The 121,896-nt window shown below is 52.3% G+C and overlaps 3 protein-coding genes across 8 annotated transcripts in view; 2 read left to right on the forward strand and 1 right to left on the reverse strand.

Moving 5' to 3' along the window:
* SRRM1 (serine and arginine repetitive matrix 1) overlaps positions 1 to 7,014 on the forward strand; it is a 19,654-nt gene extending 12,640 nt beyond the window's left edge. For 4 of the 6 annotated variants that reach the window (XM_033080656.1, XM_033080658.2, XM_042780004.1 and 1 more), the window contains 6 exons: positions 86 to 127; positions 2,129 to 2,233; positions 2,749 to 3,210; positions 4,521 to 4,698; positions 5,092 to 5,283; positions 6,023 to 7,014. In XM_033080656.1, coding sequence (XP_032936547.1) covers positions 86 to 127; positions 2,129 to 2,233; positions 2,749 to 3,210; positions 4,521 to 4,698; positions 5,092 to 5,283; positions 6,023 to 6,127 — 1,084 coding nt within the window. In that variant the 3' untranslated portion in view covers positions 6,128 to 7,014. The remainder of the gene's footprint in view (positions 1 to 85; positions 128 to 2,128; positions 2,234 to 2,748; positions 3,211 to 4,520; positions 4,699 to 5,091; positions 5,284 to 6,022) is intronic. The other 2 variants (XM_033080657.2, XM_033080659.2) reach the window with 2 other exon arrangements.
* Positions 7,015 to 20,335: 13,321 nt separating this feature from the next.
* On the forward strand, positions 20,336 to 46,536 carry CLIC4 (chloride intracellular channel 4). The gene is made up of 6 exons (XM_033080833.1): positions 20,336 to 20,527; positions 35,433 to 35,542; positions 39,866 to 39,991; positions 40,741 to 40,847; positions 41,894 to 42,075; positions 42,736 to 46,536. Exons 1-6 carry the CDS (start codon positions 20,456 to 20,458, stop codon positions 42,898 to 42,900), a joined length of 762 nt encoding a protein of 253 aa, XP_032936724.1. The 5' UTR covers positions 20,336 to 20,455; the 3' UTR covers positions 42,901 to 46,536.
* A 27,300-nt stretch (positions 46,537 to 73,836) lies between these two features.
* On the reverse strand, positions 73,837 to 112,630 carry RUNX3 (RUNX family transcription factor 3). The gene is made up of 5 exons (XM_033080766.1): positions 112,370 to 112,630; positions 111,379 to 111,535; positions 106,149 to 106,253; positions 86,896 to 87,060; positions 73,837 to 75,817 (listed from the first exon to the last, which is right to left on the reverse strand). The coding sequence occupies exons 1-5, from the start codon at positions 112,628 to 112,630 to the stop codon at positions 75,294 to 75,296; spliced, it is 1,212 nt and encodes a 403-aa protein (XP_032936657.1). The 3' UTR covers positions 73,837 to 75,293.
* Between the last annotated feature and the right edge of the window lie 9,266 nt (positions 112,631 to 121,896).

Raw genomic sequence — 121,896 nt, forward strand, 5'->3', positions numbered from 1 at the left:
TGAGCTTTTTTTTGATGTTCGTTTTTGCCTCATACGTGGCAGATAGATCTGTTGTTTTGTTTTGTTTTCCCTCCACTGCTCTCAGGATGCAGATGGAAAAGAGGTGGCAATCCCCAGTGATGAAAAGGTTGGTTAGAAATTCATCTCTTACACAGGCTGTCATTTATTTTGGCATGGATAAACATTTGCCATCCTTTGTCCTTTAGACTTGCACACTCATGGTGAGGGAAATTCAGACTGATGTGTGTTGGACCTGGAACCAAAAACAGAGAAGAGCACCTGCTCTGTGTCCCTCACTGCTCAGCCCTGGTTAATTCACATCAGCCTGTGCCATCAATAACTTTGATGTTATTACATCTCACTGATGCCTGAAAAACAACTGAACCCTTGTGTTCTTTAGGGGCTCCTCGCTCCAGACACCCAGCTTTGGGTGAGCAGTGTTGGATTCCTGCTGCCACTCACTCAAACCCTCCTGCACACTTGCAACAAACAATTAAGATCTTGATCTTGTGGGTCAGAGATTATTGGAGTTTTCAAAACTCCCATTCCTCAGTTCATGAGATATTTGGGACCACTGGAAGCAGGCGATGAGTAAACCAGCAGTGACTTCTTTATTTGTGACACTTTCTGCTCTGTGTTGATCTAGGGATACAGAAAGCTTGATGGGTTTATTAATTGGATTTAATGACCCTTGAACAGGCTGTAATTAAGCCCTGGCTAGCAGATACTCAGAGCACACATCATGATGCAGGAGATAAGGATGACTCCCTCACCAGTGCAGACCTTCCTAATTATGGATCCTGTCAAACATTTCTGTGGAAAACAGGTTGGGATTCAGAGGCTGTGATCTTGTTTTGTAACACACTGAATTCACGTACTGCCTGTTGCATAAATACATGTTTAATTAGGACTCTGAGTACATTTGAAGGCTGGGGGTTTTTGAATCATAAAAGAACATTTATTTTGGAGCAAACTCTTATCTATAAAAGTGTGTCTCATTGCCTTGGAGAACAATACCCAGCATGTTTGAAATCAAATCTCACTTCATGTAAATGAGCTGCTTTGCTTTTTAATTGCTCTCATTTTTCCCTTATCCAGTCATTTTATCTTAATTGCATTTTTTAAAAAAAAGAATATTTCACTTTACCAATATTCCTCTCCTTTAAAATTCTATGCAAGTATGTTGGATTAAAATTCTCCCTTCCAGGAGTCTGTTGTAAACCCTGCAAAGCAGAAAATGGCTCATTTGGTTAACAATTTTAATCCAGAGCTGTAGTTTAGCAACCACTGGGGTTTTTTTCACCACATTTCAAGAAATAAATAATATTGAATTTCAGACAGAGCACAGTTTCACACTGTGAAGAAAATTAACTGTACCCAAGGCAAAATCAGCACATGATCCATCACTTATTGCAGCCACTTGGCTAGAAGGTGGTCATGGATCAGGTTGTGCAGATGTGGAATTGTGTCCTGGCTGATGTGGTGGGGTCAGGGTCACAGTGAGACAGTTGTGATGGATTCAGGGTCACAGTGAGACACCTGTGATGGACTCAGGTCACAGTCAGACACCCATGGTGAGCTCAGGGTCACAGTCAGACACTGTAATGGATTCAGGGTCACAGACACCTCTGGTGTGCTCAGGGTCACAGTGAGACACCTGAGATTGATTCAGGGTCACAGTCAGACACCCATGCTGGGCTCAGTGTCACTGTCAAACACCTGTGATGGATTCAGGGTCACAGTCAGACATTGTGATGGGCTCAGGGTCACAGTCAGACACCTGAGATAGATTCAAGGTCACAGAGACACCTGTGATGGGCTCAGGTCACAGTCAGACACCTGTGATGGATTCAGGGTCACAGTCAGACACCCATGCTGCACTCAGTGTCACTGTCAAACACCTGTGATGGATTCAGGGTCACAGTCAGACACCCATGCTGCACTCAGTGTCACAATCAAACACCATTTCACACTCTCCAGGAAGATTTAAGTCCATTCCTTCCCATTAGCGCTCCCAGTAGAATTCCATGTAAAGGTGCATGAAGGAGCAGATTTATGTGCTGAAAGCAGAGCACAGAGCAGCAGGTGGCTCAGCTGGCAGTTCCCTGACCTGTGCCTGTTTCTGCAGCAGGAGGAGGAGGAGCCCCTCGCCGCCCCCCGCGCGCCGGCGCCGCTCCCCTTCCCCGGCCCCGCCGCCCCGGCGCCGCCGCTCGCCGTCCCCGCCTCGCCGAAGGTACCACACTGCCATCCCTGCCATCCCTGCCCTTGGGAGAAGGGCCCTGCTCCCCCTACCCTCCCTGGGGAGCTGAGGGGAGCTGTGCTGTGCTCTGGGGTTGGGGGTGGTGGGGGCATGGTCTGGATGTCTTTGGGTTGGTGTGGCAAATTTGGAATCGCAGAGCGTTGGGTTGGGTTGGGTTGGGTTGGGTTGGGTTGGATTGGGTTGGGTTGGGTTGGGAGGGACCTTAAAGATCACCCAGTGCCACCCCCTGGCATGGGCAGAGACACCTCCCACTAGCCCAGATTGCTCCAAACCTTGTCCCAACTTGGACACCTCAGGGGTAACCACAGCCTTTCTGCATAACAGTTAACAAGTTTTATTTTAAACTGTTCAAACTCCTGAAGAATTCTGGTTTAAATGTTGAGAATTTTAAAGAATTCAGAGTCCTTTTCCCCTCTCTGGGTGCCCTGCAGGGTTGTGCTGACTGTGGCCATGCCTGGCTGCCCCCTGAACGTTTGTTCTCTTTGCAGGTCTCCATCTCCTCCCCCGCGCAGACGTTCTCCCTCCCCACGGAGATACTCCCCCCCAATCCAGAGGCGATATTCCCCATCTCCCCCTCCCAAGAGGAGAACAGCCTCTCCTCCTCCCCCTCCCAAAAGAAGAGCCTCCCCTTCCCCCCAGTCCAAGCGCAGAGTCTCCCACTCCCCACCTCCAAAACAGAGGAGCTCCCCCACAGCCAAGCGGCGCTCCCCTTCCGTCTCTTCCAAGCACAGGAAGGGGTCTCCTCCCAGCAGATCCAACAGGGAAACACGTTCTCCACCACAAAACAAAAGGCATTCACCTTCACCACGGCCTCGAGCTTCCCACCCCTCGTCCAGCCCTGCCCCGGCGCGCCGGGGAGCGTCGGCGTCGCCGCAGAGGAGGCAGTCACCCTCACCCAGCAGCCGGCCCATCAGGAGGGTGTCCAGAACGCCAGAACCCAAGAAAACAAAGTAAAAAAATCTCATCTTGGCTGCTTTGGGTGTGATATGGGGTGGATGTTCAGTTGTAATGCAGAGGAAGTAGTTAAGGAAACCATGGGTTTGGGTGGGAAGGGAGCTCAGAGCCCACCCAGTGCCACCCCTGCCATGGCAGGGACACCCCCATGGGTTCTTCAGGCTCTTGAATGTTACACTGAGAACTGTGAAAATAGAACCTCTAGTCTAATGTTCAAACAATCCTAGCCCATACTTTCATTCTCCACTCTACAAGATACTTTATTCATCACAGAATCCCAGAGTGGTTTGAGTTGGAAGGGAGCTCAGATCCCACCCAGTGCCACCCCTGCCATGGCAGGGACACCCCCACTGGTTTATCAGGCTCTTGAATGTTACACTGAGAGCTATGAAATAGAAGCTCTCAAACAATCCTAGCCCATACTTTCATTCTTCACTCTACAACAAGATATTTTATTCATCACAGAGTCCCAGAGTGGTTTGAGTTGGAAGGAAACTCAGATCCCACCCAGTGCCACCCCTGCCATGGCAGGGACACCTCCCTCTGTCCAAGGCTGCTCCAGCCCCAACGTCCAACCTGGCCTTGGACACTTCCAGGGATCCAGGTGCTGTTCTGGGCACCCTGTGCTCCCAGGGAAGAAGTTTTTCCCAATGTCCCACCTATCCCTGCCTCTGGCAGTGGGAAGCCATTCCCCTTTGTGCATAAAAACTCCTCTCCCTCCTTTTTGTGAGACCCTGGAATGCTGCCACAAGGTTCTCCAGATCCTTCCCTTTATTTGCTGGCTTTAAAGAAAACCTAACTCAGTCTTTAAAACTAACTGTGGGGGGGGACAGCACTTCTCACTAGCTCAGAAATAATTCCAGAAGTGGCCATTCATGATAAACTACTAAAATTGTAAATATTTTTGTCTTTAGGGAGATGCTTTTCTGAGCAGACAGTGAAAAGTGTGGTGATGGTTTACAAATTTTTTCAGAAGGAAAATGTAGCTGAAGGAAAATCTTGGACCATGAAATAGCAGCGTTGATCTCCTTTAATGTGCCAGAAAGGCAGCATTCAGTTCTGAGCAGCAGCAGGGTTGTTTAACAGATTTCAGATTTTTACCCTTCTGCATTATGGATCCACTCTGCTGTTAGATTGTTCTTTGCCTTTTTTATCACATCAGCAAATCAATTAATCTCTTTATTTTTTAAAATCAGTTTAAACCTGAGTGCAGCTTGAGCAGGTTCAGGCACAGATGTTCATTTGGCTCTTGTGTTGATCTTGCCTTGTTTTGTGTCACCTCTGACTGTGACTTTTGTGTCCCCAGGGCTTCCACCCCCAGCCCCCGGCGCGTGTCCTCGTCCCGCTCTGCGTCAGGGTCACCTGAGACAGCTGCCAAGAAACACCCAGGGGCTGCCTCTCCTGCCCGCTCCCGCTCTCCTTCTGCCAACTGGTCACCTGCAAAAAAGGCCAAGAGCCCATCCCAGAGCCCATCACCTGCCAGGGTATTTGTTCATCCACCAGCTCTGCTTTGGCTTCTGGGGCAGGCTCTGCTTGGGAGGGCTGAGCAACCCCAGGGTTATTCTCATTCTTCATGGCTAAAAACTTGTAACGTAAATCTTTTCAAGTTTAACATCTCCAAGTGTGGAAGAAAATGGTGTTCTATAGAAAATCAGACTTCTGGGGAAAAGTCTGTCCCATTTTCTGAGTTTCATGATCTGCAGAGTAAGGGAGGTTTAGTAATGCTCAGCATCCTGTGTGCAAACTCTGAGTATTCCTGTGGAGGAGAACAGATTGTTTGGGATCTTCACCTCTCCTTTGAGGTGTTTCCATTCTTTGCCAGAGAAGGTGGAAGCCTTAGGGATGAGTTGTAACATCTATGGAATTATTTATTACAGAATTCAGATCAAGAAGGTGGTGGCAAGAAGAAGAAGAAAAAGAAGGATAAGAAGCATAAAAAGGATAAAAAGCACAAGAAACACAAAAAGCATAAGAAGGAGAAGGCAGCAGCAGCTGCAGCTGCTGCTGTGGCTGCAGCAGACACCACCTCAGCACAGGGAGAGCAGGAAACAGAGACAGAACCCAAAAAGGTGAGAATTGGGGGTTTGGAAAATGTGAGCAAACAGGGTGGGTGTGTGTCCTGACAGCCCTGATTCCACACTGGGATTTGGGGTGGCTGTGTGTCCTGACATCCCTAATTCCACACTGGGATTTGGGGTGGATATGTGTCCTCACAGCCCTGATTCCACACTGGGATTTGGGGTGGCTGTGTGTCCTCACAGCCCTGATTCCACACTGGGATTTGGGGTGGCTGTGTGTCCTCACAGCCCTGATTCCACACTGGGATTTGGGGTGGCTGTGTGTCCTCACAGCCCTGATTCCACACTGGGATTTGGGGTGGCTGTGTGTCCTCACAGCCCTGATTCCACACTGGGATTTGGGGTGGCTGTGTGTCCTCACAGCCCCAATTCCAAACTGGGATTTGGGGTGGCTGTGTGTCCTCACAACCTTAATTCCAAACTGGGATTTGGGGTGGTTGTGTGTCCTGACAGCCCTGATTCCACACTGGGATTTGGGGTGTGTGTCCTCACAGCCCTGATTCCACACTGAGGTTTGGGGTGGCTGTGTGTCCTGACAGCCCCGATTCCACACTGGGATTTGGGGTGGCTGTGTGTCCTGAACTGGGATTTGGGGTGGCTGTGTGTCCTGACAGCCCCAATTCCAAACTGGGATTTGGGGTGGGGGATTCCAGGGGGGATTGCAGTGCTGGGAGGGCTCAGCCTGGCTGGGCCTGGGGTGTTTGAAGGAACTCTTTGTGTTTGTTTGAAGGAGACAGAAAGTGAACCCGAGGACAACCTGGATGACCTAGAAAAGCACCTGAGGGAGAAGGCCCTGAGGTCCATGAGGAAGGCACAGGTGTCCCCCCCCTCCTAGGCCAACCCTTTGATATAATGTACATTTTATTTGGTTTGTACTCAGAATTCAATTTCAAATTGCTAAATGTGTTTGAGCTTTAGAATATAACATTTGTTGTAATAATTGCTAGGTTGAGGTTCACCATGTACAAAGGGCATGGATTTACATTACAAAAGGTGTCCACAGTGTACTAGTGACATTCTTTCATTGACAGTCAGCATAATTTCATGTAGAGTGAGACTTTTTAGAAGCAGTAGGAATTTGTTTTGGAGGTTTGAAACATGACCAGTCAGTTCCCTCGTTTCTTTGAAATCCAACAGAGCCTTGAGCAGAATTTGTGAGGGTCTCATTTGACTTCTTTTGTATCACTTACATGATGCTACTAACCTTTGTGGTTTGTAGGCTTGCCCAGGAGTAAAACCACTGCAGAATTCAAGGAAATCCATCTCTATTTTAATGCTTTCTACTGTTGCCTGTATAGTCTCCATTAAAGCCAATCAAGAATAGCAATTTAGAGTGGTACATAAATGAAAGCATGTTGTTTACCAGGACACTGTGGGTTTATATTGATGTAACATGTTGATTTGGAACACTGGAATTTCATTTGTATTTTTATGTTCTTTTTTTAAAGGGCAGTTTCCATGATCAGCAGTCCCAGAAAAAAAAAAAATAATTCCTTCAGTTCCATAAATTTTGTTTGTGAGCTGTCGTTGCCCCATTCATAAATCTTGTCTCGTTACGGTTCTTCAGAATGGTCTGAGCAACTTTCAGAGCTGTGTTCTTTGAAAGTTTAGAGGAACCTGAACTTTGGATATTGTCATGTTTTCACTGTTCTTTGTTTTTGTTTTTTTAACTAAAGCTATATAAAGCTTGTGGATTAAACAAAATAAATTTCTAAATTTAAACAGATGTTGGCTATTTTTATCTGGACGTGGACATTTGCTAATCAGCTTTGTTTTGTGCAGGGTTAATGACTGCTCAGAGATGAGAAACAACTCAATCCACTGGGCTGGCTCTGGAAAAATTGGGGCTTTTAGGGGAGCAGGAAAAGCCCTTTAATTAGTGATGCTCCTGTGGAGTTCTTGGCAGGCTGGAGTCACACAGCCTGGCCTGGGCAGTGCTCTGAGGGGATGGAGAAGCTCAAATTCAATATTTGCAGTGCTCTGAGGGGATGGAGAAGCTCACACTCAATATTTGCTGTGAAACTGCTGGTCAGAGCAAGTCAGGTGTGTGAAGGCCCTGCAGGAAATGAAGAGCAGGTTTGATTAACTTGGAGAAGGAGCTGGAGTGGTGTGGGAGGAATCCTGAGGATCCCTCCCTTTCCATAATCATGGAATAAACCATCCAGTCCCAGCCCCCTTTTCATCACACTGCAAACTTGCTGCTGTGGAATTCCTGTAAAAACTGGAGCTGTGTGTCTGAAACGTGCTCAGTTCTGAAGCCTGAGGTTCCTCTGGAAGGTGCTGTTGGGTTCTTTGTGTGCTGCAGCTGCTGTAGCTGTGGTGTGCACAGTGAAATGTGCAGGTTGGTGACTCTGTCCTTGCCCCTGTGCAGGGTTTGAGCTGAGCCAGGGCTGCTCCAGGTCCTGCCAGGGAGGGGAGGTCTCAGAGCAGCTCCTGCACTTCCCTCTGTGCTGAATCTTTTGTTCCTTCACATGAATGTCATTGTGTGCTCAAGTGCTTGTAAACCTCCTGCAGCAGCTGCAGTGCTGAGGATCACCTGATATTAAAGTGTGTGTGGTGAATTCCAGCAATTCTGGGCAGAGGCTTTTCTCAAAGTGCCCCTGGGGGAATTTGGTGCTCGTGGAACCTCAGACCCGAGCTGGGGACGTGCTGATCCTCATTCCCTGGGTGTCCCTGTGCCTGCAGGGGTGCAGCTCCCCAGCCTTTAATGCCTCCTCCTCTATCATCCCAATCTTGCTGAGGGTTTGGTGACCTCTGAGTGCCTTTTAATCTTAGCACTAATAGAAGTTCTTTAAATACATTCAGGACCTGAGTCAGTGCTTATCTTCCCTCACACCTATTTCCATCTCCTGCCTCCAGGACTGATAAAGGACCTCTGCTGGGTTTGGATGGGCCAGGCCTTCCCTCCACCTTTCCACCTCCCTTGGAGTTTCTATTCTTGGTGCTCCCTCTGCCTCTTTTTTTCATCTATCCATAAAGAATGGTGTAGGCTTAAAAAGAGCAATTAAATGCAGTGTTTAAAAAGAATAGAACTTCTAAATTGTGTTTAGCTTAGTATTTTAATTCCTTCCTACTTATCAATTCAAGTAGTAACATTTCATTTCAATACCAGCTGGGACAAGGAGCCCTCTCCTCTCCTGAGCAGGGAATCTCTGCTGGGCTGGGTTCCATCTGTGACACCACTGAGTTCACTCCTGATCCTCTGACTGAGCTCCCCTCACCCAAACCCTAACTTGTCTGATCCCTTCTCCATCCCAGCTTCTTGCTTAACCTCTTCTCTCTGTTTTTAAATCCTTGTGTTTGTAGTTCACAAATGACCCTGCAGGGTGTGATGAGGCAGGAGCTGCCTGGATCTCCCTTCTTGTTTTCCTGGATCTGCTCATGCTGAATTTTGGCTCCTTGACCCAGGCCACCCTCGTGAAGTGACAGACATAGGGTCTAGGTAATAATTGCAATAATTGCAATAATTGCATCCAACTCCACAAAAACTTTAATTGGGCTGTGTAATTTAACTGGAGCTGAGTCCTCAGGAGCGAGTGTGAGGCTGAGGTGAGTCACAGGTCAGCCTGTAGCTGCTTCTGAAGAAAGATGTGTTTGTTGTGTCAACAGGTGAGACAATGGCAGGTGTGTGTGTGCAACAGTTCCAAGTTTATAGAAACTCAGGGCTGGATTGTTAAATTTTTCCACTTGTGTGACTTTGGCAGTTTGCCTGGGAGTGCTGTGTGGAGCTCCCTGAGCTGAGGGATTTAGCCTGAATTGCCCCAGGACACAGAACTGCTCTGCTGCTGCTCCCAGGGATAAATCCCAGCACAGGGCAGAGTTCTGTGCTGGGAACCATCCCAAAACCTCCCTCACCTGACACAAATCCGTGTCCTGAGCAGTGAGGGCTTGGAGGGGCAGTTCTGCACTCTGACTTCATTCCTGCAGCACCAGACTCCAAATCTCTGTGTGTTGGTGTGAGAGCAGCAGGGCACAGAGCTGGGTTTTGGTGGAGTTCCATTCCAGCTGTTGTGTGTCATTACTTATGATTGAGTACAGGATCATCTCATAAACCCTTGTCTTGTCTGTCTGAAGTCCACTGTGGATGTCAGCAATGTCTCAGAGCACTGACAGTTCAATGGAATTGTGTTTCTCTTAAATCAGCTCTTACTCATTCCAATAAATTACTATTGGAAGTCATTATATTCTTCCAGGATAGTAAAAAGATGATTGAATCTCAGCACAATGGGATAGGGAGCTGTGTATTCCCAGACTAATCAGTTTGACTTTTGAACTTCATGCAACAATCCTGGATGAGTTCAGAGAGGCTGGAAGTGCTGGAGTCCCTTCAGCTGGGGATGATTCCCCCTGGCTGGAGACAGAGCTGTCCTGTACCAGCCCCTCTTATCTGGGCTCCCTCTGCCTCAGGATCAGATGGTTCCTGCTCAAAGTCCAGCAGAACTGGGCTCCATCCTGAGCTCAGCCCTGGCTTTGTTCTGAGCCAGGTGCTGGGGAAGGAAGTGCTTGGCTCTGTTATCACTTGTTCAGTTTGGTTCTGACTTGAGCCAGAGCGTTTCCTTTCGCTGTGAGCAGAGCTCAGGGAACATCCAGCATGGTTCAAGGTCTCCAGGTTCACTTGGGATGGTTTGTGTCTCCTTGGTGGCTGGAGGCAGGCAGGGAGATATGTGGTGAATTTGTCATGTGTCCATCCTGAGGGCAGATTAAACCTTGGGAAGAGTGGGGTTAATTTTAATTGTTCTTAAAGTAGGAGAACAGCCAATATACAGAGGGAGATGATGTTCAGAGGGATCCCCAGTTCTCACTGCAGGTTTGTACCTGAACACCCCCAAGTGGCTTTGGCTCTGTCTCACAGGCTGGGGATGCACTGGGAGCTGTTCCTGAAGGGATGAGGATCACAGCTTGCCATGGAGCTGGAAAGGACAGTTTGGGTTTTTGTTCCGTTTTTTCCCAGTCTTTTATTTAAAATCAAGGCACAAGGTGCCTCCTCTGGGGTTTGCTGGTGTGCAAGGGCTGTGCCCGAGCAGCAAACAGGAACTGTGTGGCTCCAGCCCATCTCCCAGGGAGAGAAAACTGAAATTAAACCGAAATTCTTCCTTAGCTGGGAGTGTCGGATTTTGTCATGGGAGCTCCCGGGGCAGTGAGTCAGTGTGAGCCACAGCAGGGCTGACTCACCTTTGTGCTGAGCTCCTTTGGGGTTTGGATCATCCCAAAAACCAGGAGGGAACTGCTGGCTCCCAACCCGGGGCTGGGGTCAGTGCCAGCAGCCCTGGGTCGGGATTTGCTGCAGGGGAGAAGACTGTGCCTTCAGTGCAAGGGGTTTTAATCACCAACTCATGAATTATCTTTAGTTCAAGTGTTGTGGCAGATCCTGTAGGAATCGTGGGTTTTTCTCATTCGGGATCAATCTGAATTGTGTGGGGCAAACTTCCAAGGCCAGGTGTGAGTCTTGAGCTGCGAGCCAGGCTCAGGAATCCTGAACTGCCCCGTGCTGAGCCGGGCTCAGGAATCCTGAACTGCCCCGTGCTGAGCCGGGCTCAGGAATCCTGAACTGCCCCGTGCTGAGCCGGGCTCAGCAATCCTGAACTGCCCCGTGCTGAGCCGGGCTCAGGAATCCTGAACTGCCCCGTGCTGAGCCGGGCTCAGGAATCCTGAACTGCCCCCTGCTGAGCCGGGCTCAGGAATCCTGAACTGCCCCCTGCTGAGCTGGGCTCAGGAATCCTGAACTGCCCCGTGCTGAGCCGGGCTCAGCAATCCTGAACTGCCCCGTGCTGAGCTGGGCTCAGGAATCCTGAACTGCCCCGTGCTGAGCTGGGCTCAGCAATCCTGAACTGCCCCGTGCTGAGCTGGGCTCAGGAATCCTGAACTGCCCCGTGCTGAGCTGGGCTCAGGAATCCTGAACTGCCCCGTGCTGAGCCGGGCTCAGGAATCCTGAACTGCCCCGTGCTGAGCCGGGCTCAGGAATCCTGAACTGCCCCGTGCTGAGCTGGGCTCAGGAATCCTGAACTGCCCCGTGCTGAGCCGGGCTCAGGAATCCTGAACTGCCCCGTGCTGAGCCGGGCTCAGGAATCCTGAACTGCCCCGTGCTGAGCCGGGCTCAGGAATCCTGAACTGTCCTGTGCTGAGCTGGGCTCAGGAATCCAGAGCTGCCCTGTGCTGAGCCGGGCTCAGGAATCCTGAACTGCCCCGTGCTGAGCTGGGCTCAGGAATCCTGAACTGCCCCGTGCTGAGCCGGGCTCAGCAATCCTGAACTGCCCCGTGCTGAGCTGGGCTCAGGAATCCTGAACTGCCCCGTGCTGAGCCGGGCTCAGGAATCCTGAACTGCCCCGTGCTGAGCTGGGCTCAGCAATCCTGAACTGCCCCGTGCTGAGCTGGGCTCAGGAATCCAGAGCTGGGCAGGAGGGACGTGGGGTCTGGAGCGTCCTTCCTCCTGCATAAAGACAGGATGGGACCGAGCCAGACCCGGGTCAGTGCGGGCTTTGGGCCCGAGTCACTACAGGCTTTGGGACCGGGCCAGACCCGGGTCAGATGGAGCCTCTCAGCCCAGGCCAGCAGCAGAATCGGGGATGTCCGGCAGAGCCTGGAGAGCTCCGGCTGCTCCTTGTGCTGACCCAGGGGACGCTCCGGATCCCTGGGAAGTTCAGGATCTTTCTGTTTCACTTCAAAGAAAACACGGAAAGCAGCTGTGCTGGGAAAGCAGCGCTGGGGCAAAGGGAATTGCAGCGAATTGTTCGGGTCCTCCACAGCGGCTTTGTGTTCAGTCCGGGGGCAGAGCTGCAGCTCGTGTAAATTGTTGTGGCTAGGAAATAAATGGAATTTAATTCTGCCAGCTGGGGAATGGCCCCTGGAGAGGAGGGTCAGCAGAGGGGCCGGACTCTGCAGGGCACGTGCGGTTCTTATCGGCTCCGGCAGCGCTTCCTGAGCCTTCTGTCCCCACCCCGGAGCACAAAGCTCGGCCCTGACCCTCGTGGGAAGCTCTCAGATTTTTTACCTGCGGGGGCGCTTTTTGTATTTCCTCGTTCAGGCTTTAAAAGTGGAGTTTCAGATGAAACCGAAGGCGGTGGAAAGGTTTGAAATGTGAAATGTGGATCCTTTTAAGAACAACACCCCCCAGGCTTCCCCTCTCCAGGAGGGAGGAAGCTCCCATTAAAAATTGATAGTCTCCCTGTCAGCTGGATTTTAATTCAGCAAGTGGATTTGACTACTGATGTGAAAAAAATTACTTTTGTCACCGTGCTGATATTTTTTTAATGAGACAGAAATGGTTTGGCACCTTTCCAGCTTATTAAAAACCTTTGTGAGTCCACAGGCACCGGCACAAGGGGATGAGAAGGGAAAATTACATTAAGTGCATGATTGGCAAAACAAAATCGAGCTCTTTTTTATTTATTTATTTTTAATCTATTACAAGCCTGTGAATGAATCTTCTATTATTTATGGGGGAGGATAAAGGGAGCCGTCCCTGTGGCTGCAGGCAGACTCCACTTTCAGCCCAACTCTTCTTTCCAGACAGGGAAAGGGGACACCTGCTGTTATCCAGGACAGAGATAAGTGAAGGGAGCTGTGTGAAAAGGGAGAAATGTTCATGTTCTGTGGGGAGCTGGGGCTGATTGATCTGATCTCCAGGGGCACTGGGGTTGTGTCAGTGCTCTGTGGGTTCCCAGCTCACCACAGGGAGAATTTCTCTCCCCATCCCAGGGGATCAGCCCCTTTCACCCTGCATCCCTCGGGTTGATTCACCCCAGGTCTCCATCCTGAGCTGGCCCAGCTGCAGGAGCTGCTGCAGCCCCGAGGTTTTGCTGCTCAGAGCCCATCCCAAGCTCTGGCCCCTCTCCAGCTCCGTTTCCTTCCCCTCCCTCTCAGACACTGCAGCCCGTGGCCATCAGCCCCATCCCTGCCCTTCTGGGGGGTTTGGCAGGGAGGGGCAGAGCTGGGAATGCCACACACTCCTGTCCCAGTGTCCCCTCACATTCCCGGTGATGTAGTGGAGATTGCTGTTGATGAAGAGCTTGATGTGATGAGCATTTGGTAACTGAGCTCTCCCTGCAGCTCAGAGGCCACTGTGCTGCAGAGGGCCCCAGGAGGGGCTGGCCCTGCTGTGCAGAACGGGGCTGAGGAGACAGGGGCATCCCCTGCTGCCAGCAGAGGATTTGGGATCATCCTCCCCGACTGCACATCCCACTATTAATGAGCAGCCAGGGCAGCATTTGAATTTTAATGGCATCACAGATGCAGCGCTGCTAATTGCTCATTTGCTTATCTGGAATGAGTTTTAAATCTGTGAAAGGAACCTGAATCACAGAAACCTCTTGTGCAGCTCATGAGGGCAGGGTTAGACCCTGGTTTAACCCTCTCAGTGGAAATTCCTTCTCTTCCCATCCCATGCCCACCTTGCTGCCCTGATCAGCTGGGATAAAAGCAAAGGGTTTAAAATCTCCACTCTGAGAGCCTGGCTGGGTTTGGACATCCCTGGCTGGGCAGAGGGGTGACTCCACTCCTCAATTATCTCTCCCATGTTTATACCTAAATTTTTGGCTCTTATTGTCACTCATTAGGTGCCCGAAGAGCCTCAGAGCAGTCATTACACAGACAAACCACCGGGGTAAAGAGGTGATAATTAAAATTGCAAAAGCGAGTACCCGGTGATCTGAAATACCAGAATTTCAGCCTGAGCAGGTCGAGCGTGTGCTGCAGATAAGAGCAGAGAGATGGGAAGATTTGGGAGCTCTTGGGTCCTGCCCTGCAGGATTGTTGTTGTTCTCCCCATCTGCAGGGCACGGTGGCTTTGCTGGGGACCACAGCAGCTTTTTGAGTCGGTGACTCAGGAGCTGTGGGTTCAGTTCCCCGTCCTGCTGCGGGGATCTCAGGGATTTGGGATGTCATTCCCTTGGCAGTGCCTCAGGCTGCGAGGTTTGGAGAGGGTGGAGGAGTTTCTGTCCCTGTGTTTGGAGAGCTGGAGCTCTCTACGTGCTGCTGCAATGCAAATAATTTTATCAGAAAGATTATTTCTAAATCCTGGTAGAGCTGCGAGATCTCGGCCTCTTGTCCTGCCCACAATTCCTTTACTTTCCTGAGTACTTGGAAAAAAAATCTGGCTCCTTGCAGTGTGACTCAGGTAGGAAGAAATCAACCTCACATTCATCATGTCCCTGCTTGAGTCAGAGCAGCATTGACGCCATCGGTGTGGAGCAGGGAGAGCTGTTCCCTTTGTCCCTTGGGATGAATTTCGTTCATCCCAGCTCTGGACTTTGCCCAAAGAACCTCCTGGAAAGCTCAGGGAGTTTGGGATGCACAGCTTCACCCCACAGGCAGGGCAGAGATGTGACAGTTCAGATGGTGCCCAGCTGTGGTTTGGATTTGTGGAGGTGACAGTCCTGCCCTGACTGGGCTGGGTTATCTGAGCTGATGGAATCAATCAGAGAAGATTTGGGGTGCAAGGGACCTTCAAGATGATCCAGTTCCACCCCTGCCATGGGCAGGGACACCTCCCACTCTCCCAGGTTCATCCTTGGACATTTCCAGGGGCAGCCCCAGCTGCTCTGGCACCTGTGCCAGCCCTGCCCTCCCTCACAGGGAAGGATTTTTTCCCTAATACTCACAGCTTGGGATCAAGCCAGCCTGGAGATAAAGAGGTTTTATGTTGGAATTGGGGTTTTTTTGGTGGATCTTTTTCTCTCAGATGTTGGGCTGCACCTCAGAGAGAAAACAGATCTTGGTGTCATTGCTGTGGCTGCATTGATCCCTGCAGATCCTTGGCAGGGTGGCTGGAAGTTGGGAAGGAGCTGCTGCTCCCCTTTTCCCCACACACAGACACAGGCAGCACTCAGAGCCAGCTCTGCCCTTCACAGCTCCCTCAGACCCTGCAGCCCCTTAGAATCCCACAGCAAACAGAATTTCTGCAATTTCAGCTCTGTGACAGAGCCATGGCTGAATCCCAGCTGGGATACAATGGGCAGGGTTCATTAGGGGAGCCCCAGCTAGCAGCAGCTTCCAGGCTTCTGAGATGATGGGAATTCAGCAGGAAACCTCGGTGGTGGCACGGTTTGATTGCTGCTGCAGGGAGTGTGGCTGATTTAACCACTCAATCAACCTCAGCCAGGCAAAGCTGGGTTGTTATTTTGGGAGAAGTTGTGCAGTGCTTTTTTCTTCATCAAATCTCCTTATCAGCCCAGATGTTTGAATAACCTTAAAAGGAAACACCCAATACCTGAATTTATTTACTTTCAAGCAACTTCTATACATAAAGGTGTGGAAATACAGATTTTAATCAGGCTCACAAAACTTTTTATTTTTTTCTCTCTTTCCCAAATAACTTTTCAAACAGGAATGCAGCGGATTTGGGTTTTTTATTGAATCCTTGTGTGTGTGCATCTACACAGGGTGAAGTTTCCCAGCACTCAGACCCAGCTCCATCTCTGCCTCTTTATCCTTTCCAGGTCTGTTCCTGCAGAAGGGAGAAGCCCAAATCTTTGTTTCCTGATGCTCCCAGCAGAGGAAAGTAGGGCAGTGAGAAACCCCGGGCAGAGCAAGGCAACAGCCTCCTGCTGAAAGGGGAGAGTCAGGCATTCAGTTACTGCTGTGGTGTGTGTGGTCCTGGCAGCAACTTCCCTTCTGCCCCTCCTCAGGTGTCACCTCCAAGGACAGCCAGGTGACAAACACTTCAGCCTCCCCCTGCTCCAAAGGAAGTGAGGTGAAAACTCTGCCTGTGTCAGCATTCCCAAAAAGCTGCTCCTGGTGCCTTCCTGGAGGGACTCAGGGCAGAGGGAGACCTGCAGACAATGCCTGCTTTGTCCCCTCCTGCTTTGTCCTCTCCGTGCTTTGTCCCCTCCTGCTTTGTCCCCTCCTGCTTTGTCCCTTCCCTGCTTTGTCCCCTCCATGCTTTGTCCCCTCCGTGCTTTGTCCCCTCCGTGCTTTGTCCCCTCCTGCTTTGTCCCCTCCTGCTTTGTCCCCTCCGTGCTTTGTCCCCTCCTGCTTTGTCCTTTCCCTGCTTTGTCCCCCCCTGCTTTGTCCCCTTCCTTTGTCCTTTCCCTGCTTTGTCCCTTCCCTGCTTTGTCCCCTCCCTGCTTTGTCCCCTCCTGCTTTGTCCCCTCCTGCTTTGTCCCCTCCGTGCTTTGTCCCCTCCTGCTTTGTCCTTTCCCTGCTTTGTCTCCTCCCTGCTTCTCGGGCACCCTGAGATGCTGAGTCCAACCATTTAACCACAAAATGCATTAATTACCCTCCAGCTCCCCGGGGAAAGGAGCAGATGCCAGTAACCAGGGGAAACAAAAAAGGAAGAAGCACGGCAAGGCCAGGGCTTGTTAAATGACTCCGAGTGCAATTACTGCCACCAAAGTTCTTGATGAACATTTCCTAGAAATGTGGAACTCTCCAACATCTGAGTGGGGCTCAGTGGGACTGTGGAGTGACCCAGAAACTGTGGGATGAGGTCACCTCCCCACACAGTGCCAGGGATGTGTCCTGTGCTGGGGGAACTCTTTTTTGCCATGGCTTTGTCCCCGGTGGCAGCTGCGAGCTCCAGGCCCGGCTCCACGCGTGTCCTCAGCTGCTCACTGCAGCTAATCCTAAAGTCTGGCAGCCACCCCGGAGGAAAATGAGCCACCAAGGACAGCTGGTTGGGAATCTGCAAACTGCAAACTGTCTGACACCGGCACAAGTTGGATTTCCCCCGCACTCCTCGCAAATCTGGCGGCTCCCGGCAGCTCCAGCCCAAACTCTGCTCGAGGAAGAAAGAGCCACAACAAATTCATCCCTCCCAGGAGGCAGGGGGTGGATGGAACCCAAAATCTCAGTGCCTGGATGGGAGGGAGGAACGTGGAGCTCCTGGAATTGCTTTGCATCTGTGACAGGAGGGCTGGGCCTGCACTTCTGCTGCTGCATCCAGCCCAGGATCCCAAATTAGCTGTGGAATGGGAATGCTGGTATTTATAACCAGGGTGTGTCAGTCCTGCTTTCCTTTAATGAGTGACCCTGGGCAGGTTCTTGTCCCAGCTGTGTCCAGCAGGGCTTTCAGGAGCTCTAATGAACCCGACAGTCAGGACAGGCTCCTGCTCCCAGCCACTGGGTGCTCTCCTCCCCAAACCTCCTCAGCATCTTCCTTCTCACAGCAGTTCTGTTGTAAGTTTAAAAATGGGATGTTCAGACATGTGTCCCACTGAGTGACAACATGAGCTGTGTGCTGAAAAATTCCCCCTGGAAATAAAAACCCATTTTTGAGCAGCGGGGTCAGCGTGGCAGTGAATTCCACCGGAGGAACACGCACAGCCCGGGCAGGAGAGAGCTTTGATATCTTTAACATCTGATGCCTCCAGTTTCAAAAGCACTTGGAAAGTTGGAGATGGAAAAACTCCTGCAGGAAGGCCAAAAATGCTGGAGAAGTGAAACAATTCCGTGTTGTTTTGCTGCTCTGCCAAATGGGAACAAAGCTCCTGAATGCAGCATAAAATAATATTGAGGGAGTGACCCACTGAGCACACATGGGGGGCCTGAGTTGCTTTGTTCCACTCCGTGGCTCGGTGCAAATTTAGCTTTGAGTAACTCACAGAACTTCCCTGACTCATTCCTCACTGCTGTTAAAGGTGGGTGATGCTCATTTCCCTATGGATTGTTAGGAGCACTGGTGATTTATTATGTAAAGCGTGGACAAATTAATTCCAAGTGTTACACAGAAGAAATAAATAAATCCAGAATGACACAGGCAGCAATTACTGAAGGAGGAAAGAATCGAGAGCTTTCAGAATGAGCATTGCTAGAGGTTTCATTTGAATGGGGAGCATGAGGGGTTGGGCAAGAGGCAGCTGGAAACCAGGAAAATGTCATCTGAAAGTGAAATAATTGAAAAGATATTAAAGCAGAGCCAGGGCTGCTGCAGCTGGGTAGAAATGAAATAAGCTATTAGCTGCTCTGCGAGATAGCAGCAGGGGAGAGCTTTTGTGAGAGCAGAAATGCAGCAGTGGTGAGGGAAAAACAGCCCTGGCAGCTCCTTGGTGGGGCTGGGAAACATGAAAAGGTCCCGAGTGCCTCACAGACCTCAAATTTGTTGCTCTACGCCCACCTTTGTGGGAGAGCTGTTTCTTTGTGCTAAACCACTGCCTGTTCTCCAGCAGGTGGGTCTGAGCTGTGGGGAGCCCTGGAAACTGCTGCAAGTTGGACAAAACTTTGGGATTTTCAAGGTTTTGGTGAAGCAGAGAGGAGGTTCAGTCCTTGGCTGAGGGGAGTACCTGGCCAAGCGTTCCTGCCCTGGAACAAGGACTCAGCTCCTGCCTTTTTGAGCAGACAGAGGATCCAACTTTCCTTTGTCCCTTGTTAAACCAGTCCCTGAATCCACATTTGGCTTCAACCGGTACAAATTTCTCATTCTGCCATGCAAAAACTCAATGCAAAGCCTGAGACAGATGTTTGTGGAGTCTCTGGGACAGCCCCATTTAAGGGAAATTTCTTCCCTCTGTTGGAACCCACGGGGTCGGTGTCCTTGTGGTACAGACTGCAATTAATTAAGGGGTAATTAGCATGGGAGGTTCCTGGCCAGGGCTGGACTGCACAGCCCCACATCACTTTGGTTCCAGTGACACACGGATTTCCAGCCCAGACTGTCCCACCCCGTGAATCAGCGAGATTCCTTGGACTCCAAACCAAACACAGACGGATGTTCCACCGGGGAGCTGGGGCCGTGCAGAAGCGGCAGGAATGGGAATCAAAAGGACTTTGTCACATCGGTGCTCTGCAGAGGGGCTCACAGCAGTTTTTCCTGCTCCCGATGAATCCAAGGGCATTCAAAGCTGACATTTGCGTAAAGACATCCGGTTATGCAGAACTGAGGGCAGCAAGGCCTGGGGAGACAGGAGGATTTGTTATCAGCAGGAGCGCTCCGTTGGCTCCAGCGTGTGCGGAGCCATCCCGGGCTGGATTTGGGTACAAATTACAGGGAGCTCGTCCCAGGTCACAGACGGCATTGAAGTCACTCCGTGCCACCTCGGGCCATGCCACAGCCACGGCCTGCCCTGGGAACGGCTCTGCCGAGACGCTCAGGTGCAGCTGCACTCAGATTTATTAAAAACAGAGTCTGGGTTTGCAAAGGAAGGCAAGGACTGGGAGCAAGGACTGGGAGCAAGGGCGGGAGGTACCGAGCCATGAGAGCCGCGTAGGGAAAATGTGATGGCGGGCTCTGGAAAAAGAGCGCTTTCCTCTCTTTCCGACATCTCTCCCACACATTTTTCTGTCCTGCTCCTTCAGGCCCTGACCTTAATAGTGAGGGGAAAATTAGACGGAGACTCAATTTATTCCAGGGATGGATTTTTTTCCCCTTGCCACGAAAGGAGCTGCTCGTGCTGCTGTGGTCGGTGAGGGGAAGTTTCTAGATTTGAAGTTTTTCACTTGAGGGTGAGGCGGGCTGAGGCGGGTGGGGGGGGACACCCACAGGGCTGCGGCCGCGCCAAGGCCGCTCCCAGACGTTGTCACCGAGCACGCCACCAGCCGCGGGCGGTGCCCCACGGCTGACGCGGGGGTGTCCCCACCGCCATGGGGAGGGACCCGCGGCCCTGAGGGGACTCCGCCACTGCCATGTCCGGCGCTGTCCCCTCAGAACTGTCCCCTCATGAGGGGGGCACGCCCCTCATCATTGTCCCCTCACGGGGGCCACACCCCTCAGAACTGTCCCTTCATGAGGGGGGCACACCCCTCAGAACTGTCCCCTCATGGCGGCCACACCCCTCAAAACTGTCCCCTCATGAAGGGGGCACGCCCCTCATCATTGTCCCCTCACGGCGGCCGCGCCCCTCAGAACTGTCCCCTCACGGGGGCCACACCTCTCATCATTGTCCCCTCACGGCGGTCACGCCCCTCAGAACTGTCCCCTCATGGCGGCCACACCCCTCAGAACTGTCCCCTCATGAGGGTGGCCCCTCATCATTGTCCCCTCATGGCGGCCACGCCCCTCAGAACTGTCCCCCCATGAGGAGGCCACGCCCCTCATCATTGTCCCCTCACGGCGGTCACGCCCCTCGTGCCCGCCCCGCCCACCCGCGCGGCCCCGGCGGGCTCGGAGCTGCGGGGCGGGGCCGCTCAGTCGCGCGCAGGGCGGGTGAGGGGAGCGGAGCGGCGTCGCCGTCCCGGCTGTGGCAGCGGCGGGCGAGGCGGGGCAGTGCAGGGGGCTGCAACAACAACCGGAGCAATGGCGCTGTCCGTGCCGGTCAACGGGCTGAAGGATGGCGACAAGGAGCCCGTCATCGAGCTCTTCGTCAAGGTACGGCCGAGGGGAGGCGAGCTGGGGCGGGGGGAGTCTGGTCCCGTCTGGGCGGCGGGGCGCGCGCGCGCCTCGACCGTTGGGCGCTCCCCCCCCCGCCCCGCGCCGCCCCTTCCTCCCGCCGCTTTCCCGCCCGAGGGGCTCCGAGTCCCTCACGGCTCCGAGCCCCTCATGGCTCCCTCACGGCTCCCTCGGCCCCTCTCCCCGCCTAGCACAGCTCAGGGTCCCCCTGCGAGCCCCCCCGAGCCCCGCTGGGCTCCGCTCCGGGCGGCCACAAAAGCGGAGCCGAGGGCGGCGCCGTGAGCGGAGTGCGGGAGGCGCGGTGAGAGCGCCGGCGGACCGCAAGCAAAGTCACTTTTTATTTTTTTTTTTTTTGATGGAAAAGTGTGTTTTGCTGGAAGATTCTCTGTCCGGAGAGCCGAGGGTGCGGGGCAGTGCTGGCACAAGGGAAGGAGCCAGCGCCACAATGGATCGCCCCGGCCCGGCTTTGTGAGCTCCCCTCGCTCCCCGCCACCAAACTCTGCTTTTTGTGACGGGAAGAGAATATGTAAAGTAACGCCAGGGTTTTTATCCAAACTAGAAGAATGAGCATGTGTTGTGCTGCCCTTATCTGGCAGAGATAGCATATGGTATCTCCACATGTTTTGCATTCATTTATTGCTGTATGATGCAATATTTTGCATCCTCCGGGGCTCTGGGTGATGCAGCATCTTGCTTTTACTGTATATCAAAAGTAACGCCAATTAATCCGTGCAATCTTCTCTTTCTGTGCTTAAACGTCCTTTAATGAAAGCCTCTGTAGAAAAGTATTTAAATTCTTCAGATGAAGTTTCTTCCAATTGCAGTGAGAAAATCAGAGATCTCCTCATCTGGGAACTTGGGAATTGCTTTGTGTGAAAGCAGCGGTGACAAACATGAAAATTTCCAGCTAGAGCTTTGAAAAGAAGTTATTGAATATAGATTTTATTTCTTAAATGATATTCTAAAAGTGTTGAATTTTTCCTCTTTTCATACTTCTTGATAATAGTAACGGGACCCAGGGAGAGCATTGCAGTGGAGAATTCCAGACCTGATTTTGGTCAGAATATTTAGCTTTTAATGTAGAAGTTAGATCTTACAACTGCAGCAATTAAGCTACAGATAACTTTGAATTATTTATAGCAGTGGATCATTAATATAAGATGCCAATTTATCTTCATCTGTCCTGAAGTTCCTCAGCTGATTTTTCTTGTTTTTAAACAAATTCCAGCAGTGATTGATGGCAGAATGATTTGGGGGCAGAGGGAAATCAGCTTTGTGGGTGTGTTTAAAGAGAATATTTCATGCATGAGGAGTGGCATGAAAGAAGCTGTAAAAATAGTTTTGAGAGATATGTGTTCATTCTGAGTAAAACAGAATTGGACCAATAAAACTGTGACATGGTATGAAAGGGGGAAATCAGGGAATTTTTCTGTCTTTTTTTCAGTAGAAATTTCTTTATTGGCATGGGCTTAAGAAGGCTAAATTTGGGGTTATCAAATTTATAATAAAAAATCCTTGAGGATTTTTTCCCTCAAGGAAATATTTTACCATTGTTCTGGATGACTGCTGCAGGCTGAGCACTGTCTGCCCTGAGGATAAAGTCCAGGTTAAAATAAGAAGTTTTCTTTCCTGCCTTCATCATCTTCAGGTAAAGATTATTTCCTGTAAAAAGGACAAACCCCAGTCCCAGGACAACCCAAAATAGTTGTTTCACCTGGGTGTTGCTGCCTGTCCCACACTTTATTGAAGCTGTTGAGGATTATCAGGACAGCGTTTTTGTAAAGCCAATAAAATCTTGTTTTCTGACTCATTTAGAAATTGCTAGCAGAATGTGTTTATCGAAGAGAACCAACAGCGTCTGTCTAGAGAAACACTAAATTTGGATTTTAGTGATTATTTTTTCCTCTGAATGAGACGCTCACTTGCAGTTTTTCCACGTGGTTGTGGATGCAATCTAGAAAAAAAAAATCCGAGCTTGCTGCGAGTTTCTCCACACAGAAAATAATTTTTCAAGCCATGTCTGGGATCTACCTGTGCCCTGCCAGGGAAACTCTTCAGGCAGAGGAGGTGGAAAAAGTTCTGGACCAAACTCGAGCTCTCAGCCCCACGCCCGCAGCCCAGGGGCGGTGACTGCATGACCTGAGCACAAAGGATTGTAGAGCCAGACTCGAGATGAAACAAAGGTGGGGATTAAAGCTTGAGAAACAAACCTGTGAAGCAGGAGAGAGGGTTCTGGCTGCGTGCCCCAGCTGCGGGGTTGGAGCCTTGTTAAATTGTGATCGGTAACAGAATAGGATGGGCACGGTGTGGGGAGGAGCACGCATGGCTGCGTTCAGTTTGCAATTTTTCTCTCAGGGTGTTGTCACCAAATTCATGCGATTTTTATCCCACGAGACAATGTATCGCTGTGCTGTAACTTGTATTTTCTGTGAGAGCTCCCTGCAGGGTCAGGATACCTGGGTGAGAAAATCTGTTACAGTGGTGAATCTGTTTCTCGGTGTCACAATGAAAACTTTCAACACTTTTTATTCCAAGCCGGTGGTCTCTTTTAAACCAAGTGTAAATATTTTCTCTTGAGAGCTGATTAGTACAAAAGCAGCGATGTATCCGATTTCATTTCGTTTCCTCGTGTGTTCCATGTTTTATTAACGAGGGAGGCTCCCATTGTCTGACAGGAATATTTTTCTGTGCCCTAGTGGCATTTCAGAGCAGTGGAGGCTGCGTTGTGGGGAATGTGCTCGGAGAAACTTGAGCTCTGGGATCTGAGAGCAGCTCACTTGGAATAAGAGCTGTGCTTTAGTTGATGGTGTGTGGAATTTTATTGTAAACACAAAAGGTGGTGATGTGACTTGGTGGAAATCACAGAGTTACAAAGCTGCATGTGCAGCTCCTGCTGGGCAGTGAGTGAGGATGGAGCTGCTGGAAGCTCAGCCCTGGTTGTTCTGGGGGCACTCAGGGATTGTTCCATCCTCTGCTGACACCGAGGTGAGAGCACCAGGAACCAACACAACTCCTGAGAGATGCAGAGCTGTGCAGCCCTGCTGCCATGGCAAGGGCTGGGGAGGATGTGGGGAAGCAGCCAGGAAGGTCTCCCCTCTCTGGGGAACGTGTGTGTACTTGCTAATTAATTAATTAATCAGATTTGGATTCCTGGCAGCTCTCAAATATGATGTCATTGCGAAATGGGGCACCTGTGTTGAAAATCAGATAAATTCTACTATCTGTTTACCTCTGAATTGTGTGTCAGTACAAAAGCAACAGCTGTGATTTCACATTTAATAAATACCCCACTCTGAAGGCCTGGCAGGGGTTGTAGCAGAAGCTTGTCTGTGTTTGTGTGTCTGAACCAAGCAGAGATTTGGCAGTGAACCCCCCAGGGCTGGGATCTGGTTTGTGGCAGGAAGGGGCTGTGAGCATCTCCACAGGATGGATTTGTGTGGATTCAGGTCTGCCTTTGTCTCACCCTGTGCTCATTCCCTTATGTAAGCTGTGCTGTGGCACTCTGCAGCCTTGGAGCTCTGCACATTGCTTTATAACAAACCATCCCTGAGCTTCTTTGTCATCAATTTTTATTTATTTATTTTTTTTATACCCACAGAGTAGCTGTACATTTTAAAGGCACATCAGTACAAGGAAATAACAGGACTGGAGACATGCAGTGCTGCCTCTCAGAGATTGTCTTGGCAGGGTTATTGCTTGATAATCTTATTAGATAAGTCTCCTCCTTATGCAGCAGATCATCCCAGGAGGGTTTGATGTAACCTCAGCAGCTGAGAACCTCCTCAGCCTGTCTTTGATATGTGCAGACAGCAAAATGTCATGTGAGGGTTATTTCTTGGGAGTGCTGTCAAGGAGCCCTTTGTAAACTGAGGTGTAACCATTTGGTTATGTCCTGTGCTCAGTGGGTATAAATCAGGCCTTTTCCTCTGGCCAGCAAACTGAAATTCCTTTAAATTCTGCCTGGGAAAGCCCTCACAGCCAGAAACACCCTCAGCTTTTTCACTGAGTCTGGTTGGTGAGACAGGCTCTGGTGCTCGTGGTACAGTGTTGTTTCAAAGTACAGAGATGGTCTCAAGTGTAAATGTTAATTTTTATTTTTTTTTTGCAAGTCATTGGTAAGTAAGTTTAAAACCTCCTGGCAATAATTTCCAGAGGGATTACACAGATGAGTTAGCTTTCCTTCAGTCAGGAATTGCTTCTGAGTAATGGTTGTATTTCCTGGCATCCCTTCTCCCCTTCCAGTGATTGACATCCAGACAGCTCTGATTGTCAGGAGAATTTGTGTTTCACTTTGCAGCTGAAATGTGTTTTAATCCTCAGGCACTTCTCCTTTCCCCTCAGAGGGATCTAAAACCTGTGAATTCCCAAATTTCAGCTGGTGGCCCTTCACAAGCTGAGGGTTGGGCAGTGGTGCTTGTGAGTCACTCCCTCCTTGGGACACATCCCTGCAACAAGGGACAAATCTGTGCTCACTTTTCCCAGCTGGGATTTCTCAGGGTGTGCACTGAGGGCTTGGGGAGGTCTGAGTGTCTGTGGGGCAAAGTTTAGGGCCTGGCAAAGTCAGGGATGGAGGAAAGCTGAGGATCCAAGCCCTGTCCTGGTGTTTTCACTCAGTTGTGGCAGGGTGAGTGTGCAGTGCTGAGTTCACCCAGCAGGGAAGGGCTCAGTGAGCACCACAATTCCTGGGAAAACACAAAGAGAGTGAGAGCCTCTTTAAAGAGTTCTGTGTGGACATAAAGGTGCTTGATTATTGAGAAGCAGCAAGATCCAGAAATCCTTGCACAGTTTAGGGAGTGGGGCAGGATAATCTGGCAGTGGGCAGCACTGGGACAGGATTAGCTGCTGAGAACTTGGTCATCATCCCCCTCCCAGGACTGACTCATGGCACTGTCTGCTCCTTCCCTGGCTGTCCTGACCTCATCCTGGCCATGCAAGGATTCTTTATTCTTTATTCAGGCCTGGGGAGAGCAGACAAGTCTTGGTTCTCTGGACGTGGATTTTTGAAGGCTGAGTTGTCCCTTCCAGAAATCTGTATTTGGAAGAATCTAATTGGGGAATTCCTTGAACTCCAAGCTAAACAGTAAGCTGTGTACTCTGACAAGTGACTGTTGGACTCTAAAGTTTGATTTTTTTTTAAAGTGTTCATTACCTCAAAGAGACAAAAAAAAAAAAAAAAGCCCTGGACTGTTATTTTCTCACCAGTGTGTGCTCAGATTGTGTTTAAATGAAACATTTCTTGTGATGTGACAAACACAAGGCCTGCAAGCTTTTGTAACAGTGCCTGGCCAGGCTGGACATACCCCTTAAAAACCCACAGGAAGGACTTTTAAATCTGCATAACTGTACTTGGCAGTAATTGGGTTTGTTGCCTTGTTTTGGTAGATGTTCTCTTTTCCCAGTGAACTGAGCAGTGCAGTTCTGTAAAGGCTGGGAGAAAACAAGGTGCTTTTTGTCTGCCAGGGGAGGCACTTAGTTTGTCTAAGACAACAAAATTTAATTTAATTAAGGTGGTGGTTGGTTGCAAATTGATGGTTCGTGGAAAAATAGTTGACATCTGTATTTGTTATCCATCTAATTTGATTTTTATCTTCAAAGTTTTTGGTAAATAACCTGTAACAAGCAGCTTATTGTCCTAATCAGGTTTGGGTTTTTTTTTTTTTTTCCCTGCATATTCTTCAGTGTGGAATAACATAGTTTTAGTCTCAAAATAAATGGTAGGTGCTGCCTTGTGGTATTAAGTTTGTGCATATTTTAACAGTAAAAACACCCAAACCCAAAATTATGTTGTCTTCATAGGAGTTTCAATAGAGGTTTCACTTCAGGAGCTTTAAATCCTTTATTTAGAATATTTTTTCCCCTAAAAAAACCCCAAAACAAACAGTTAATTTTTTAAACTCGCTTTGAGTAATTTGGGGTTTTTTAGGATGTGGATTTTCAGGGTGTTTGCTTGTGCTAAAGTGAAAAACATAAACTGTTAATTACAAACATCTTTGTGTGGGAATTCTCAGAGAGCTCAGACTTATTCCTTCTATTGTTGGCCACACAAAGGGCAAGGAACTTACCCGAGGAAAGGAAATGACTGAGTTCTGCACACTGAATCTCCATATTAGGTATAAACTAAATATTGGAGTGGGATCCAGGAGTGAAGTCATATCTGAGTATTTTCCCCAGAAGGACTAATGGGATCAGTCAGTGCTACTGGAGCAGCCTCAGATTTTTTTTTTTGCCTCTCTTGGAACTTTTCTATTTTGGCTGGACTGTGCTGCTCTGTGCTTTGGAGAGCTGCTTGTCTGAAATGAAGGAAATAACTTTTTAAAAAGTAAAAATAAAAGAGATTTCTGTGGTGATTTGTGCATTAGGTGCTGTGGAGCTCAGGGAGATCAGGTCCCAGAGGAGGAGTGGGCTCCCATCTCCCAGGGCAGGGGGGATTCAGCCAGGGAGGTGCCTTTAGTCCTTAGATTTTTTTGAGAGGCTGAGAATTTGGGCACTTTGTGTTCCCTGTGTGGGCACTGCTGCTCACAGCCCAGCCTGAGCTGGGGCTGTGGTTTTAGCTGCACATCCTGTGTTTTAGCAGCCTTTGAAGCTCCCAGCTGGTGCCTTTTGGGCTGGGATTTTGAGTGAAACTCCTTTGGGTTCTGCAGCTCCTGGGAGGGTCCAGCTTGGTCAGCTGGGCTGGGATGACCTGGAGGAGGAGGAGGAGCAGGAGGAGCAGCCCAGGGTGAAGCTGGAGCAGCTCTTGGTCGTTCTCTCTGCTCATCTGCCCAGCCCCTGGCTCATCTCTCTCTAAATGAGGTTATAAAACACCACAAACACTGCTCTGCCTTTTCCTGTCCCACACTGATGCACAGGCTGAGGTTTGTTTGAAGAGCTCTGAAATGTCAAAATCCAGATTTCACTCAGTCCTTCCCAGCCCTGCTGACACAGTTTGCAATTCTTCCCTCTCACTTTGGTGGGGGAGGTTTGGAAATGGGGCTCTTGGGCTCTGGCCAAGGCACACACTGTGCTTCAACAAATTTAATAAGTGCAGGGAGAGAGAATCACTGTCATGAACAATTCCTGCTCTAGTTTGTGTGCCAGACACCCAAAGTGAAGCAAACCCTGGGTGCTGCAGAGTTAATTCTCTGCTTTCCAGAATATTGCAGCATTGTGTCAGGATGTCACCCAGCACCTTTCAGCCAGGGTGGCCCCTCTGACTGTGAGGGGTTTGTTCATCTCCAGCTCTCTGTTTGAGGTATTGCCACAGCAGAGATGCCAGTAATGAGCAATTGTGCCATTAATGAATAATTGGATTTTCCTGTGCCAGACCAGGAAGTGTCCTGAGCCTGTCCACAATAAACTCAGGGTTTCCTGTTCCTATCATTAAACTCTTCACTGGAGAAAATGGTGATTTGTATTTAAAGCAGCTTTGGCTCTCTCCTGATTCTCCCAAAGGATGAGCATGGAATAATTCCTGTTCTCCAAAGGGTTAGAAACATTTAATTAAATTCTGCTGATGCATCATGAGGATCCCACAGCATTTTCCTGAAGTTTTTCACTGAGAATTGGGCAAGGATGAGCAGGAGTTGCAGGAGAATGTGCAGGATGAGTCTGCTAATGATTTTCTTAGGAACAGCATCACAGGGCTAAAAATAACCTCATCCTAAAATGGTCAGTGAGTGTTCCAGCCCAGTGTGTGACACAGTGGGTTATCACAAAGGTACTGACTTCAGAGGCAGCTTGGATGGGCTGACAAACATTCCTTTCCCTCAGCCAGATCTCAAGTAAACACAGGGAGTTAATTATTGTTGAAGTGTATTTTTTTAGTTTTAAAGGAATTTCAGCTGAAGTGGAACTTGGGTTGGTTACAAGTGGTGCCAGGGGTCATGAGAGGCACTGGTAACTCAGGTTGGTTTTCCCTGGGTGTGTCAGTGTCAGCATATAGCAAATACACACTAATTATCCTGGGCTAATTCTCCTAGAGAATTCCAGGTGTGAGCACTGGCCTGATGCTTTTTGCTTTCCATTTCCCTGTGTTTTTCTCAAAGGAATGGCCATTTAAAGTAGCACTGACAGCCTTAGAGCTAAATTAATTTAACCTTAGAGCTAAATTTGGGCAGGGTGTGGTGGCTGGGACTCCAGAGTTTACCTTCACACAGAGTTACCAAATTTTACATTCACTTTCTGTGATATCCTGGACCCTCAGCAGGTGTGCTGTTGGTTTTTCTCCCCAGTTCCCACCTTTCCTGCTTTTGTTGATTGTGGCAGGGAAGTTCTTTGGGCTGTCGGCCCCATTTTTGTGGCACCCCTGTGTTGAAAAGTTTTGTTCTGCGTGCTCAGCCTGGTGGCACAAGGAAAAGCTTTGCCCTGGAGGTGGTGGCCCCAGCTGTGCCCTGTCCTGGACAGGCAGAGGTGACAGGAGGAAGTGTCCCTGTCACTCAGCCCTCAATTCAATCTGGTTGAACCGGATTTAGTCAGGGCCTGACTCTGTTTTGCTCCCTGACCTGTTCCTCCCCTGAAAACACAAAGCACCTCCCTTCTCAAACTGCAGGCCTGGGAGGGTGCCAGCAGTGGAACATCACTGCAGATAAACTTTTCCAGCCCTCACCACCTTGTTTTGCTCTTTGAATAAGAGGGAAACATCAATAATCATCAATATCTGAGCCACTGGGAGCAGTTAAGGTTTGCAGAGCATCCCTGAGGCTGCAGTTGGGATAATGGCTCAGTGGGGAGTGTTTGTTCCATCGATCCTGTCACTCCTTCATGGGTGTGATTCTTTACTCTTAGCTGGAACCACCCTCAATCAGCACCAGCAATTCTGGCTGTTCAGCACGGCAAGATAAAGGTCCAAAGATTTGGGCAGATACAGCCAGACCTGAGCATGTGTGGGACATCAAACCACTCCTTTCTGTGTCCTCTGTTCCTTTATCTCAGCCCTTTGTTAGCTCACCTTCAACCATTTCCTCTGAAAACAGTAATCCTTAAAGGATTAGTATTAATTAGTCAGTTTTGGAATGAGCTTAGTGCTCATTAAACATGCCAGATTGATTGTTATCTGCTGCTGTGGGGCAGTGCCTTTGCCTCATGCTGGGTTGCTCATGCACTTTTCTCAGCAGGTTTGGTTTTCACTGTTACAACTCAAGACATATTTCAAGATGACTGAGTTCAGAATTTGAACATACCCTCTCATTTATTTTCATTTTCCCCCAATCTGTTTATTGGCTGGAACATTATTCTTCTAAACTTTCCTATTTGGGGGAGTGGGGATTTCCTTGGGGCTGCTCTCAGGAGGCTCCAGTGAAAAGGATTCTGTGAGATGCTTCTAAAATGTCTTTATCCCTCTTCATCCAAACTCCTGGCATGTCAGATCTGGGAAAAATTCCCTTGAGAGTTTTGGATAAATTAATAAATGGTCTTCTGGTGTTCTGCCCTTTTGTTTTATTCCTGAGCTGTATTATATTGCTTATCAGATGCACTTTGACTTTATTATTTTGACCCACTTTGAGAAACTTGTAGTGAGCTCTTTTTAACTGGTTGACATTTGAAACAATTTTTCAGAAGTCTTTGGGACCAATGATTTCTAGAATTCTCAGATCTGTGCTGTGTAAGAAGGGTTTTGTGTCCTTTTAATGTTTATTTGCTTGTCCCTTGCTAAGGTAAATCCAGCCAGGTTCTCGTGTCAGGACTCAGGTTAATCTTTATGCAGCTGTAAAGACAAACATTTCACAATTTAAGTGGATTTTTTTTCCTTTCCTTAGCTTTTTCAACCACTTAAACAGCTGTTTGATTACTTGTGCTCTCTGGGGTTTTGTTTTCTTGGAAAAACAGTTTCATTTGAATGAAATCACTGCTCAGGAGAAGGGGAGGAGGTGGCTGGAGCTAAGCTCAGACTTGCAGATCAGTCAGTTTTGGGTTTTTTTTCCTTTGCAAAGAGCTGCTGGGCCCTGCAGGATTTCTCTGTGACCAACCAGAACTTCTCAGTGAGCAGCTGCTGCCTTGCAACTCTCCATTCTTGTTTGAACTTCCTTTCTTATTGAATGTTCCTTTAAAAATAGCTTTATTTGTTTTCACAGAGCAGTGCTCTGGGTGTGTGCTCTGCTCTCCCTGTGCCACGTCTCACAATTACCAAAGTCCTTTTTGCCACCTTTTCAGGAGTTTTTTGGATTCAATTCAGTTGTGGGGGGTAACACACAAGTGAATAATTCAGTGTTTCCTCACTGTGGGAGAGGTGTGGCACTTTTCCTCTGCCTGGTCCTAATCCCTACAATTAAAAACCTGAAATTCAGTGAAATTGGATATATGGTGAGGTTTTTGAATGCATATCCTTCAGTGGGTGATGGAGGAATTGGAAATTAGCCCCAATTGCAGGCAGTTTGGCATTTGTAATATTCCCAATATTACTGGCAATAAAGATTTTTAGACTGGTTTAAAAAGAATTTGAAATAAAACCCCAAAGCTTCTCAGTACAGAATGACTACAACCTTGTTAAATAACAAATAATCTATGCTGATGTTAGTGCAAGGAAGTCAACATTTAATATTTGCTTTACTCTGATGCTGATGAGGATCAGACACCAAAGATATCCTGGAATTTTATGGCCTGATTTAAAAGACAAGGCAGTGACAAAGAACAGTTATTCTGTGATTAACCCCCTACATGACAAATCATGGCAGATTCCAAAATATTCTTGTAATGTGGAAAGTTTGGAGTTCACTGCCAGCACAGCTCTGTTGTGGCAGAGAAAATCAGAGCCAGGAGCATCCACCAGAGTGGTGACACTGGGAAGAGGATCCAGAGCTGGATTGAGGGAGGATCCATGGATTGAGAAAAAATCTCTATGGATTGAGAGAGGATCCATGGACTGAGGGAGGATCCAGAGCTAGATTGAAGGAAAATCCAGAGCTGGATTGAGGGAGGAACCAGAGCTGGATTGAGAGAGAATCCATGGATTGAGAGAAAATCTCTATGGATTGAAGGAGGATCCAGAGCTGGATTGAGAGAGGATCCATGGACTGAGGGAGGATCCAGAGCTGGATTGAAGGAAAATCCAGAGCAGGACTGAGGGAGGATCCATGGATTGAAGGAGAATCCAGAGCTGGATTGAAGGAAGATCCATGGATTGAGGGAGAATCCAGAGCTGGATTGAGGGAGAATCCAGAGCTGGATTGAGGGAGGACCCATGGATTGAAGGAGAATCCAGAGCTGGATTGAGGGAGGATCCATGGATTGAGGGAGAATCCAGAGCTGGATTGAGGGAAGATCCAGAGCAGGATTAAGGGAGGATTTGTGTATTGAAGGAGAATCCAGAGCAGGATTGAGGGAGGATCCATGGATTGAGGGAGGATCCAGAGCAGGATTGAGGGAGAATCCAGAGCTGGGTTGAGGGAGGATCCATGGATTGAGGGAGGACCCATGGATTGAGGGAGGATCCATGGATTGAGAGAGAATCCAGAGCAGGATTGAGGGAGGATCCATGGATTGGAGGAAGATCCATGGATTGAAGGAGAATCCAGAGCTAAATTGAAGGAGGATCCAGAGCAGGATTGAGGGAGGATCCAGAGCAGGATTGAGGGAGGATCCATGGATTGGAGGAGGATCCATGGATTGGAGGAGGATCCATGGATTGAAGGAGGATCCAGAGTTGGATTGAAGGAGGATCCATGGATTGAGGGAGGATCCACGGATTGGAGGAGGATCCATGGATTGAAACAGAATCCAGAGCTGGATTGAGGGAGGATCCATGGATTGAAGGAGAATCCAGAGCAGGATTCTGCTGCTGGGGAGGGGCTGGGCCATCAAACACAGACACAGAATGGGCCTCTGGGCAAACAGTTACAGAGCAGAATTCCTTGGCTCCAGAGCACTGGAGCTGAAGTTTCTTGGCATTCTGAGTGCATTCCTTTTCCAGTATGTGCTCAGAATAACTCGGGGCTTTTTGGAGCAGAAGTGGGACAAACTGCAGACAGAAAAGTCTGGGCTCTGTTCAGGCTGTTGGGCTCTGGGAGTGCAGCAGGGTTTGTTCTTAGCACTGAGTGTTATTGGGCTCTAATCCCCTCTTCTGACTCAAATAATCCAAAAAGCCTGGCTTAAACTGAAACAGATGCTGTTGGTTGGTTGTTCACTTTGAGTGTTGTGTTGGGAGAGAAGGAAAGTTTTGGGATCAGTAAATGCATTTGACCTTTTTTGGTCACTTGGATTTTAGCTGAGGAGGATGGACCTTGATGAAAGCCACAGGGCAGTGCCATACCTGACATTTTAAACAACTTTTTGTGCAGTTTTGTGATTCTGAAGTAGCTTTGGTAAAGTTTAATGGGATGGGGGTTTCAGCCTGTGCTGTTACTGCAGTGTAACTTTGAACACTCAGATCAGTTCTGAGTCAAGGAATTATTTCTGCTTCAAAGCATGGATTACCCTGGGCAGTACAAAAATGTATTTTCCTTAGATGGGATGCAGTGTTACATTTTGCAATCCTTATTTTCCAGAGGTAGATCAGATCTGACACGTGGCAGCAGAAAAAGCAGATGCATATAAACCTATAGGAAATGTCAGTGTAAACACAGGGATGGAACTGGTGGGAATTGCTGAAATGCAGCCTGCTGTGTGCAGGGACAGTGATGGGTTAAATATTAACATCCAGAAAAGCCCAGCTGCTGGTGGGAGTGAGCCTGGAGCTGGGATCTCACACAGGGATAGAGTGCAGGATTGGGATTGGGATCTCACACAGGGACAGAGTGCAGGATTGGGATTGGGATCTCACACAGGGATTGGGATCTCACACAGGGACAGAGTGCAGGATTGGGATTGGGATCTCACACAGGGATTGGGATCTCACACAGGGACAGAGTGCAGGATTGGGATTGGGATCTCACACAGGGACTGGGATCCTCACACAGGGACAGAGTGCAGGATTGGCATTGGGATCTCACACAGGGACAGTGCAGGATTGGGATCCTCACAGAGGGACAGAGTGCAGGGATTGGGATTGGGATCTCACACAGGGATTGGGATCTCACACAGGGACAGAGTGCAGGATTGGCATTGGGATCTCACACAGGGACAGTGCAGGATTGGGATCCTCACAGAGGGACAGAGTGCAGGGATTGGGATCCTCACAGAGGGACAGAGTGCAGGGATTGGGATCCTCACAGAGGGACAGAGTGCAGGATTGGGATTGGGATCCTCACACAGGGATTGGGGTTGGGATCCTCACACAGGGACAGAGTGCAGGATTGGGATTGGGATTGGGATCCTCACACAGGGACAGAGGGCAGGATTGGGATTGGGATCCTCACACAGGGACAGTGCAGGGATTGGGATTGGGATCTCACACAGGGACAGAGTGCAGTGATTGGGATCTCACACAGGGATGGGGATTGGGATTGGGATCCTCACACAGGGACAGAGTGCAGGGATTGGGATCCTCACACAGGGACAGTGCAGGATTGGGATTGGGATCCTCACACAAGGACAGTGCAGGATTGGGATTGGGATCCTCACACAAGGACAGTGCAGGATTGGGATTGGGATCCTCACACGGGGATTGGGATTGGGATCTCACACAGGGACAGTGCAGGATTGGGATTGGGATCCTGTGCAGGGCACACTGCCCACCCTGGCTCTGTTTTTCCTTTTCTGGATGTTTCCAGAATTCAGACCCCTGAGCAGACACATGGCAGATTTTATTCCTGTAACAATAATCTGCTGCAAGTTTGCTATCCAAAGATAAAGCAGGCAATTTGTAATTTATGGCAGCAGAACAACTTCCTTTCTCTTTCAAGTCTTCATTAATGACACTAATAAAGATTTGAAGAAAACTCTGTAATTACAGCCAGGTGTTTGGAAACTCTGACAGGAGGGACACTTGCAGAAATGAGTCCTTTAGCTGTAGGAACATTAATTAATTTATAAATCCTTAACAACCCTTAGAGAGACTCAGCTTTATCTGCAAAGGCCCCAGGACTTTACAAAACCCAGAACAACTTTCTGAATTTAAGACAATTTCACTGAAAAACTTTCTCTTTTCCTGGCCTTTGAAAATCCTGCTGTTACTCCTCTTAACTTGCAAAGTCTTTCTGAATTCTGCTCAGTGTGATGATGAAAGAGTTGGCCAGACTTTGAGAATCACTCTTGGAAGGACTTTAATAATAATAATAATAATAATAAGCAAAATCCATTGAAACTCCTCTGATACAAAATACAGGTCAGGATAATCTGACATATTTGGCTGCTTTAAGTACTGAACCACTTCTCAAAGGATTGAATTTTATAACAGAGGTTTCCAGTGCCTCATTCTAGCCCAGTAAAAAGTGACATTTTCCAGCTCACTGTGCATCCTTCATTGTCAGAGGGGTGATGAGATGTGTGCTATCACTGGGGAGCTCACTGCTGCTTTCTGAGGGGCCTTTGTTGTTCTAGGACAAAGAATGATTGATAAATTGCCTATAAAAAGTGGCTTTGGGATATAATTTAATTGTCAGTGAAGTCTCTATGTACTCACAGTTATGTCTTTCCTCACAACACCTGCAGCACAATCAATTCTCAGTTCCTGGCTGCTCTTGGCTCCCTGGAGCACTGCACAGGCAGAGATAGAAGCACTGAACTGGGAGATGACTCCAATTAATTAGCTATGCCTTGGAGAAGAAAGAAAAAAGAATAACAAAGAGCAAAGAACAGCATTGACATTGGAAAAGAGCCGCTGGAAGGTGTGGCTGCTCACAGGAGGATGTTCCAAAGATAACTCAAATATTGCTCCAGACATTTTTTTTTTTTTGAGCAGCTGGAGGACATGAAAACAAAAACCTGACAAATGTGGCAGCTTCAGTTGTGCAGAGTGCTCAGAACTGGAGGTGAGTGAGGGCTCAGCCTGCCCACATTAATGCTCTGCTCTGTTCTTTCTGTCCTTCCTCAGGCTGGCAGTGATGGGGAGAGCATAGGAAACTGCCCCTTCTCCCAGAGGCTCTTCATGATCCTGTGGCTCAAGGGAGTGGTGTTCAGTGTCACAACAGTGGACCTGAAGAGGTAAGAAACACTTGGTTTATTGAACCAGCCTGAGTTTTCAGCACCTTTGGTGGAGCAGAGCTTTTATGGCTTCCAGGCTGCTTTTCTGGAATGAAAATGTGTCCTGATAAATGCAGACAACTGATGGTTTAACCAAAAATAAAGGGCCTGGTAAGTTCTCTTGGGTTTGTTTAGTGGTGCTCTCCTGTAAAACTCACACAAAGTCTTTTATAACCAAATATTGACTCTTCCTGTGCTGACCTCACACCCTGAGTGGGGACAGATGGATATTTTTAATCAAATCTCCAGTGATGGATAATTGTCACAAACAATGGGCAGCCTCCTCCTTTTCTTAATGTTTTTAAGATCAATTTGGTTATTGTGCAATAATAAAATACTTGCCCATGAGGTAAATCCATGAGATGGGTAGGAAGAAAATGTAGAATATTCTGCCTCTGTTCAGTGTCAGCCCCATAAATCATGGTGCTGTCACCTAAATTGCAGCTGCTCCTCTATGAAATGAGCACCTTGGTGGCTAAAACCAGTGAGAAGTGAATCCAGGAGTCTTCATTTCCTCAGGCTGGGCATTCTTTTTTTTTTTTCTGAAAGTGCTAAATTCAGCAGGGGCCTTGTGTTTTCTTTGGGTGTGAAGTCATGTTTTCCCAGCACTGATGGAAAACTCTGCCCATGCCTCCAAACCTGAATGTCAGGAATAAAGCCAACAGAAACAGAGTTCTGCACTGAACCCAGTGTGGAGGGGAGAAATCACCCTGCTGCACTCAACCTCTTGGGATTTCTTTGGAGGGAGGTGATTTGTTTGGGTTTTAAAAATCACTGAAATTGCTGCTGCAGTGCTGAGAAAGATTTCCATGTGTGGTGAGGGGCAGAAAGCAGCTTTTGTCAGCTCTGGGTGCATTTGGAGCTGCTCAAAGAGCTTTTCTGGCCAGGGTGGGATTTCCCTGCAAATATTGGAGCTGCCAGCTCCATAAACCACATGTGTCACATCTTCCAGCAAGCCCTGCCTGTGGTTTGTGCAAACCCAGGAGCACAACTTGTGCCTGTTGTACTTTGGGATTTCCTTTTCCTTTAATGCTGGGGCTGTTTAACCTGTTGCAGTTCCTGGGGTGGGCAGGAGGAGGAGGTGCTTCAGTTTAGGTATCATTAAAATGCCAAATATTGCTGATGAATTGGATTTATTTTGTGTCCCCTTGGCAACTTGGAGTTAATTGCATGGGGGAATGGGATGTTAAACTTAACTTTTAGCTTATAAATTGCTTGCAGATGTTTAAAGTTGACCTTCCTTACACAAGGAAAGCTTTCTTTCAGAGGTTTTTTTTTTTTTTTTCCTGTTGAGGAGGGGGCAACACAAAATAAGTGCAGAATTAAAGATCTGTAGGGGAACAGGTCAAATAAATCACCTTTGTGTTGTGCACTGAAGGGCTGCTCTGGGAAAGGAAACAAAGGAGCCCTGAAGCTGATTCAGGCTGGAACAGATTTTGATACAAACTTAATTCCTTTTAGACTTTATTTAGGTGTCCATAAATACAATTTGAGCAGTGTGGATTGATCAATACTCAGTGGCAGAGCAGTGCAGCTTGCAGAGCATCACATCCAGGAAATGTTTGATATCCCATGGGGCTGTTTCCCTTTGTTATCACCCCCAGAATGATAATAGATGTTAGGTGGGGCCTCAATATTGCCACAAGAAACTGCATTTATGAGCACAGTATTCCAGCCAGTCATCTCCTCTGCTCTTTGTTCCTGTTAGACACAAACTCAAAGAGCAGAGCAGGAATTGTTTCAAACAACTGAGTTTATTTTGTTGGCCAAAAGCAAAAAAAAAGGTTTTGCTTGCCTCATGAGGTCAGTGCTGCACAGGAGCAAGGCCAGCTCTGTCTGTTGGTGAGGCTGGAAAGGTCATGGCTGGGTACAAAAGTTCACAAGTGAGGGGCTTGGAAAATGTGAGGAAATCAGGAAAATGTGAGGCTGCTTTGCCTGGCTGTGCTGTGAGTTGTGCCCTCCAGAGCTGCACTAACAAAGGCACATTCTGCCCTGCTCACTCTGCTCTCCACACACAAAATGTGCACAGAGGCAAGGGAGGAGGGCAGTCCCACCCTCTGCAAGGACTCAGGCATTTCTTCCTTCTCTTTGGGCACACAGAGGCTTCATTCTTCCCTTCTGGGCAGCAGCATTTCAGTGCTCAGAGCTCTGGCTTGTTCTGGAGGCCAGAGCAGAGCTGCAGTGCACAAAAAGGGCTTGGAACAGCACTCAGGGCCAGCTTGCCTTCAGCTGAGCGCTGCAATCCTGTTTGGAGCATCTTCATTTGGAGTTTTTGCAGTTCCTTTGACAGGCAGAACTGAAATAATGGTATGAAATATTAAAATGAAATACTAAAGACCACCCAGAGGTGACTCAAACTTCAGCAGTGTTTCACACTGCCGAGGAAATGGATTTTTAGTGCTCACTTTTCCCCATTTCAGATCCTCACTGCAGCATTTGTGTGATTTATAAATGTATTACATTTGGGGGCTGGCTTTTGTCTGCTCCACAAGAAATAATTTGCATGCTAATTACTGGTTTGTGGCAAAGCCAGGAGGTGTTTACACCCTGACTCTGGGGGTAGTGATGGCCAGATAATTCATGTGGCTTTGCCTCCAAAACCCCTGGTAAACTCTGGGGTAGGCACAAACCATGCTGGAATTATTTGGAGTGGTTACAGAAGGGTTTTTGTTTGGGTTTGGTTTGGTTTTTGAAGCTTTATCTCTGAAGTAAAACTTCACTGTGAGGTTAATTGCCTCCTTGTGTGACTGTTGAGGGAATTTGTACTCTGAGCCTTTTAAGGCTGTTCCTGTGTGTGCTCCAAGGCTGCTTCAGAATCTTCTGGCAGCTGCAGCAAACTGGAAGTCAAACCCTGAGTTTTGTTTGGGCCTGGGCTGGGGGATCTCAATCTCTGCTTGCTTCCTCCTGAAGGATCCAGGTCTGAATAAAGTGCTCTGAGATGGACTCTGGTTCTTTGGAGAACTTTGTTAGTTCTTTGGAATAATGTATTTCTGAATTAAAGCTTGCCTTTGATAGTATTCCTGCAGATCCGGTGGTCTGGCCCTGTTTGTTTTTAAAGTAACATTCCTTTTGAGGAATTTTATCTGGCCAGCATGGGGAACTGGAAGGGAGCCACGATGACTTCCTGTAATTGTTGGGAGTTACAAAGCTGTGTTTAAATGAAGTGTTAAGCTACTTAAAGCATTACCCCATGGCAGACTTGAAATCCTAAAAGTGAGAGAGTGGTGGCAACTCTTAGTGAGAAATAACTCCAAAATTGAAGAGAGTTAAATTCTTGTATTAATAATGTTTCCATGCCCTGGCTTAAAGCTGGGTGTGGAATATTCTGAAGTATGAAAATCACTTTTCTCATTCAGTCTCACAAGTAAGCACTGTGAAAGGGACAGTATTAAATTCTGGCAGGGGTTGTTAATTTTGTAAGAAATGGAAAACAAGCCAGAGCTGTGAGCTGGGCTCAGGGCAGAGTCCAGCTGCTCTCAGGCTGCCCTGCAGGGCTGGCACCAGCTGAGTTTCCCACTCTGCTGTCAGGAGCATTTCTGAGCTGCAGTTGCAATTTCCAGTAAATCCAGTTCCTGCAGCTGCCTCAGGAGCAGTGGCCAAGGCTCAGCCCCACTCCTGGGCTCTGGATTTGTTCACACAGGAGCCCAGGGGCAGCTTTGCCTTGGCCAGGGTTTGCTCTTTGGTGGTGGCCAGGCTGCTCTGCTGTGCCTCAGGGAAATGTCAGAAATAGAGTTAGAAATGGTTCAGTATTTCAGATTTTTACTGTTTCTCTCATGTCTGATCCTAGCATGGGGGTTCCTGCTCTTGTTTGTAAAAACTTGATTTTAACCACAATGTCCAAGCATCTGTCAGCCTGCCTGGAGCCAAACTCTGGGCAGGTAATAAATGCTTTATACACTGGGCTGGATCAGAGCTGCTTCTGTGCAGAGCAGCTCTGTGTGAGGGGGGCAGGATTAGCACAGATTATTCTATATATAAACTGTTCTGTAGGGCTGGGGAAAGAGGGAGAGTGGCTGTGTGGTGTAGGTATAGATCCCCCTCTTGTAGTCAGCATTGATTTGAGAATAAACACAGCCAGAGGTGGGAGGAGATTGGTTTTAACTGTTTTAAATTAATTGCTAGCAGGTCTTTTCAAAATGTTTAGTTGTTAACTCACTTTTTAGAAAGCAAACTGGTGGTGTCTATTTAAAACTGAGGATGTGAAAACCTCAGCAGGGCTTTTGTGGTTGCAGCAATGAAATTTTGTGCCCTGCTTACACTTGATGGGTTTGCATCTCACCCCAGGAAACCAGCAGACCTTCAGAATCTGGCTCCAGGCACTCACCCACCCTTCATCACCTTCAACGGAGAAGTGAGAACAGATGTCAACAAGATTGAAGAGTTCCTGGAAGATGTTCTGGCCCCACCCAAGTGAGTGTTAAACTGAGTATTTGTCACCTCACATGGCACAGTCCTCACAGGGGTTTCTGCCCTCATTAAGATGTTCTTCAGCATCAATAAACTTGCTTGTCATACCTTCCTCCATTCAACTCCCTCATCTTCATCATCACTGTTTTCTCCTTAAGATTATTTTTAAGTTATTCTTTGTATACCCCAGTCATCCTTTCTGCACTTTCAAACTCTTCATTTTGGTGACAGGCACATTTGTGTCCAAATAATGCAACTGCAGATGAGTCTGCTGTACAAAACCCAGCCCTGAACTACAGTGAGGATGTGTTTGAATGTGTTTAAACTTTCCCCAGACTCTTGGCTTTTCTCTTCAGCTGGCAGGCAGATCCAGACCCTGCCTTTAACAGACTGAACTGTTTTGTCTTTTCAGCATGGCAAAACTTCAGGCTTTTGTTAAAAGATGCACAGTCCATAATTCTGTGGTGTTCCTTGCCATGGCAAACCCCGTGTTCTGCTCACAGATGTGTGGATTGAGGGAGCTGTGGTGCCCCTGGGCTGCCTCAGACACTCTGCTTTTACCAAATGTCTGATTCAGAGAGCAGGAATGAGCTTTCCTCTGGGAAATGCTGGGTTTAAAAACCCAAGTGTGTGGCACTAAACTTCAGAAGCAAGTCTGGAAAAGGATAAATTAGTAACAAAGTGCCATTTTGTGCTGATTAATAAATAATGAGCATCATTCTGCTCATTACCTGCTCCTTGCTGCTTTTCAGGTACCTGAAACTCTCACCAAAGCATCCAGAATCCAACACTGCTGGAATGGATATATTTGCCAAATTTTCTGCATTTATCAAGAACTCCAGACCAGAAGCTAATGAAGGTGGGTCACTCCTGCTCTCACTGTCTCGTTTGGCAGAGCAGCTCTGTGGGAAGTGCCTCCCTGACTGATTTAGCTGCATGAATTAAGATCTTATTTAAATTTAATGTCAAAGATCTCAACGTTTGAAAGAACTTCAATTCAGTCAGAATTTCAGTGGGGTGTGAGTGGTTTGTGAATATCCCTGGCACTGGATCCTCTCTGTCCAAACTTTGAGTGAAGGATAAATATTTCAACATCCAGAAGCAAATTTCAGGCAGAGTTTTGGTTGAATTTCTGTGCATCTTCTGCTCTCATTTCACCTCTCTAGGACTGAGGGCTCCCATCAGAGTTCTGAGCTGAGCTTGGTTTGTGTCACTTCCTCTAAGGGATTAAAACCTTTCTGTGTGGAGGGAGAACAGGAGATTTCACATGAGGGATCAATAACTGGTGAAGAACTCACAGCTGGGCCTTGAAGTATTTCAGTACAAATAAATTTTGTCCTCAAAACCAAACTCAGGGAATCAGAATTCCTTTGTGCTGCATTTCAAAGATAGAGATGCAAAATATTTGTAAACAGTTGGGAAATAAAGGGAGATTTTCTGGGGTGTGCTGCCCTCTGCTGCTGCATTCCATAAATCTGCTGCTGCATTCCACATCCTGCACCAGCCTGGCTTTGGTCAGGGCTGTTTGCTGAGCATGTGACATTAAACAGATTATGTTTAAATGTATATAAACCCCAGCATAGCTTAATTCTAATCACTTTAAGCCAGTTAGGCACAGTCTTAAGAAACTCACATAAGCCACTTTTTAAACCAAAAATAAACCCTTGTGGGCAGCCTTACAGTATTTCAATTAGTGCAAACTCCTGTATTAGGCAGCTTTTAAATAACCTGCATGTGTGGGATGTTTAAAGAGCTCCTGGTCCAGTTTCAGTGCTCTGCTGAGCACAGGGGCAGCCCCAGCAGCGCTGTGGGCCAAGGGTCACAAATCCTGCGCTGTTTGTGGGTGGCACAGCAATTTCAGATCTCAGTTTAATATCTGTTTTGGAATCACCCCTTGCTGTGCAGCCTTAGAACGTGGCCTCTTGAAAACTCTGCAGAAGCTGGATGAGTACCTGAACTCCCCCCTCCCTGATGAGATCGATGAGAACAGCCTGGACGACGTCACCGTCTCCACGCGCAAGTTCCTGGATGGCAACGAGATGACCTTGGCAGACTGCAACCTGCTGCCCAAGCTGCACATTGTCAAGGTAGGACTGGGGGGTGCAAGGGAAAATGCAGGAGGGAGTGTTGATGGCTTGGGACATTCCTGATTTCAGCTGTCTGTAAGCTGTTAACACCTGCAGTTGTGCAGGGTTTGGGTCTCAGGGCTCTGAGTGCAGCTCAGTGCAGGTGTGAGCTGGCTGGAGCCAAACCCCAATTCCCTGCACTGCCCCTGTGGTGTCAGGGAGCTGCAGAGCCCACAGGGAGGAGGAGGAGGAAGGTGAGGATCAGGTGAGCAGTGATGGCTGAAGGGGGTGTCTGCTCTCTTCTGTAGAGGAAACTGCTCCAGAATAACACAGTGGGAAATAAAGGGATTGTGTAAAAAAAAACCAAGTTGGAATCTTGGGAGAGGCAACCTGGGATAACCACAGGAGTGCAGATGTGCCCACATCAGTGTGGTTTGATTCCTCTCCCTGCCTGCAGAGATCTGTGTCTGTTCTGTACTGCAGATGGAGCCACAGGCTCAGTTTCTGCTGCCTGCAGAGTTCCCTGTGTGAGGACAACTCAAAGGGAGCAGCCAGGGCCAGGAGCATCCCTCTGGAAACTTCAGGAGTCATTTCAAGTATCCAAGTTGGAAGGATGACTTCACAAGAGAAAACCTTTTTAAATTAAGGATATAAATTCATAAAGTAATTCTTTCATTCCAGGTGGTGGCCAAAAAATACCGCAACTTTGAGATCCCCAAGGAGATGACAGGGATCTGGAGATACCTGACAAATGCTTACAGCAGGGATGAGTTCACCAACACCTGTCCTGGAGACAAGGAGATTGAAATAGCTTACAGTGATGTAGCCAAGAGACTCACCAAGTAATCAGCAGCTGCAGAGGACGGCGTGCTGCATATCCCATAACAATGCTTCTAACAGACTGCTCTTCTCATATCCAATAGCAATTGTTCTGTGCATGAACTTGCAGTTACTCCAAGCCACGTGGATAGACCAGGTACAGTCATTCCCTAAAGTTTCAGACTTTATTCCAGCCTTGATTTGCTGAGCTCCTCCCACACCTCCGAGATGGATGTTCCTGCTGCACTGGGGTCACTCTGGATTCTTCAGTCTCAAGGGTTGCCTTGCCCCTGCTGCTTTTCTCTGTCAACATTTGGTCCATGATTTGTCCAGGAATTGGTTTAGGATCCTGTCTCACTCTATGGTACAAGGAATATTTATGTATTTTGGAATTTATTGCTTTTCCAGAAGATCTGTGACACGTTGGACTGTACCTGCTTGTCTATCCTATTTACATAGAGAAGGGAACTTAGTATCCAAAAGAGCCATTTGCAAAATATTTGGCAATGTTTTCTTGGTTTGTTTTGTTGTATTTTTATTTTTAATTCCTTGGATTTGAAGTCACTGTAGTGGTTGAGAATGGACTCAATGTGAACCTTGGATTTGAATGACCTCAGCATCAGGGAAGTTTGAATCCAGGCTTGAGAGCTGGGACAGGAAGCTCAAAGCTCAGAGCTGATGTTTGTTGTGTCTCCAAGAGCTCGAGGAGATTTAAACACCTGCATTGTCTGAATTTTGAGTTGCAGCAAACAAATAATTGTTAGGATTTCCCATCAGGAAACAGCAGAGTTGGAAGCTGCCCTCTGCTCACCTTAAGAATTGCAAGTGGCTTTCTTTTTGGTAGTTAAGAGCCTTTGTTTTGTATAGGTCTTTTTGGTGATTTTTACTTTCAAATCTGTTCTGTCACAGCCCAAATCCATGGAAGCTGTAGTGTCCTAACTCTGGGTGGGGAATAGCAGTGCAATGATGAGTGATGCAAAATGGACTGAGAGCCATGAAGTGGGAACCTTTTCATGCCCTTTCTTCCCTGAAGAAAGCTAAAGTGACCTTTAAAGAGAACATTTGCCTTAAATGAGAGTAGGTTTTTGTTTTTTTTCCTGAATGGAAATCTGGGAATTTTGTGAAGAAAATGGTGGAATCCAATCCTTCCCCTTGAATTGATCCCAGTTGTTTCTGTGCACCTGGACTGCAGTTTTGCATACTCATAATCATTGCACTACTATACTGAAATCTTTTTACAGCAACACTGAGGAATAGCACTACAATTTTTTAAAAAGCAATTTTCAAATGTTTCTAAACCAGGGAATAGTTTTGTTTAAAATTAATGGTTTTGATGCATGAAATAAACTGCTAGGTTATTTTTAAAAGACCATCATAAACAACTCCAAAGAATGCTAGACTTATATGCCTATTTTTTTGTAAAGATACTTTTATATTTAACTGATTTTAGAAGCTGGAAAGTGCTATTCCTGTAGGTTGTTCTTGGAATATTTAACGTTCTGCAATAACGTGGAAATGCTCACATAAACACTTTTATACACTAATTTTTTTTTTAATTTTTTTTTTTTTTTTTTTTGGTAAGCACTGGCTTTCTGAAAACCAGCCTGACTTTTCTAAGCATCCTGCTTTTGCTACTTTATGTACCCATGGAGTTAGTTCCACATAGAGGAGGAAGAGAAGCAGATCCATGGTGGTGTACCTGGCTTTGTGGTGCCTTGCCTTCCTAGAGCTAGAATTGCACCAGAAAGGCACTCAGCAATCCTGTCACATCTCCTTCAGAGGCACCTCTCCTCCATCCACTGAATCCCTGCTCTGATTTGTTGCAGGAATGTTTGGGCACAGAGGGAAAATCCTGGTTAGCAGAACCTTAGCTGTAGCCCTTCAATAATTCCTGTATTCCAATGTCACCTTCCCCTCCTGAATAAAGTTCCTCAGCCATAAGAATCCTCTGTAGGGCTTCAGTCTCTGCTAATGTGACATCTAGAAAAAGGATTTTTAATGACACACAGGGTGAAAAAACCCCCAGTCCTCCTTGGTTTGGTGCTCTTGGCCATGGCAGAGTTCACAGAGCTGTAGCAATTGTGGGCACATCTTTGTTCAGTTTTTAGCTCTCCTTTCACAACCAGATGAGGATGGGCCTTGCAGGTTGTGCTGATGGGCTTGGAGGATCTGAGCTCCTTTCCCAGGGAATTACCCTGGAGTGCAGAGTGCAGGAGTTCCACCTCCTGAAACACCAGCTCAGGCTGCTGCTGAGATAATCCAGGCAGCAAAAACCATTCTCCTTCTCCCTCAGTGTTTTAATTGTGTCTGAGAGCTTGTAAACAGAGCTCAGGCTGTCTGTGACCGTGGTTCCTTATCTCAGCCCAGAGGAGCCTTTCCCTGGGAGCTGGGAGTGCAGCTTGGCACAGGGAGCTGGCCTGGCTGTCTCTCAGCCTTCCTGCTGCAGTTTTGTTGTGGCAGGAGCTGCCCAGCCCCTCGTGGCTCAGGGAGGGAGCAGCTCCCAGCTCTGGAGGTGATCCCTGCACAGCAGCAGGGAAAGGCAGCGTCTGGTGTGGGCAGAGCACTTTCATCTGGCCCCAATCACCAGCTCCACGCTAATTAAAAAAAGCCCTTTCATAACTATGTAAATTCTTGACTTCTGTCAACTTGTTTACAATCTGATCTTTAAATGCATTTTTAATTTCATCAAACAGCAATTAATCTACCCCCTGTTTAAATTTAAAATGCTGCTTCTAGCCCCTTCTCCAATTTAAAAACAGCAGTTACCCTTTCAAGTAGGCATTCCAGTTTGCAAGTTGGTTGCATGTATTAGCATGCTGAATAACTTACTTTATTCTCAAGCTGAAATATGCTTAAATTCACATTAAAACAGGTGACTTGTGTATTTCCTGAACACAAAGGGAAAATCCATCACCTGCACCCTGTTTTTGTGTGGGAGAACAATTATCCTAGGTGCATTATTATTTTGGTTTTTTTCCCCTTAACAAAGCTTTCCTTCTTGAAGGGATCCCTGCTGTGGAAGGCTGGGCTGTTGAACAGGAGGTGTGTGGGACTTGTGGAACAATTCCATCCCTGGATGTCCCACACAGGCAGTCCCAGCTTTTACCTTTGCCTTTTCCCACCTAATCTGGGTTTTCTGCACACTGGGCATGTCCAAACCGTGCAGCTCCGTGATAAGCACGGAGATGTAATCAAATTTTTATGCTAAAGCAGCAAATTAGCATTTGGTATCAAAGGAGCACAGACAGGAATAAATGGGAGCTGCTGGAGCCAAAGGCAGAGATGCCTATCTGGGTGCAGAACAAAAAGTGCTGAAGTGCAGCCAGCCCTGCTGCTCTCCCTTTGCCACTCTGAACCCTCCAGTGAAGATTTTTTTTTTTCAGGAGAAGGCTGAAAAAATCACTGACCCAAGTGAGAAATGCTCCATCTGCCTCAAAGCCTGTGCCACCTGTGGTTTATTTCTGGAGGGGGTGGGAGCAGGATGAGGGGATGGAGACTCCCAAGACAGGACAAGGATTGGAGTGTGGTTTGCAGAAATACTTGAAGAGTTGATATCATTTGTTGTAGTTTGCTTTTGTCTTTCACTTTCTGGAACATCTTTTACAGATATACCAGTATACTGCTGGCAGCTATTGTTAAATAAAATTATATTTTCACTACCAAGCAGATCTTTCTCTTATTTCTGAAGATTTCAGGTGCTGGGCTGAACTGCACAACACAAGTTATTAGTAATTATATTCTCCATTTCTTACCTTCAGGTTTAGGGTATTTTCAGTGATTTAAGGCAGAATAAATGTTACTTCTAACATTATAACCACCTGTGGTGCCCCTGAAAATTCAGAACTTCCTTAAAATTAAGAACAAGTTGAGAAATAATGACTTTCTATAATTTCTTTTGAAGTGAGGGGGTTTTTTTAGATTTTCAATGCAAAGTTAAGAACAGATCTTGGTAGCTTGATTTTCTATGAAATAAAGATTTTCAAAGATGTGTGAGACTTGATTACAAAGACATCAAAATAACACCTCAAGTTTGGTTCAACTTCATCCCTGAGTGGCCATTTCTTGATCCCATTCCAGAATTCCTGGATTTCAGAGCTCTTGTTTTGAGTTTCACATGAGTTTCTTTGCTGTCTTTTCCTTCCAAATAAAATGCAGCAGCTCTGGCAGTACCAAAATGTTTTAATCTGGGTTAGTGTTTATCCAGGACTGCCAAAAGCTGAGCCTGAGCAAGCTAGGGTGGTGATGGCAACGTTTAAAATCATCACAATTATAGAGGTGAATTAGCCATGAGGTAATTAATGAAAAATCTTAATTCCAGGGGACAACCAGAGCCTGGCCTGGAGCTGGGAGAGGGGAGCAACTCCCCACAGAGCTCCTGCTTTAGGCTTGGCTCAGTTTGGGGAAGCTTCTCCCCACAGAGCTCCTGTTCTAGGCCTGGCTTAGTTTGGGAGCAGCTTCTCTCCCTCCAGAGCTCCTGCTTTAGGCCTGGCTCAGCTTTTCCCCCCAGAGCTCCTGCTTTAGGCTTGGTTTAGTTTGGGAGCAGCTTCTCCCCACAGAGCTCCTGCTTTAGGCCTGGCTTAGTTTGGGAGCAGATTCTCCCCACAGAGCTCCTGCTTTAGGCCTGGCTCAGCTTTTCCCCACAGAGCTCCTGCTCTAGGCCTGGCTCAGTCTGGGCTGAGCTCTCCAGGCTGATGCTGGATGCTTTCCAGAGCTGGGAAAAGAGAACTCATGATTCTTTGAGTCAAGAGAAAACTGCTGTGTTCTTACCACTGGCCAGGGAGATGAAAACAGTTGCTAAACAAAGATCAAACATGTGAACTTTATAAATAAACAAACAGAATTGATGCTAAGGGACGTCTCAGCTCCTCTGCCTGAGGCAAAGGGCTTGGCAGGACCCAGGGAATGGCTTTGTCAGTTTGCACACGGAATTCTTATTTTAAAGAGGCTGATTAAAGTGATACTGCTCCTCTTAATGAGCCTGGAGGCAGCACTGCTGAAAACATCCCTGTCCACACACAGGGGGAATGTGGGGGAGAGGAGAAATCATTTCTGGGGCTGAGCTCTGGCTGCACAGCACAGCCAGGCTCTAAATCCATTTCTGGGGCTGAGCTCTGGCTGCACAGCACAGCCAGGCTCTAAATCCATTTCTGGGGCTGAGCTCTGGCTGCTCAGCACAGCCAGCCTCTAAATCCTGATGCAGATTGGGGCAGCAGCTCTGAGGCTGCCAGGAGGGAGCTGGGGCTGCTTTGAGCTGCTGAGCAGTGCCAGCCCTGGGCCTGGACATGGCTCAGGGTCCTGCAGAAGGTTGGTGCTTGCAGAGGGAGCAGGAGCAGGAGCAGACAGATGTTATTTGCAGTTTTCTTCCTTCTGGAAGTGGCTCAGAGTCCTGCCCAGCATGGGCACTCCTGGCTCCCCATTCCAGCACCCCCATTCCTCCATCCTCTCCTGTTTTTCTCCCTTGCTTCCATGGCTTTGCTGCTGCCTCTTTCCAGATGTTTCCAAAGCAGAGCAGCCCCAGCAGCTTCTCCCAGCTCTCCACAGCTCCTGGGTGCTCCTGCCACTGTGGGATGCCAGGAAAAAGATGAAGAGCCCCCAGTTGTGTTCCTGAACCATTTCCTGCCTGAGGCTCTGAGCTGCATCTGAGGCTTTGCTGCCTTCAAACCCAGAGCAGAAGAGCTGGACCCTGTGCTCAGGCACCTGGAGCTCCTGCACAGCTGCTGGGGTTGTTTTTGGGGTGAAGTTCTTGTTGGGATGAGCCTAATGAGGAATGGGGTGATCTGGATCCCTGGGGTTGACTTTAGAGTTCATCCCTTGTCTGCATCAGGCTGGCTGTTCCCATTTGTTGTGAAAATATAATTAAAATGTAGGGTGAGCTATTCCCCTTTCCTTGACTGGGTGTTTTTTCCATTTCAATTAATTTAATTCCAAAAATTCCAAGTCATCATTTCCTTTGGAAGATTTTGGTGGCATTTCCCACCTGTAGCTGCACTCCTCTCCCTCTGAGAGCTGAGTGGGGAACCTGCCCTGGCCCAAACTCTCAGCTGTGGCTCCAGCCCAGCCCCAGCACTGTCAGGAGCTCCTGGGGTGAGGAGAGGAGCTGAGCTCGCTGCCCTGGAGGCTGCTTGAGGACAAGGACACGTGCCCTGAGGAAATTGGCTTTTATTAGCAGTGCTGGTCACAGTGACTCCAGTTTATCAGCTCCCCTGGCTGCTGGGAGCCAGGATCCAGCAGGGTCACACAGCTCTGCCTTGGAGCTGAGATTTTCCATCCAGCCTGGCTTGGTCTGGCTCTGTGGGCTCCTGTTCTGGCTGAGTTTGTAGCACAGCTGGACAGTGGAGCCTGTGCTGGTTTTGCTGTCACTCAGGGCACTTTCTGCACTCAGGACAACTTCAACTGCTCCCTGGCTGCCAGGTGGCGTCAGAGGGACAGAGAGCAACAAAGTGCTGGGAGCTTTTACAGCTCCTGCTTTGGGGGATTTGAAATGTGGGCAGACTTGTGCTGCTTCAGCTACTTCTGAGTTTTAATTTCCTCAGGCAATAGCTCTTGTAGGGACTGGGAGTTCCTGCAGTCTGTGTTTGGTTGTTTTTGAAGGCAGTGGTTGGCTGCACCCACTCACCCAGGAATCAGAGCCACAACAGCACAGGAACATTCACTGCAGGCTCTGTGCATGGGCTTGGTGAGTTTGAAGTGTTCAGGGTGAGATTTCTTCATGGGGTTTCTTCTTTTTGTGGCCTTGGAGCCAGTCAGCACCAAGGAGGAGTGTGAAATAATGCTGCTCTGACCTTTGGGTCAGTTCTGTGAGAGGTTCCTTGAGGAGGGGAATTTTACACATTTTCAGGCAGCTCACAGGCTGGGGATTGTCCCTGGGTCCCTCCAGGCGCCGGAGTGTGACAGCCCAGCTCAGGCTCTGAGATCCTTTTGTCCCAGCAGCAGTGACAGATGCACATGAGCAAAGCTGCTGCAGCATGACTTGCCCGAGGGGGCTGTGATCCAGAGGCACCAGTGGCCAAAATCCCTTCTCAGGCTCCTTCTGGCCACACTTCCCTTGTGAGCAGAACTTGCTCATTTTTCCCGTGGAACCTCTGGTTTGTGGTGGCTGCTGCCCTGCCTGAGCCAGCTGGGATTTCACTGTCTGGGGTGCAGGAATTGGGGGTGAGAACCCTGCTGAGGGCTCCTGAGGGCAGCCCCTGCTCCAGAGCTGAGCTGCAGGTGCTTGACTCTGGCTCCAGATGGTTTTAGGGCTGTGCAGGAGGAGGGAGAGGCTGCTGGAAGCTCGGGGTGGCTGCGAGAGAAGGATCCTGAGCATCCCAACGCGACTCCTTTGAAGTGCTCTCCTGCCATCCCTCCCCGAGCTGCACCTTTCATCCCTCGCCAGCATTTCCCAGCTGGAGCCATGAAAGGGAAACTACAGAAGCCATAAATCCTGGCTGGTAACATCTCCAGTGGGGAGATTTCACAACGAGCCCGAGCTGCTGCAGAAGATAAGAGAGGCCTTGAATCCCAGGCAAGTCAGGGCTGGTTCCTGGGAAGAGCTGAGCTCCACGGCGTCGTTGGGGGTCCCTCAGCTTTCCTGGGTGCAGGAGCTGCCCCTGGGTGCCCTGGGGTGAGTCCCCAGCCCTGACCCCCGGGCAAAGCTGAGTTTTGGGTGGAACAGCCCCTGTGCATGGTCCTGCTGTGGTTTCACTGCTCCCAAGGGTTGATTTATCATCCTGCAGGAGCTGGGCTGACAAACCCCTGTTTGAGCAGAACCCCCTGTGCAGAAAGGCCAGGAGGGAATCCAGGAATCCCCAGGGATCTGGGCACTGTGGTTGGCTGGAGCAGGAGATGAAAGGCCAGGGATCTTTGGATCTTTGGATCTTTGGATCCCCACACTCAGAGAGCAGCCAGAAGGCTCCCGGCTTTATCAGCAGTGTTGGCTCCAGAGAGGAGCAAAACAACCTGAACTGCCAGACAGCAAATGGAAGAATTCCTGGGAATGTTTCCTGAAATTAATGGGAATGTTGTTATGGGCAAGCTGGAATCAGAGCTGGACTCCTGATTTAATTTACAGCCTGGCTGTGCTGCTGATCCCTGCCCAGCCCAGGGCTCTGCACAGAGCTCAGAGCAAACCCTAGGCTCTGCAGCTATGCCACATCCAGCTGTGCCAGGGCCCTCCTCAGCTTCCCTGGCAGCCTTTCCTCAGCCCAGCAAATCTCTTCAGGCAGGAAGGATGGGTCAGTGGGCTGCAAGTCCAGTGGCACACACGAGAGAATCGGTGGCACAACAGCCCCAGGAGGTCTCAAGGCTCTGTTGGGGGCTCAGTTTCCCCACTGGCATCGCCGGTTCCCACAGCAGGAGGGGGAAAGCCAGGCCCTGGAGTTCTGGAGTGCTGGGACAGCTTGGGCTGGGCAGCTCTGAGAGAAGCTGGGACTGCCCCAGAGCTGGGAAAATTGGGCTCAGTGAGACCCCAAGGCCTGGGAGAGGCTGCGGGTGAGGGACACGGAGCAGCTCCTGTCACATCTGGCCAGTGACAAACACAAAATCTGCAAACCCTCCTGTGTCCTTGGCTTGCTCTGCTCACTCTGTGGCTGATCCTGCTGTGATCCCCCTGCTCTGAGCCCCCCAGCTCCAGCATTTCCAGCTTTCCCTTCCCAGCACAGGCGAGGGCAGAGCGGATCCGCTCTGGACCTGGCGCTGACACCCAGACAAACCCCAGGCTCTGGGGAGGCTCAGGCTGTGTCTAGGAATTCACAGCAGCAGCTGCTGCTGCAAACCTCAGCCAGGCAGGAGCTGCCCTTGCCCTGCAGGGATGACTTGGCTCTGGCAGGGCTGTGCTCACTCAGACTTTCTTGGAACAGGAGCCTCGGTATCAGCTCCACTCGTGGGATATTCCCCTCTTTTGGAGCTGAAAACCAAACCCTCAAATTGCTGCTTTATTGATTATTGGGGTGCAGGATGAGCCTTTCCAGTGATGCAAGGTGTGAGCAGCCCTGGCCTGATGTCACCTGTAGGAGCAGGTGATGTGGATTTGGGGCAGATTTCTGGGTCTGCTCCTGGCCTGGGGCTGCATCCTTGGGGAGCTGAGGATCCACAACTCTGTGCTGCATTCCCAACTCTTACACCCTCTGCATTTCCAGAACAGTGGGGGAGATCCCCAGGAAAAATCCTGGATGCCCCAGCAGGATGGAGAGCACAAAGCACCCAGGATCTGCTGTGCCCTGAGCTGGGACCCGGCAGGAATTCCCGGTCCCCACAGGTGTCCCCAGCTCTGGTGACACTGGGACAGTCCGGTGTTGGAGAGGCAGAAATCCGGGGCTGTTTGCAGCCTGTGATGAAGCTGCCGGCCTGTGGAGGTCAGCCTTGGCTCGGGGAATCTCCTCTGAGGCTGCAGCTTCCCCCAGCCCAGCTCTGCTGCTCTCCTGCAGCATCCTCGTCTCTCTGATCCTGGGGGGAGGCACAGGGATGGTGGGAGGAATGTTTGTCCCCCCATCTCTGCACTCTGAGGATGCAGAGGTGACCACAGGACACGGGGATTCCTTTTGGTGCTTTTTTTAGGGTGATTTTTTTTTGGGAGTTCTCAAATCTGAACCCTTTGGGTGTTACCAGAGCAATAACTCTCCCCATTTCCCAGCCAGGCAAGGCAGGAGAGCTCACCCAGCCTTGGAGGATCCTTGGGTGGCTGCTGCTCCTGGGGGACTGTCCCCACTGCAGCTGCCATGCCAGGAGCGTGTGGGGAAGGTGGATCCCTGTTTTGGACGAGCTCGTGCTCTCTGCCATTCCCAGGTTTCTCTGGATGCCACAGAGAGCGTTATTAAGCAGATGAAAGGCCAAGGAACGAGTTTGCTGTGCTTGTGCTTGCCCAGGGCTGAGCTTTCTGCCCCTCCCCGGGTTTTTAGAGCATCCATCCTGCATCAAAGTCACTGCAGGCAGCTCCAGGGAGGGTCTGTGATGCTGCTGATGGAGCAAAACCAGCGAGTGGTGGGGCTGAGCTGAGTGACAATTCCATCTTCTGCTTGCTGCTGCCTGTTATGCCCCCAAAAAAAAGGGAAAAAAAGGGAAAAAAGGGCAGCCCCTCCTTCCAGAGCCTCCTTCCCCTGCCCTGCTCCTCGCTGACTTGTGCATTCCTCCATCCACATGTTCCAAGGAGGAACAGCCCCAGCTGGAGCGTGGGCAAGGTGTGACATTCCCTGCTCAGGACCCGGGGTTGGGGCTCACCCTGGCCAAAATGTGGGGACAAACTCCTGGAGCTGGGCTGCTCCTTGTCGGGCACAGAGGGAAAGGGGAATTGCTCCTGCCAGCACCCACAGCTGCCTCTTGTGCTGCAGATCCTGAGGATTCACTCCTGAGAGCAGAGGATTTCAAGGAGCAGATAAATCCCTGTAGGGCCTTGGTGGCACCGTGCTCAGGGGTCTCTGCTCTGTGCTGGTTCTCCTGCTGCTTTCCCTGGGCTCTGGAATCGCTGCCAGAGCTCCTGGGCTGCTCAGATCCTGCAGAGCTCCAGGTTCTGCAGCCCCAAGGCAGCCCCAGAACCACCAGGATCCTGCTCCAGCTCCATCCCTGGGGATGTGCAGCCCCAGATCCACCAGGGATCCTCATCCAGCTCCATCCCAGGGGATGTGCAGCCCCAGATCCACCAGAATCCTGCTCCAGCTCCATCCCAGGGGATGTGCAGCCCCAGATCCACCAGGATCCTCATCCAGCTCCATCCCTGGGGATGTGCAGCCCCAGATCCACAGTGATCCTGCTCCAGCCCCATCCCTGGGGATGTGCAGCCCCAGCACCACCAGGGATCCTCATCCAGCTCCATCCCTGGGGATGTGCAGCCCCAGATCCACAGTGATCCTGCTCCAGCTCCATCCCAGGGGATGTGCAGCCCCAGCACCACCAGGGATCCTCATCCAGCCCCATCCCTGGGGATGTGCAGCCCCAGAGGCAGGGAAGGACACCCTGAGCACGGGCAGAGGCTGGGACAGAGCTGCTGGAACCTTCCCCGAGGCTTTTCCTGCCCTGAGCGAGGAACTCGGGGCTGGAGGCTGCCAGGTCAAACCTGAGAGGTTAAAGTGGCTTTTCCTGGAATTCCATGGAAGAGAGGAGGGACTGGGAGCCTGGTGTGGGGTAAATGAAGGGAGAGGGAGAAACAAGGGCTGGGCAGAGGCACCAACCCCATGGAGGGCCCTGCTGAGCGAGGGAGAGGAAGCCAAGGGCACAGACTGAGGTTGGATCTGGGGCTGTGCCCCTTTGGGGTGCAGGCTGTGCTGGGGCACCCAGGCTCGCTGCTGTGGGTGAGCACGGGGTGCCTGGGGGCAGGGAACAGGTTTGGTGACTCCAGCCCTGCCTGCCCGGGGTTTGTGGGCTCGTCCTTCCCTGCCCCGCCGTAAACACGGGCTGGGTCTGGGACAGGAGCTCATATCCATGTGTTCACATTTTCACATCCAGGATTTCACATTTTCACATCCAGGATTTCACATCCATGATTTCACATTTTCACACCCATGTGTTCACATCCATGTGTTAACATCCATGTGTTCACATCCATGATTTCACATTTTCACATCCATGATTTCACACCCATGTGTTCACATTTTCACATCCATGTGCTCACATCCATGTGTTCACACCCATGATTTCACATCCATGATTTCACATCCATGTGTTCACATCCATGATTTCACATTTTCACATCCATGATTTCACATCCATAATTTCACATCCATGTGTTCACACCCATGTGTTCACATCCCTGATTTCTCATCCATGATTTCACATCCATGTGTTCACATCCATGATTTCACATTTTCACATCCATGATTTCCCATCCATGATTTCCCATCCATGATTTCACACCCATGTGTTCACATTTTCACATCCATGTGCTCACATCCATGTGTTCACATCCATGATTTCTCATCCATGATTTCATATCCCTGATTTCACATTTTCACATCCATGTGTTCACATCCATGATTTCATATTTTTACATCCAGGATTTCACATCCATGTGTTCACATCCATATTTTCACATCAATGATTTCACTTCCATGATTTCATCCATGATTTCCCATCCAAGATTTCACATCCATATTTTCACATCCATGATTTCCCACCCATGTTTTCCCATCCATGATTTCACATCTATATTTTCACACCCATGATTTCCCATCCATGATTTCTCATCCACGATTTCACATTTTCACATCCATGTGTTCACATCCATGATTTCACATCTATATTTTCACATCCATGATTTCCCATCCATGATTTCACATCCATGATTTCACATTTTCCCATCCAAGATTTCACACCCATGATTTCCCATCCATGATTTCACACCCATGATTTCCCACCCACGTTTTCCCATCCATGTTCTGTGTTTCCCTCCTGCCAGCTGCTGCTGCCCCTGCTGAGAGCTCAGAGCAGCCCCCAGCCCTGAGAGGGATTATACAAATGAAGCTGTTGTAGGACTGTAATTTCAGAGAATTTTTTCCCCCCTTCTTTTCTTTCTCCTTGACTAAAAAAACCTTTTGTGCACTCTGGAGCAAGGCTGTCGTATTTCTTGGAGTCTCCAGTGACTCCTCCATCCTACAGACTTTCTGGAGTCCTCCTTTTTAGGCCGAGGACTGCATGATTCATTGTGTGCTGGAGATTTAATACTGCACGGAAAACAGGCCCAGTTCAAATTTGTTTTCTTTCTTTCCCCCTCCTCTCTTTTTTTTTCCCCCTTTCTTGGCTTCTCACTTACATCCTGGAATTTCTTTTTTTTTTTTTTTTTTCACAAGATATAAAATAAATACGTTCCCAAATATGTCCAGGAGGAAATGATCCCGTTGGATTTTATTTTTTGAGGCTGTTAAAAACGATTTGGAGCTGTTCAGCTTTCTCAAGGGCTGTGTGTTGGGAAAACCCTCTCCCACCTCTCCTGGATCTCCATGAGCAGCTCAGCCCCTGCTGCACCTGGAGATCCCCAACCAGAGGCTTTGGGGTTGCTTTTCCAAGGGTGAGATGTGGATTTTTAATGCCAAAAGGGATTTTTGGTTGTTGTCCCAGCAGGTGATTCTCTGGGTCTGGGATTGGGATTTGGGATTGGGATTTTCCCAGGATAAAATGCTCTGAGGGGCAGTGGAATGGTGACCTGACCTGGCAGAATTAATGGAACCCTTTTTTAATTAGAGTTTGCCTGCAGTGAAATTCCTCTGTCCTGCCCGAGCTCCTTCATCTGCATTTCCCAAATCCATGGAAATGAATTCCCGTCCCTCTGGGCCACCACCTGACAATCCATGGATTGGAGGAGCCCCAGGCTGGGATTGCTGGGATTTGGTTCTGGAGAGGAGCTCCAAGGGCAGCTCCTGACCCTCCCTGCAGCGCTGCAGGAGCTTCATTCCCACCAGGGCTGGGCACTGCCCCAGCAGGGACAGACTGGAACCAGTCCTGGGATACTGGGATAGACTGGAACCAGTCCTGGGATACTGGGATAGACTGGAAACAGTCCTGGGATACTGGGATAGACTGGAACCCAGTCCTGGGATAGTGGGATAGCCTGGAGCCTGTTACTGGGAAACTGGGACAGACTGGAGCCAGTCCTGGGATACTGGGATAGACTGGAACCAGTCCTGGGATACTGGGATAGACTGGAGCCTGTTCCTGGGATACTGGGATAGACTGGAGCCAGTCCTGGGATACTGGGATAGACTGGAACCCATTACTGGGATACTGGGATAGACTGGAAACAGTCCTGGGATACTGGGATAGACTGGAGCCAGTCCTGGGATACTGGGATAGACTGGAACCCATTACTGGGATACTGGGATAGACTGGAACCAGTCCTGGGATACTGGGATAGACTGGAACCAGTCCTGGGATACTGGGACAGACTGGAACCAGTCCTGGGATACTGGGATAGACTGGAACCAGTCCTGGGATACTGGGATAGACTGGAACCAGTCCTGGGATACTGGGATAGACTGGAGCCTGTTACTGGGATACTGGGATAGACTGGAACCCATTACTGGGATACTGGGACAGACTGGAAACAGTGCTGGGATATTGGGATAGACTGGAGCCTGTTCCTGGGATACTGGGATAGACTGGAGCCCAGTCCTGGGATACTGGGATAGACTGGAACTAGTCCTGGGATACTGGGATAGACTGGAGCCTGTTCCTGGGATACTGGGATAGACTGGAACTAGTCCTGGGATTCAGGGACAGCCTGGAGCCCAATCCCAGGATTTAGGATCAGCCTGGAGCCCAATCCCAGGATTTAGGATCAGCCTGGAGCCCATTCCCCATTCAGGATCAGCCTGGAGCCCATTCCCAGGATTTAGGATCAGCCTGGAGCCCAATCCCAGGATTTAGGATCAGCCTGTAACCCATTCCTAGGATTCAGGGTCCCTGCAGGAGGGTGAGGAGCTGCCTGAGCCCATCGCCGGGTGCTGGGGATGCTCTGCCTCCCGCCGGGGTGGGGCTGCAATTGCTGCAATTGCCGCAGCCTCCGAGCTTTAACCGAGCTTTAATCCCGGCCCGAGGTGACTCAGTGCCCCCGGGGGCCCGAGCTGAGCTCGCTCTCGCCACACTACACATTATATTTATATTTATTTATTTATTTCTGGGCAGTGGCCCTCCCCAGGCACCACAGGCAGGCAGAGATACCCGAGTTAAGCCAACCTGTCTGACCCAAAGCCGGGCCCAGACAAGGAGAGGTCCTGGGGCAGCTCAGGGAGCTCCTCAGAGCCGGGCTCAGACAAGGAGAGATCTCTGGGGCAGCTCAGGGAGCTCCTCAGAGCCGGGCTCAGACAAGGAGAGATCCTGGGACAGCTCAGGGAGCTCCTCAGAGCTGGGCTCAGACAAGGAGAAATCCTGGGGCAGCTCAGGGAGCTCCTCAGAGCCGGGCTCAGACAAGGAGCAGTCACTGGGGCAGCTCAGGGAGCTCCTCAGAGCTGGGCTCAGACAACGAGAGATCCTGGGACAGCTCAGGGAGCTCCTCAGAGCCGGGCTCAGACAAGGAGAGATCTCTGGGGCAGCTCAGGGAGCTCCTCAGAGCCGGGCTCAGACAAGGAGAGGTGCTGGGACAGCTCAGGGGGCTCCTCAGAGCCAGGCCCAGACAAGGAGAGGTCCTGGGGCAGCTCAGGGAGCTCCTCAGAGCTGGGCTCAGACAAGGAGAGATCCTGGGACAGCTCAGGGAGCTCCTCAGAGCTGGGCTCAGACAAGGAGAGGTCCTGGGGCAGCTCAGGGAGCTCCTCAGAGCCGGGCTCAGACAAGGAGAGATCCTGGGACAGCTCAGGGAGCTCCTCAGAGCCGGGCCCAGACAAGGAGAGATCACTGGGACAGCTCAGGAAGCTCTCAGGGCTCTGGGAGCCTCTCCAGCTCCTGCACACCCTGCCCTGCTCCAGACCCTGCTGTCCCCATCACCCCTCGGTGTCCTCATCCCCCACAGCATCTCCCACCTGCTTGTCCCCTCTGGGCTGCTGTGGTGTCCCCTGCAGAGCCACCAGCTCAGGTACCCCCAGGGTTGGGGATCTGGGATGTCCCAAAGGTTTGGATTTGGGCTCAGGCTGAGCACACTCGGCTGCTGGTGGGGATGGAGCAGCTCCCAGCACACATGTTGGTGGTTTTGAGGGCTGAATTGGACCTTGGGAATTAGCAGCCTTGTAAGTCAATAACAACATGTCCTAATGAATGCAAGATGTCCCCAGGAAATGAAAGCTCCTCTGCTGGGCTGGGATGCTGCGTCTGGGGGAGAGGAGCAGTAAACAAGCAGGAATGCTCGGGCTGGAGATGAGCAGGAGATACAAACTGCACATCTCGGCCTTGCAAACACACCCCGAGTGTGGGTGGGGGTGGGGGGGGAGCCCGAGTTGTGAAACGTGGCCGTGTGTGACCCCCGAGTGTCCCCTGCGTGTCCCCGGGGCTGGGATGTCCCTGCAGCCCCTCAGCAGCACGGCTGGGGGGACTCCAGCAGCCCCAGAGCCTCCAGAGCCTGTCCTGGGGAACCCCTGTCCTGTCCCTGTCCCCTGTCCCTGTCCCCTGTCCCTGTCCCTGTCCCTGTCCTGTCCCTGTCCTTGTCCCTGTCCCTGTCCCTGTCCCTGTCCTTGTGCTGTCCCTGTTCCTGTCCCTGTCCCTGTCCCTTTCCCTGTCCCTGTCCTGTCCCTGTCCCATCCCTGTCCCATCCCTGTCCCTGCCCCTGTCCCTGCCCCTGTCCCTGTCCCTGTCCCTGTCCCTGTCCCATCCCTGTCCCTGTCCCATCCCTGTCCCTGTCCCTGTCCCTGTCCTTGTGCTGTCCCTGTCCCTGTCCTTGTCCTTGTCCTTTTCCCTTTCCCTGTCCCTGTCCCATCCCTGTCCTGTCCCATCCCTGTCCCATCCCTGTCCCTGTCCCATTGGGGAGGGTCGGGAGCAGCTGCAGAGGGGATTTTGGGGCTGGGATTGGTTTTGGGGGTCTGGCAGTGCTGGGAGGAGGGAGAAGGGCTGGATGACACAGGCTGTGGTGTCCCCTGGGGGTCACGGTGGCAGGAGGGGGCTGTGGGTGAACTGAGGGGGATCTGAGCAATCCCTGGTCCTGCTCACGGGACAGGGGACTTTGTCCTCACAGGACAGGACAGCGAGTGGCCTCATGGACCCCTCTGGGAGCTGGCACCTTGTGGGGCTTGTCCTCACACCAAAACCTTGTCCCCAAAGCCACAGGGACCCAGCACCTTGTGGGGCTTGTCCTCACACCAAAACCTTGTCCCCAAAGCCACAGGGACCCAGCACCTTGTGGGGCTTGTCCCCACACCAAAACCTTGTCCCTAAATCTGCAGGGACCCAGCACCTGGAGACCTCAGCGGCTCCACCGAGGCTGGAAAGGCGCTGAACTGGTCCCAGTGTTGACTCCCAGAGATCTGGGGTGGCACCGGGAGCCCCCGGGCTGCTGGAGCGGGATGTCCCCGGCAGGAGCAGGGCAGGGAGCCGGGATTGCCCAATCCACACGCACGGAGATGAATTCGCTTTGTGCGCAGAAAAAGCCTCGCTGGGTGTGTGCGCGTGTGGGAGTTCAGACTCCGCAGCGGCAACCTTGGATGCCTGGAAAAATCTCCTTTGTGCATTTAATTAGCGGTAAACGGCATTTGCATGCGAGATGCCTGTCGGTCTGAAGCTGCCGGCTGATCAGGGATTGCTCCCGTTTGTGTTGGGAGCTTTGTTCGCCTCTGACCGCACGGCGCTGCCGGAGCAGCCCGGGCTTTGCATTTCAAAGCCGGGCAGGTACCGGGGATGATTTCACAACCGGGACTCCCCTCCCACCTTCCCTGCGAGCTGGGGGTGCAGGGGAGGGGTCTCTGCTCGGACAGGGTGGGATCCGGCTGATGTCCCCAGCGGAGACCCCGAACAGCCCAGCCGGGTTTGCTGCGAGTGGGAAGGGCTGGTCCAAGGGGGAAAAGTCCTGGTGGGGCTCGGAGAGTTCAGAGGGGATGGACGGGGATGCAGGTGGGGGCTGATGGAGCTGGGGTCAGCACATCCCTCCTGCCACGTCCCCAGGCCGGGCTGGGACCCCCCCGGTGCTGCCCTGAGCGTGTGTTTGTCCTGTGGTCACTGCAAACCCTTCCCGAAACCAGCACAGCGTGGGGATGGGTTCAGGTTCCCTTTTTCCTGCTCTGTCCCCTGCAGTGCCCGTGCCAATGACGGGGGTCACCCCCGGGCTGTGCTTTCCTCTGTCCTGGCAAAGCCCGGCGGGCTCAGCGACAGCCCCGGCTCCGGCCCGGGGGATGGGAAAGGGCAAAGCAGGGCTGGAACAGAGCGGGGGGAGAATCCCGGGGGTCTGGGGCACACAGGGAGCTGCTCGTGCTGCTGTCCCTGCCCCTGTCCCTGTCCCTGTCCCTAATTCCTGCTCCTGTCCCTGCTCCTGCTCCTGTCCCCTCTCCTGCCTCTGTTCCTGTCCCTAACCCCTGCTCCTGTCCCTAACTCATGTCCCCGTTCCCGGCTCCTGTCCCCTCTCCTGGCTCCTGTTCCTGCTCCTGCTCCTGTCCCTGTCCCTGCTCCTGTCCCTAACCCCTGCTCCTGTCCCTAATTCCTACTCCTGTCCCTAACTCCTGTCCCCGCTCCCGGCTTCTGTCCCTGCTCCTGCTCCTGTTCCTGCTCCTGTCCCTAACTCCTGTCCCCGCTCCTGGCTCCTGTTCTGCTCCTGCTCCTGTCCCTGTCCCTGCTCCTGTCCCTAACTCCTGCCCCAGCCCAGCCCCGTGATTCTCTTTTGGCTTTTCCATCCCCTCCAAATCCCCCAGGTTGAGGAGGTGCCCGCGGTCCGTTTGCTGAGCTGGGGAGGGACGGGGGGCTCTGGCCCCGGTGCTTCAGCGAACCAAGCTGGCCCCAGAGAGGAAAAACTCCGTCCCTGCTGGGAGGGGAGGATGGGGAACATCCTTTCCTCCCCCGGGAGCCGCAATCCCGGTGCAGATGAGTGATCCCCTCCCTCGCAGCTGTCCCTGCGGGCTGGCAAAGGATTCTGTGCACGCTGGTGGCCCTGGAGCCACCGGGACCAGCAGGGTCCAGACGGGATCCCTGCTCCGAGCCTGCATCCCTGGCAGCTCCCCCACGCTCCCCTGGGAGCTCCAGGACTCATCACTCAATCCAGAGCCCCATCCCTGCGCTGGGATCTGGGATTTGGGGGGGATCCAGCCCCTCCACCCCGCTGTGGATGTGCCCTCCCCGCTCAGCCCAGCCCTGCACTCCCTCCCTCACTTTCTGGGCACCTCCAGCTCCTTCCTGCGGTGGCAGCTGGCAAGGAGGGGCTGGAATTTCCTCCTCCTGCTCGGTCCAGGCCCAAGAGACCTGGTTGACATTTTTAATTTGTTATTTTATTTAATTATTATTATTTTATTTGCATTTATTTGGCTTTCCAGCCAGGCTGTGGCCAGCAGGGCCGCTGGCATTTGAAGGGAATTAAACTGGACTCGCTGTGCTCGGGTTTTCCTCGATGAACCTCAGCCTGTCCAGACCTCCCTGAGCCTCACCTGAGGCTTGGGACTGTGGTTCCTCACACAAAAATTATCATTATTACCCTGCTTGTTGCTTTTGAAACCCAGAATAAAAATCCCTTTGCAGCTGTGAAGCCTCTCAGGGGCCGTTCCATGGATGTGGAAATGGAAATCCTCTCGTGCCCAGGTTTTCCCCAGCACAGGCAGAGGGAAATGGAAATCCTCTCGTGCCCAGGTTTTCCCCAGCACAGGCAGAGGGAAGCTGGGTTGCAGCCTCGTTTCCAGCCTTTCCCTTCAGTCCTAAATTCTGGTTTTTTTCCCCCTGAGCCCATCCTGAGCTGCTGAGGCAGGGATTTGTTCCCCACCCGAGCACGTTGGACCCTCCTGGAGCAGCCCCGACTCGGGGGGTGGAGCTGGGAAGTAAAGAGTTAAATTTGCTCCCTCCACCTGTATATTTTCCCAAGCGTCCCGATAGCAATCGGGAATGCAGGAAACGGCACCGAAGGGCTCTGGAATTGCCAGAACTGTGCCACGAGTCAAACGTGGAAAGCAAAGTTTATTTGTGAAGTTCCAGCAGGCTGAAGCATCTCCTGTGAAGGGCTGAGCTCGTTAAACCTATCCCAGTTTTGGGTTTTTTTAATTTTTTATTTCCATCTCTGCCTTTTAAAGTCACCAGGCTTGGGAAGAGGGAGAGGATTCATGCAGAGGGGCTTGGTTTTAATCTAATAAGGGTTTATTCCCCCACTGTAGGAAAATGCTGGAGCTCTCAGATCAGTCCCGGGCTGGGTCACAGAGGGGGCTTTGATTGGGATCATTTCAGCTCGTTTGGGGCCTTGGGAGGGACCTGGGGGCTCAGCCACGGCCCAGCTGGGGCTGGGCAGCTCCAGAGGGGCTCAGCAGCTCCAGATCTGTGGGATGCTGGTTTGGGATGCTGGTTTGGGATGTTCTGATGGGATCCTGGTTGGGATGCTGGTTTGGGATGCTGGTTGGGATGCTGGTTTGGGATGCTGGTTTGGGATGCAGGTTTGGGATGCTGGTTTGGGATGCTCTGATGGGATGCAGGTTTGGGATGCAGGTTTGGGATGCTATTTTGGATGCTGGTTTGGGATGCTGGTTTGGGATGCTGGTTTGGGGTGCTCTGATGGGATGCTGGTTTGGGATGCTGGTTTGGATGCTGGTTTGGGATGCTGGTTTGGGATGTTCTGATGGGATGCTGGTTTGGGATGCTCTGATGGGATCCTGGTTGGGATGCTGGTTTGGGATGCTGGTTTGGGATGCTGCGCTGGTCCATGGACCACGAGGTCCTTGGCCATTAACCCAGCCCGACTCCACGTGCTAATAAACAATTAACAAAGATCCCCAAATCCACAGAGGCTCCGTGGGGGTGCTTTATAACCTCTCTGGTCTAGCAGCAGCCCCTCGCGCTGGGGGAGCACATTAAAACCTCTTAATTAGCTGTTAAAAAACGAACGATGTTTGGGTTTCTTGTGGCATTGGGGAGCCGGGTGCTGCGTTTGGCTCCTTGCTCGGGGCTCTGGCACTCCCGGCTGGGAACCAGCCCCGGCTCGGAACAGCCCCGGCTCGGAACCAGTCCCGGCTCGGAACCAGAACCAGCCCCGGTTCCTGCTGCTGGAGCCTGCCCCGAGTGCGAGGGGAGCGTGTCCCGTCCTTATCCCGAACTTATCCCGAACTTATCCCGCCCCTCCCCTGCCTACGTGAGCTCTGGCACACTGCGGCTCTCCGGAGATCCCGGAGCCCCGGGGCAGAGCCGGGATGGGCAGAGCCGGGCTGGGCAGAGCTCGGATGGGCAGAGCCGGGACGGGCAGAGCTGAGATGGGCAGAGCCGGGATGGGCAGAGCCGGGATGGGCAGAGCCGGGACGGGCAGAGCCGGGCTGGGCAGAGCCGTCACCCCCTGCCCTGGCAGCCCAGGAGCTCTGCAGGGATGAGGAGAAGCCGCGACCCCGCCTTGGATGGGCTCGTCCCTGCCTGGGGAAGGGCAGGCCCATGGAATCAATTATATCCCACAGAATCACATCCATGGGATCACATCCGTGGAATCAATCATGTCCCATGGAATCACATCTCATGGAACATCCCAGCCCCTCCAGATCGCTGCTGCTTGGACCCAACACCCACAGGGACCCTGACTCGGGGAACAGCTCCAGACCCAGCTCCAAACCCAGTTCCAAGCCCAAACTCCAAGCCCAGCTCCAAACCCAGCTCCAAACCCAACTCCAAGCCCAGCTCCAAGCCCAGCTCCAAGCACAAATTCCAAGCCCAGCTCCAAACCCAACTCCAAACCCAACTCCAAGCACAAACTCCAAGCCCAGCTTCAAACCCAGTTCCAAGCCTAGCTCAAAGCCCAAACTCCAAGCCCAGCTCCAAGCCCAGCTCCAAACCCAGCTCCAAACCCAGCTCCAAGCCCAAACTCCAAGCCCAAACTCCAAGCCCAGCTCCAAACCCAGCTCCAAGCCCAACTCCAAACCCAGCTCTAAGCCCATCTCCAAACCCAGTTCCAAGCCCAGCTCCAAGCCCAAACTCCAAGCCCAGCTCCCAGCCCATCTCCAAACCCAGTTCCAAGCCCAGCTCCCAGCCCAAACTCCAAACCCAACTCAAAACCCAGCTCCAAACCCAGTTCCAAGCCCAGCTCCAACCCCAACTCCAAGCCCAGCTCTTCCCAAGCTGCTGGGTCAGCACGGCGGGGCTGGAGCCGGGTTTGGCTGAGCCGTGCTCAGCTCTCTCGGGTTTATTCAAATCCCTGTAATCCCCGGGGATGAGCTGGGTCTAAGCCAGGCTGGGAGCGCTGCAGGTGCTCGCCGGGCGCGGGGCAGCAGGGCCGGGCACTCGCGGTGGCACCGGGCCACCACAGCCTGGGTGGCCCTTGTGGGGCGGTGATTAATGAGCGCTAATTGAGCTGGGGCTGCGCTGCCACCCGGGGAGGGGCAGGGAGGGCGATAGGGGCGAGCTCGGCGTGTCTGGGTGCCAGGGCACGGCCCAGCCGGCCCGACCGGTCCGACCTGCCCGGCCCGGCTTTGGTTTGGGGTGTCCTGCAGGGAAAAGCACAAAGCCACCCCAAAATGCCAAAGCTGGGGTGGGGTTTGTGTTTGGAGAGGTGTGGGGGTGGAACTGGGGGGTGATACGGACACAGCAGCACAAAAAAAGCTGGGATAAAGGTTTTTAAAATGAATAAATGAAGCTGTGCAGGGGTGGCCGGGCCCTGGGGACGTTCCCTGGGCTCTGGAGGGGACACGGGGCTGTCCCAGGGATGGGAAGGGGCACCCAGCTCTCTCCAGCCCTTTAAACCTCACCCTAGAAAACGGCAAGGCCTGCTCCACACTCACAAAAAAAATGGAATTAAATCACATTGAGGCTGATCTCCTATAAAAGGGGATTTAGAAAAGCCGTCATCAGGAGCAGGGATGGATCACGGCAATAAAATCATCTCACAAAACTGGAGATGATTTAGAGGGTTGGAAATGCATCTCAGCTTCCCCCAAAAAAGGGCTCAGAGAGGTACGTGGGTGCCTGCATGTGCTGAGTGACCCCGCTTCCTCTCCACGGAAAAAAAAAAAAAATTAATAATTAAAATCCCCCTTGAAAAAAATTCCTGCAGAGTTTTCCACCCATTTCTTTTTCCCCCACGTGGATTATCTTCTCTGGTTCCAAAGCCACAAGAAAATATCATCACATTTTTAAAGAGAAACCTCAAGGTAAATAAAGGAAAGGGTTTGGATCTGCCCCCAGCCCTCGCCACTTCTATCAGGCAGAAAAACAGCGGCGCAGTTCCCCGCCGATAGAAGATAGAAAGGTGGAGAACATTTTTGAAATGTTCTGAAAACATTCCATCATCTATAGGAATCAAAGCCCCATTGAAAGCTACAGAACCCCTCACATTCGAGGGTTTTAATGAAAACCAAATTTTTTTTTTTTTTTTTTCAGGCCCTGTGTTTTTCCTTGCGAGGATTTCCAGGGGAATACAACTGGAGCAGGGGCGGACGTGGGGAACTTGGCTGCAGTTCCTGCTGCCCCAAAAGGGCCTTCCCTGTGGGGCTTTTAAAAAATGGTTTAAAGATAATATGGGCTCGTATTTTTGGAGTTGTCAAAGCGCTCCGGATCAGCTCTGGGTTATTTTCCATGGAAAATGAACGGTGGAGCAGGGGCAGGAGGGGAGCTGGGGGTCTTGGGCGCTTGCCATGAGAGGAGGGTCCTGAGGTCGGGCTGCCAGCAAAGCAAAGAACAAATTCTGGCTTAATCTTTAATGGTGTGGAGCTGGGCAAACCTCCTGCCTCCTGTGCCAGGGAAAAAAATCCCTGAGCTGTGAAACTGCCCGGCCCCAGGAGCAGAAACCTGGGAAAGCAGCAGGGGTCGTGTCCCCGTGAAAAAATGGGCAGAAAATCCCCAGGTTAGGGCAGCTGAAAGGCTGCTGGTGACAAAGATCACTTTGGTTTGGGGTGGTTTCTCCCTTTCCTTTCAGTCCATCCCCATGTGGAAGCGTCAGCATGGGGAAAAGATGGGATGAGGATGAGGATGAGGAGGAGGATGAGGAGGAGGAGGAGGAGGAGGAGGAGGAGGATGAAGATGAGGGGATGAGGATGAGGATAAAGAGATGAGGATGAAGATGAGGAGAGGGCGATGAGGATGAGGATGAGGATGAGGATGAGGATGAGATGAGGATGAGGATGAGGAGATGAGAATGAGTATGAGGATAAGGATGAGGATGAGGATGAGGACATGATGATGAGATTATGAGGATGGGGAGATGAGGATGAGGATGAGGATGAGGATGAGGATGAGGATGAGATGATGAGATGATGAGGATGAGGATGAGATGATGAGGATGAAGATGAGGATGAGGATGAGAATAAGGATGAGAATGAGGATGAGGATGAGATTATAAGGATGAGGATGAGAATGAGGAGGATGAGGATGAGGATGAGGATGAGGATGAGGAGATGAGGGGCTGGCAGAGCTCTCCACCAGCCCCATCCCCCAGCAAGGGCTCCCCCTGGACTTTCCCTGACCCCCAAACCCTCTGGGTATCCCCAGGCCCGGAGGGGTCCCGCTGGGGCTCGGGTGAAGTTTTGTTGCCCACCCAGGGTGCTGGACCACACAGATCCGAGGCAGCACAAGGGAGGGGTGCAAGGAGCCCCAAAAACCTCCAGTGACAGTGGGGGCAGCCCGGGGACCCCCAGGAACATTTAATCCCCTCATTAACCTCCCTCATTAGAACAATTCATTCTTTCACTCCGGCTTAAACACCCAACTTTGCTTTACAGCTCATTTCATTTATGACTGAGAAATGAAATTACTGTATCGATTTCATGGCAGACAGCAAAAAAAAAAAAAAAACCAAAAAAACAAAACAAAAAACCCCCTGGATGTTCCCGGCCGTAATAAACCACGGGCTGCAAAAAGTGCCAAAGAGGGGTCTGGGACCAGCACCGGGAGCGACACCGGGACCGTCCTTCCCAAACCCAACTCTGCCGTGGTTCTTTTCCTGCCCGAATTCAAACCCTCCCTGTGTATGTTCGCAGCGACCCGGGGGCTTTGCAAATCTCAGGGATGGAAAGGAAATACTGCTCCTGGTAGCGCTGGTGTGAAATATCCCGGCTGGAGCGCGGCCAGAGCCCGGCCCGGGCTGGGGAAGGGGCTCCGGCAGCTCCGCAGGGGAATCGGGGATGGAGACCTTGGCCACCCATCCCATCGGGTGTGGGTGCTCACAGTGCCAGGATTTGGGTGCTCACAGGGTCAGGACTTGGGTGCTCATAGTGCCAGGATTTGGGTGCTCACATCTCCTGAATTTGGGTGCTCACAGCTCCAGGATTTAGGTGCTCACAGCTCCAGATTTGGGGGCTCACAGGGTCAGGATTTGGGGGCTCACAGGGCCGGGATTTGGGTGCTCACAGCTCCAAGATTTGGGTGCTCACAGGGTCAGGATTTGGGTGCACACAGGTACAGGATTTGGGTGCTCACAGAGCCGGGATTGGGTGCACACAGAGCCAGGATTTGGGTGCACACAGCTCCAGGATTTGGGTGCTCACAGAGCCGGGATTTGGGTGCACACAGCTCCAGGATTTGGGTGCTCACAGTGCCAGGATTCGGGTGTTCACAGAGCCAGGATTTGGGTGCACACAGCTCCAGATTTGGGTGTTCACAGCTCCTGAATTTGGGTGCTCACAGAGCCTGAATTTGGGTGCTCACAGAGCCAGGATTCGGGTACTCACAGCTCCAGGATTTGGGTGCACACAGCTCCAGGATTTGGGTGCTCACAGAGCCTGAATTTGGGTCATCCATCCCCAAATGTGCCTCGGTTCTCCTTTCTCTCCTGCGCAGCTTTGGGCAGGAGCTCGGGCCAGCACCCGGCTCTCTCCCGATGCCCCGGTGCCATCCCAGCCATGATTTATTTGCCCAGCCAAGACACCCGTGGCTTTTCCAGCCCCGTCGGGCTCCAGACACACGGTTCTGCCTGCCAGGAACCCAGAGAACATCACCAACACCCCCGGCAGCCCTGCGAGCGCCCTGCCCGACCCTCGGGGGCTGCAGCAGCGGGGAGGGGAGCGCCGCGCATCCCGGGGGGAGCCGGGGGTGCCGGGGTGGGGCTGAAGGGACGCGGGGGGAGCTCCGGGTGCCGCCGGTGCCTCCGGGAGCCTCCGGGAGCCGCCGGGCTCGCGTCCCCCGCCACTCGGACCTGCCCCGTCACGCGTGAGCCCGGCCCACGCAGCAGGTGCCCAGCCCGGGGCGCTCACCTGGGGGATGCTCCGGGACGGCCCCGCGCACCCAACACACACGGGACGCGGCCCCGGCTCCCCCGGCCGCCCCTCCTGCCCTAATTAAACCCGCTATCGGCGCATCTAACGCAATCCCGGGTTAATGAGGCCTCGCTCTGCACCGTGCCCTGCCCCGGCGCTTTGAAGTGGGGCTGCGCTCAGGGCCGGCTGTCTGACAGCGGCGGGATCCCGGCGCTGCGTCGCTTAGCAGAGCTCTCAGCCTCTGTGGGCTAAGCCAAGAATAAAGACTCACATGAGCCTATTTTAATTTAAACTCTTCTGATCTCCCGGCCCAGCCCTGCCTCTGCACAAGAAAACAGCTTCGCTGCATCCCAGGCTGCTGCTGGCAGGAATTAACAGTTACACGGGGGCCTTGCTTTGCATGGACTAAATAAAAATAAAGTGTGTGATTAAATCACGGAACAGCACACGAGGTGCTTGCTGAGGCTTTCAAGATGTGGTTTTTGGGGCTGCCGGCAGCGGGATGCAGGTTCAGGTGGCATCAGGAGGTGACACGGCCCTGCTTGGTGGCATCTCTGATGTGGTTCAGGGCTGGAAGGTGGTGTCGGGACAGGCTGGAGGTGGGGAGAGGGAGCTCCGTGAAAAACGAACAAAACAGCTCCTATGACCTCGGGACAATGTTTTCGTTGGGTCGGTTTGGTATTGCAGCAAACGGGAGGAATTCTGAGTTATCAGGAATGAAGGATTGGGTTTTTTGGGGGGTTTTATAGTTTGGGAACTGGAGCAGCCCTCCACCCCCTGCTCCTCTCCCAGCTCTCATCCCTCACTGAAGGAACAGCCAGAAGGGGATCCCAGATCCCAGCCAGGAGAGGATCCCAGCCAGGAGGGGATCCCAGCCAGGAGGGGATCCCAGGTAGGAGGAGATCCCAACGAAGAGGAGATCCCAGGCAGGTGAGGATCCCAAGCAGGAGGGGATCCCAAGCAGGAGGGGATCCCAGGCAGGAGGGGATCCCAGGCAGGAGGGGATCCCAACCAGGAGAGGATCCCAGGCAGGAGGAGATCCCAGCCAGAAGGGGATCCCAGGCAGGAGGGGATCCCAGGCAGGAGGGGATCCCAGGCAGGAGAGGATCCCAGGCAGGTGAGGATCCCAGATCCCAGCCAGGTGAGGATCCCAGCCCGCAGGTCCTGCCCTGGCCATGATTTGCCCTCACGGATCCCGGACTGGCAGCTCCTGCCTTTTCCAAGCTATTCCAATGTCACTGGGCACTCCCCGGGCTGGGAAGGGGACAGAGCCCAGCGAGCCCAGGCCGAGGGACAGCGAGTTTTGGAGAGAGGCAAAAAGTCTCATTTTAGTGCCAGTCTGGAAATTAAATGGAAGAGTTAAAAAAAGCCCCAAAACCAACCCAAGCACTCCTGCCTATAAAATCCATGGATATAAATGTATATAAATACATCTCTCCCCCAAGGCGCGAGGTCCCGCTGAGTAAGTGGATGTGAATGACGTGTAACCCAACACTCGCCCAGACACCCTAATGAATTTTCCATGTTTTCCATCATTCAGCTTCTAAATAGGCAGCATTCACAAAAACACCCACCCCAGCCCCACAAACGCCCAGCAGGAAGGTCCTGCTGAGGATTAACCCCCCGTGGGTGCCCACGGAGACGGTGCCAGAGTGGGAACCTCGCTCTGCTCCAGTTGGGTGCCCACACCGATGATTTTTTGCATCTTCAGGGGGTCCCTGGATGGGTGCTCTGCATCCAGAGGGACAGGATTTCATTCCTGATTTCAGAGGAATGATGCTGATTGCTCGTTTGGGCACGGCTCGTTAAGGGTTTGATGTGGGCAAGGCAAGAGCCAGGATCCTTCCCCGACATCCTGTGCAGTCTCAGGATTTGTGCAAGTTAAAAGATTATTTACCAAGGCTGTTCGGACACAACAGAGTCATTAAAACAGAGGCTGGGCTTTAGAGCTGGGGCTGGAATGAGAATAAAACAAGCTTTTTGCTGAGACTTTTGTCAGCTCTGATCTCAAAGGAAATAGTCTTCATTTTTCCTAGGAGACTTTTCAGTCCAAACTCCAGGCAATTTAATATCTGAATGCTCAAAAAATAGCTTTCCAAACTCCAGCTATTTTTTCTCCCTTTCAGTTTTCTGTTGCAAAAGAAAACCCAAACATTCCTGCTCTGGCTGCCTCACGCTGTTGCTTCCAGCCCCGTTTTTCAGCTTCCCCTGGATCAGAGGGAGCCCTCGGGTATTTGGGAGCCTTTGGGAGAGGTTGATGCACCCCACAACCCCACACTGCCGTGCTGGGGCCCAGATTTCCCATTTAAATTCATTAAATTAGGGCAAAACGTTGGATGCTGTGCAGGGTAGGTGGCCCGGGTAAAAATATCCCCGATATAAAAACATTATAAAAATATCGCCCATAGAACAACACAAATAATAATAATAAAATAACGCCCATATAAAAATCGCTCTCCTTGGGTGCTGGGCACATTTCACACCATCAACTTTTTGGGATTCCATCAGGATTTGAGGTGCTGGCACTAAAACCAGTCCCCCTGGCGCTGGTTTGGTGCGACACCTCCAGCACCAGCACCGAACCCCATGGATTTCATTTCAGTACAAAAAAAACCTTTTTTATTTGTTCTCTTCTTTCCCCCCTTTCCTTCTCCTCCTCTCTCCCCACAGCTCTGAGCGAGGCTGCGAGAAAATCCGCTTGGAACAGAGAGTTCCTGTAAATAACAGCTACACCTCGGGGTGTTTCCTCTCCCAGTAGCTGTGAAGAAAAGGCAGCAAAGTCTCGGGTTTTCCTTGGAACCAATTCCGGCTGGCCAGGGCTGTGGAGCCGGGCGCGAGCATTTATTGTGGTTTGGTTTGGGCTTTTCCTATTTTTTTTTTTTATTATTTTTATTTTTCCCCCTGTCTTTCCACGCAAACGCTGCAGAGGGGAGGCAGAGCTTTGGGAATGGTCCCGACGCTCCTGCCCCGGGCTCATGAATAATTCCGAGCTCCCCGGCTCGTCGGGAGCGCCGGCCCGCAGCGCCTTGGCACCGGATCCCATTGCGGGCTGGGATCTTTTTTTGGTTTTGCCTTTCAGCTGTCATTTGGGTTCTGGAGGCGAGCGCTGAGTGCTGAGCGGTCTGGGCTGGCACCGCTCGGGTCCTGCGGGATTTGTGTGGAGTTTTGGGGCTCGGGACGGCGCTGACAGGAGCGGGGCAGGGAGGGGATGCAGGGAGGGGATGCAGGGCTGGGATGCAGGGAGGGGATGCAGGGAGGGGATGCAGGGCTGGGATGCAGGGAGGGGATGCAGGGAGGGGATGCAGGGAGGGGATGCAGGGAGGGGATGCAGGGAAGGGATGCAGGGTGGGGATGCAGGGAAGGGATGCAGGGAGGGGATGCAGGGAGGGGATGCAGGGAGGGGATGCAGGGCTGGGATGCAGGGAGGGGATGCAGAGAGGGGATGCAGGGCTGGGATGCAGGGCTGGGATGCAGGGAGGGGATGCAGGGAGGGGATGCAGGGCTGGGATGCAGGGAGAGGATGCGACAATCACCCCGCCAGGGCTGCCTTGGGAGGGGAACCCTCCAGATCCCTTCGGAAAGGTTTAAACACCACTGGAGAGGTTTAAATGGAATTTCGGGGAGGGTTCTACACCTCTGGAGAGGTTTAAATGAGATTTCTGGGAGTTCTATGCCTCTGGAGAAGTTTAAATGGGATTTCGGGGAGTTCTACACCTCTGGAGAGGTTTAAATGGGATTTCTGGGATTTCTACACCTCTGGAAAGGTTTAAATGGGTTTTCAGGGAGCTCAGGTCCTCCCACCCCCTCCCATCCCTGCCTGCCCTCCCCTGGACCCCTTTGTGGTGCCAAAAGCAGCCCCCAAACACCGGATCTGGCACCGGGGTGCTCTGAATGAGCCGAAAATCAGAGCCTGGAGAAGGAGCAGTGAGAGGAACCTTCCCCTGGCCCGGGCACGGTCCCCGGCGAGAAGTGACAGGCGGGAGGCAGCGGGGCCATTGTAACCATTCCTTTATTGTTCCACATGGCATTGACAGGATTATGACACGGCCACGGCCGGCGGAGCAGAAATGAGCCCATCCCAGAAAGCAGAGCTGTCCCCTGAGCCCCGGCTCTGTCCCCTGAGCCCCGGCTCTGTCCCCTGAGCCCTGGCTCTGTCCCCTGAGCCCTGGCTCTGTCCCCAGGCTCTGTCCCCAGGCTCAGGGCAGTCGCAGCTCCCCCGAAGGCTTCTCCAGGAGCTCACCCTCCTCTTCCTCTTCCTCTCCCCCTCCCCACCTCCCCCCTCCCCAGTGACAAGTGCTACAGGTTCAAAATTGGGCTACATATTAAATATACCTTCAAGTAGGGCTGGGCTGTTACACAAATAACCACATTTTTGGTATCACTAGCATTTTTTTTTTTAATGTCCATCATCAGACACCATTAAAAAACCCAACAGCTTTAAGCCTTCTTTATCTACAAAGATCTCTGATCTCATCTCCTTAGTCTGGTGTTATTTTACCCTGCACATAACAAGTATTAGAAGCATTATCAAGAATCGTATCCTTCAACACATTTAAGAATTATATTATTATAACAAATAAGACCAAAAATTAGATTTTATAGTTAAATATTCTGTGAGCCAGACAAAGGGGCTTTACTGTACAAGCGATTGTGCATTTTTTTTAAAAAAAAAAGCAAATTATAGTGCAAAGCAAAAAACATTGGCCTGTCTCATGACCATTTGCATACAACAGAGGTGCATCTATTTCCACCTTCACATGACAATATGTCATAAAAACAACATCGTTGCCATTCTTTTTATTATTTTCTCTTTTAAAACTCGCTACAAACAGTCTTAAATTAACCTACAACTACGAATGCCTTGTTTCCTTTGTGCTTTCAACCAGTGGGATGGGATGACAAATGCAAAAAGGCATCAGAGCACAGGACAGGCTGCCCTGTCCAGCTCCAGCTCTAAGGCAAGTGGAGGTTGCAGTTTTGCTGGGGTAAGGCATTTTTTTTTAAAAAAACCAAAATATTATTATCATTATTATTAATATTATTACTGAAAAGACTTGTTCTTGTGGAAGTCTGAGTGGTCATGGCAGCTGTCCAGGGCAGCCAGGAGCCGTGGTAGTGCAATTGCAGCTCTGTGCTGAGGGTGACTGGCTGCCAGCTGGGAGCTGGGGACAGGTGACAAGGTTGGGACGCTGTGACAGGCACAGGGGCCAGCAGGGCAGCTCCATTTTCTCATGTTTATGGGAGAAATGGGAAAAGAAAGCCGTGGTTACTGGTGGCACTGGGGCTGTGCTCTGGGCTCTGCAGCTGTGGAATCTGCTGTGTCCCCCCAGCCCTGCCAGCCCCAATTCCCGAGCCAGCAGAGGGCACAGCTGGCCTGCAGGAGGTGACAAACCCTGTGCTGTGCATCACAGCCACCCTGAGCTGGCCTGGAGGAGCCCACAGCCCCCACCGTGGCCCTGTGTGGTTGTAACCTCTTTGGTGTCAGCTGGGAGGGTGTGTGGTGCTTGTTCCTGCAATTCCTGCAAATGCCACCCGATGCCACCGCCCCCAGTGGCACCTGCAGCGTCCCCTCTTCAGTTTGTTCCTCTGCAGGAGATCCCCGTGCTCACCTGGGGTCACCTGGGGGAAGGACAGGAGGGTGAGGGATGGAAAAGGCTGCACAGCATCAACTGACAGCATTCCCACCAGCAGGAGTGGGAACTGCTCCTTCCCCCAGGTCTCAGAGCTTTCAGGATGAGCTGACACGTGTGAGCCAAAACGAGAAATTGTGTAAATCCTGGCTGAGAACATGGGAAAGGACCAGAGCAGAATTGTGATGCTTTGCCACCAGCTGTGAGTGTTGCCACTCGGAGGGGACAGAAGGAACAGCTGGAGAATGATGGCAAGGCCGTGCCAAAGGCTCCTGAACCCCTGGAAGTGCATCTCAAACGTCTCAGAACGTCCTGAACGCCGCCTTCGCTTCAGCCACCATCACTGAGGTTTGCTAAGGGGAGCAAAGAGCTGAATGGTGAGGTCAGGACATGAGAGCAGACAAACAAAACAAAACATGTCTGTGAAAAGTACATCTCGTGTGTAAACATGGAGGGGAGGGGTCAGCCAGGCCCTGGCTCAGCCACGTTACTGATTGACAGACGACGACAGTGACAGCAAAATGAACAATACAACTTCTGTCGCCAACAAATAATAACAATAATCACATCACAGCTCTTGTTCACGTGGCTGCCTGAGCCCAGAGCCCCTGGCTGTGCTGCAAACCCCACTGCTCTTTGGTGCTCAGGGACCCTTCACCAGCAGGGAGGGAAGGACAGCAAGCAATGGGATTTTTTTTCTTTTTTTTCTCCTTTTTTGTTTTTTGAGTTCAGTCCTCCTGCACTGAGCATGGCTCGGATGACTCCCTGGTGTTTGCTCCTCTCTGAACCGTTTTGCAGAGGAAAGGTGAGATTCCCCTGGCTTCTCAATGCTTTGTGTGGGGAAGAGGTGCGAGTGAGATGAACGAGGAGCGTTCTGCAAGTACCAAACATCTGATTCCACACGTCCTTGGGTTTTTTTTTTTTTTTCCCTATGTACAATCCACACACCTAAAACACACGGGAGGAACCACATCAAGCGACACATTCAAGCCTCGTGGGCGTTCACCTTGAAATGCAACAAAGGTCCCGGTCCCTCTCCGCTTGATGCTTGCATGCACAGGATCCTTTGGGTTTGGAAGACTTTGGTTCACCTTTTCCCTTGGCAAAAGGAGCTAAAGCCCTGTGTGCCTCAGTAGGGTCTCCAGACAGACTCATCCATCCTGCCCGTGGTGCTCATGGCCGTGGGGGAGTTGCTGTGGCTGCCGTCGGCGTCCACGCCGTCGCTCTGCGCGCCCAGGCCGGCGCCCATCAGGTTGTTCCCCGCCGAGGCGCTGGTGCACGACGACAGCATGCGGGTGGGCGAGCGCTCGCCCCCGGCCACCATGGAGAACTGGTAGGAGCCCGAGGATGTCCCGTAGTACAAGTGGTAGGGAGAAGGGTTGGCCTGGAAGGGCCCGCTCTGGTTCTGCGTGGAGCTGGGGTAGGGCGGCGGCAGGTAGGTGTGGTGGAAGCGGGTGGTGGTGGGCATGGTGCCCATGCTGATGCCCCCGATGCCCGTGGCCGAGGGGGTGGCCGTGTAGGGGAAGGCGGCGGACATGGCGCCGGGGTAATGCATCCGAGGGTCGGAGAAGCGCGTCTCGGTCAGCGCCGGCAGCGCCGGGAAGGAGCGCTCGAACTGCCGCGGGTCCGAGAAGGGGCTCAGCTCCGACGTGCCTGCGGGACAGGGGCTGGTTAGAGCTCTCCAGAGGAGTTAGCAGGGAAAGCACCTCTTGAAAAGAGCTGAGGGACTTCAATAAAAACCCTGAACCCGTTTTGTTTAAGTTGCTCCCATTTCCTGTCCTAAAATTTGTTGTTTCCTATCCAAGAAGGGACACAGCTAAGCTGACTTCTCTTAGGGGTCTATTCATCTCGGGCAGATTAAAGCAGCACACCCCATAAACACAGAAAAAAGATGTTTAGCCATGACATCAGCTGTGTAGTAAATAAATGGAGGCAGGCCCCAGACGGATCATCCATCCCTGCTGTATACACACACACACACACACGGAGACAGGCAGGAAAAGCTGGAGCCCAGACCAGCCTGCTAAGCCTTCTTGTGGGTGGCCTGTTCGTGCTGATACCATCAGGGGATGGAGCTGATAAACACACAGCTGAAAACTCCCAAGCCAGGAGCCACAGTATCCCTCTGCTCGAGTTCTCTGTGTATTTTTCTCCTTCCAAGAGGATAAGGAGAGTGAGAAATTCAGGCTCTGTGCTGGGGGAAGGGAGGCTCAGGCAGTGTGGTGGGGATGGTCCCCAGCTTTTCCTGCAAGATCCAAACCCAAAGTGGTCGCAGCCAGCTTGGAACTGGAAAGGGACCTTGGCTTTGGATCCCCTCCTCCTGCAGGAAGCCCAGGTGAGAGGTGGGAATCCACAGCAGAAGGAGAGGAGGAGCTGGAGGCATTCCCGTGGCTCTTTTGGCTGTCCCAAGGCTGAGACAGAGCCCAGGAACCTCTGGCCTTGGTGCATCAAAGCAGGGAAATGAGGTTTGCTCTCCAAGGAGAGAACTGAAACCTCTGTCCTTCAGACCTGCTCTATTTTCCTCTCGTTAAAAGCAGGGCCTTTCTCCTTTGCTGGAGCCTCAAAAGTGACTTTTTTTTGGTGACATCACCTGGATTTTGTATCCCCCAGAGCAAGACACTGTGAGGTGAGAATGCTAAACACGCCTGCTGGTTTTGGAGATGCAAACACGCATCCAGAGGATTGTGTGCCTGCTCTGCATGCACAGGGCCGTGTGTTTCAGCTCTGTTTATTCCAATGAAGCGTTTTTAACTTCTCAGGGCTGGCGTTCCAGGCCCTGCAGCGTTTCCCCAGGAGAAAACACTTTATTCAATCCCTTGCAGCTACCCAGTGACACGGGCACGCTCTGGAGGAGCAGGTATGCAGGGGATCTGATGTGAAGCTGCCTCTTCTGATCCCAGGTGAGTCTGTGAGCCGTGGAAGGAGCAGGGGAGGATCCTCCCTCCTTTCCTCCCTCCCCTGCAGCCTTTTTGCGGGCGCCCAGCAGCGCCTGCCTTCCCACGCAGGCTCCACGGAGGGGAAAGGCGGGGGAGCACCTGGTTTGTGAACGTGGCTGTGGCTTTGGGGCCGAGATAAGAGAGGAGCAGCTCAAAGCTGTCCCGAACCACACTGCTCTGCACACACAGCGCCCGTGGAAGCGGCTGCTCCGTGCTGGGCTGGCTGGAAAAGGCACAAAATAGGGGAAATAATCCCAAGCTGATTTCCAGCAGGACACACAGGGGTCCATCCCTGCACTGGGAGCTGAGGTTTGGAGACCAGCTCTGTGAGAAGCAGCCTGACCACAGCCCCACAGTGGTGGTAGAAATCACAGTTTGAGATTAGGACAATTGTTCAAACCTGCTCTAAACTAAAAACCCAAAAAAGCACCGGGATCTCGCACCCGTGACCCACTGGGGCCTGGCCTGGGCTGCAGCATTTCCCAGCCCTAAAAGAACTAATAACAAACTGAACAAACCAGACTGCAACCCACCAAAAAACCTTTTCTAAAGTTGTCATCTCTTCAGAACAGCAAAGCGTTTTGTTACTTAGAATTTTTGTGCTAAAAAGTGCTTTGCCTGTTAAATAAACTGGGTTTTTCTTCCCCACTTCTCTCTGAGAAAATATATCCCTGAATCGGTTAAGGAAAGAACTGCTTAAATCTGTTTCCTAAAGAAACTGCATTCAAAAATTTTCTCCCAAATTTACCCTAAGCCAGAACAGCCCTGCACTGAGAAAAAGCAGCCTCCAAACCCCCCAAAAACGCAGCTTGCTGCTCGCTGCCTTCCCCATGGCAATCCCACACCGCGCTCCTTCATTACTTTTCACAGCTCCATAAATAATATTCCATAAAATGCAAATCGAAATCCAACCTGAGCGCTCAGGGCACATTTCCCTTTTCCTCTATAACGCACTCAAAGAGGTTTTTTTTTTTAAGAGATTTTTTTTTTTAGAGGCTCCGTTTTGTTGGCCTGAACTTGCACCGTTTGGCAGTGGGTCCCTGCTATTAATTTCGAGCATGTAAGAGTGTTAATTACTGTGTGTGTGTGACAGGCAAGGCACAGCGAGGCTGTGGGGTCTGGAGACGCTCGGGTGGGCACAGAGGGAGCCCTGCAGGGCTTCAGGATCTGAATTTGGATCCTTTAAAAAGCAAAACCATCAAATGGACGCCACGAGGCGTCTGTGTGGCCACAACCAGCTCGCTTTCACCCCCGCCGGCCTTGAGCTCTAAGTCTGGCCCAGAATAAAGCTCCAGCTTTCCCTGACCAGTCTGAGGCTACAAATAAACCCCAAAACCACTCGAAAAAACAAAACCGCGGTGGGCCCGGCCCGAGCGGGGCCCGCAGGCAGCAGAGGGCGCCCGGCGGGCCGGGAAGGAGGAGGAAGGAGGAGGGAGGAGGGAAGGAAGGCGGCGGCCGCCTGAGGGGGCCGGGGCCTCGCCATGGCCTCAGGGCCGGCCCTCAGGGCTGTCTGTGTGCTCCGTCCCTGAGCTCGCAGCTCCCCTCGGTCCTGTGGCCTTCAGCTCAGGGTTTCCCCTCCATCTTGGTCCTCCTGGCCTCAGGGATTGCACTGTCCTGTGTCCTTCACCTTAGGGCAACCCTTCCATCTTGGTGCTCGCCTCAGGGCTGCCTCTCTGTCCCATGTCCTTCATCTCAGGTCAACTCCTCCGTCTTGGTCCTCGTCTCAGGGCTCCCCTCTGTCCTGTGTTCTTCACCTGAGGGCTGCCCCTCCATCCCATCTCCTTCGCTTCACAACCATCTCTCCAGCTCATCGCCCTCATCTCAGCACCCCCTCCATGCTGTCTCCTACACCTCAGGGTTTCCCCTCCATCCTGGCTCCATCACCCCAGGGTTTCCCCTCCATCTTGGCTCCATCACCTCAGGATTTCTGCTCCATCCTGGCTCCATCATCTCAGGGTTTCCCCTCCATCCCATCTCCTACACCTCAGGGTTTCCCCTCCATCTTGGTCCTCGCCCCAAGGTTTTCTCTCCGTCCCGTCTCCTTCACCTCAGGGTTTCCCCTCCGTCCCATCTCCTTCACCTCAGGGTTTCCCCTCCATCCTAGCTCCATCACTTCAGGGTTTCCCCTCCATCTTGGTCCTCACCCCAAGATTTTCTCTCCGTCCCATCTCCTTCACCTCAGGGTTTCCCCTCCATCCCATCTCCTTCACCTCAGGGCTGCCCCTCCATCCTGGCTGCCTCAAATCGGAGCCACACAGCCCCAGCTCCTGCCCTGCATCCGAGGAAATCTCCACTGAAACAGCCCCAGCGAGATCCAAACAAAACACGGCCATTAACGCTCTCCATAACCACCTAACTCAGCAGCGAGGAGCCCCTGTCACAGCCGGGATCAAACAGAACCTGGAGCGAGCAGCTGCTGAGCACAGCCAGGGAACAAGGAGAGGGTGAAACTTCACCCTCGGACCCCACATTCCCTTTGGAATCACAGCTGAAAATGGGCTTTAAAATCCCCGTCTTGCTGTCCCCTTCCCCGGCACATCTCACACACATCTGCTCCATAGTGCTGCCTCCGAGGATTTACTACGGTTTTCCCTCGCTTACTCGCCGTCCAGCCCCCATTTGCTTTTTTGGACCCTGGCAATCCGAGCTTGAGTACTTCAGTTGTCCAGTTGCCAATCAAAATATTTGAAGGAAATGTTTATTTTCTTCTCGAAATCACACCAGCTGCTGCACTAACTGAATAAGCCCATTTAGCTGTAAGAATTTAACCATTGTAAGAGTGAATTGAGTCCCCCAACTACTCCAAAATCTGACCCAATCTATCAGCGGAAATGTCAATGTTTTGGATGGGAGTTTGGGGAAGTGTGGAATGTGTATTAAATAAAAGCCATGTAAAGGTCAAAGCCCTGATTAGTAATGCCACTGTCTCCTCCTTAGGGCTGAGCTGCCCTGGGACCGCCGAGGTTGGGACACACCCCATGATTTAATTGTGCAGCTGCAATTTGCACCTTCTGAGGACCCCCAAGTCCCCCCACAACACGTGGGGCTGGATAGAAAAATGCTTTGAAAGCTGCTCAGCCCCTTTCCAGATAAAACAACAGTGACACAGCAGCTCTCTCTCCACCTCAGAGACAATCCAGGCCTTTCCTTGGGTGGGTGGCCAGGAGGTAAATGCAAAGAGATGGGAACAGGATGGGTCATGGTGGCAAGGGCTGGCCATGAGGTGGGGAGGGCTGGGTCGTGAGGCTGCCAACCACAGAGGTTTCTCTGGGTGTGTTCAGCACCTCCCTTCAGACCACGTTGGGTTTGGGAGCTGCCTTGGATGGAGTGGAACTGGTCCCTGCAGCCTGGCAGGGTCAGGGCTGGTGGATCTGCTCTGAGGGCCCTGGAAATCCTCAAGGAGGTGAGGCCATGGACGCTGCAGATGATTTTAGGGATTGATGTGCATCCATCCCAGAGGAGCAGTGGGTGCTGCCACTGCCTCCTTACCCAGGAACACATCTGCTCTGCCTGGAGGGAAGAAAGGGCAGCAAAAGCCTCGTCAGGACCTCTTCAGAACTGCAGTGCACCCAGCTCAGCCCAGGCACAGCACTGGAGCCTGGTGCACAGCAGGATCATCATTATCAGATTGTCTGGGGCCAGGCAGCGACGTGTGGAACCTGAGCAGCTCCCCAGCACCCCCGACACCGCCTGGTCCCCACCTCAGAGATGTGGGGAGCACGCTGTGGCTGATGAACCATCAGCAATAAACCTGAGCTTGTGTGGATGTTACACAATAAATAACTCTCAGTGTGGGAGACACGCAGATAATAAAGGGAATTTAAAGGGAACTTGATAGCGTGGCACTCTCCAAGTGTAGAGAATATAAAATAGCTTCAGCCTGGCCATAGATCACTGTTCTAATTCTACACCTGTGTGCCTTACAAAATTGTCATGAAAAATCCACCTCAGGGGAAAAAGCCCTCCTTTCCTGTCTTACTGCACAACGATTGACGACAGTGTAAACACTAATGACACTTTGTGCTTCTGTCTATAACACGTGGGGACAGACCTTCCTGCTCTGCATGTACCTCTGGCTGATTTTTCTCTGCTCATTTCTGTCACTCTTGAACCTCCAAGCCATCTCTGAGCATTTTTCAGATCTTTGTCCCTCTCCGCTTCCTTCCCCCAATGGCAATAACTCCACGTGGGAGCACCAAGAGGGCCAGGAGAGGGAGAGAATCTCCATGGGAAGGTGCATGAGGTGCCTGAGATCTGTGAAGGCCCAGCTCATCTCTGGAGGAGGCGCCGCTCTCCTCCCACCCACGCGTGCAGGCACGCTCTCACGCCTCTGTCACGTATGTTAACAAGTTCATTTGTTTCCAAGTCAGAGCCAACTAAAAAAGAAAACGGCCCCTTCCTCCCAGCCCACGTAAAATAGAGCAAAATATATTTTGGGGGAGGAGGGGAGGTGTTGAAAAAAAAAAAAAAGGAGGGTGTGAACAGCATCCGTTGTTACACGCCCATGGAGCACTGCTCTGTATCTGATAGAACCAGCTCACAAACTGGGTGCACGGACTTCCTCTGCACAGTCTGACAAAAAATGCAAACCCCAAACCAAAACACAACACCACACAGGTCCTTATCACAGCATCGCCAGGCACCACCTTGACACTGCCAAGCACGTTTGCTGCTCAGTTTTGTGATTCTCCCCGAGCAGCGTGTGCTGCCGTGCACACACACACGCGGCCCCAAACCCACCCCAAATAACTGAGCAGCTCAACCCCGGCTCCTGGGGCCTCTCCCACCCCAAATACACCGGGCAGCAGCAGGGCAGGGAAATCCCCAGCTATTCCCAGCTCGGGGAATCATGCACCACATCTCAACCTCCTCTGCAAACCCTTCCAGGAACTTTGGGCTGCTCCAATTCTCTGCGCCCACCCTTAGGGCAGGACCCTGCTGCTAATTCCAGTGTGGATTTGTGCAGAACCGGTGTGGATTTGTGCAGAACCAGTGTGGATTTGTGCAGAACCAGTGTGGATTTCTGCAGTACCAGTGTGGATTTGTGCAGTACCGGTGTGGATTTGTGCAGAACCAGTGTGGATTTGTGCAGAACCAGTGTGGATTTGTGCAGTACCGGTGTGGATTTGTGCAGTACCAGTGTGGATTTGTGCAGTACCAGTGTGGATTTGTGCAGAACCAGTGTGGATTTGTGCAGAACCAGTGTGGATTTGTGCAGAACCACTCCAGCCCCATGTCCAGCGTCCTGCAGAGCTGACATCAGCTCCTCTGCCTCGCCGTGCTTACCCCGATGTATTTACACAGAGCGATCGGCTCCGCTCCCCCCTGCCCTTTGCTAGACTAAACAAGCGCAGCTCTCGCAGCTTCCTGCCCAGCCCGGCTCATCCCGGAGCGCTCTGCCCGCATCCCCCTGCCCGCCGCATCCCGCAGTCCCCGCTAATGAATAACGGTGCTAATTGGGTGGGCTGAGCGGGGATGGAGGCGCTCCCCTCCGCCCTGCTCTTTACCTGCTATTCAAAGGGTATTAAAACAAATTAACAAGCCCTGACTACATGAAAGGAAGCTGCTGGATTTACAACCCAGCCTGCAGCTAGACCACCTTGCCTGCCGAGCAGGTTTGGGCCAGGCCTCGTGTGCCACGGGAGTCCCACTGAGAGGGGAGATGGCACGGGGGGCTCCCCAGGCTGTGGTGCTCACCCTGAACTGCAAAATCCCTTTTCAAGGCAGGATGGCACCCTTGGGAATCCTTGCTGTGCTGTAGGGATGCTGTGGTTGGGGGACAGCCACACAAACACAGCAGTGACAGTGCCTGGACCCTGTGGTTCACCTGTGACTGTTCCGTGCCAAATTCACTGCAGGGACATCACAAATGTAAAGGAGAGGAGCAGAAAAGCAGTTTAAAGATAGACACAGAAGCCTGAGAGCAGGCAGGAAACCCATCTCGAGCGTGTTCCTTCCTTTGAGGCTGAAGCTGGATCCCACAATATGTTTTCTTCCCACTAATGCTTGCCTAGCTTCCTTTGGAAACAATTTAGTCTCTGCCCGTGGTAGAATGTTTTTATCCATTAAGAAACGGATATTTTAAAGAAACCATAAGTCAATCTGGACAGGGATTAGGAAGCAGCAATTCAGTGTATTTGCTGGGCCCATAATTCAGGACTTAACCTCAGAGCAGCCACGTTGCATTTCGGAAACAATAGGGGCACTTGCTGCCTATGCCAAGAGGTTTCTTAAAAGTAATGTAATACTTTAAAAATGTATATTTAAAAAGAAAAAGAGAGAGAAAGACTTTATTTTAAAGGCATACCATGAAGCGTTCTGCTAATGATAAAAATGTTCTCTGACCTGAAGTAATGGACTGGGAATGAAGCTGAGCAAATTCCAGACCAGGAGATCTGAGGCTCTTCACCAGTGAACACAGAGTCTCCCAAAAAATATTCAGGAGGTTCTAGGGCTATCAGAGGCTTGTAAAAGGATCTGACATTTGCTGTCTTGCCTGTGAAATCCCCGTCCTTGCCTGTGAGATCCCTGTCCTCCCTGTGAAATCTCTGTCCTCGCTGTGAAAGGGAGTTTGGCTTCTCTGGAGTGAAAACAAGAGTGTGCAGGGGGGTGTGAAGTGCATTAATCCAAACAGCTCGCTCTGGTACTGAGGAGATCCGATCTGAAATCCCTTTGCAATAGTCCTGGTGAGAACAAGGCCCCTCACGCTGCTGGACAAGGCACACAATTGCTTTAGAGTGGTTGAAGATGTTTCCACCACAGACCTCGAGCGTGGGCGGTCCTGCTCTGCTGTGCTGGGAACAAAACTCAGCCTGAGCCACCGCTGAGATGTGGGCAAGGGAGCACCCAGAGATTTGGGGGCTGCTGTGTCTATCACCAGCACAGCTCCCCTGAGCCAGGGGGCCCTGAGAAAAAGCTGAAGGCAGACAGCAGAAGTCCCTTTAACATCTTGCTTCACTTCTGAGAGCTACTTGATTTTTTTTTTGAAGCTGAAAGGCAAAACTCGACCGAGGCAGGCACGCAAGGCTCTGGCTCGGCGTGCCCTGTAATAAGGAACCATTTCGAGCCATCCTAATGACAGCTCGGTGTCTCGCTGCGGGGATGGCAGAGCTGTGACTGCAAACACTCAGATTTTCCAGACCTCTCTGGAGAAGCACTGGGCCAAATCCTCAGCAGAGGCTCCGCTCGGTGGAAGCCAGGGAAGCAGAGCTGGATGGTGATGGGGCCTGGGCCAGATTCTCATCACAGCCCAGAGTTACCCTGTTCACCCCCAGAGCAGCACGGTGAAACGAGATCTGCTGAGAGCTGGGTTGTTGTGTCCATCCCATCTGGGGACAGGCGTGGGAAGGGATCCAGTCTGTGCCCACCTGAGTGGGGCAAGGCGAGGGCAGAGCCACTGAGACACCCTGAACAGAGGGAGCAGGAGCTGTGCTCTGTCCTGCCGTGTTTCCTGGCATGCCCTTCAGAAACCATCGCCTTTCTCTTACCGGGAGCCTTCTGGTTTGAGACCATTTAACCTCAGCATGATCATTTTACATGGGGGCTATTTATAACCTCCAGGGGCTGCTTTACTGAAAGCCTCTGCGAGTGGCTGAGGGCCAGAGCCTTCTCCCACTCCCAGCGCTGTCCTTGCCGTGATCTCCACCTCAGCCACGGCTTTCCCTGCTCAGGAGGAGAGGTTGGACTGAGCAAACACCTCTCCCAAGAACCCCAGTTCTCCCAAAGACAAACACTGGCTCCTGCCTGCCTAAAAACCCAAACTCTGTGTGCCGTGTCCGGGGATTTGAGGTTTGGGATCCCCCTGCAGTGGCTGAGGCTGCTCCTGAGCATCCCAGCCCTGCTTTTGCCAGGAGCAGATTAGGAAATCTGTGCAAACTGCTTTGTCAGCAGAACAGGGAGGCTGAGCACCCCGAGCACACGAGAGAGCCGGGCACTGGTGGAGGGAAAAACCTCCCTGTCCCCTTCTTAAAAAAACATTAACTTGGGGAACACCCCGTGGAAGATAACGGGGTGGATGAACCCCGGGCTGCCCCATCGCCCCTCCCTGCTGCTATCTCAATCTGCCTCCCACTCCTGCCTGCTACCCAAGAACGTGCCAAGCTGTGAGAATTACAGGCCTGTTAACTCCTGTGTTGTTCTTGGCACAGGCCAGGCTCCACTTGCTCGGGTAAAAATTACGATCTTTGTGAATAAGCCGTGTGTGTGCGAGAGAAAGAGGGGGTTTAAAATGATGATTGCGATTGGGCATAGCCAGAGCTGTGTCAAAAGGACAGGGCTGAGATGAAAATTACTGAGCTGGTGCTGCTCTCAGTTACTCTGGTGGGAACCCACAGTGATTTTAAGACGGTTCCTCCGGCTGGGGAACGAGGAGCCAAGAGCAGAGCGTGCACAAACCGCCTTTTGCAGCATTCCTGCGACTTCGGATTCACTCCACAGGAATGATTTCAGAGGCTAATTTTGTGTGTCTCCACTCCTGCTGTCACTTGACATTTGGGAATTTGGCAGGGGCGGGAGCTTGTGGCCAGCTCCATTTTTTTTCTCGTTGAATTTGTGTCATCACCTGATTCTTTGCTCCAAACGACGCTCTTTGGGTTTCTGGCACTGCAGGGGGCTGTGCTAATTTAAAATACAAATCTTTTTTTCTTCCCCTAAGAATCTCTTTCTTTATGATGCGGCCAGTGGGACAAGCCTAGAAAACTCTTTCTCTCTCTCTTGCTTTTTTGAAAAAAACCCCGAGTGATAATCCTGCACAAAACGCCCGTGTTCTTCTCATAAACCCTGCTAATATCAACGAAAATTCCAAGCGTGGAGATTTGCATTTCAATGAGAAATAAATTAAATTTTCTCTGTAATTTTGGGTTGGGAGGAGCGGTGCAGCTTTTACAGTTCAGGTAACATTTTCAAACACGTTTTTACACCCAAAACCCCTCTTTGCCAATGACACCGAGGCTTTCCAACGACCATATCCCTTCTGGAGACACAGCACGAGGGCTTGGGGAGTTTTTCCTGGGAAACTTTCCTAGGAGGGCCAATTCTCTACCAAAATCCCAAATCCAGACAGCTTAAATGCTGTTCCTTGAAGGCCTGTGAGTGTCTCAGTTGATTTTTGAAGGACAAGGAGCAGTGAGACTAAAAGAGCAAGGAAAAGCAGCACAGAAAAGGACAGAACAGAACAGAGCAAACTCTTAATTCATCCTGGCAGCTTCTGCCTGTGCAGAAGGACGGGAGCAGCACAGCAGCTGAGATATTTTTATACATTTGGCTTCGTTTGGGACTGCAATCCCGGGATTAGCAGCCTGATCTGTCTCAGGTAGCCCCAGTGGCAATCCCTGCCCTGTCCTGGCAGCCAGCTGCGGATTCCTGGGGAACGCCCAGGGACTCAGGCGCTCTTTGCCGCAGGCAGATGTGGGAAGAGCAAAGCTGTGTGTGTGTGCTGGGTGCCCGTGCAGGTGTGCATCCGTGTGGGGAACGGGGAGGAATCACCACGCTTGGCAGCCGCACAATGATAAGGAGCCGTTGGGATTAGCATGGAAAGCACAGAACCCTGCCTGGCTGCCTTCAAAGGTGCTGCTCTCACCTCCCTCACGTTCCTGCTGCTCAGCTGTCCCTCAAAACCCAGATCCAATGGTGCCAAAAGCAACTTCATGGGTGCAAAAAAGGTCAAGAAATCCACACAAACCTCTCCCTGGCTCCTCAACCAGGGGAGAGCTGGGCTCCAGCTCTAAAATCCCACCCAGAGGGTTGTCCCCGCTCACACTGGGGTTTGGGGGTGACCCTGGGACACCCAGGAATTACCTTGGATCGGAGTTTGAGCCTGGGAGCCGAAGTGGCTCGGGGTGCTGAGGGATCCGCGCGGGTTGGGAGTTGTGGGGGTGACTCTCATGGACTGGCGCAGCCGCTCCAGCTCTCCGTAGCGGTCCGTGAAGGGCTTGGCTTGGTCTTCCAGCTTTTGTCTGTGCCCTGGAACAGGATAAAAGAGGCTGGTACCTGCTCAGCTCCTCTCTGGCTGCAGCAGCTCGCTGTGGTTACACAGGGAGCCAGCACAGCTCTGTCTCTGTTTGTTGTTACTCGGATTGGGGGTGCCAGCCCTGCACAGAGCAGCTCCCAGGGCAGATGGACACAGAGTGACCCCCCAGACCATCCAGAAAGTCTCTGGATCAGGATGGCCCTGACTGACCAGCCCCCACCAGCCCTCACTGACTCTAAACACGGAGGGGAGATTGGTACAAGGCAGGAGAAGCCACGTCCTGGCAGAGTGGGGACCGGGGAACCAGCAAACACTGGATTTTATGTATTTTCTACAGTTTTCACTCACTGCACGAAGAACAATCTCTCGTCTTGCTCCAGCCCCCTCCCAGCTGTGCCCACCCAGCTCGGTCAGAGCCCGGTGGGTCTGGAGGAGGCTCAGGAGGGACAGGATCAACCCTCGCTGGTGCCACACCTCGGCCACCTCACTCTGCTTCTCTCTGTTCCTCTTTCCTCCCATAAAACGGGCAGAGTGATCACCCACGTCCCCAGGCAGGGCCGCAGCTAATGAGCCTGCAGAAAGCACTCCCAGCTCCTTAGGCAGCAGCTGCTGGCACAGGGCAATAATTATTAAATGTATGCTAATTGTCCCGAGGCGAGAGGCGCATGAAACGCACTGGATACACAACTTTCACATTTTACTGCGTTAATCACCGCCCAACGGGCTCGCTCTCTCGGGATTCCAGTCCCGGTTACACCCGCACGGAGCTCCAGAGGAGCCTCGGTTTTATCTCAGTGCGAGGTTCCCACCTCGGCTTCCCCCTGTGCCCCGCACAGAACCGCAGCTCTCTGCACCTGCCCGGGGGCAATGCCCGGTCCTGGTGGCACTGCCCGATCCCGGTGACACTGCCAGATCCCAGTGGCACCTCCAGGTCCTGGTGGCACTGCCCGGTCCTGGTGGCACTGCCCGGTCCTGGTGGCACTGCCAGATTCTGGTGGCACTGCCCAGTCCTGGTGGCACCGCCAGGTCCTGGTGGCACTGCCAGGTCCCAGTGCCACTGCCTGGTCCCGGTGGCACTGCCCGGTCCTGGTGGCACGGCCCAGATCCTGGTGGCACTGCCCGGTCCCGGTGACACCCTCTGGTCCCGGTGGCACTGCCCAGTCCCGGTGGCACTGCTCGGTCCCGGTGCCACTGCCTGGTCCCGGTGGCACTGCCAGGTCCTGGTGACACTGCCCGGTCCCAGTGGCACTGCCAGGTCCCGGTGCCACTGCCTGGTCCCGGTGGCACTGCCCGGTCCTGGTGGCACTGCCCGGTCCCGGTGGCACCACCAGATCCCGGTGGCACAGCCCGGTCCCGGTGGTACAGCCCAGTCCCAGTGGCACTGCCCGGTCCTGGTGTCACCGCCAGGTCCCAGTGTCACCGCCCAGTCCCGGTGGCACAGCCAGGTCCCGGTGTCACCGCAGCACTCCGGGGCTCGGCGGATGTGCGGGCACACAGCCTGGCCAGAAACCCTCGTGCAGCCCTTCAGAGAGCCGGGCCTGGCCAGGTCCTGCAGCCCGACATCCTCCGAGCCCAGCTCAGCCCTTGGTGCCTTTTAAAGAGGGGAAGGAAAGCGAAGCCGGGGTTTGAAAGGCGATAAACGCAGGCAGCTCTCGGCAGCGCTCCCCCTGCCCTCCCCCTCGCCTCTGCAGAGCTCTGAGAGCTTAGAGCAAAGTCACACAAAGTCCCCACACTTCCCCCTCTTTCAGTCCAACCTCTGCTGTGCCCTGATGTCCCCCGTGCTCGGGGATGGGAGGGAAGCAGCTCCAGAGGGGAATTTGTGCTCCCAGCTGAGCTCCAGGGGTGTCCCACCAGCAAACCCCTCCCAGCCCCAGGTTCTGAGGGGCTTTGAGCCCTCTCTGCTCCCTCCACATCCCCTCCATGCTCTGCAATCCCCAAATTCCCAGGGATGTGAGAGTCCCAAAACGTGCTGGCACCAGAGATGAAGACTTGGGGAGGACGAACCCAGCAGAAATCAAAACCCCGGCGGTATTTTGAAAATGTGTTTTCCCTGCTGTGTGAAGCAAACCGAGGAAACCTCAAAGCCAGACCATAAAGGATCTCTCCTCATCCCTGTGTGTCCCCAGAGCTCAGCACCTCGGCATTATCCAGGGCCTTTGGAGCTGTGAGCAGCATCTGTCACATGCTGCTTTCTCCAGGAGAAAAGTTTGTGCACTGGGTGCCTTGCTTTAGCCCACATTTTATTATTTCACCATACAAGTAAGCCCAGAAGAAGAAAAATAGGCTTATATTTCACCTTTACCCAGTTTTTTTTTTTTTTTTTTTGGGCAGAGCTTCGCAGGAAAGCCAAGAGAACTTCAAAGACCAAGCTCCCCGAAATCTAATGAAAATTAAATTCCCTTCCTCTATCTCAGCACAAACCCTATCCTGTGGTGGTATCTGGCATGTGACGGGGAAAATCCTGAAAAAATATATCAAGTGATCTGTATGCTGATAATGTTTTTAGAGCTTATTCAGCCGTGCAGCCCCACCAAGGGCTTCATGTGGCCGTGTCATGCTGCACTGTGGTTGCTCCGGTGTCTGAACGTGGGCACAGCCCCGTGGGCTTTGCCAGCCTGGGGCAAACGCCCTCCTCAAGGGCCTGGTTTGTGGGGACAGCCAGCAATTCCCAGCAAAACCCCCTCCAAAACCCTGGGAAGAAAATGGAAAACTTGATGCAAATGGAAGAAGCCAAGGCAAACACGGGGTGGTGGGGTCAGGGATCTCCCCAGCTCTGCCAAACCCTCTCCAGTCTGGGTCCCATGTGTGGGACCTGGCAGCCCCAAACTCTGTGGGACAAGGCAGAGAATGAGTTAAAAACCACCAGCCTGGCCTGGCAGCCCTCTTTAGCTCAGGCTGTCTCCCCAGGACTTCCTGCCGCTTGTCACTTCGGGCTGGGGACGTCAGCCTTTGTCACGCAAGAGAGAATCGCTGTTAATGGGTTTCTTTCATCAGAACAACCTGAGCTTTTTAATTTCTGCAGCGGTTGGCTTCATTAAAAGCCCTTCCCCATCTGCCCACAGCTGTCACGGAGAGGAAACCAGTGAACAATAGCTCATACCTTAGAGAACAGGAAGGTGGTTTCTGCCTTCACCCAAGCCCTGACTCAAAGCCTCCCGAACCTGTGGGCGGAATTTTCACTCGACTTCAAACAGCCCCAAGCCCTCGTCCCAAGAAATGTGTCTGAGCAGCCTTAATCACCCCAGCCTGTGGATTTTGGGGCACAAAAGGAGATTCTGCACTGCATTTCCAGCTGGGCCAGCACTGGTTTGCAGGTCAGTGTTTATGAGACAGCAGAGCCCAGCACGATCAAACGGTGGCACTGCTGACCTGGGGCAGGGTTTGAGCTCTGGGTCGGGTTTCGGGATCGGTAACCCCGGTATTGAACACAACACGATGTAAACATTGACAGATCACCTGCAATCCTGATGTAAGAACAAGATCTGTATCAGCATATCAAACAAACCATCCCATTGAACGCTTCCCAGCTGGAAGAGCCCGACGTGAATTTGACACTTTAGGTCAGTAATAAGAAGCATGCTGGAAGTTTTGGGTGTTTCCTTGGAATGCAGACAGCGAAACAGTGTGTGCCACACGAGCTCAGGCCCTCAGAGCCGTGATTTAAAGCCATGCTTTCTGCATTAAAATATTTCAAAGAGCAAACAGAGCTCTGCTCTTCCTTCTAGGAGTGTGCAACCTGATGTGGCTTCCCAGGCCGGGAGCGGGATGGGATTTCCAGGCTGTGGAGGGGGAGTTCCAAAAAGCAGCTGATCCCCTCAGATTACTGACATGCACAATCATCATCAAAGGCAGAAAGGGGCTCCAGGAACTTCATGGCTGGAGTGACACTGAAATCTCAGAGCTGAGAGATTTGATTCAAAGCAACGCTCTGAGCAGGAGCCCCAGTTCCCCGATTTCTCTGCAGATGGAGTCAGATGAGAGCTGAGGAGCTGCACAGGGCTGGGCTCAGGGCTCAGAGCTCAGAGCTGGGTGTCAGCTCACCCCCAGCCCCGGCTCAGCAGCACAGCAGATGTTGGGAAGTGGCTGGGCCCTCCCTGGGAGCCTGGCTGCAGAATGCTGGCGGCAAGCTGGAGCGGAGGAAACGCCGAGGGACGCTCAGGAACGCACACACACACACACTGAGATCAGCCTCAGCTCCACACACCAGGAGATGAGAGCCAGGAGAGGGTGGCACGGGCTGGCACAACAGTCAGAGCCACACTCAGCCCCCTGGCTCACCCTGCTCCCACCAAGGCTCTGCCTGAATATTCCCAGCCTAACTGCCCGAATATTCCCAGCCTAACTGCACAAATATTCCCAGCCTAACTGCCCAAATATTCCCAGCCTAACTGCCCGAATATTCCCAGCCTAACTGCCCAAATATTCCCAGCCTAACTGCACAAATATTCCCAGTCTAACTGCCCAAATATTCCCAGTCTAACTGCCCAAATATTCCCAGCCTAACTGCCCAAATATTCCCAGCCTAACTGCCCAAATATTCCCAGCCTAACTGCACGAATATTCCCAGTCTAACTGCCCAAATATTCCCAGCCTAACTGCCCAAATATTCCCAGCCTGACTGCCCAAATATTCCCAGCCTAACTGCCCAAATATTCCCAGCCTAACTGCACGAATATTCCCAGCCTAACTCCAGAGCTGAGCCCAGCTCAGAGCAGTCCCTGCACACAAAGCCCTGGCTCAGTCTCTACACGTCAGGGAGAAGGGACCACAAGAAAGGAATCAGCAGTGGATAAAACTCAATGTGCAAAACACCTTTCAAATCCCTCCCTTAGCCCTGGAAATAGGTACTTCAGAGAGACAGCCAGTCCTCTGCACAGGCTGCAGCTTTTTTTCCCAGTCTCAGTCTGGGCTGGACCATCAAGTCCCAGCATGTGCTCCAGAGAGAAGCCACATGTGAAAGTGCCGTGGATGGGAACAGCAGGGCTGTCCCCTGCAGCAGATGCTGGGCTGGTTTCATCTCTGCACACCTCTAACAGCAGGCAGGAACATCACTCAGAACATCCCCTGGGTCACCTCCAGCTCAGGAAGAATCATCAGAGCCCCTCTGGCAGAGAGGGGAGGGAGGGGAGGCCAGAGCAGAGCTGGAAGGGACTCAAACGTGACGCAGGATGACGGAGGTGCCCTCAAAATCAGAGCCCAGGAGTTCACAGGAGGGAGCAGGAGGGAAATGCTGCTCCTGAACAAAGTCAGGCACAGATAACTCATTATTCACATGTTTGAAGTTGGCCTGCTTACGCCATTTGGAAGGAGAATCAGTCACGGCCGGGCTCTGCTTTGGTTTCCTCTGGCTTTCGTGAGACACTGCTGCTACTGTCTTTCTGCAGCTCGGGGAGAAAGGGGAGTGTGGCGCAATGCTCGCATGTCCTGGCACAGCCTTCACACCAACAACCAGAGGAAAATAATATTTAAAGGGGTGGGGGAGAGAATTAGGAAGGAGAAAAAAAAAAAAAAAAAAAAAAGAGAGAGAGAAAAAAAAAAGGCTGCTAATTTATAAAGCTTTTTTAGCTGGTGGTGGTCTGAGATGAATTGGCTGCCTCTAAAAGGATGAAAATAAATATCCCTCTTTTTGAAGGAAATAGGCTGGCCCCAGGCCAGCTGGCAGGAAGCACAGAGATATGTTGCATTTACAGTAGGTTTTTTAGTGTCTGAAGCTCCAGCAGCAGCAGGGATGTTCGTTCTAGGCAGGCTGGGATTGATTAGGAGGCTTTGGGAGCCCCTGATCTCCTCTCACTCCTGGCTTAGCGCTGAGACCTCGCTCCTCTCCCTGCCCACCCTGTGCCCACAAGTCTCTGATAAACCCTGTCAGGGCCTGGAGACCCCAGAACTGAGCCCTCTGGAAGGGAAACAAAGCAGGGCATTAATCTGAACAGAAATCCAGAGCAGCTTCCAAGAGCTCCAGGGATTCAGGAGCTGTGGCCCATTCCCAAATCAAAGGGAACATCACGCCCGAATTTCCACACAACTGCGGCTCAGATGCCTGAAGGACACAAAATCCCTTTTCCCAGGGTTTCAAGAGCCTTTCTGGATTTGCAGAAGTATTTGAAGTCCTTCATACCACAGGGAAAGCTGAGGATGTTCTCAGCAGTGGGTAAAATTCATCAGGTTCGAGCACTCAGCCCACTCGTGCCTTGCTGAAAATCCCCAGCAGCGCTTTCCTGCCTTTTTCCATCCGTAAGAACTCTGAGAAATCTGCCCCTGAGCCTGCAGAGCGAGCAGGGTGGGGGTTAAAAGTTGTGATTTACAGATGTGAAAGCTGCAGGCCGGGTGTCACAGCACAGCAGGTGGGCGCACATCTGCGGGAAATCGGGCGGCTTTCAGAACAGGGTGCAAAAACCACCGAGCCTGACGGCCTCTCTGCAGCCACCCCCCGCTCCAGGAAGGCAAAACTCACTTGTGGGCTGTGATCTGGTTCTCATGGAGCCAGGCAAACTCCCTGATTCCAAGATTTCTGGGTGCTGGGAGGAAGCAGACAGACCTCAGGGACACCCAGCTGGTGTTGCCTCAGCCTGGCTGAGATGAGATTTTCAGATTCCCTGGATCCATGGACACGTGCCAGTCCCACTGAGCTCCTGCTGCTATCTAACAACCTGCACTGGGACCTACCAGTAGAGCTGGTTTCTCCCAGTTCACAACCTGTTCCATTAGGGCAAGCACATCACATTCCTCGGGGTGACACTGCTTGAGGACACCGTGCCCAGGACGAGCTGCTGGGCTCAGCCCCGTGCAGGGAATTCAGTGGTTCAGCTGATGGAGCTGAGATGTCCCTGCTGCTGTAGGGAGGGAGCAGCAATTTGCCAGCCTGGTCTGTGCCCTTGGGAAGAAACCCAAATTTTCCCAAGGTTTGAGGATGCTGAGCTGGAATTTGAATGTTGATCCCGTCCGTGCCAGGACTGGGCTGCAAACTCCATCCCCAGAGCCTGGCTGGTGTTTCCTGCTGGATAATCTCAGCTCCTGCAGAGCTTTGGACTGAAAGGAGGAGCCCCAGAGTGATGGCACCCTCATCCTCATCCTCATCTCATCATCATCGTCATCATCATTGTCATTGTCATCCTCATCTCATCCTCACCCTCATCCTCATCTCCTCATCCTCATCCTCATTGTCATCGTCATCCTCATTGTCATCCTCATCTCATCCTCACCCTCATCCTCATCTCCTCATCCTCATCCTCATCCTCACCTCATTCTCACCCTCATCCTCATCTCATCCTCATCGTCATCCTCATCCCCATCTCACCCTCATCCTCATCTCCTCATCTTCATCCTCATCTCATCCTATCTTTATCCTCATCCTCACTCACCCTCATCCTCACTCACCCTCATCCTCATCTCATCCTCATCCTCATCCTCATCTCCTCATCTTCACCCTCATCCTCATCTCATCTTCATCCTCATCTCCTCATCCTCATCTCATCCTCACCCTCATCTCATCTTCATCCTCATCTCCTCATCCTCACCCTCACCCTCATCCTCATCCTCCTCCTCACCCTCATCTCACCCTCATCCTCATCTCATCCTATCTTCATCCTCATCCTTACTCACTCTCATCCTCATCCTCCTCACCCTCATCCTCTCATCTTCATCCCCATCTCATCCTCCCCCTCCTGTCGCTCCCAGCCCCTCCCCAGGCCCTAGGGAGCAGAGTTTCCTTCAGGAAGGGTTCACTGCTCTGGGAAGGGGAAGCTCCGGGTAAGGATGAGGGGGCGCTCCCTGCTCGCTCTGCTCCTCCTCCTCCTCCTGCTGCCGTCCCTCCCCGCTCCCGCACAGACAGCGGGCAGAGAGAATAATGCAAAGTCACGTCTGAGCTCCTTCCGCTGCGGGAGTGATTGATCTGTGCTGCAGGACAGGTGACTGCGGAACTCGGGGCTCTCAGGAGCTGAATTTCATTTCACTCTGAGTCAAACGCTCTTCCTCCCCCCGCCACATCATTACAGCGATTGGTTGCACTGATAAAGAGGGAGAAGCAAGATGTGTCCTGCCTGACGTCTGATGAGATCTTGTGGTTTTGGTTGGTAGTTCTGGTCCTTTAGCTGTTGTCTTCCCTGAAACGAAACTTGTCTTCTAGCCCTGGCTGCTTTATTTTTCACCTCTTTCCTTTTCAGTCTGTGACCCTTCGCTCTGTCCTCCCCAGCTCCTGAATCCTGAATCCTAAATCCTAAATCCTGAATCCTGAATCCTAAATCCTGAATCCTGAATCCTAAATCCTGAATCCTAAATTCTGAATCCTAAATCCTGAATCCTGAATCCTAAATCCTGAATCCTGAATCCTGAATCATGAATCATGAATCCTGAATCCTGAATCCTAAATCCTGAATCCTGAATCCTGAATTCTGAATCCTAAATCCTGAATCCTGAATTCTGCATCCTGAATCTTGAATCCTGAATCCTAAATTCTGAATCCTGAATCCTAAATCTTGAATCCTAAATCCTGAATCCTGAATCATGAATCATGAATCCTAAATTCTGAATCCTGAATCCTGAACCCTGAATCCTAAATCCTGAATCCTAAATCCTGAATCTTAAATCCTGAATCCTGAATCCTGAATCCTGAATCCTGAATCCTAAATCCGAAATCCTGAATCCTGAATCCTGAATCCTGATTAGTGGATTAATGCTGCATTAATTAATCCATGCTGCATTAAGAACCCTGCAAATCCCCCCTGCCAGCCTCCTCCCCATCCCCAGGAGTTACAGACAGGGAAACTGAGGCACAGGACAAAACGCTGCTGCTTTGGGAAGGAGAGAAGCTCCCCCACAGCCTCCCAGAAATCCCCTTTTGGTGCCACCTCCCAGCCCCCTCACCCTCCTGCACGGCTCCCTCTGGATCCCACCGCTGGATCCAGCAGGAATTTCTTTTGTTGTGTGTTTGAATTGTGTTTGAATTTCCTTTGCTGTGTCTTTGAACAGCCCCTGACACACAGCACCACCAACATCCTCCTGGAAAAAACCTTCAGCACAACTCAACACCCCCCAGCATCCCTAAACCACCACCAGATCCCCCCAAAAACCCTTGGGATCGGTTTCATCTGTCCCAAATACAGAATCAATGCCCATTTCTCCTGAGTTATTTCCAAAGCCACCCCAGGGCCAGGTTTGCCTCTTCCACCCCAGCAAAAGCCGTGCCCTGGGGTTTTCCCAGAGCTTTCAAAAGCAGGAGGTGTTGCAACCAATCCCAACAAAGATTCCTTTGTGGGATGCAAGCAAAAATAATTTCCCTGCTCTGACTCCCAATATTGCTGCACTGAGGAAATATTGGCTGCTCTCAAGTGAAACGATCCTGAAGTTGTTGTGCAGCAGGAGATTGGAAAAGAGAGGTGGGATTTACTGCATGAGGCAAGGAGAATGGTGAGAGGGGCGCATTTACTGGAGCCCAGAGCGTTTCTGCTGCTCTGTTATTCCCTCTGAGGATTGCAGCCTCGAGCAGCAGCGCCTGAGGCCCTTGGAGCAGCTCTCACCCCTGGGAATGCTCCACGAGGTTCCCCCAAAAGTTCCTGCAGGAACTGGGGAGCTCCAGGGTTCCCCCAAGGGTTCCTGCAGGAATTGAGGGGCACAGAGACATTGGGGGAGGATCCTGCAAGAATTGAGGAGCCCCAAGTCTCCCCCAAAGGCTCCTGCAGGAATTGAGGAGCCCAGAGCCATTGGGGGAGGTTCCTGCAGGAATTGAGGAGCCCAGAGCCACTGGGGGAGAATCCTGCAGGAATTGAGGGGCTCCAAGGATCCTGCAGGAACTGAGGAGCCCCAAGTCTCCCCCAAAAGTTCCTGCAGGAACTGGGGAGCTCCAGGGTTCCCCCAAAGCCTCCTGCAGGAATTGAGGGGCTCCAAGACTCCCCCAAGGAACCCCAAGGCTCCTGCAGAAACTGGGGATCCCCAAGGCTCTTCCAAATATTCCCAAAGGAATTGAGGAGCTCCAGGGTTCCCCCAAAGGCTCCTGCAGGAACTGGGGAGTCCTGAGCCTTTGGGGGAGAATCCTGCAGGAATTGAGGGGCTCTGAGGCTCCTCCAAAGGCTCCTGCAGGAATTGAGGAGCACAGAGACATTGGGGGAGAATCCTGCAGAAACTGGGGAGTTCCAGGGTTCCTCCAAAGGCTCCTGCAGGAATTGAAGATCCCCAAGGCTCTCCCAAAAGTTCCTGCAGGAACTGGGGGGCTCCAGGGTTCCCCCAAGGTCTTCTGCAAGAAATGAGGAGCCCAGAGCCTTTGGGAGAGGCTCCTGCAGGAATTGAGGAGCCCCAAGGCTCCCCCAAGGGCTCCTGCAGGATCTGAGGAGCCCCAAGGCTCCCCCAAGGGCTCCTGAACGAACCAAATCCCTTCCACTGCCCCAGGCAGGGCTGGATCAGCAGCTGGAGCTGCACAGGCTCCATCCCACCAAAGCAGGGGCTGAGCGGGGCTGGGATGAGCTGTGAGCAGCCAAGGACACCCCAGGACACCCCAGGACACCCCAGGAGACCCCAGGACACCCAAGAACACCCCAGGGAAGTCCCAGCAGCTCCTCAGCAGCAGCTCTGGGATGGGCTCGTGGAGTTCCCTCTGACTCCCTCCCGGAGCAGCCTCAGAGCTCAGGCAATAGGGAAACCATAAAGGCCACTCAGGATTTCCTCCTCTTCCTCCCCAGGGCAGGGACAGGGCTGCCAGAGTGGGAAATCAGCTTGAGTGTTAAATTAGAACAGATTACAGCAATTGGACGTGGACAAATCACAGTCCAGGAAGCGCTGATGTCATTTATTTATTGAAATTATCTCGGATTGATTTTGTTGCATTTTTTTTCTTCTATTTTTTTCCTTCTTTTTACCATTTCCCTTTTTTTTTTTTTTTTTTTTCCTTATTCCCAGACAATCTGGGAACTGTCTGTGTATTTATTTCTAGCTAAGGACAAGCAGGGGAATAAAACAAAAGACCTCAATAATACCCAAAACTATCACCCCACGGGAGCACTTCAGCACCGAGTCTGCTTTTAATTACAGCAAACATCTCCAGCTCGAGTTTTATGCAGCCCCACAAGGGAGCCTTTTGGCCAAGATAAAGATCTGGAATTGGACAATACTGGCACAGCCCAGCCCTGTCCTGGGTCTCCACTCGAGCTTCTGAGAGGCACAAGACTCTCCAATAATTTATTCTCCAAGCACTTCCCAATTCTCTGAGGATAAATGTGCAGAAAGAGCAGGATCTCTGCCTCGAGCTCCAAAAATTGCCCTTAGGAATGAGGGAACAGGGCAGCCCTTTGCCCCTGCCCCTCCTTGGCTCCCTCAGCACTCAGTAAATCCCAATTTCTCCCTGGCCCTGGGTTGGGAGGATTTTATTCCAGATTCTGGGGCTGCCATCGCACCCAACATCCCCCTGCATCCCCAAACCCTGCAGAGCTGCCCCAGCTCCCACCTCCTCTCACAGCTGATCAAACCACAACAAAACTCAGGAAAAACCTGCTTTTATCTCCTTGGAGGAGAAAACACAGCCTGGATTTGCACAAACCCCTCAGAGCAAGGTCCAGGCCACAGAACATTCCGAGGCAGGGTGGCCAAAATCCCCCCAGGCTGGGGGGTTCCAGATAATTCACTTTTCTCAAAGGTGACAGCAATATTTCTGTTTCATAATTCACTTTTCTCAAAGGTAACAGCAATGTTTATATTTTATATTTCCTTTTTTTTTTCCCTTCAGAAAAAGAGGGAATCCCTAAGAGATGCTCTTTGTTAGGAGCAGTGAGCAGAGGTCAGAAACCTCAGCAGAAACCATCTCTGCTTTTAGAGAACCCAAACCCCATCATGGAAACAGCCAAGTGTGCAATCAATTAACCAGGGTGCTTTGTGCTTTTGGTGGCATTTGAGCCACGAAGGCAGGAAAACAAAACTCTGCCACCCAGGTACAACATTGCACTTTTCTCCTCCCTCACTAAAACACAGTTTCAGTTTTGCTGTTTCTGGGAAAAAAAAATCTCAGCCACAAGAGATGGGTCACTCATTTTTCCAGCACAGTTCTGTGTTTCCTTTTTCTCTCTGGCTTCTACTGGGAATAAAAAAGGGGGGAAATCCCTTCTAGTGGAAGGTGAGGGCTGGAACAAGGTGGTTTTTTTAAGGTCCTTTCCCAGCCCTGTGATTCTGTGACAGGCCTGGCAGCACAGACCCCTCTGAAGTGAGGGAAATGGGCTCAGGTCCCCTCCCAGCAATAAATAAAGACGTGAGAGAGCCCAGACAGGGCTGAGAGAGCCCAGGCTGGATTTGCACACAAGATTTTCCCTTTCCAGTCCAGGTTTCTCATGGTTTGGTTTTGTTTTGAGGGTTTTTTGGGGTTTGTTTTGTTTTGTTTTGTTTTTAACCTCATATCCAAGGGAAGAGTTCACAGTGCCTGGGGTGAGGGCCAGCAGCACCGTGGGGACAGCGATGCCACAAACACCTGCACAGGAGGGACAAGGGGGTGTCACCCCCTGCACATCCCAAATCCTCATTTCTGTACATCCCAAATCCTCATTTCTGCCATCTCAAACTCCTCATTTCTGCCATCCCCAAATCCTCATTTCTGTACATCCCAAATCCTCATTTCTGCACATCCCAAATCCTCATTTCTGCCATCCCAAATCCTTATTCCTGCACATCCCAAATCCTCATTTCTGCCATTCCAAACTCCTCATTCCTGCACATCCCAAACCCTGATTTCCCTCCTGCACATCCCAACCCCTGATTTCACTCCTGCATATCCCAAACTCCTAATTTCTGCACATCCCCAAATCCTCATTTCTGCACATCCCAAATCCTTATTTCTATACGTCCCCAAATCCTCATTTCTGCCATCCCAAATCCTCATTTCTACACATCCCAAACTCCTCACTCCTGCAGATCCCAACCCCTGATTTCCCTCCTGCACATCCCAAATCCTAATTTCTGCACATTACAAAATCCTATTTCTGCCATCCCCATATCCTCACTCCTGCATATCCCAAATCCTCATTCCTGCACATCCCCAGCCCTGATTTCACCCCTGCACATCCCAAAATCCTGATTTCCCTCCTGCACATCCCAACCCCTGATTTCACTCCTGCATATCCCAAACTCCTCATTTCTGCACATCCCCAAATCTTCATTTCTGCACATCCCAAATCCTCATTTCTGCCACCTCAAACTCCTCACTCCTGCACATCCCAACCCCTGATTTCACTCCTGCACATCCCAAATCCTCACTCCTGCACATCCCCAAATCCTCATTCCTGCACATCCCAAACCCTGATTTCCCTCCTGCACATCCCAACCCCTGATTTCACTCCTGCATATCCCAAACTCCTAATTTCTGCACATCCCAAATCCTCACTCCTGCACATCCCCAAATCCTCATTCCTGCACATTCCCAGCCCTAGTTTCACTCCTGCACATCCCAAACCCTGATTTCCCCGCTGCACATCCCAAATTCTCACTCCTGCACATCCCAGCCCCGATTTCACTCCTGCACATCCCAAAATCCCGATTTCACTCCTGCACATCCCCAGCCCCGATTTCCCCGCTGCACATCCCAAATCCTCACTCCTGCACATCCCAAACTCCTCACTTCTGCCATCCCCAAACTCCTCATTCCTGCCCATCCCAACCCCTGATTTCCCCCCTGCACACCCCAAAATCCTGATTTCCCCGCTGCACATCCCAAACTCCTCACTCCTGCACATCCCCAAATCCTCATTCCTGCCCATCCCAACCCCTGATTTCCCCCCTGCCCACCCCCAGCCCTTCCTTTCCCAGGCTGAGCCCCGTGGGAGGGAACCCCTCTCTCAGCTGAGGCTCTCAGAACCCTGAAAGCCAAAGAGCAGCGGCGGTTCCTGGAAACGCCTCGGCTCGGGGGAGGTGAGAAACCTTCCCACCCGCTGGCTACGTGACAGGGGACAGCGGCTGCGGGGCCAGCCACAGCCCGGGCCGGGGAGCCTTTGCTGGGGAGGGAAAAAACCGCGGGGGGAAGCTGGGAGCCAGAAAAGAGCGCAGGGAGAGGGGATGTGAGATGCTCCGGCCGCAGCCCCCTCCTCCCGGTCCCGGTGTCGCTTGTTGTGGTCACACCGAGCAGGGACACGAGGCAAACATCAAATCTGTGATGCACACCCCAAAAATGAGCGGCGGCAAGCAGCACGTCCACGGTGCTGCCAGAGCGGGGGGGACACGGGGGGACACGGGGGGGACACGGGGGGGACACGGGGGGGACACAGGGGGACAAATCCTCATGGGGTCCCTTCCCCCGAGGACAGCAGGGGGGTCAGGAGGAAAGGATTCAACCCAAAAGGGATTTAGGGAGTGGGGAGAAAGGTTAAAGGCTGAATGGCTCAATGGTAGACAAAAAAAATTAAATTAAAATAAATAAAAAAAAAAAAATAAAATAAAATAAAATAAAATAAAATAAAATAAAATAAATTAAAATAAAATAAAATAATAAAATAAAATATAAAATAAAATAAAATAAAATAATAAAATAAAATAAAATAATAAAATAAAATAAAATAAAATAATAAAATAAAATACAATAATAAAATAAAATAAAATAAAATAATAAAATAAAATAATAAAATAAAATAATATAATAAAATAAAATAAAATAAAATAAAATAAAATAAAATAAAATAAAATAAAATAAAATGCAAGAGGGGAGTAAAGGAATCTAAAAGGGAAAAAGGCTTTGGACAAGAGTTGTGGGCAGAAAGGGGATGGAGATGTGAGAGGGAAAAAGGAAAATTGAGGGAGGGAAGGGAAGGGAAGGGAAGGGAAGGGAAGGGAAGGGAAGGGAAGGGAAGGGAAGGGAAGGGAAGGGAAGGGAAGGGAAGGGAAGGGAAGGGAAGGGAAGGGAAGGGAAGGGAAGGGAAGGGAAGGGAAGGGAAGGGAAGGGAAGGGAAGGGAAGGGAAGGGAAGGGAAGGGAAGGGAAGGGAAGGGAAGGGAAGCCCTGGGGATGCTCCTTTTCCCCAGACTGAACCCCCACGTTCTGCCTGCTGGGGGTGGTTTTGCAGCAGCCCTGGATGCAGAGGGTTCTGCAGGGCTCCTGCTGAACACAGGGCTGCAGGAAGGGGGGGAAAAGAAGGAAATTCCACAGGAAGTTCAAATATTTTATTACTTCCTGTTTGTACAAAGTATGTCAACACTTGGCACCCGCTGTGCTATTTGTTTAGAGCTGAGGTGCCAACTTGACAGAATGTCCTTTTTTATTTTTCCCCTCCAGATCTAACCCAGAAAGAGCTGGAGCACAAGGAAAAAGAGCTGGGAGCGAGGAGATGCTCAAAGAAAGGCACCCCTGGGGGACCCCAGGGATCCCCCTGCCCATCCCTCACCCCTTCCCTGGATTTCCCAGTTGGGTCTGGGCACAGCCCCAGCTCAAAGCCTGGCTCAGGGGCTGGGATGGAGGGCCAGGGCTGGAGGATGAATGGGATGCTCAGAGCCCCAGCTCTGCCCCCCAAACCCCGCCAGGGTTTGGCTGCAGGGGTTCTGGGCTGGGAAGGAGCTGCCCAGGCTTTTCCCAGGGTGCCAAGACAAATGGCCAATTCTTCCCACACTGAGGATGGGTTTTGTCCTCTCCAGCAGCCCCAGCCCTGCCCTCACAGCACAACCACGGCCCAGCTTTTGAACCCAAAAAGGGGAAAAATTCCATCTATTTTTATACACACACACACACATTAATGTACACACCTTTAAAGGTGTATATCAAATATATAAACACCTAAAATTGCAATTCCTGCTGGCAGCTCTGCCCTCCCACAGCCAAACCAGGCTGGGTTGGGGATCCCAGGGCTGTGCCAGCCCAGGTGCCAGGCTGGCAGTGCCAGGGTGCTGTGCCCGGGAGCCACCCAGTGGCAACAGAACCAGGAAAAACTTTCCAGGATCATTTCACAGCTGCAGCTTCCACCCCAGGGGAAGGGGAGAAAGGTGTTAATTCATTATTTTTCAGAATTGTCATCTTCATTCGAAAGTGTGGCAACAAAAAGATTTTTTAAAAATATTTTTCTTCCACTGGAAATTTGTCATCCATGAGTTAAAGCCCCAGGGTCAAACTGGGAGGCAAAACATGACCCAAACAAATCTATGATTTCCTAAAAAAATTTCTAAAATAGCCACAGTTTGTGTCTAGACTTTTTCTGTGAGTAATTTATGGGTTGGGGGGTGCAGGGATGGAGCAGAGATCAACTTTTGGGGGCCACACAAGGCAAGGGCACGAGAGAGGAATAAAAAGAAAGAGCAATGTAAGGAATAAATAATAATGCAACAATAAATAATAAACACTACACAGATCTGCTCAAGGAGATCAATCAGCATTTCCAGCCCAATTTGAGGCCCAGAAATCATCAATTCATCAATTTGAGACCCCAAAAAAAGGGAAAAAACCAGAAAAACGCTGTCCTTGCACCTGGGCTGTGCCCCACACCCCACACCAGAGCCAGGACAAGCTGCTCCATCCCTGGTATCAGCAATTGGAGATGCAGGCTGGGGTGAAATGCAGAAATTCAGGAGGAACGGGTGTGATTCAGCCGGGTTTGGCTGCCAGGGAGGCCAAACCGAGCGCCCAGAGTAGCAACTATCTCAGCTTGTATTATTATTTATGTATTCCTGATGATCATGATGATGATTATTTATTATTATTATTATTAGAAAGGAGATGTGATGCAGCTGATAAAGGGCTGAGCCACAGTCAGCAGGGCTGGTTTCTATTCCTGACACACTCCTGCTTGTGAAATTCCCTGCCCAGCCCCAGCACCCACAGGTGCCCCACACCAGGGACCTGCCTGATGCTCCTGGCTTAAAAAAAAAATAAAAATAAAAATAAAAATAAAAATAAAAATAAAAATAAAAATAAAAATAAAAATAAAAATAAAAATAAAAATAAAAATAAAAATAAAAATAAAAATAAATAAATAAAAATAAAAACCCCAACATAACAGCAGTGTTGGATTCCCTGCATTCCAGTTCCAAACCCATCCTCGACAGGCTGAAAATAAAACCGAGGAGGGGGGAAAATCCCCCAAAACCTGATGCAAACAAACCCCCCCAGCCCAGGGAGCAGCCCCCACCTGGCCCAGCCACAGCACCAACACAAAAATGTTTTCTGAGGAGCTTTTGGAGGGATCAAAGGCTGCCCTCACACGCGAAGGGAACAAGCTCGGCTTTGTGGTCCCTGCAAGGCTCAGCCCCAGTGAAAAGCAGCGATGGAGCCCCAGGGATGCGATCCCAGCTCCGGGGGTGAGCGATCCCTTGGGGAGAGGGAAATCCTGAAATCCTGCGGATTCCCGGAGCCTCCCCGGCCCGAGAGGGAAATCCTGAAATCCTGCGGATTCCCGGAGCCTTCCCGGCCCGAGAGGGAAATCCTGAAATCCTGCGGATTCCCGGAGCCTCCCCGGCCCGAGAGGGAAATCCTGAAATCCTGCGGATTCCCGGAGCCTCCCCGGCCCCGGCAGCGCCTCCCCAGCCCGGCTCAGCCGCTCCGGGCTCAGCCCCGGCCCCGGGCACTGCCTGGACAGCCCTGGACAGCCCGGGAGAGAAACCACAGAGGAGCCCAGGGGAGGGAGCTGGGGGACACGGGAAACACGGCCCCAGCCCCGGGAACTGCACTGGAACCTGTGCTGGAGCTGCACCAGAACCTGCACCGGGAGCTGCACCAGGAACTGCACAGGAACTGCATCATTCCTGCCCAGGAACCTGCACAGGAACCTGCACCAGGAACTGCATCAGAGCCTGCATCGAGAACTGCACAGGAACCTGCACAGAAACCTGCACCATGAACTGCACCAGAACCTGCACCGGGAACTGCACCGGGAACTGCACTGGAACTGCACCAGGAACTGCACCAGAAACCTGCACCAGAAACTGCACCAGAAACTGCATCAGAACCTGGTCAGGAAACTGCACCAGGATCTGCACTGGGATCTGCACAGGAACCTGCACAAGAACTGCACCAGAAACCTGCACCATTCCTGCACCATTCCTGCATCAGTCCTGCATCAGTCCTGCCCAGGAACCTGCACCGGGAACTGCATCAGGAACTGCACCAGAACCTGCACAGGAACTGCACAGGAACTGCAACAGGAACTGCATCATTCCTGCCCAGGAACCTGCACAGAAACTGCACAGAAACTGCACCAGAACCTGCACCAGGAACCTGCCTCGTTCCTGCCCCCTGCACCATTCCTGCCCAGGAATCTGCACCATTCCTGTCCGGGTACCTGCACCAGTCCTGTCCGGGTACCTGCACCAGTCCTGTCCGGGAAACTGCACCATTCCTGCCTCCTGCACCATTCCTGGTTTAATCCCCATCAATCACCCCCGAAGCCGAGCACAGATCCCTGATTCCATAACCCCCTGTGCAGCCAGGCTGGGTCCTTGGCGCTTTCACTGTCAAAGCCCAAAATCCCAACGTGGTGCTGTGAAATTATCACTCAGAGATGGGTTAGGGAGCAGGGAAAGGAGCTGCAAACCTTCCCTTAGTGATGGGAGATGGAGCAGGGAATGAGGAAAGGAGCTGCAAACCTTCCCTCAGTGATGGGAAATGGAACAGGAGCAGGGAAAGGAGCTGCAAACCTTCCCTCTGTGATGGGAGATGGAACAGGAGCAGGGAAAGGAGCTGCAAACCTTCCCTCTGTGATGGGAGATGGAACAGGAGCAGGGAAAGGAGCTGCAAACCTTCCCTCAGTGATGGGAGATGGAACAGGAGCAGGGAAAGGAGCTGCAAACCTTCCCTCAGTGATGGGAAATGGAACAGAGAAAGGAGCTGCAAACCTTCCCTCAGTGATGGGAAATGGAACAGGGAATGGGGGAAGGAGCTGCAAACCTTCCCTCAGTGATGGGAGATGGAACAGGAGCAGGGAAAGGAGCTGCAAACCTTCCCTCAGTGATGGGAGATGGAGCAGGGAATGAGGAAAGGAGCCACAATCCATCCCTCAGTGATGGGAGATGGAGCAGAGAGGGAGGGAAACGCGAGCAGCACACGGTGCCCCCCCCAGCTCCGCATCCTGCCCCCCTCAGCCACGGAGAATTCGGAGCCTGAACCCCCTGCCCACAATTTCCCAGCCCCAAATCCAAGCCCGCACTCACTCCGGGGCTCCCGGGGCCCGTCCACGGTCACTTTGATGGCTCGGTGGTAAGTGGCCACTTGGGTGGGGTTGGTGAACACGGTGATGGTCAGCGTGAAGCTTTTCCCTAGGGAGGGAAGAAAAATAAAAAATAAACACGAGAGAAGTGAGGATCCCACATGGGAGCTATTGGAGAGAGAGGAGCTGCAGCTCGGACACAAATCCCCGCACACATCATCGCGTTTAACGAGCCGAGATTGCCCAGACACGAAGGAACAGCCCCGGAGCCGGGACCTCCCCGCATGGAAAAGTCACTCATCCCTTCCCTGCCCTGACCCCTCCATCCCCAGCAGCTCCCCGGGCTTCTCCCGCTTGGAATCTTCCGCTTTTCCCGAGGAAACGCAGCCCTGGAGCAGCGCTGGGAGCGGGATCGCTGTGTGGGGATGGGGGAAATGTGTGTGGGGATGGGGGAAATGTGTGTGGGGATGCGGGAAATGTGTGTGGGGATGGGGGAAATGTGTGTGGGGATGGGGGATCCCTGTGGGAATTGGGGATGGGGGATCCCTGTGGGGGAATTGGGGATCCCTGGGGGGATGTGGGATCCCTCTGGGAATGAGAGATCCCTGTGGGATCCCTGGGGGAATGGGGGATCCCTGCGGGAATTGGGGATCCCTGTGGGGCAATGGGGGATTCCTGGGGGAATGCAGGATCCCTGTGGGGCAATGGGAGATCCCTGTGAGGATGTGGGATCTCCCCTGGGGGATCCCTGTGGGAATTGGGGATGGGGGATGCCTCTGGGAATGGGGGATCCCTGTGGGAATTGGGGATGGGGGATCCCTATGGGAATTGGGGATGGGGGATGCCTCTGGGAATGGGGGATTCCTGGGGGAATGCAGGATCCCTGTGGGGCAATGGGAGATCCCTGTGGGGATGTGGGATCTCCCTTGTGGGATCCCTGTGGGGATGGGGGATCCCTGTGGGAATGGGAAATCCCTGTGGGATCCCTGTGGGGATGTGGGATCTCCCCTGTGGGATCCCTGTGGGAATTGGGGATCCCTGCGGGAATGGGTGATCCCCATAGGATGCTCCCTCGGGGATCCAGGGCCTGTTCCGTGTGGATGTTCCCGCTCGGGGGGAGCCGTGCTCGGCTGGGAAGTGCGAAACGGGAACTGAACCCGGCCAGCCTCGGCCCCAGACAGGCGGCTCGGCAGGGACTGTCCCTGTCCAGCCCTGCCCAGACAGCACCAATCTGCTCCTGGGAAAGGTTTTGTGTACCCCCGGGGAGGGTGTCAGAAGCACCAAATCACCTTTCATGCAAAGAAAAACAAAAAAAGCTCTTGGGATCCAAATTTTGCAAGCAGAGTTCCCTTGTCCCAGCAGAACAAGTTTCCTTCCGCAGCCTGAAAATTCCTTTATCATCACAGAGGGTCCCACCAGCCCTGACCCCAAATCCTTCAGCTCCCCCAGCCTGGCTGGGGCTCTGTACCCGGTTCAGGGAAGGCTCTGGGGGCACAGAAACACCCGCAGGGAGAGCCTCGGGGTCCCCAAATTCAGAAACCTCCACAGGGAGAGCCTCGGGCTCCCCAAATTCAGAAACCCCCGCAGGGAGAGCCTCGGGCTCCCCAAATTCAGAAACCCCCGCAGGGAGAGCCTCGGGCTCCCCAAATTCAGGAACCCCCAGGGAGAGCCTCGGGCTCCCCAAATTCAGAACCCCCCAGGGAGAGCCTCGGGCTCCCCAAATTCAGCAACCCCCACAGGGATAACCTAGGGCTCCCCAAATTCAGAAACCCCCAGGGAGAGCCTCGGGCTCCCCAAATTCAGAAACCTCCACAGGGAGAGCCTCGGGCTCCCCAAATTCAGAAACCCCCGCAGGGAGAGCCTCGGGCTCCCCAAATTCAGGAACCCCCAGGGAGAGCCTCGGGCTCCCCAAATTCAGAAACCCCCGCAGGGAGAGCCTCGGGCTCCCCAAATTCAGAAACCCCCGCAGGGAGAGCCTCGGGCTCCCCAAATTCAGAAACCTCCACAGGGAGAGCCTCGGGCTCCCCAAATTCAGAAACCCCCACAGGGAGAGCCTCGGGCTCCCCAAACTCAGAAACCCCCGCAAGGAGAGCCTCGGGCTCCCCAAATTCAGAACCCCCGCAGGGAGAGCCTCGGGCTCCCCAAAATCAGGAACCCCTCGGAGCTGCCCTGACCCGAGCCTGGCAGCGATCCCTGAAGGGTCTCAGGACTTTCGGGGGCTGCAGAGCTCTGAGCCCCAGCAGGGTATCAGGTATGAACCTCTGCGTGATGATTCCACAAATAAAAGCAGTGGAACCTCCTCCTTTCCCTTTTCCCCTGAAGGAATCGGGATTTCAGATCCCGGGGTCACACCTGAGAATACCCACAGCAGAACAAAACGGGATTTATCCAGCTAGGAGCAAAAAAAAAGGAATAAACCAGGAATGAAAAATGAAATTATCCCTCCCAGAGAACATCCTGGAATGGTCCCAGGTGGGAGAATTCCTGCACGGAGAGCAGAGAGGGGAGAACGCGGGTTCTAAAGCACCGACCCCAGCTCAAACCAGCGCGAACCTCGCGCTCATTTTCTGCTCAGGGAGGAGAATTGGGGAGGGCGAAAAAATCGAATTATTTCATTTCTGAATCCCCGAGGACGCAGCTCCTGCTACCAACCTGCAGGGACTGGACGAGCCCGCAGAGCGCCGCGGAAAAAACAGCCAGGAGCGAGGGTTTGAGGGGAAAACCTGCACAGAGCCGGGGTGAGGAGGATGGGTCCTCATTCCCTAAATTGTTCTGGGAATTCGCAGGAGGAGAGGGAAGGGTTGGCAGGCAGCAAAATGAGATTGTGAGCAGCTCAGAGCAGAGCCTGGCACGTCGGTGCCCCTCTTTACACTGTTTTAATACCGATTTATTATTATTATTATTATTATTATTATTATTATTATTATTATTATTATTATTATTATTATTATTCTAATCTTTGATTTTGTGTTCTCCAACAAACCAGCCTCCCCGCCCGCAGTCCCCGCTGCAGACACAAACCCAGGCCGGCTGTGCCTCTCTCAGGTTCGCTGCCCTGAACCGAAAATGATGATTCTGCCCCAGCATCATTTTTAGTCATTTCCCGCCTTCTCAGGAAGCCGGGCTGGGGTTTCTCATCCCCTGCGGGGCTGGATCGCGGCTGCCGGGCGGGTTTGGAGCCCCAGGGATGCTCCGGGGGGAAAATTCCAGCCGGGAGAACAGGCGGGGTGCAGCAGGGATTGCTTTCATTTCATACAAATAAAAACCTATACTCAACCTGAGTTTAAAAAAAAAAAATCTGATTTTTTTTTTTCTTTCTGTCTTGCACAAAGAGATGTGAATTTATTCGAGTTAGGGGAATAATCCCTGAGACTTTATGACTAAAAAAACCCGAATCTGGCCCGTTCCAAGCGGTGCTTTCCTGGCTCCGGGCTTCTCCCGCAGCTCGGCGGGGCTGGAGCAGGCTCCGTGTTTACGGATCCACACGTCCTCACTTCGAATTTACACAAACATTTGTGGAAATATTCCACAGCGGCTCCAGATTTCTGCCAGAATAAATGAAAGCAGCACCGGGCTGTCAGGGGCTGCGGCCAAACGAGTGCGACACCCGGAATAAAAATTCAATCGGAGCGAATTTTTCACAGCAAATTGCTCCGAGAGTGCCGGGAAAGCAGCGCCAGACACGGTGGGGTTGTGACAAAGCCTCACCCCACACGAATATGTATTTAAAAAAGAGAAATTAAAATAATTAGCGCCCCAGTCCCGCCCGTTAGAGGCAGCGGAGGACGCTGAGGAGGGAGGACTCTGCCCGGGGAAGGATTTTATTCACCAAGGGCTCCACGAGACCAAACTCCTGCTCATTCCGAGCCCGAGAGTGCAGAGGAAGCGAGTTAATAATGAATTCAAGAGTCACGCTGAGACTGGGTTGCGCTCAGTTTGGAAATTTGTGCGAAGATGAAGAAAAAAAAATGGAAAAAAAAAGCCCAACCAGAAAGAAAAGAGCCTAAGAGAATAATTGATTACAGAAATGAAAGCTTAATTCATAAAAGAAAAACATTTTCCATCCATCAACCTGCAACCAGTTAAGTGGAGAGTTTTAAAGAAACTGCAACATGGAGAAGGAGCCAACAGGAAAAAGGAAATGTATGAAAGAATGTAAACTATTCAAGTTTCATAAAGAGGAACAAGTAAACAGTTATTACATGCAAATAATTCCTAACATCACTGCTTTTAATTAATGCGGAGAAGTCAAAATATATCTGACACTGCGTGTACACATGTGAAACCTTTGAGAAAATGCTGCCATATGGCCATTAAAATATCGAGTTCTTATTTGGGCTCCAGAGCAGGATTAAGTGCTTCGATCTGGTGATGAAATGCTGAAATTCTATTTATACCCTCCCAAACTCAGGTACGGGCAGGGCTCCGTGCTGAGCATTTCCAGGGGATTTATTTCCCTGTGCTCGGAATCCTCGTCCCGCTTTTCCCTGCCACCAGCGCGGGGAAAATGAGCAAAAATCGGCCCCGAGCAGAGCCCGCAGCTCCCTGCCCGTGCCAGCCCTGCAGGCCCAGCTCTGCCTCAGCATTATTGCACTTTAAACTCTCGATTTTCGCTCTTTAAACTCGAGCTGCCAGGTGGGGTTTGCTCAGCGAGCGCCGCCGCCGCCTCTGCGTGCCGGGAAAAATCGGGGAAGATTCGGGCTGGGGCCGCCTTGTTTGTGTTTACATGGATTTATAGATATTTAGATAGATTTGAGTTTGTGTTTTAATTTTTTTTTTTTTTAATTCCCGACAGCTCGGCAGAGGAGAGAAGCCCTGGGAGGAGCGAGGCAGAGCTGCCGGCGGGGCCGGGGCTGCTCCCGCATCGTTCCTGCATCGTTCCTGCATCCCTCGCATCCCTCCTGCATCCCTCTCATCCCTCCTGCATCCCTCTCATCCCTCCTGCATCCCTCTGGCATCCCTCTCATCCCTCCCGAACCGCTCTGGGGCTGGGGAGCTTCTCCCGGCAACGAAACCACAGTTGAAATAAAATATAGCATAGAATAAAATTAAATTAATTTTTTTTAAAGTCCAACAAAATAAAATTTCTGATAAAAAATTATAAAAGAAAATAATATCATGACCAAAAAGAGACAAAATTTTTTTTTCTTTCATTTTTGTTTTGGTTTTTTTTTTTTTCGCCCACCTCTAAAAAACCAAATAAAAAGGCCAACCATTTCCTGGCCGGTACCTACCCCTGCCGCTTCTCCCAACAAATCTGAGGTCGTTAAATCTCGCTACTTGGTTTTTCATCACGGCAGAGGCGTTGCGCAGCTCCGCCGAGTAATTCTCGTCGTTCCCCGCCATCACCGTGACCACGGTGCCATCGGGGACATCTCCGAGCGCTACGACCTAGGGCAGGGCCAGAGCATTTCAGGCTAAAAAATTCACCTTCACCTTCACCCAGGGCAGCCTGAGCTGCGCTTCCCCCCCAAACCCGCGCAAAAAACCCCAAAGCAAAACCAAAAGCAACCCCAGCAAGGCGGAGAAAATGGGAGGGGGAAGGGGAAAAGGAGCTCCGAAAGGGTTAAAAGCAGACGGGGGGTCCGCGGGGAGGGGGTTTGGGGGGTCAGGTCGCCCCCAGCCCTGTCGGGGCAGTTCCGTGCGTTTATTTTGTTGGGTTCGGGATGAAAGGAAAGCGCAGCCAGCGAGGCCCCGCAGCTCCGCGGCCGGCCCGGGAGCGGGGGAGAACCCCCAGAACTGCCGGGGAGCTGCACCCGGAGCCGGGGAAATCTCGGTTTAGAGCCCCCCTGACCCCTCCGGGCTGCCGGGAGCCCTGCCCGGCTCTGCCCGGTCCCGTTCCCCGCGGGGGCAGCGGGGATGCCCGGCCCGGGGGAGCCCCGGGGAGCTCAGCGCGGCACCGGGGCTTCAGCTCCTCGCTGGATTTTTGGCAGATTAGATCTCCCTTCCCTGCCTCGCTCTCCCTCTCCCAGGAACGTAATTAACCTCCATCTCATTAAACTTCAAAGTTGCCTGAGAGCTCCTAACTGTACGGAATATCTAAGATGCCGTGACCGCGGGGCAATGCGGAGACTTGATTAAAAATAATAAACCGGGCTATTTGATTAAAAATAATAACCGCGCTCGCTCGGCGGTGATGTCAGGAGCGATTTAAAGCGAAACGGGGCGGAGGGGAAGGGACGAGCGGCTCTCGGTGCTCGGTCCCCGCGAGCCGTCGGGGCTTACCTTGAAGGCGACGGGCAGCGTCTTGTTGCACCTCCAGTGCGACGGCAGCACCGAGCACAAGAAGTTGGGGCTGTCGGTGCGCACCAGCTCGCCGGCGTGGTCGGCCAGGACATCCACGACGGAGCGCACCTCGGGCCGAGCGCGGGCGCCCGGCGCGGGGGCCCCCAGCGCCCCGCTGTTCTCGCCCATCTTACCGCAGGGGAAAGCCGTGGACGGGGGAGTGAAGCGCCTGCTGGTGCTCGGGTCTACGGGAATACGCATCACAACGGCGGGGGAAGCGGAGCCGGGCGGGACGGGCGGGCACCCGGCGGGGCTGGGCGGGCGGCGGGGGCGGCGGGAGCGGCCGAGCCCCGCTCTGCCTCGCTCCGTGCCGGCGGAGCTCCGTGCTCGGCGGGGCGGCGAGCGGGGAGCGGCGGAGCGCGGGGATCGCGTCCCGCGCGGCTCCGGGGCTCGGTGTGGATGGGTGAGCTGCGCTCCGTGCCGAGTCCCGGTGCCGCTCCCGGTGCCGCTGTCGGTCCCGGCTCCCCGTGCCGAGCCCGAGCCCCGCTGCCGGCCCCGCCGCACCGCCCGGTACCGTATTTACAGCCGGCCCCGGGGGGAGCGCGGCGGCCGTGACGGACAGGCGGTTCCACCAATGGGAGCCCGGCAAGGGGGATGGCCCCGCCCAGCATCGCCGAGGGGGCGTGGTTATGCGGAAAAGCTCATGGTTAATTCATGAGAGGGCGTGGTTACGATGAAAGGGCGTGGTCCGGGCAGGACACGCCCCCGGCGCACGTCGGGGCTCCGGTGGTTTTTGGCCGCCGCCGCCGCCGCCGCCGGGGAGGTTTTGGGGTGCGGTGGGGCCGGTTTGGGGCCGCAGCCGCCACCGCCGCCGTCCGGAGCGGCTGCGGATCCAGCCCGGCCCCCGCAGCCGCCGCTCCCCGCCCCGCATCCTCCCCGCGGTAACGGGACCGTGGCGGGGCGGCGGCCGCGGGGACCCCCGGCACTGCCCCCCCGACCGGGGATTCGCCTCTCGGCCTGCGCTCAAAACCGCGGCTCCCAAACCTCCTCCTCCTGCCCTCCCCAAAATCCTGACCCGCCTCATCCCCGGCGGTCTCGGGGCTCCCGCAGCCCCCGGTGCCCCCGGCGGCTCCCCCGGGGCTGCGGCTGCGGGCGGGGCCGGCGGCTCCGGTTGGGCTCCGTTGGCGAGAAAATTCTTGGCGAGGCCACCGGGAATAAACACAACGGAGGCGGCGGCTCCCGGCGCTCCGCGGCTGCCCCGAACCGCGGGACGGGCGGGGACAGAACCGGGACAGAACCGGGACAGAACCGGGGCACAGGAGGTTGCTGTGCCCGCACTGCTCCCCGCCTGTTTCCCGGTGCCCGCCTCGGTCCGGCGGCGTTCCCAGCTCCGCGCTGCCCGGTGTGAAACGCGAATTTCCTTAAAACAAACCAATATCAAGGCCAGCACCAGAAAATCCTGCTTTCCTGGGCTCACCTCACTCAGTATTGAACCATTTCCCTCCGCGAGGCGCCCCGGGCCGGGCTCTGCCATCCCCAGAAACCCCCGGCGCTCCTCCAGAAATAACCAACAACAACAACAACAATAAATATTTTATTTTATTTTTAACGAGGAGCCGCTCCCTCCCCGCAGCTCCCGTTAAACCGCGACAACCACCGGGACGGGGCCGGGCCCGCCGGGACCACCGGGAGCAGCCCCGGGGCTCGGGCCGGCCCCGCCGCTACCGGCGCTCCAATTCTGCCCTTTTTAGGTGAAAGTTGCCGCCGGTTCAGTTCTAATTTTCACCCCCGTTTTCCGGTGGGGGGAACCCGCACACAGCCCGGCGGGGGTGGAAGAGCCGCGGGCGGGGCCGGGGTTTGCCGGGGGTCGGGCACGGCCCCTCCCGGTGCTCCCCGGTAGCTCCGGTGGGCACGGAGGGGTGAGCGGGGGGCACAGGGGAGAGGCTGCAGTTCCGCCGTGCGGCCGCTGGTTGGCACCGGGACTCCGGTAACGGGACACCGGGATGGGATGGGATGGGATGGGATGGGATGGGATGGGATGGGATGGGATGGGATGGGATGGGATGGGATGGGATGGGATGGGATGGGATGGGATGGGATGGGATACAGGGATGGGATGGGATGGGATACAGGGATGGGATGGGATACAGGGATGGGATGGGATGGGATGGGGGCGATGGGATGGGATGGGATGGGATGGGATCAATGGGATGGGATGGGATGGGATGTGATGCGATGGGATGCGATGGGATGGGGGAGATGCTGACACCCCCCGGGATGCCGACACCCCCTCCCCGCCCTCCCGGTGCTTCTCTTGCCCCTTCCCGTTGCTGAACCCACCCCGGCGCCCCCACTCTGTCCCCGCGCTGTCCTGGCAGTGTCACCTGTCAGCCCCCCCAGGGGTCCCCCTGGGAGCCCCGCTCGCCCTTTGGGGTGATTTGGGGCAGGACCGAGGTGTCTCCCTGCAGCAGGACCGGCCGTTCCCTCATTCACCGATTTATCAGTGCCTGTGTCCCGACCCCGCGTTTCTCTGATCCCTTTTTACACCGGGAGCCACCTGTTGGAGCTGAAAGCATCACCTGGATTCCTCCAAGCACCGCCCAGGTGCCTCCCGAGTCGCTCCCAGCTGTGCTGGGTACCGCGTCCTGCTCCCTTCCCAAAAATCCCCCCTCGGGGTGAGGGGGTGCAGCCTCACCCCAGCACCCACAGCAGGGCCCTGCACTCGCGGCAGTGCCGAGACGAGACCCAAACCACGGAGCTGTGACAAACCAAAGCTCCCCAAAACCCCTGAAGAGTCTGGAGACCTCCCGAGCTGCAAACCAACCCCGCGACTGCCTCTGCGAGAGGAGCCCAGCCACACAAACCCACCCCAGAGCTCCACAGAACCGTGCCCAAGGGGGAAGGAATTTTCCTTCCCATTTGAATCCTGATTTCCCAACTCAGAGCCTCCAGCCGGGGGGGCTCCCGCTGCTCCGCTCCTCCGCAAACCCGGAGATGTCGACACGTGGGGATTTTCCCTCCGCGCCCTCCCCGCGCTCCCGAGGAGGTTAATAGAGCATCAGCCCCGGGATTTGCATGGGCCTCTTTACAAACGCTCCAGAGCTACTGTTCGCATCGCGGGGAGGTCAGCAGCTCTTTAAATCATTCCTCGCTGGGATTACTTCCCTTACAGGCTCCTCTGTAGTTTTTAATTCATTTGAGCTGCTCTTTTAGCGGCAGAGCCACTCGTTTGGAGAGCAGGGGCTCGTAGGAAGCTTTCTATTAAAAATTCATCGCAAACTCTCAGGAGCTCGGCGCTCAGTAGGGCCAGGCGGGTGTCTGGATCTGTTTTGTAGCTCAGGGAAGGGGATCTGAGAGCAGCACGCAGGGAGGGAGCGTGCAATTCATTCATCAATCAAACAGCAGATGCCGGGGCCGATGGGGTGCACTCGGTGACAATTTTTAACCCCTGAGTGTCACCGCTCCAACGGGCCCGCACGGGGCAGGTCCGGGCGCTGGGGACAGAGAATCCTGCGGGAGGAAACTCAGGGGGAGGAATGAGGGGAAACGGGGGGAGGAAAAGGCAGCTCTGCCCCTGATATAAATCAGAGAAATCTCCCCTCGGGCAGGGAGCAGCTGCCAGAGCGGCCCCAGGACGGCTCCAGGGCCCTGCCCCGGGCTCTGCCGTGCCCCGAGCTCGGGGATCCCGCACTGGGAGCAGCCCCAGTCCCAGCGCTGCTGTTTGAGGTCGCATCCGGAGCCAGGACATCCATCCTGACCCTCGGGAGCTGCAGCTGCCCCGTCCCAGCTCTCTGGGGGCAGCGGGAGCAGCAGGAGCGAGGCTTCAGCCCGAGTTTCAGATGCTGGCATTGAGTACTGTGAGCAGAAAAAATCAGAAAAAAAATGAGATTCCCACCTGGCTGCCGCGGGCCAGGTTTCATCCAGCAGCGTCTGAATGACTCCTAAAGGCTGAGCTGGAGGAATCGCCACCAGTGACAGCCCTGTCCCCTCTCCTGTGCTCCCACCTGTCCCCACCTGAGACCTGTGGGGTTTGTTGGCAACCTTCACTTCCACGGGCATCCCCAGGGCACACCGGGAGGGTACAGGAGCAATCCCGCTGTCCCCGGGGGATTTGTCACCTCCTTTGGGGGATTTGTCACCTCCCGAGGAGGGATCCTGTCCCCTTGAGGGATTTGTCACCTCCCGAGCAATCCGAGACCTGTCCCTTTGGGGATTTGTCACCTCCCGAGGAAGGATCCTGTCCCTTTGGGGATTTGTCACCTCCCGAGGAGGGATCTTGTCCCTTTGGGGATTTGTCACCTCCCGAGGAGGGATCCTGTCCCCTTGGGGGATTTGTCACCTCCCGAGGAGGGATCCTGTCCCCTTTTGGGATTTGTCACCTCCCGAGGAAGGATCCTGTCCCCTTGAAGGGTTTGTCACCTCCCGAGGAAGGATCCTGTCCCCTTTGGGGATTTGTCACCTCCCGAGGAAGGATCCTGTGCCTTTGGGGGATTTGTCGCCTCCCGAGGAGAGATCCTGTCCCCTTGGGGAATTTGTCACCCCCCGAGCAGCCCGGGACCTGTCCCTTTGGGGGATTTGTCACCTCCCGAGGAGGGAATCCTGTCCCCTTTGGGGGATTTGTCACCTCCCAAGCAGGGATCCTGTCCCTTTGGGGGATTTGTCACCTCCCGAGCAGCCCCGGCCCCGCGGGTGTGGCACAGCCGTGCCGAGCGCAGCGCGCAGGGATCAGACGCGCTTTTCAAAAGCTGCGAAGCGAGTCGGGAGCACGAGTGCGATTGACGTGAGCGCTGCGGTTGTGAAGTCACGAAAGTGCCATTCTTCATTGTCCGGGCCGCGATCCCGCTCGGCCCGGCAGCAGCGGCACGCTCGGGGCTCACATCCTCTGTGCTATTGATAGCACGGGAGCGTGGGTCCCATCTGCCACTTCCACTCCTTCTTAAAAGATCCTAATGACTGTCAGATCCTCTTAGTTCTTAATTAATTTCAGAGTTGGGCTGCAAATAGGAAACAAGGCAGCTTTTGCCCTTACGCATATGAATATTACTGTTCCATTTAATGTGGTTGTGGGTGGAATGCTGTTATTCATTCCTGCCTGCAATAAAAGCCACATGTTTTTAAAACTTTGCACTTGAAAAAACTTTTAGGAAAGGAATCAAGTATGTTTTGTATGCATGGCATGAGATAAAAACTGGTCGTAAATATTCAAAGAACAGTTCGAGCTTTATGCTTGGTTTAAACAAGTGAACAGAGGAGTCCGAGCGCAGAAGCAAAGCCCAAAACTCCTCCAAGAATGTGCTTATGCAGAGAAAAGGAGCCATTCATGCAAAGGTTATGGAGCACCTAAGGACACCCCATCTCCTCCAAAAATGCCCAAAGGTGCGGAGCACAACTGGAAACTCTGCGCTTTGTTCAGAGCTGCTCGGGTTCATGGGAGTTTCTCCCTCTCGGGGCGTTTCGGAGCAGTTTTAGGGAGGGGTGACGCTGCCTCTGCCAGGTCCTGCAGGGAATGCGGCACCTCCAGCCCGTCCATCCCCACTTCACGGAGCTCCTGAGAGCCCTGGAGAGGTTTTCCCTGCAGCCCAAACCCAGCCGGGAGGGGACAGAGTGCCAGGCTCCTGTCCCACGGCACGGCCACCAGACCCTCCAAACCCAAAACGCGACAGGGGGAGAAATTAAAAAAAATTCCAAAGGAAAGAGAAAGGGGAAACGTCTGGATGGTGAAAAGAGGAACCGAGAGGCACATGACGGCGAGAAAAGCACAACGGGCACAGAAAAACAAGGTTTGGGTTGTGAGTGCAGGGAGAGGAGCTGGAGCGGCTCTGTCACGGAAAGGCTCCCGGGCAGAGCTCCAGGGTGCAGGGAAATCCTCAGCACGTGCTGAGCGCAGGAAAATTCTGCACAGAGCTCTTCCTGCCCTGGGACAGCCGTGCTGCTCTGGGAAAGCTGGACCCAGCGCTCGCTGCTGTCCTGGAGGGGTGGGAAATCAGCCTGGGAAATCCAGCCCCTGTCCCTGCCTTTTTTCGGTGCTGCTCCCACAGCCCGGCCCGAAGCGCTGGGATGGCTCTGGGTACAGAATGCTGTCAGTGGGGATCCTGCAGGATCCTTGGGAAGGGTCACATCCCCCACAGGCAGTGCCAGCGATGTGCCTGAGCCCCTCGGGGTGAGGCTCTGCTGTGGAAAGTTCCCTTTGGGGAAGCTGAACGTGAGGAGAGAAAGTGTTCCTTGGGGAACACAATCCCACAGGCTCAGCCCCATCCCTGGTACCGGCAAACCTCGGCCCTTGGCCTCCCTGTGAGGTCTGTCCCTCTCTGTGGGGACAGCTCAGGGTGCTCCCCCCCGCCCAGGAGGCTCTGGCAGCTGCTGGTGTCAGACAGGGAACTCCAATTTCCCTTTTGCCTCGGGTCTCACCGAGGTCACGTCTCAGCTTCACAGGCCGGGCAAACGCTCCCCAGTTCTGCTGAACTCCTCTGTGGGACACCAGAGCGGCCACAGGAGCCCAGACTGGTCACCCTGAGGGCACCTCCTGGTCCCAGACACCCCAGCTGTGCCTGCAGCCAGGGGATAACGGGGCTGAGCTGTCCCAGCCGGGAGAAACCTCAGGGCTGAGCTTGCCGAGCCCTCCTGAACCATCCCCTGAAACATCACAGCCCCTGGCTGCAGCTGGAGAGATCCCCCTGCCCCAAACCTCAGCCTGGAGCTGCCACACCAGGTTTTTGCCAGGTTAATCTGCTTTTGGCCATTATTCACCACGCTGACTCTCAGAACAACCCTGGGGATGTGATTTCTGCTCAGACTGGGTGAGCTCTGCGTTTTGCTGCTTTTGCTCCTCTCTCAGATTGTTTTTTCCTGCAGAAACATTTCTTTCACATCCACCTTTCCAAGAGGACTCTCCTGGATGTGACTTTGCCCATCAATAAACCTGGAGGTTGCAGAGCAGCTCCCAAAAATCCTCTGGGAGGGCTCAGTCAGCGAATCCAGCCGACATTTACCCATCCCCTTAGGCCCAGACAAATCCCCAATTTGGGGGAATTAGTCACAGGCTAAAAACGAGGCAGGAGGTGCCTTTCTGGTTTCTGGCTATGAACTGAGACAGCTCCAGCTCGCTGTTATTTATTTAGGGCTGCTCTTAAGTCACAGTTTGCTCCTCATGCACCAGCTTGGAAAGGGAACTCGTCCCCAGCGCTCAGCAGCGTGAGCTCATCTGGGCTTTTGCAGAAGTTTCTTATAAAAGTTCCTACGCAAGCAGGAGGTGCCTGGGTCAGCTGGCTGCCACCACGGGAGGCTCCTGGGCCAGCCCAGACACGGCCTGGGAAGTCACAGAGGCTCTGGAGCGCTTTGGGGCTGGCCATGGGAAATGGAGAACTCGCCCAGACAGAGCGGGAGCAGCTCTGGGTCTCCCACGGGCACAGGGGGGGTTTGGGTTGGGAAACACAAATTCAGAGAGTCCTGAGCTCGGGAACACAAATTCAGTGAGTCCTGGGTTGGGAAACACAAATTCAGTGAACCCTGGGCTGGAGAACACAAATTCAGTGAACCCTGAACTGGGGAACACAAATTCAGTGTGTCCTGAGCTGGGGAACACAAATTCAGCGAGCCCTGGGCTAGGAAACACAAATTCAGTGAGCCCTGGGCTGGGGAACACAAATTCAGCGAGTCCTGGGCTGGGGAACACAAATTCAGTGAGCCCTGGGCTGGAGAACACAAATTCAGCGAGTCCTGGGTTGGAGAACACAAATTCAGTGAGTCCTGGGCTGGGGAACAGAAATTCAGTGAGCCCTGAGCCCGGGAACACAAATTCAGTGAGCCCTGGGCTGGGAAACGCAAATTCAGCGAGCCCTGAGCCCCCGGGGCTGGGGAACACAAATTCAATGAGCCCTGATCTGGAGAACACAAATTCAGGGAGCCCTGAGCCCCCCGAGCCCCCTGCACCTGCCCACTCTCCGAACTGGTTGGTTGGAAAGTGGGATTGTGTTTTTTTCCCCCCGAGCTGGCTCTGGCAGGGCAGGGGAGATCACGGAATTGTGGAATGGTTTGGGTTGGAGTGGCCTCAACCCCCCCCAGTGCCACCCCTGGGGACACCTCCCACTGTCACAGGTGTCCCCTCACCTTCCCCAGGACCGGGATCAGGGCTGGGCCCCTCCCAGCCTGCTGAGTTTTCCAAATTAAATGGAAAAAAGAATATAAAATGGAAGGCTTCCTCATTTTCCAAACCGACCCTGGGCTAATAAAAAGAAATCTGCTCAATTACAGCGTTCAGGGTAATTGGGCACCAAAATCCCCAGGAAAACTCGGAGCTGCAGACCCGGGGCTGGGCTTGGAGCCCACATTCCATGGAACCTTTGGATCCCTGGAGCTCACATCCCATCGAATCTTTGGATCCCTGGAGCTCACATCCCACTGAACCTTTGGATCCCTGGAGCTCACATCCCACTGAACCTTTGGATCCCTGGAGCTCAGATCCCATCGAACCTTTGGATCTCTGGAGCTCATATCCCACTGAATCTTCGGCTCCCTGGAGCTCACATCCCATCGAACCTTCAGCTCCCTGGAGCTCACATCCCACTGAACCCTCGGCTCCCTGGCCGGGATTTTCCCTGCCCTGAGGAGGGAACAGAGCTCAGCCCTTCCCGAACCCCGCTCAGGAGTTGATTCCTGATCACCGAAATCAGTCCCTGAATTTTCTCCACGGTTTAAAGGGAAGCAGCGCAGCCCCTGGCTGGCATTTCATCCCTGCCAGGCTGGGAAGGAACAAATTCCCTGGATTTCCAGGGATCCAGAGCCCCAATCCCAGCTCCAGCATCCTCCAACCCCACCCTGGCACACAGGGAGCGAAATTCCCTTCAACATTTCCTGAAGCATCCAGGAGGATTTGAATATTTGGGAGCTCGGGGTTGAGCGGAGCTTCCTCCGCTGCTCTTTTTGGGGTTTTTTTTGTTTCTTTTTTTCTTTAAATCCCTCATGCTGCTCCCGGGAAGAACCCGCGGAGATTCCAGAGGTTTTCCTGCAGGGAAAACTCCTCCAGCTGCGCGACAACAGCTGGATGGAGCCGGAGGATGCTGCACCCGGATTCAGGCTCATTAACAAATTAATTATCCTTTAATGAGCAGTGCTCGGGGGGCGTCACAGCCTCTGTCCGTCTGTCTGTCCCCTGGGACATTGGGGCAGGGGCCGGGCCGGGCTGTTCCTGCCGGGTTTTGAGGTTTTTGAGGAATTATTTTAACAAAAACTGCCCAAATCACATCCCAGGGCATGGACACCGACAGGGAACGGGACGGTGCGGGGGGAAAAGCAGCCCTGGAGCCCGAAATGCCGGGAGAAAAGAGCTTGGAAGGGGTTTCCTCCTGCCTGGGACACAAATCCCTGGGATGTGGGTTCTGTGGGGTGTGGATCCTTCTGGGATGTGAATAATTTTGGGATGTGGATCTCGTTTTGAGATGTGAATCCTTCAGGGATGTGGATCCTTCAAGGATGTGAATAATTTTGGGATGTGAATCCTTTTGGGGTGTGGATCCTTTTAGGATGTGGAT

The sequence above is a fragment of the Catharus ustulatus genome, chromosome 26 (assembly GCF_009819885.2).
Source record: "Catharus ustulatus isolate bCatUst1 chromosome 26, bCatUst1.pri.v2, whole genome shotgun sequence".
In the NCBI taxonomy this organism is placed as follows: Eukaryota; Metazoa; Chordata; class Aves; order Passeriformes; family Turdidae; genus Catharus; species Catharus ustulatus.

Coding starts and splice junctions, on each gene's coding strand:
- RUNX3 (XM_033080766.1), bottom strand. CDS start 112,630: ATGCGTATTCCCGTAGACCCGAGCACCAGCAGGCGCTTCACTCCCCCG. Junction 111,536..112,369: donor CGCTGCCCGTCGCCTTCAAG/GTAAGCCCCGAC, acceptor GCCCTGCCCTAG/GTCGTAGCGCTCGGAGATGT. Junction 87,061..106,148: donor CGGGCCCCGGGAGCCCCGGA/GTGAGTGCGGGC, acceptor ATCCTGTTCCAG/GGCACAGACAAAAGCTGGAA.
- CLIC4 (XM_033080833.1), top strand. CDS start 20,456: ATGGCGCTGTCCGTGCCGGTCAACGGGCTGAAGGATGGCGACAAGGAG. Junction 35,543..39,865: donor ACAACAGTGGACCTGAAGAG/GTAAGAAACACT, acceptor ATCTCACCCCAG/GAAACCAGCAGACCTTCAGA. Junction 39,992..40,740: donor GATGTTCTGGCCCCACCCAA/GTGAGTGTTAAA, acceptor GCTGCTTTTCAG/GTACCTGAAACTCTCACCAA.